Source organism: Zosterops lateralis, assembly GCF_965231275.1.
Source record: "Zosterops lateralis genome assembly, chromosome: 5".
Classification (NCBI taxonomy): Eukaryota; Metazoa; Chordata; class Aves; order Passeriformes; family Zosteropidae; genus Zosterops; species Zosterops lateralis.
In genome coordinates this window covers 54,192,196-54,336,374 of record NC_139766.1, presented here as the reverse complement: position 1 = coordinate 54,336,374, position 144,179 = coordinate 54,192,196, and the positions used below count along the sequence as shown (strand labels likewise).

Here is a 144,179-nt window from a genome sequence, read left to right as displayed (position 1 = left end):
TTATGTATTTATTGATATTAAGAGAATATCAAGAGAGTATCCGAACTTCAAAAATAAAACCCCACATCTGACAGTTCCTCTAGAGGACTTCCATTTCCCCAGAGTCCATGGAGATGGTGCTTTTACAGATAGGGTTTGGGTCAGCCTGTTCTCACTCTCCATCTCACTCTGTCTTCCTGTGTGTATGAAAGCTCACAACCTGACAGGCAGCTCAATACCTATAAATGGCCATTTGTAATTTATGGTGATTAGAAAGTGTCCGTGTTTTCAGTCCTATTACGTATGCAGTGATGTAAGGCTTCTATTTAAAAGATAATATTTATTTATCATACCAGAAGGGGCTAATGTCTGGAAAGGTTATATCGGTAAAGTAAACATGGAGCACTACTGAACAAAGTATAACCTAAATGGCCTGTTTGCATTCAGTATTGAATTTTTAATCTCATTTCCCCATTTTGTTACAAACAGTAAGGGGAAAAACCGATACAGAATCCATAGGAGAAAATCCAGGGCACTGTACATTGCGTGTGAGAATCCCCTGATATCCTTCTGCTTTATTGACAACAGTTTGCTCCCTGCCAATAACAGTAAGAGCAGCAGAGCTTGCTTTAAGTTCTGATTTTCCTGTTTATAGCTAAGTAAGTTAATTAGGGGTGAAAAAAACAGGTAGAAAGAGAGGCAGAAAGGAAAGGAGGCCTTTATGGTGTGTAAGTTGCACACTATAGAATAAATATTTAACACCCTGTTACCCCATAAAGCCTATGTTCCCAGGCAGCTCTGATCTCTTGGAATGAAGCCAAAAGATAAGGGAACATACTCCACCTTCAACTCCCTTCTTATTACAGTTCTGAAGGTCAGGGTGAGTGAGAATTAGAAGAGCCAAGGAAAGCGTAGAGAGAGGGATGATCCAGATCATTAGCTGATGTGAAAAGGTGTGGGAAGTCAGACAATTTCTGAGTCCTCTGTGGACGCAGTGCAAGCTAGGACAGAGTCCTATTTTCTTAGAAGATACATGAAAAGAGAGCAACAAGTCATGCTGACCGTACCACTTCAGGTTTCTGAAGCCTTTCCAGATGATCCTAGAGGGAGCCTAGGCTGTGTGAACAGCTATAGAAACAGCTCCATCCTCCACTTTGGCATTGGTTTTATTCCTCAATTTTCTTGTGTTTTTGGACACCCTCTGCAACAACAGTCTTAAAAGAAAAAAGAAAGTTTCATGTTATGTTATTGATCTTAGAATCAATAGAAAGTGAGAGTTCTGATATGATTTCTGTGATGGTACAAGGAGGATAAAAATGGCAGTTTGCCATAGAAAGCTCAGGAAAGTGAAGATAGTGTGAAATCCTGAAAGGAAGATTTGTCAAAAGCACTCTGAACAAAGCAAACTAGCTTACTTAATTTCATGCACTCAGTTGACACGACCCTCTTAGCCTCAGTTTTCCAATGAGTGTCCAACAGCCAAACCCACAAACATTTTTATGAACAGTGAAAGCAACACAAAATAGAGAAGAACAAGGCAAATCAGAACTGACTTCTATTGATTTTGTGATAAAGGCTCCATGGAAACCAGCTGTTAATTACCTTTTCAGAGGAGACACTTATTTAGCTCATAGACAGGGTTGGGGTTTTTTTGCCCCTTTCCTCTCAGGTACAGTAGACTGTACTGCTAGGATTAGCATAGGATTGAAACTATAAATGTGTATTGGGACACAGTTTTATTATTAATCCATTTTATTATGGTATTGCTAAAGACCAGGTAAAAATGAGACAATACACAAACTAGACATGCCCCATCACAACTGCTTTGCTAGTGAGTAATATTTTCAGCAGTTTAGCATCACTTTCTTTCTATTCAAAGTTATGCCAAAGCAGCATGTACCTGTCCATCTTGTTTTCATTTCCACTGCTGTTTCTACATATGTTAGTGACTTATCCCTGCCAGTTAAATGGCATGAATGACTTAACCCTGACAGGTACAGAGCTCTCCTGATGCCTTCGGGGTGGGGGCAGAGGGGAGACACAGTGCTGTGTCTCTGTGCTTAGCTCCTCTCTGAATAAAACCAGCGAGTCCCAGCTGTACGATGGCACTGAGCTGTGCATGGTGGAAGACAAGCAAATGAGGGGCAAATGAGGCTTGAAAACCATCTGTTCACTCACCAGAGCCTGACATGGGCTGATTCAGTGTTTGCTGCCCTGCCTGGGTGATGTGAGCTGTTCCTTACGGCAATAACAGGTGCAAAGCTTTCTGGAAGTAGTGTTGTTTTTAAACCCCCGAGTCCCTTTAATAATCCAGAGAGGCAGTGGGCTGAGCTCTCCAAAGCCATAGGACCAACTTCATACATGCAACCTGGGCAATTACAGATGCAAAACGAATCCTGCAAATGAAGTCACACTGTTCCTCACTTCTCAGAATTACTGGGGGTAGTGTACATGGAGCAGGCTTGTAAACAACAGCAGGATGATATGGTTAGACTTTGCAAACACATAAGCTTTTCCTTGAAAATATCTCTTCTGATACTAGGGCTGATGCAGTTTTGCTGGAACAAAACTCTGTATCTCCTGATACAGAGATCATGGAATCATAGAATATCCAGGGGCATGTTCCACTAGACTAGGCTAGACTCAAAACCCCATCCAACCTGGCCTTGAACACTTCTGTTGATGGGGCATCCACAACTTCTCTGGGTAATCTGTGCCAGTGCCTCACTGCTCTCACAGTAATGAATTCCTTCTAACATCTAATGTAAATCTTTCCTCTTTTAGTTTAAGATTATTCTGCCTTGTTTTAACACTACCTGCCCCCTCTTTTTAAGACCTCTTTAAGTATTGGAAGATCATCCATTTTTTAGCCACCTTGAGAAAGAAGGTCAAAAAGAAAGGACTTTGGTGACTGCAGTGCACAAGAAGATGAGCATTTAAATTATTCATTTTATACAAAATCTCCCTATACATGATTGAAAACAGGTGGTGCCTGGAATGACAGCTCATAGCTGCTTTCTGATTACTAATATACCATCATTATGTAGTGTAAGGAAAAGAGCTATAGCAGATGGGGCTCTCTATAACGAGACAGACCATACAGGAAAATGCATGACTGTTTTAGCTTACAAGCTGTAAGTACAAATAGTAATATGATTTTGACTCAGAGGGAAGCCTTTGTGCAGTAAAATTTGGGAGTCTTCAAACACTGCAACCACTCTAAATAGACAGATTTTGGTTAGTCACTCTTCTCCTGCCTATCTTGAATTTCTTTTTTTCTCTGTGCTTGTATAGGAGCACAGCTAGTGCAAAATAAGCAAACAGAGTAAACTAGAAACAATCAGCATGATGGTCTTGGTTCACACCTCAGCTCACACATCAAGAGTCTCTGTACTTTAACAAGCTGCCACTCTCAAGGAAGCCAGCTCAATCACAAATTAACAACCTCTTCTTGGTTTTGATTCCAGTTCTATTGTGCCTTGAGAAATATTACATCTAAAAATACTCTGTGTTAAGGTCCCCCATTGTCAGAGTCTGTCCCTGACACCCATGCGCTTCAAGGAGGGCGTTCTAGAAATTATCTATAACATTTTGCATGTTAAGGAACAGCAGTGGCCTTGGTGAAGAACACTTTGCTCATTTGTATTTATATCCATTCCCAGACCAGGAAAGTGGCCAAGGTGACTTTGGGAGGAAAAGACTGCTAGAGTACAACCAGTGCAACTGGGGCCTACAACTTTCTGTGCATGTCAAAAGTCGTTTGCATATTCATTATCTTTTGATGAGCGTTGTGTGGTCAAGGGAAATGTACTTTCCCCTTTGGTGCATATCTCAATTTGATCAGCCTTCTGTAAATCTCCCATGCTCTGTATCAGTGTGGGTATAATTTAGTCCATTTGTTGCATGGAAAGATCCTTCCCCCAGATTACTGTGGTTTTAACTGTAAACAAAATATTTGGGAAGGCAGAGAGCCTGGCAGGGGAGTTTGCTGGGGGCAAATATATAATTGCTAACTGTTTAATTAGGACCAGTCCCTAGAATTTTTCTAGGAGATGAAAGAAGTTGCATGCTCACTGGTGTTCAGCAGCAGAGGTGCCAGGCAGGGTTACTAAAAAAGCCAAGAAATTTTGCCATCGGGATCAGTCCTCAGCTCAGAGATTATAAAAAACCCACAGCTCTTCTGTCCTCACAAGAACGGTGAGAATTGAAGCAATTCATGATCCACCCTTAACTATGAGACAGAAGCTACAGAGGAAAGAGTAGAGACTCAGCAGATAAGCTAACCAGTGCAAGGGAATTCGGCACTGGAGAGGTCATGTTATTCACATTATTGAAAGCTGGATGTGCTTGGTCTGACTGCTTTGCTCCAGTAAGGCAAGAAGCAACCTGGCTTGCAGCTATGGGAATGATTCTGTGTTGCCTGTATTAGAGAGCAAGCTGTTTGATTGAATAGCAGCTTTTTGCTGAATTCTGAGCATGGCTGCAGAGTAAGGATGAGACACCACCCAAAATTCTTGTCTTCATCTTTTCCAGATAATACCCAAGGCATAACCTCCAGTGGAATGTTATATCCCTGCCCTATCTCTGCCTGAGTGCCCAGACCTGGCAGGACAGGCCTGTGTGCCTGGGAGGCTGATGGGGAAGGCAAGACTTTGGGCACAAAAGCCTACCTTGCCTTAAGAAGGAGCTCCATCCTAACAGTGGAATTAGAACAAGTAATCGCAATTCAGCAGGAAAAGCCATTCTCTGGAAAGGAGAGGAGGCTGTATGGCTCTCACTGAGCGCCAAGTGTGTTCACTGCCAGATTTGTCAAGGTGTTGTGCCATCTAGAGGAATTTGAAAGGCATTTTCCCATTCCTCTCAAAGAGCTCATGGCTGCCCCGTGCTGGCTGGTAAAGCTGCACAGGGCTGCCACCGAAGGAGCCAAGCAGTGAGACCTGGTCCTGGGCCAAAATCACTCCTGGCAGCCCCTGTGTCGGGTGTTCCTGCCCCAACACAGCACCAAGGCGCAGAGAGGATTTGTGTGAGTTATACTAAATGCCTTTAAAATGTGCCGCTTTAACTGTTTGGATGTGTTTTCTTTACAGGTTCAATTTACATCCAAGTGTGATTTACAGAGACAAGAGCACATCCTTACCCAAATACCAGGCTGCTGACAGAGACACCTGTTACTAGATGAAACAAGGGCTTCATCCTCCTTTTTCTTTTTTTTGCTTTGTCACACAGAGCATCACAAAGGAAACTGCTGTGATATCCAACTACCAGTTACTACAGGCAGAGATGGACTTCATGGCTTTTGGTGTGAGGTAAACATGGAGCACACTAACACTAATTAATATGAAACAGAAGCTGCAGCCTACAAATACAGACACAAGGTAAGTAGTTGGTGAATGTTGCTATTGACTGAAAATAGCTATTTAATCTCTAAAAGTGTTAAGTGTTAAGTAAAATATTGCCTTCATTCCTTTCCTGCTCAACAATACCTCAGGTTTTATTAACCCCTTGGACTGGCCAGCTCAGCCTTACATCCTCAACTCTTTCCTGCCCTGTGTGCCTGTCCTGGTTCACATTTGTCTCTGACTGGGAGCCATCCAAAGCTGATGGGCTGCCTATAGCTTTCCTTTGCATTACCAGAATAACCCTGTGCTCTTGCCATGCACAATTCTTTTAGGCATCCTAATTCCTTACGTGATTCTGACCACCAAAGACATGAGCCATGAATTGCTAGAAAAAATGTCTGTCTAATTTGCTCTAAGAAAAATAAATTTCTCAAGTTCTCACAAGTTTAAAATCATCAGATGAAAATTCTACAACCTACTTCTTTTTGGACTTTTCTTCAGTTTTGATGCCCTCTGCTCTCGATTATGTTCCCACAAGCTGTGGGGCAGTGCTGTATGGCTCCAGAAAAAGGGTTGCTTTTTCTGGCAGGAGGTGACTGTTACCAAGCGACTGTCAGAGTAGGATGTTTGTTGTCATAATCATCATCCAACACCGTTTGTAGTTTAGCTACAAAAAACTCCAAATGCAACCAACCAACCAACAACAACAACAAAAAAAAAAAAAAAAAAAAAAAAAAAAAAAAAAAAAAAAAAAAAAACCAAAAAAAACCCCAAAAAAACCACCAAAAAAAACCCCACCATAAACAAAAGTGGAAACAAAAAAGCCTATTTTTACAAGAAGTAATCCATTAGCGTCATATTTTCTGCTTTTAAATTAGCATATGTCTGGAATGCCCCCTTTGTAAACTTTACTCTGCTTTCTAAGCTTTAACTCACTTTCACAGCAAACCTAGAGAGCTCTTCCATGTCACACTTTAAAAAAGAAGATGATTTTACACATCTAGAATGAATGTGCTTTCTCCTGGTTATCCAGGAGGTGAGGTCAGGGTCTCCCCCACAGGCTTTCAATTGAGGTGCTGACATCCCCACCTTGCCCATGTGCTCCAGGGGCCAGGCCAAGAGCTGTTTCTGACTGTCATTAACTTGCTCCATAGCTCTTAGAAGTCAGTTACTTCCTTCTGTCTTTTTATTCATGTCCTAAGTGATAGGGCATACAGCATGCAGGAGAAAAATGAGCTTTCGCTTTATTTTCTTTCCTTCTGGGATTTCTGCAATGTGCTCAGAATGAATGATTTGTTTTTCTCCTTGTCTCTTATTCTTACAACTTGCCTGGATTCTCACCTCAGCCTCCTCAGGAGAACAGAAATAATTATTTCAGGGAATAAATGAAACAGTGCTGAAGCAGCAAGGGTTTCACATTTTTAGTCTAATCCTGTAGTATTTGAGACCTTTAGAAAACAGAAGAGCATATTTTAAATTATAAAGGATTAGATTAGGCAAGTACTCCAACCACTATAATTTCAGAACCAAAGGGCACGTGTTTTATACACATTCAGCTGAATTCTGACCTGAAAAATATGACATAGCTCCTCTGGTTGTAGCTATTCCTGCCTTCCCCATGCCAAACCCAGTCGTGTTTATTCACAAGAATAGACTAGAAAAGCAGGTTCAGTCAGTGCCTGGTAAGAAATGGCACCACTGAATTGAAAGTCAAATCAGTAGACAAGGACAGTACATATATACATTTTGATTCATGATATATTTATCAAAATTACTCTGTGTTTTGTGTATGTTGCAAAACAAGAAATTAAAATGTGGCTGAGTAACTGTGAAAATGTGTAGTATTATAAAGAAAGTAATAATAATAATAGTAATAATGATAATCAAGAATAGAATAGTCAAAGATGACATGTGTCAATGATCCCTGTTGGAGATAGTCTATGGAAGTTAATGCTGTGGGACCACAAGGTAGGAAGGATTTCTGGGCTGATTGGTGAATATAAAAAGGTTAGGGGATATAAAAGAGTTCGTGCTTTGAGTCACACAGAAATTGTACAGTTTAAATCATCAGAGAGACCCTAATTGAGGGACACAGAGATGCTGCCCTACTTAGAGTACAGCTTTGAAAGCTGATCAAAGTCTGGACAAGAATTACTCCATTTTTATGTAGGAAAACCAGGAAAATTCTTACAAAGTTCTATTAAGCCAGGCCCTTTAGCACCTTGTAGTTTGTCCAAACTGCTGTCAGAAAGGTCTTGCAGGTAAGCAATGAACACTATGTTTGGTGTCTAGTCAATCACACAACATAGATAGAGTTAAGGGCTGCAGAATGCCAAGTATTTTACAAATATGCAAGGCATCATTGACCTTCAGGGCTTTCAGGACAGGCAAGAAGCTGTAGAGAAGGCATTATTCAACACAATGGAAAGGTTTTCCAGTAAAGCCAGAAAGCGTGACCAAGCTTCTCAAATTCCTATCTGTCACCTTATCCTCAACCTCCTTCGGATGATATGAAAGAATTTTTGCTGCTTTGTGACTTGCCTTATAGAAGAAAATCATAGGAAGGAATTCTCACAGCAATAACATGAAAATTAAAGAACTAGACTGTCTCCTGAAAGAAATTTGGGCAACCGCACAATGTAAATTGCATGCTCTGGCCTGAAAAATCTGTTTTGATGCATTGATTTCTTCAGAGGAATTTCACATTGAAGATAGAAGTATTTCAGATTGTTATCTCTCTGTTTCAGTTGTCTGAGGGTCCTGGTGGGCAACAAGCTGTCTGTGAGCCAGCAGTGCCATGGTGTCCAATGCTATCCTGGGGTAAATTAGGAAAAGCATTGATACTAAGACAAGGGAAGTGATCCTGCCCCTGTTCTCAGCTCTAGTGAGGTTCAGTGAGTGTTGTGTTCAGTCCTGAGCTCCTCAGGAGAAGAGGCACATGGAGCTCCTGGAGTCCATGTGGAAGGTAACAAAGATGATTAAGGGAGTGCAGCATCTCTCTTACGAGGATAGAGAGGAGTTCTTGTCATTAAATATCTGAAGGAAGGGTGACAAAAGGATGCAGCCAGGCTCTGCTTGGTGGTGTCAAACAATAGGACAAGAGGCAACCGGCAGAAAAAGGAACACAGGAATTTCCACTTGAACATGAGGAAGAACTCACTGTGAGGGTGACTGAGCAGTGGAACAAGGTGCCCAGAGAGGTTGCAAATTCTTTTTCCCTGGGGCGACAAAAAGTTGTCTGGACACAATACTGAGTAACATGCTCTTAGGAGACCATGCTTGAGCAGAAAGGTTGGACTAGATGATCCCCAATGGTCCCCTACAACCTTATCCATTCTGTGATTCTAATTAAATATCTGAAAGTTGAAATACTTCAGGAATCTTCAAAATGAGATGTGATTTCTCCCTATTCCAGGGAGTGGAGAGGAAAAATTGTGGCTTCCTTAGTAACACCAAGTAATCAGCCCATGCTTGTAATCAAGCCTATAAATGAGCTTGTGGTAGACCTGTGCTTTTTGGAAAATGTCCTCCAAGCCTGACATTGTGCGGTGCTGGATCACAGCCTGCCCTCAAAGCTAATCAGCATGTGTCCTAATGTGAAACAACTGAACAGCACTGCTTTTGCTATTGGCACTTTCCTCCTAACACTGCAGGTGTCACTATAAAATAGAAAATCTGCTTGTAACAGAATCTGTTCTGGTGACTTTGCAGGGGAGTGTACACAGCTAGATTTTATCGGAAAATGTTTATCCTCGGATGCTGGATTAGGTGCTATCCTGTTGCTAACACTGTTGCTTGATTTGTATTTGGTGGTCGTCATAGTTCTCCCAGAAAGAACAAAATGTTGATATAAAGGCAGGTTTGTCCCTCTCCTATGATATTGCCATTTGTGAGAGAAAGGCAGAGCACCCTTGGTCTGCAAAGATAAAGTGTTGCTTTGTACAAACGTAGCAGAGCAGTGAAAGTTCAGCAAAATGTAGAAAAGAAGTTTGCTTCTTGGGCATATGATTGTCCATGGAATTTTGTCTTTCAGAGACGCCAGAGTAATTCTTTGCAGAAGGAAGTTCAAATGCTTTAATTTGGATGGGTATATCCAGTCCACCAAGTGATTAGGATGATAGAATGAGGAAATCCACAGCAGGCTTCTGTCCATTATATGTGAGCAGTATTTTAACCTTGCTGTAGCACAGTTCCATAAGACAGATTGTGTCCTATCACAAAGGTTCATTGTGAGAATAAATGTATTAAAGAATGTGAATCACTTAGATATTTTAGGTATGAAGGTGAGATCAGATGCCAAATGAGATTCACCTCTCACTTAGAAAAGCTGGGTTTTGCATGTTGTTTCACTGTTTTCACTCTCTGATGAAAAACCATGGTGTGAAAGCAAAAAAACAAATCATAGTGATGCATTCCCTTATTACAAGCAATATGATCCAATTTACCCACAATTATAAAGATGTTTATAGAGAAAAAAAAATGAAAACACTTTTTTTTTTTTTCATTAATTGTTAGCAGTTATGCCTTTGAAACATCCCATAGGATATATTTTAGTAATATGAATTTTGGTACACTTAAAAATGTCTTTGAAGCCTCTTTCAAGAATGATGCAAGAATTTCCAGAAAACGTGACCTTATCAAATGGCATAAAAGACTGTTTTAATCGTGCAGATATATAAGAGACCTAAACTAGTATGCTAGCATTTATATATTAGTATTCATATATTTCAGTATATTGGGACATATCAGCTCAGATATACTGGAAGGAGAAAGACCCTAGCTGTCTAGGAAAGTGGCATCAGCACCCATTTAAACATCTGTATCTAAGAAAGCCTGTGGGATGCTGGCCAGAATATCAACGTCTGCATATTTTCTGTTTCTCAAGTTGGGCAGTGGTTATTCACAGCCCAGTATTAACTTCTGCAAACTGAACTCTCCAGTTAAGTCTCGACTACTGGAGTTCTGCCACTGAACTACACAGCACTCAGTACAAGGATTCACAGACACTCTGTTAGGGGAGTAATTTCCCTTGACAGCTGTGTGTGAGGGTAACAACAGCATGTGTGCAGGATCTGGAAAGAGCAAGGCTGTGAACCTGCAGGAAAAGCAACAAAGTGCAGCCAAATTGTGTTGTGCCAATATTTATTTCAGTAAGCTGTCTATGTGGGATAAAGGTTCTCATCTCTCCTGGTATTTTGCGTTGATTCTGTTTCTATAACTGGGAACATGGAAAACTGTTGTTGCTGTTTATCCACACTTCAAAGGAAATATTAGCTTCAGGCAGATGTTTACCTTTGGCTTGTCCCGGCAAGTATTTTAACAGGTTCTGAGAAAATGAAAAAGGCACATCCTGATTTCATCATAATTCCTGTGCAGGGATTCCTGTGCAGGGATTTCTTCCTTTACTGGTGTGAATACAGCATGCCACTTCAAATACTGTAGACATCTCATATAAACTTCTGTTTCCTTTACTCCTGCACTAGACATAAGGATAGATTATTTTAATTTCTTTTATTTCTGATGGTATGCTGTTCCTAGACAATACAGTAGAAATTTTTTGGTGACTTCCATTTACATTTAACTTATCATTTGCACTTAATTGTCATCAGTAGCATATTCTTATAAGCCTGTCAAATGACAGTGTTTTTTAGAGATTACCCTTAAGTTGTTTTTACTATTATTATTATTATTGTTATTATTGTTATTATCATTATATTACATGATTGTTATTTTTATTTACGTTGACACGTAAAAACCAGATAGATATGTGTTAAAACAATTTATTAGATTGTCCTTTTTTTCACTTGCAGCCTTAGAAGTCAGTTATAAATTGTATGTGTTAGCATGCTGAAGAAATGAATATAAAATTAGATGTTAAATATGTATATATAAACTATGCAATTCCCTTCAGGTCACAAACTTCAGAATTAATTATTTTTGCTGTATATTGCATCCTTCCATGTCCTGAAATGACAGCCTTGGTTCCTAGCCAGGGTTTTGCAGCAAGCAAATGAATTTCAGGAGTATAAGGTAAGTAGCCCTTTTGTATTCCTGAATTACTTTTGATCCCTACAGTTCAACAAGAATTTATGGACTGTGAAATGGGTTGCCAGAAAATTTCTATAGTCAGAGAGTTTATTATCTATTCCCATCTCAGATCCTGTGAAAAATCCATGAAAGAAAGATTTAAAAATCCCAAAATCGTGTGTGACAGCTATTCTTATGTGTCCATATTAGAATCATTTATTATTAGGATCAGGTGGGTTTGAAAGCAAGAGAAAGAGAAAAGGAGGAAAGGAATAGGGTGGGGTTTTTAAGTGCTCTCAGGTGACTTAAATCTTTTAATGAAGAATAATGGAAAGCTCGTGCTTCTCTTTCTGGTAGTCCCAATGAGTACTTGCCCATTTGGAAAACCTGTGGCCACTAAAAATGCCAGTAAGTTGCAGCTTCTATTTCATCTAAGACAGCTGAGACTTTGGTACAGTGCTCTGTCAGGAACACCTGCGAAGCTGCAGAGAAAGGTGCAAAAACTCAAGAATGGTTTTCTTTGCCATTAGCTTTCAGAAAAACCCGTTCCTGTACTCTGGGAAAGCACCTTCGACTGCTTTGTATCCACAGATCAACCTTCTGCATCTTAATGTGTTGTAGGATCATCTGATTAAAATCCCATTCCTTTCACTGCTCTTGAGTGAACGCCCCAAACCTGAATTTTCAATGTTCGTTTGCTGGGCTGGATACTTTGTTATCCTTTGTACAACAAAATGCTGATAACTCTATCCTTGATCCTGCAAAACACTTAAATGCTTAAACTCACCTGCACATCAGCCAGTGCTCAGCAGTTTTCAGGTCCATTAGCTACGGGGAATTGTTTTGAAATACTCTGTGAGAACTCCACAAACCAAAATTCGTTCAAGCAGCAATGCAGAAGAAAATATTTCTGTAGGTTTTTTTCTTCTTTTTTTCCTTGGGCAGGAAGGAAATGGAGTGGAAAGATAGTAAAAGACCTGATGCAGAAACAACATTCCTATTCCTTACTGGTGTTATAAATGCAATGGCAAATATTGGATTAACAAAGAAACAATTTATTAATAACATGATATTGATCATCAACAAAAAGAGAAAACCACAAAATAGGAAAATAGCAGCGCTGCGCCGGGTGGACAGGGGTCTGCACACCAGGGTACAGGACGCCCAAATCCACCCCGAACGATTCTCAGTCCACCATTTTATAGGATTTTTCTGCCCTTAGGCAGTCCAGGTGTCCAGGGTGGGCTGAATAGTCCGAATTTCTTTTCGATGGCCTTCCCGGATCTTGTCAAGTCCCGTTGATCCATTCCGGGAAGGTTCTTTCTTATGCCAATTGTACAAGTCAGTCTTATGTTGTTTTCAGGGTGCATATCGTGCCAGGGAGTTGATGAAATCTGCATCATCGTCAAGAAGGAATTCTCCTTGCATTGGCAAGGTAGTGGTTCTTATCGAGGCTGGCTAGTGTCTTTGTCCAGTCTGATGATCCTTGTCCTGTTTCGCAACTGAAGCCGTGCAGGCTGAGGGGGAACGGTTTGCTTCCTACTGGATTTTACATTTTATTAACATCATTCTTATTATACATTGGATTATTATTTTATACACGAATTTTTACACCAAATTTATCACACCGGCATAGTAAACTTAGGACACACGTTCAGTTAATAAAGTATCCTGCAGTGTGATCTTCTCCTCACTATATTCAGGTTCATCCCATTGCTATATGAGAAGCAGAGAACTGTAAGAATAGCATAAAAGGAGAATTCACACAATTTATTTTTTCCATCTTATCTAGGCCAAAAATATTGGTACCCTTTACAACAGGATTGGATAATTGTTTTAGACATGCTTAGAAATGTGACTCTTTCCTCTGATTCTGGATAAGAAAATATAAAAACAAACCTTATATACACATTTACACAATGCACAGGAAACCTGCAAGGATAAATATTATGAAAGAATATTATAAAATTGGTTACAGAGAAATATTACTCAGACATTATTTAGGAATGAACTAATTTACTGCCTTAGAAAATTTATTTGAATAAGAAACATTTTTTTCCATCTACTGTGTGCAGAAATACATAATTTTGTCTGGTTTCATAGGAGGTAATTACTTTCACACTCATATATATGGGCATGTACTAACAGAATTTCATATTAATCTTTGTCTTTCTTTTCTCCCAGGGTAGAATTATTGACTGGGATATTTTCCTTTGATATTGTTTTTTTTAATGAAGTAGAGGTTGCCTCACTCATTTAATTAGAAAAGTATATGTATTTATTTTTCTTGTTTGGTAACCTTGTTTTAAAACAAGTGAATTTAAGAATTTTTTTTTCCACACCCTTCTAAGGTAGGTAGAGATGAGGTACTAATTTGAAGACCTTAATATTACACACAGTGACACACAGCATTTAGTATTAAGGGCTGTAGTTTCCTTCAATCTATTATAAGAATCTGTCTATTATCCAAATAGGAATTTAAAACAAATTTATTCTATATTAATAATATTTAATGAAGCTCTATATTTACAAAAGCACTTAGAACCTATACTACTGCCTCAAATCCCAGTGTGAGTTGAGAAGTCAACACCATACTCTTGCTTGTTGACCACATGCTTTCCAGAGGTTTGTAAGGTTCCTGCAGATTGGGACTTTTACCAGTGAAAACCTAGTGCAATTAAGATTCTAAAGTGCAGAGCAGTGAGGTGCTCCACGTCTAGATGTTTCATTTCCACCTGCCTAGTCTTTGGTATCAAAACTGGCATGTATTCAAAAGGTTTCTCTGAAGGCAATATGATGATCCTACTACAACACCTCAGCCTTTCAGCTACTGACTTAATAGTCCAGGATGCCAGAAGCTCAAGTACATTTCCTTCCCCTTCTTGAGGTAGTTTCACTCTGCATATTTCCCCATCTCACCCTGTAGCAGAATTGCCTTAATTTCTCTTGCTGTTGCACTTTGTGCATGGTAATTGCACATTCATCAGACAGAGAGACTCACCATGTTCATTACTTCCTCAGGCATTAGGCAGGACATGGGAATTACGTGGTGACAGCAAGTCACAGTGCCAGGAATGAATCATGTATCTTAGCAACTCTGCATCAACAAGGAGTCCAATTGCAGAGTATGTCCTTCTCATCCCATCAGCAGCCAATTGCCTACAGAGTCATTCTTGTTTTCCCTAGCCAATTTAAAAAATAAATCAATGCTATTCATCATTTTCAGAAGTTGCCAAAAATCTTCGAGGCTTAGCACCTGAAGGACTATATTAGACACAACTATTTGCATTTCCAATAATTCTCCTTTGAAAGTCTTGAATTTTCATCTTGTACTGAACTGGCACAGCTTCACTTAGTTTTCTCACTATTACAAGTGGCTGTTATCAAAAAACCCACCCAACTTATTAGATATTAAAAATATTGGTTAACACACCTCCATACAAAAAACAGCAAGAAAGATGATTTCCCCTTCAAGTGAATGCTGCCTGTGAACTTGAGAATTTGATAATTTTAGCTATAAATTAATCTACTGCAGAGATAGAAGGGCTAAATCACAGTGCGTTTTCATGCTTTCTTTCCACTAAATGAAAGAGAATAGCTATCAACCTTTCACCAGCAGCAAAAATAAATTGGTATATTCAGCCCACTATTTATATGGAGCACAGAATAGAAGTGCTCTATAAAACATGCTCACCAGCAAGTCCATCCATTCTAACATTGTTGCCAACTTCTACTTTTAGATGCTAAGTTTATCCAAAGGCCCTATAGTAATAGGATTTCTTCACTAACATTAGTAAAGTTTGAAGCTGGACCTACTGATTACACCAGTAAAATAATACCCAGTTTCTGGGATGTGGAGTCCTAGTCTTTTGTGGGAGTGGGTGGAAAAGGAAGGATGCGAGCTGTCAATTGGATGCTGGAACCTCTCCAGGGCACTGGAGGAAATCTGAGCTGTGGGAGCCAGAGACATGCACCAGACAAAATGCAGGTAGGAAAGGCGCCCACACAAACAGCAATCTCAATCCCTGCAATCTCAACAGAAAGGAAAACCTGAAGAGACTTGGGGTGTGGAGGATGTCTCATGACCTTATTATATTAATCCTTGATTTATAAGTCACCAGGACCTGATGACTTAGTTATAGGGGGTAATCTAATTCATAGTTTGTTTTTCAATTCTGCTTTTTTATGCTAGATATGGCCATGATTGAAATTACATATATGGTTTTATGTTCACTAAGCATTCTCTACTAGTTCAGTAGGAGTTTCACTTTGAATTTGATTTCTTTATTTACTGTTGTTTTCCCTGACAGGAGGAGGGGACTATATGTTGCTGTCATCATACTGCTGCAAAATCAAGGCCAGAAAATAGTTTGTCTTGTAGATACATCCACCAAAAGACTGAGTATTGCACAAATGAATAGCCAGACGGGTTTTCTACACTTACAAAGAGTAGAGCTCGGTTAGGCAGGAGGATGATTAGCATTTAAGGTGTAAGTTAGACCTAAGCTTTTGGAAGAAAAAGTTCCACTTTCCTTCTCCCCATTAAAAGAAAAAAAAAAAAGGTCAGGGGATATGGATCAAATTTTTGAAAAAATTATGTTGATTTCTTATAGAGTTGAAAAATAGGAGTTTTATCCATTTCTACATCAACTTAAATGATGAACACTCTTTGGCAAGATCTATGAAGACGAGGCAGGTAGGGCTCAAAGAAAAATTCACAGCATCTTCCCTTGCTTTGATCTCTAATGAGAGAACTGCTACAATGGTCATGACTCCTTACAGAAGAGTTCATGTCAAATCCTATGTAAAATTTATTATGCAGAGCCCTGGAGGCTCTTTAAAATGCAGAAAAATCCATGAGATGTAAGGGAAAGGGAATGTGATGCCTTAGGTTTACTATTTGTACTTTCTTTTCAGTTCTTACCGTTTTGCTAAAATTAGAACCATAGGCCACTTCGTACAATTCCCAAGTCACTGTAGAATTACACTGGGGGAGTGTATGCACAAGGTCTATGTTATATGTTATTAAAAAAATATATAATCTGTCTCTATTATACATACTATCTCTATATGTGTATCTAAAATGAAAATATGTATGGAAAATATATATTCCAAAAAAAGGAACAAAAGGAAAATAAATAGGGAAAGAAATCTATTCATTGTAGGAGCTCATGTTCACTTTCAATTTTAAAAGGCTGGCTGATAGTTCATAAGGAAATTTAGACACATGTCACTAAACTTGATGTCACTGAAAAATAACCTCTCTGAAGTACCAGCAAAAACCCCTCAAAATCTACACAACTCAAATACGCAATATCCTAAATACTCATCTAAACTGAGTGTCTCAAAATTAGTTTTTCTGGGTCAGCAGGTTTGTCGTATGTTTATATCTGATAACTGCAGCATTACTCCCTTACCTTAAAAGCTGTGCAGAGTTCCCATTTCTAAAACTGAATGAGACGCAACCCTTTCCATTTTCTCTACCAGAATTATCAGCTAAATCATGAAATACTATTTTTAAGAGTTGTATCTGTGGAATCTCATTGAATGCTATGCTTCATGCTGGCAAGCTGCTATGTATGGTCAGCAGTAAAATAAATTTGACAGGCAGTGAAAGAAATTCATATCACTTCTGAGAAGCTGTCAAAAAAAATATGACCCATTTCATAATGACTAAAAAGCATTTCCCCCCAAACACCTCTCCCTGTAGATCATTGGGAAAAGCTGTGGCAAGCTGCAGTTCTGACTCCCAGATAAAAGTATGAGAACAGGTGCTGTAAAGACCGGTATTATCTTTCAGAAGGGTGAATTAGTATTTGATGCTCTCACTACATAGATCTCAAATGTTTTAAAAAAAGCTAGAGAGTAATTTACTGTCATTCTCCAGCAGATTGATAATGGACCCAGGAATAGCTTAAATTCATTTATCTGGCTTAATACTCACATGACAGTAGAGAAAGAAACATAATTTAGAATGTGCTTTTATTTTTTTCCAGATGGCTAACTCCACATTTGTTGGTAATGATGGAGAGATAATAATGCCAGAACAGAATAAATAGGAATTCTAAGAACTACGAACCAGTATTTACAGACATCAGCAAGAAAGACAGATTGGCATAAAATATCCAACTCTTCTGTCCATTGTCACAAGCCATTTTAAGACAGATTTTAATTTCTACTTCGCATTGAGATACATCTATAGACCAAGTGGCATCTTTTTTATAAAGCAAAATAATGTGAGTCTGGTTGCCACCTCTGGATTTGCATTCTGTCACTCTGTTTCACAGCCTGAGTTCCTGAGGCAATGGCAGTGGCAATCCGCAGACATCAGCCTCCTCCAGAGGCTTTGTTTAGTGCCATTTGTCTGTTTCTCCACTCCTTTCTCCTTGCTCCCTGGAAAGCTATGTGAGCTAAATCCTGCTTCCAAGCCCTACTTCTGTAACTCTGCAGTTGCCCACTGGAGGGACAATTTAAAATTTGCATGCACTTGTGGAAATCTGCCTGCCTTTGCTGGTCCAAGGTTGGTTATGAAAAATGCTGCAACTCCCCAAAGGAACAAGTAATAAGCATTGAGTTCTCATTAGATTCTAGAGGTTATCATGGATTTCTTTTCTTGCAGATCAAAACCCACATAACTCTACTGCCTTTACATTTTTCTTTTTTTTTTTTTCTTTTTTTTTTCCCCCAGTGCTCATCTGATGCTGTGAGTGCTGTGGGCACACCAGGAGGCTCCTTTGAAGATAGAAGGCTTAGTTGAAGAGCAGTTTAAGAACATGTAGAGCCTTTTCAATGACACAGGACACTGCACTTGTCCAAACGCATGGCATCTTAATCACTAATTGATTTATTATACCAGCAATGTTTAAGGTTATATTAAGCCTTGTCGAAGTGTTAGAGCAGCTTTTCCACTGCTGAATTTACACCTCTACCACAACATCATTATTGGGATCCTCTGTAAAGGCCTAAAATTGGAGACACAGTTTTCAGCTTACCACAGTTCAGGCATGGAGGTCGCTGTGTAAGGGAACACACTGGGACTTGAGCTGTATAATTTTTCAGTTAGGAAATTCTCTGCCTTGGTAGAAAACTTTCCTGGGACTTCAGCTGTATCATACTGGTATCCTCGCAATGTCTTCCCCTGATCTGGGACATCAAGGTAAACCTGGAGATAAAAAAACCATCCAAAATCCATCATCTCTGCAACATCTAGCACTGAATCTGGATTTAATGCTAAATCTAAATAGCATGCAGAGCCTTTCCAACTTACTGGCATCATGTTGTGGCAACATGGTAAGGATCTTCTGAGTTTTGTGTGCATATAATTTATTTCCTGCTTCCTGACTCACAGCATGAGGAAATTTAATTATATTACTTGAACACGTAATTTAGCTTTAAAACCTCAGCACTGAGGTGTGAGCTCACAGCTTCTGTCAATGAACAAAATCAGTCATGGGTTATGCAAGTTCCTCTCTCCTGGGGCACCACATCAGCCACAGCCTGGAATTTCGTGGAGAGCCTGGACACTCATGACAGCTTGCCAGACACAGAGGCTTGGGCAGATGGCTCTGAGATGAAGCAGAACTCAGGGTCACAGTATTGCTTGGGGTGCATTTAAATTAAATTGTCTATTGGCTTCCTGACAAAGGCTAGTTTTCCCCTTGGATTACTCAAGCAAAAAGAAATATACTCTGTAGGGAGCTAAAGGAGTGAAAATCTGTAGCTAGGATTTCATTAGGAGAAATTGCTGCCACAAGAGTGTGTCCTCAAGACACTGTCTCAGGAAAGTAATTTAAGGGCTGTAGAAAGCGCTCTCTCTACACTGTGTAAAGTATCTGCTGACTTGGGCTACTACCAACCCAGTGTTCTGCACTGGTAATTCTGTGGTGGATGCAAGGTACCACACTGTCAATTAATAGCAATTGATTAATTTTGTGCATAGTTTATAACAGCAGTATGTGCAGAAATATAGATTTTTCAAATGAAAGCTTTCAGGAGAAAGACAGCCTGTCTTATACTTGCTGCAGTTTTCAGGAAATTGCTGTTGTAGTTCCCAGTTAATGCAATTTTATGTAAATTTTATCAAAATGAGACTCAGTATTACATACAAATTTTACCTCGACACTGAAGAATGCACATAGGTATAAATTGTGTGCCTGGTGTGGTGGTTTTTTTGGGGTTTTTTTTTGTTTGTTTGTGTTTTTTGTTGTTGTTGTTGTGTTTTTTTTTTTTTTTTTTTTTTTTTTTTTTTTTTTTTTTTTTTTTTTTTTTCCTTTCTGGATTCTGTGACATAAAACCTTTAAAAAAATAGATAAAATTGGAAAAAAAATACCCAGCCATCTACCCCTGGTTGAAAGAGATAGAACCCCAAACAAACAAACAAAAAACCACAAACAAAACCCCCAACAAAACAACATAATTGAAAACAGCCTCAGCTGTAGTAACTGATAATTCATAGCATTTTAGCCATTTTGGCTTTGAAAGTCACTTTGAACACAGAAGTCTGCTAACATTCATGCAGCCGTCTCAAAGGATAGTAAATAATCTAAAATTGTTCTAAGTAGGTGAAGACAATCAGATTTATTAAAAGGACATGGGGTACAATATTAATGGTAACTCTGATAATCTCTGCCAGATCAGTGTCTTAGCTTTTCCCTGCTCATGAAAGCCTCACTTCACAAATACTAGGTATTTGTTTATTTCTTTTCATGTTTGGTAGCAGGATTTTCAGAATTTTCCCCATGCTACTAAATATAATATCCTTTGGTAGCACTGAACTCTCTTCCTGGAGCAGATTTTCAGCAGGATATCAAATATAGACTAACACCACTGCAGGAAAGCCTCTCCAGGCAGGCAAAAGAACATTGCGGCAGCTTGTCCATGTGATCCTCCTCGTTTCTGTAACTGAGGATATTCATCATCTTGACAGCCACACTTGAAAGAAGATCTATAGTTTCTCTGTCAGCCACATGTCTCTGGAGCATGTAGAATCATAAAATGGTCTGGGTTGGAGGGGACTCTTTGAGGTCACCTAGTAGAATCTTCCCGTTAGATCAGGTTGCTCAGAGACTTACCTAGCCTGATCTTGAATGTTTCCAAGGATGGGGCATTTATCACCTCTCTGGGCAAGTATTTCACCACCTTCATTGTGAAAATTTCTTTCTTATATCTCAGTCTGAATCTACCCTCTTTTAGACTAAAACCACCTAAAGCCAAACTTGTCCTATAGCAACAGGCCCTGTTAAAAGGTCTGTGTGACAGCACACAGTTTTCTTCTGCTTTCTAGAATATTATTGACATATGGAATCGATGTGCACCTTTAGCATGATGGCTGCTCCACTAAAAAAAAGTCTCACATCAACTTTATGCAGGGTATTTCTACTGATGAAGATTTCATAGAAAGAAAATAAGGGCCCATATGTTCATATTTGCAGTGAGTATACCTAAATATAGGACTGGAGCTGAAACTTCCACATAATCCCAGAGGGAGGACTTAAGTCATGTTTTCATTATAAACCCAGAAAAGAATTCATGGACATGCTCAACTGATACAAAAATCAGTTCAGGCGAGGCTGGCTGGGCTGTGATCAGGATATTAATTTCACTTGAAAATGTCTTTTTCTTGAAACTGAACTTTGTGAAATGGTACTAATTTGGCAAAACACTGCCTGAGAGGGAAAGAATTTTTACAATAATGCAACATGCCACTTTTCATAAGAACTTAGTTTTAGCTGTTTTATTTAGCAATTTGCTATGGTATAAAGGAACACAAAGTGTTTAAATCGATTTGGTTTCAAGGTCATTTTTCTGTTTAGTATGAAACTTAATTTGGAAATCTGAAAAACCCCAGACAATCAGACTTTCCATTCTCTACCTCACTTCTCCTCAGATGATTTGTGTTATGTTTTTCTAGGCTGCTTGCTTTCTTTACATTGATTGGTGAAAATGAGAATTTATAGAAATTGCCCATGTCACGGTTGATAGAAATCATCGTGTATGAGGTGCTTAAAAGCCTTTGAAAAATTTGACTCCAAGTCTCTATGGAATAATATGGAGATGCATGTAGATAAGATTAATGAACACAAGTTGGGCAGAGAGAAAAACATAATTAGGCTGTTTCTGATGTTTATCAGAGAGGAAGGAGCCATGAATGAAAAGCAGGCATTTAATCAGGGTGGGGAGACGTGCTCATAGCTGTAGCTTGCTGTGAGCAGACCTTCCGTTGCTCCTTTAGGAAGCTGTTTGTCAGGAGCTAGTGGGAAGCCAGAGGGAGAGGAGGCACATCTGGAGCACACCTCACCTGCCCGCGTGCTGTGCCAATGCTCGACACTTCTGCAGCAGGGCTGTTGAAGGGAAGAAATGGAAACAGAGGGTTTGATGTATCTGATAGCCCCAAGAATGCTCCCCTCTCCCGTGGAGCTTGGAAAGAGGATAAGGGAGCTGAAGCACTTTCATGAACTGTTGGCCTTAATTGCCCGTGGCACCACTGGGAGTCAGCAGAAGTGGAATGCTGGGTATGCTGGTTTCCCCACTTGGCACCACACTGTGCCACCCAGACTTTGGGTCATGACTTTTAGGGATTGTTTTCCAAAAATATGTAGGAAGAGGGAAAAAAAGCCAAACGAGTTTCCTTCCACTCTGAAAATATTCACCCAACTTATCAGACTGGGGCAGTCTGTAACACACCAAGAAGGGAATGGCAGATTCAGGGTCTTGAAAGGACTCAGTACAGAGCAGAAGAGTGGACTGCAGACTGAATCAAATGCAAGGATGGTTCCAGTTAAGTACCTGACCCAGTACATAGAAGCCAAGTTTGATAGCTTTTTTACTATGACAGTAACTGAGCACTGGCACGGTTTTCCCAGAGGAGTTGTGGAGTCTCCATCATTGAAGATTCTCAAAAAGCCATCTGGGTGTGATCCCAGGCAGCCTGCTTAGCAGGAAGGATTGGACCAGATGACCTCCATGTGTCCCTTCTAGCCTCAGCCACTCTGTGATTTGTAGTTCAACAAGATTATTAGTGATAGTGTTGTTTCCACTTGCTGTTTCTCTGTAGATAGCACAGCAGAAGCTCCTTCTTCCAGCCTCTGGGCTGTCTGCTTACATTTGAAGCTACTCCTAAGGCACAGAGAACCTCTGATTCAGTAATGTTGTCAAAAAACTGTGACCTAAGAGACAGCTTATGGCTAATTTCATAATTCTGCACTTGCTCTAACAGCCTCCTCATTTAGGGGGAAGGAGATAGTATTTTCACTGTATTTTTGCTGAGTATCTATACAAGGTGGCCCACACTTGGAAGCAGGGTTTGGCTGCTTATTCCCATCACCATAAGCTAGAAACAAAATTAGCCTGAGGTGGTTCACATAGATATTACAAAATTGTTATTCACCCTTTAGTATAAGGTATCTGTTTTAAGTACAAAATAATTACAAGCAGTAAATTCAAGCAATTTTATGTCCTTTAGTTCCAGTTCTAGGTTTATACCACTTTAACAACAGCTGTAATGATTTTTGCCTTCTTGGTCACACTCAATTTGATAGATGGATGGAAAAAAGTCAGAGCACTCAAAATGCACATTAATGCCACACAAATACTGTGCATGGGAGCACATCCTGATGGTGCCAAATGTAGTTGTATGTTGAGACACAGCATTGGGGAAGTTTTAGTGCTGCTAACAGATCTTAGCAAGTGAGCAGAAGATGCACCAAGTATCATTCTAACAGTGTTTCATAATCAAGATTGCCCTGAGATGTGAGGAAGGGCTAAGCAGTTTAGGTCATCTCACATTGGTAGGTGGAGGTGTCGAGGTAAAAAACCAGCCCATTCCAAGTCCCTTCCCTTTCCCCATTCTCATTAACTGTGAACTGCCATTTAAATGTCTAACTCTTCATCCCCTCAGATGTGTCTAGAACAGCTTCATAAACTGCCACAGCGAATGCAGCCTTAAACACACAGGCAATAAACATCTGGGAAATGTATGCAAGCATCACTCCACAGCTCTGGATTCATGACACTCTTCCCCCTCACAGAGACCTGCAAGGCTGAGTCTCATCTGGACAGGGTAGGTAGGGGCAAGTGCATCCTTTCCAGGAAAGTACATTAGACCAGTAGGGAGGAGGGCAGCAGAAGGATGGATACATTGCATTCTCCCAGCTTTCTGTGGCGTTAGGCGCTGAGAGAGGGATGGCAAAAGGTGTCACTGTTCAGCCTTTCAAAAGGCTATGCCAAATACTTACATTTTTTCTGATGATGTACAAAATATTAACACTTTTTGAATTCTTCCCAGATGCAGCTTGTTTCACTGAAGACAGCATGGCTCAATTCAGCCTGGGTGGAATTACAGTGGCTTCAGTTGGCTTCAACCTCCTTGTAACCAGGCTAAAATTGTTCTTTTGTCCCACATTTTATTTTTCCTAACCAGCCATAGTTCCATTGTCCAGGCTTTTAACACTTGTAGCAAACCAGCAATTGCTGTCTGAAGTGCTTTTGTTGTCCATTTGCAAGGGGTGACCTTCCTTTTCTCTCGGCACAAGTCTCCAGATGGAAATGTAATCTTTCACAGTTGAGTGGCTTTCAATACACAATTAAAGGCAGAGTGAAAAAACTTAGCACTGCTATTAAAGCTGCTCTCTGTAAACAATTACATGTCTTAATAGGGATTAATATAAGAAATAAGCATTGAAAGAAAGTGAAATCATAGCTGTAATTTCTTTCTGCAAATAGAACTGTGAAGCTATTGACTAAGTCAGGCACTCTTCACTGAGTAGGTAATCAACAAAGTGAGTGCAGATGCAGAAACAAACTACACTGGTATCCATGGGAAGAAAACCTGTTTGTTTACTTGTTAATTATGAAGACTGCAAATACATGCTGACATAGAGAAAGCATATGCTACAAGGAGCTTGGTGGCTTTTTAACAATAGAAAGTTTACGTAAGACTTCAAATAAAGGACAAAACTAATATGTGCAGAACACTAGAACAAATAAGAATAAGCTAGGTAGTAACTTTTATTTGGTGAATTTTAATGCAGAGTCAGTTCATTAGAACCAACAATAGAGAACTAACTCTCAGAGATGCACTAGCATAATCAGCTAGATTAAATGTAACCTTTTGAACCACTAATAAGACTACATCTCAGTGAGCTAATCAATGCAATATTGTAATTACATGGAATTAAAATAGATTTTTAGAATAGAAATCAGGCCAGTCATTTAGCTGGAATTAATAGTCTGCCTTTCCTTGTTTTTACATTTCTTAAAATTCAAACTCGGTGCTAATAGCTTGACAGAATCCTTTCTTTGTTATGTTATGTCTGTTTATTTACCATGCACTGGAACCGTCTCGTTAAGCCAAGTGAAGTGATTAGTAAAATCTCATGCTTTGTTGTCATGTGTGGAAAGGGGACAACATCTGAGGAGATGCTTGTCTCATTTTGCTACAGGACACCAGTCACACAAAGATGCTAATAACTGAGCAGCACAAACATTAAATGCTGAGTGTGGTCCGTGCAATCTGTCCAACTCCATGCTCTGGTGACAGTGCTGGCCTGCTCGGTTTAAGAGTCATCTGTGTCTCACCTGTATGGAGCCAGAGGCTGTTCATGTTCCTCAGTTTCTCCATGGAGATCAAGAAGTAGATCTGAGTTTCAGAGATTTGCTCTGGATTCAGCCAGCAGGTCTCACTGTGTGGCTTCCCTGAAGAACACGCCTGTGGCCAGTCACAGCACTGCCACCAGAGAAGCCACACATGCCACCTGCCACAGGAGCAGCTGGAATACACAAATATAGTCCATGTCATGCAGTACCAAATGCTCAGCAATAATTGTTAATTTATGTGATTGCAGCTCATCTGCAATCATAAATAATACAATCATAAAGGCCTACACACATCATCCTTAAACCTGCTCCTTTTACCTCCCCAGCCAGGATGTCTCCTGACTGCCCACTTCCCTCTATACTTTGAGTAGTTTATCTGCTTTATATATATATATATATATTTATTTATAAATTTTTTTTTTGTTATAACTTGTCTCCCTCAGTTTAGTGATTCTTTTTCTGATGGTACAAAATCAAATACTGTGCTCTAAGTGTAAGTAGGTGAAAACAATTCTACTTTCTCATCTCTTAAAAAAAAAACAAAACATGTATCTCATGGATCTTGCTTCAATCTGCCATATACCACCACTCAAGGGTTTTATTTTTCTGTCTGGTGTCAATTTTGTGCATTCTGAGGTCAGAGGAAAGGATGCAATGTTTATGCAATTATTTAAAAAATGTTTCTTGTGATAAATGTGGCATTGGGTAAAAATTTGTGATGAAAGAATATAGCAATATATGTTAGATTGGTGTTAATATAAAAAGTGAAAAGGTACAGTCTGTAGAAAACTTTCCTCCAAGCCAGGCTTCTGCCAGTCCAAAGAACAGGACAGGAGCCATCAGGAGGAACAAAGACACTAGCCAACCCAGATAAGAATCGGCATCGCACCCAGACAGAGAAATTCCTCTCCAAACGAAGGGGAATTCTCCGCCAAGGAATACACATTGAAATAACCATGGACCGGGGCTCCATCCGCATGTGAAAAGAACCTTCCTGGAATACTATTTGCAAAGTTCGACAAATCCAGGAAGCCCATCCGAAAATTATTTGACAGACTATCCCGGGCACCTGTTTCGCCTCGGGACACGAAAACCCCTATAAAACCCTGAGCTGCGACCTGCTCCGTGTGGATTTGGGAAAACCGTGCCTTAGAGTATGGACCCCTCATCCACCCAGCGCTGCGCTGCACATCCTATTTGTGGTTTTCTCTTTATCAGTGATTGGGATTGTTTTATTAATAAATTGTTTCTTTATTGATCCAATTTTTGCCGTTGCATTTATAACATATCTCTTTAATAAAAACTAACAATTTGCTTTTAGATGGTCATGGTATTTATGGCATCTTGATTAGGTGTTCATTTAAAATAAAAAATTAAATCTTTGGCACCTTGAGCCAGACCTTTGAGATAAACAATATCCTATTTCCCTCTTTTTTAAGTATCTTTTTTACCCAGTTCAACACTGAACTATTTATTTCTTTAGGCCAGAGAAGCCTCTTCTTCATTGAAAACTGATGCCAACTGTACTGAGTTTAATCTGTCTCTTCACACCACTGTCCCTTCTTTTTTTTTTTTCCCTCTATGAGACTCTTCCAATTTCCTTTGCATGGCTATATCTGCCTGAGCAGCAGCAATTTTTACTTTATCATTATTCTATAATCTCCTAATATCTTTTTTAATATCCCCCTAGTACAAGTCTTATTATTCTTTTTACTAAAATAAATAGCAATCAGAATATTATTACTATTAAATTTTATAAATAATATCTATTTATAAATTTATAAATTCTATAAAGAGAATAAGCAGACAAATACAATTGAAATAAAAGGGGAATGCCATTTTTCAGGCAGATTAGTGTGACATTCTTGCTGTCATAAGCCTGCCTTTCTCCAAATTACCAATTTCCTTCAACCAAGAGTTCAGGGTAAGAATCCTCTCCCCATATACAGATGGTCAAGGATTTTGAATTGTTCCTCAAAGCAGAGGGGTTGGAATGGCTTTGTTTGCTCTTTAAGTATACATTAAAAAAAGCACTTACTGGGTTTTATGGTAAATCACAGAAGCTCAATATGCACTGTGTGCAAAATTCACACTTTCCATCTATATCCAGCGAGCAGCTTCATGGTGGAATAAAACACTGTCTGCAAAAGGCATATTAAGATCATTTTGTTGTTCTCTTGTGAGCCCTTCGTAGTAACTGCAGAGGAAAATAGCACATTTACAGAAAATAATGGTATTACATTGACGCTATCTGAAGAGCTGCAAAAGATCTGACAAAGGTTGAATAAGCCATTGAAATGCAATTTTTCTTTCATGTTACCTGTTCAAAATGCAAATTGCACTTGGTTAGTTTTACATTTGTGATGCACCTTCTGCCTAGAAATATAATTTGCTTAAGAGGTAGTTAACTTCTGTGTAAAACCCAGAAATTAAAGTCTTTGAGTGAAATGGATCTATTTACATGATATATTTACTTCCAACTATGGACTTACTTTTTATTTTGCATTTGTGTAAGCATTGTAGGTAGTTCTCTGTTCAAAATGATTTAAGGGGTACTCTTATTTTTTTTTTAAATGTATTTTTTCCCAGACATTTATTTTAAGGTTAGAAGGACCTCTAGAACCTTTATTGCTTAATCAAAACACATCTAAAAAAAACAACAAAGAAAATGCCTAACTTTTCCTGCATTCTCTTCTGGTTTCCAAGCAATCACAAAACCCCTAGGTAATTCCTTCCTGTTGATCCAAGTACAACATGGTGATGACTGGGCACAGCTTGAGTACAGGACCCTATCAACAATTTCAGAAGCATGCAGAAAACCAAGGAGGGTCTGAGTCCATACCCCAGTCTGTCTGCTTTTAATTTGAGCCATACAGAGTTTTGCCACTTATCACTGTCATACCTTGCAGCCCAAATGAATGAGTGCATGCACTTAGACCAAATAATATCTTCAAAAAAACACGAGGCACCTGCTGTGGAGTAGTCTGGCCATAGTACAAATATGGAGAGGGCAGCAAGCACTGGTACTAAATCAGCTTGCTATTTTGTTTCCTGCTTCTGAATAATAGAAAGCAATCAAGAAAGCACTTCTGGTTTTCTATGGATGAAAAATGAATCTGGTATCACATCAGAAAAGCTCTTGCAGGGTCTGCTATCACAAGTTTGTCATCAGCACCTCTGGCTGGCAGGTGAGTACAGGAATGATGGTGAAGCACAGGACAACAATTTTCTACAGAGAAACAACAACTATTTATTTCTAGTTATACACATCTTTTTTGTTTCACTGCAGTCTTCTGAGCAAGTATTTGGAAATTTGCTTTTCTCAAAACTGCACAGAAGAAGCAGATCACTCCTTCAAAGATGAAAAGAAACAGTTCTTCACAATTCTATATCTACCAATTTTATGAAGAATGGCTTATATATCAACAGAATTCTTCTTCTTTTTTTTTTAAATCAGGTTAGAAGGTTAGCCAAATTTGTCAGCTGGACATTGCCTCATACTACTCTGTCCAGACATTTTTGTTTCCCTTTCTCTTCTGTTCTTACTTCTTTGAAACAATTCCTTGCACTCCTCTCTTACTGCATAGAAATTTTCTTTCTCGGTATTTTCACTGTACTTTTGCTTGAAATTTTACATGCCTTCAAGCAGCCTATGAGCAAAAAAATCTGAAAGAGCATAGCTTATCTAGCTGGCAAAATGAAACCTAGAAGAGGTTACGATTTTTCCTCAGGAGAATTACAGAATGGTACCTGCTGCAAATGGAGAACATTGTTTAAACTACTAGACAGTACTGGCAGCAAATCAAACAGGCACCAGACAGTTATAAATGGATATTTTGAGGGTTCAGTGCTGGGTCTGAGCTTCCAGAATAGTCTTCCAACAGGAGCACGAGGATAATTCACCAGAGTGCTATTAAAACAGTGTTACTACCACTGTAATAAAAGGTTCATCCTGGAGAGTTGTAACACCAAATGACTAGAGCCCCTCTCCAGATCTATTGGCTCACACTACCAGTTGCCAAGTTCCTTTTCCTGTGCTGAAATACTCTACAATTCTGCATTAGAATTCATGCATTCAAACAGAAAAGACAAATAAAAGCCTCCACACTTGAATTTCTCTGTGCAGCCTTAGACTGGCCACATGCACCAGCCACCTCAGTCACAAAATGGAACTGGTGGTAACTCTCCAATGTAGCAATATTTTGTTTTCCCTAGGTCTCCTTTGCAAAAAATAAAATGCATGAATTACACTAAAATGCAACAGACAGTAACACAGGTTTTGTAATGCTGTTGTTGTTACCTCACAAATTCCTGTCTCTTTGTGAGGCTCAGAACATCTGCAAGTCAGTTGCTTACAGAAGGTAATTAGCTCTTGATTAACATTTACACTTAATTTTATATAATATCACATTTTCCAGTTTTCCCAGCTTATGCTGCTCTGATTTTTTCTGTAATGAATGAACAGCTTTGTCTTACCCCACGCTCCTCTCAAGGGAAGCATTCTGGTGCTTTTCTGCAGCCTGGTTCTCAGACACATCCTGTTGCACTGTTCTGCATACAAAGGTGACTCTAGCTAGGGCTGTATTTCTCCACATACACAACAAACAAAAGCACCTTTCCTAACATATTTTCAATGAACTTCAAATTTAAGGCAAGAGCAGCCCAAAACTGTCAAGTTCTCTGAGGACACAATAGGGGCTTGACTGAACATGCATGAGCCAGCTGGTGATGTACTTAATGGTGACCCAACATAACATAGGTATGAGTTCAGAGTTATGCACGTGTTTCATCTGATGGATGTTTCTTTTTTGTTCCACATCCACCAGCCCAGCACTCTTCTGGCTTCTTAGATGTCACACTTCATACCTATGTGTGAAGTAGAAAGCTCTTGAAAAGTCTCCATCTATGAAAATACACCCTCCCTCAGAAGAAAGGCCGAGTTTCTCTCTTCAGCATCAATTACCTTATCTGGCAGCAGTCAAGTACATATTTCATTTCTCATTAAAGTTCTATTACCTTTGGAAACCTGTAAAGCTCCTAAACAGGTTGTTTTAGAAATGACTGAAGGTCACGTATTTTGGTTGATGGCTGGAATATGCTGGAAAAATCAAGTGTCAAATCAGTCTCTGAAACATAAACTTAGCTTGAAATTTTGCTTTTTACTGAGAACATATGTTTGGGGAGAAGCCTTGAGGCTAAATCACTCCTTATCTTTAGACTTGCATGCTTTTATATATTCAGACAATTAAACCATAAACTCTCAAGGTACCAGGAAAGTCATCACTATTAGACTAGAATATTAAATATCAATCTTGGTTAGTTGGTACCTGAGGGTACAGCTCAAGCTTAGTCTTATGGGGGTACACTTACTTCTGCCTATTGTCTCACTGTATTTGTGTGTGCTTTGTTTTCCTTTGGCCACTATGCCCATCAGCTTTCACAGGAGTTACCACTGTTAAGAGGTGGGTGATGATAAATTGTGTAACTGTCACTTCTGATCAAATTTTACCCTTCAAAATGTAGCTAATGAATGCTGACCTCATAAGTCCTGTCCCTATTCACTGGTTCAAGATAAACAGCCTTTTTCTTTCACACTTTTTGTCAGTCTTTCTGACATGCTTCACACACAAAGTATTTTGCTGCCTTTCTTTAAACAAGAAAACCTTTGCTGCAAAGTTAGAATGACCTTGATTTTTTTCCTGCTAAGATTACACTCCTTGCAGGTACTGCTTCTCTTTGAATGGTTTGCTCTGACTTCTGAAGTGATTTTACAAGGTCTTCTTTATCTCTTCATCCCAGACTAATTCATTATAAATGTCTGCAGCCTGTCTCGGACCTTGTCAGTGCTTGTACTGCAGTGCCTTTCCCTGCTGCTGCCATTGCAGTTTGCTGCATGTCAGGCAGCTGTTTCACACCCTCCACACCCCTGGCAATCTTTCTGCAGTGATCTGCTAAAAATTGCTGACCACCAGGTTAGGCTGGCTCCAGTTAATGTCAGCCATTTTTTGCTTGGCTCACTGCTGATACTTATTACAAGATAACAGGGATTAACATCAGCAGAAATATTTGGTCTGGTCACAATGTCACAGAGTAAAACCTTCCTAGCACTGTGTTTTTCCTTCCATACTGGTAATATCTCAGGTTGGACAGATGAGGTGGTAGGCATCCTTTAAAAGTGAAACTTTAAAGAGCTGCCTGTAAACATGAACTTCTATAATCTAAGCAAGAAAAATTACCTACTTAGCTAAAGGAAGGTATAGGCTTTTATCCGATCAGCACATCTGAAATAATTTTTTTTTGTAGTGGATAAACATCAATCCACTCATATTTACAGTACCTCTGTGTTAATGACACAGTTAATGTCACAGCTTTCCTGCAAATATGTCACTATGTTCTTGACATCAGAGCAGACCAATATCTATGTCACAGTTCCTTCTCTTCAATTAGGAAATGTCCATGTAGCCCTGTCCTAAACATTACAGCAAGACAAATGAGTCAAGATTTTATGGCCTTAAGAAGCAGCTGCCAAAAGCAAATCATGATGTGTACAAACCCGCTCCCATTTCAATGGCACTGGCAGGCAAAGCCAAATCTCTCAAGGATCATGTTTCTCTGTGTGCTAAGCTAAAAAAGACTTTAACACAACCAACAATGATGGCATGTCATCCAGTCTGATTGTTTTCTCCCCACATTTACTCAAGGTTTCCTCCCAAAGTAAGGATCTAGACAGGGGAAACATTGCAAATTTTAGACTCCTTAACAGCACTGACAGCCTGAGTTGCGTTTTCCAAAGGAGAGAGAATCAAGCTGGGCTGTGCAGTGACTCAAACATTTTCAGATGGGTACTGTACTTCAAACAACACATGCAGCCTACCAAAGTAAGCACAGCCACCGAAAGAGAAAAGCCTGCCCCTCTCCTCAGTTGTTTCCACACTCTGTCCTTATGCCAGCACAAGGTTTTCTGTGAATATTATGCAGTACTGAGAAGACTGAAAAATAAATCTTCTCATTGGTTTTGGCAGGGCTATTTTTTGGCTCCCAGATCCTGTCACTTGACTACACAAATATTTGTGCCAGCCCAAAGATGAGGCAGGTTTGAGGCCACAGAAACTACAGCCTTCCTAGCTGCAGTAATCTGGACAGACTTTTTAAAGCCAGATAATCCACCAGCTGTCCTTTTTCAGGAATGCTGCTTCTCCAAGTGAGGGTCGCAGGCCCTGTTCCAAGACCTATGCCACACAATGACATGCAATACTGTCCCTTTGGTCTTTCTAAAAGAAAACTGCCAGGAGTAAGTGACCTGCCAACAGCAAAACAGCAAGAGTCATGAGTCTATGAACAGCTCAAATAGAAGTTTCTCTACACATTAAAATGAGATGTTCTAAGATGTATGTATTTTCACAGAGTAGCCCTAATTGCTTTTTGCACAGGCTGGTGCTTTTGTTCTTGAAATTTTACCTCTTTTTAGGAGAGAATGGAGAAAAAGAAAAATAAAAGGAACTTTGTAGTCTCGCTCCTGAACAGCTATTTCATTCTGGTTTTGCTATGTCTTTTCCATTCCTTGGTGTTCCAGCAGTAAAAGAGCAAAACCCAATTACACTTAAAGTAAAGCTGTGAAATGAAAACAACTGAGAAAGCAAAATAGAGAACAGTAAGTGGTCTAGGAGAGCACATCTGGCTCTATCCAGGGAACACAAGTACCCTGCCACTTTGTTAGGCTCATGATGACTGGGCAATTGAACAGCCAAAACCACCTGAAAATGACAGACTGTGGGTACTGTTAAGAGCAGAAAGTGCCTTTCTGTGTGTAATCACTTTATCTGCTCCTGGACAAGGTGGGATGTCTGTGTGCATGGATGCTTCAGTCACAACTTGAGTGCCAGTGCAACCAAGGAATGGAAAGTACACTGGTTACAGGGAGACCCTAACAGGTGCTTCAGACTGGATGATGCCTACATTTTAGGGACCTGACTTGCACTCTGTCTTAATACAAATACAAGATGCTACTGAACAATACAACGTATCTAATGAATTTATCTACAGCTACTTGTAGCCTTACAAGCTTAAGCTGAAATAAGGGGAGCCAGTATTGTTTTGTTGAGTCTAGCGCTCAGCTGTTTAGATAAACTAAATTTCTCCATAAACTACATGCAAGAATTTTTTTATGGGATTTGTTTGTTTGTTTTGTTTTAAAAACTTTTTTTAAAAACTTTTTTTAAATTTTTTTTTTCCTCAACTACTAATCCTCTAATGTTTGGAGACAGATCTTGAGAGAAGTGCCCTGGTGCAAGACAAGCTATGATGTGCTGGTGACCTTCACCCAGCTCCCTGGAGCCTCCTTGAGTCTGTGACCATCCATTCACTTAGCAGATTCACTCTTCATCATGGACAGGGTTCATCCCACTCACCTTTAATCATGAAGGTATCTTACAGAAGCCATTCCTCTTGTTGTCTTCTGTATGGAGAAAAAAAAAAAGTAGTCTCCAATTAGTTATAAAAACCAGACTTGTAAACAGAAACAGAGTAGAGTGTAGTTGCAAATACTTAAAGCACTTTTAATTCAGTAGAGGCTGTTTTGGAGTTATTAATCTTTGAAATTAAATTGTTCTGATTACTTTAGGACTTGCAAGTTATGGAATGAAAAATAATTTTGCTTTTATTGTTACTTTTATATATTGAGTTCATTAACTGCCATTAAAATAATGCAGGACTTACAGAATTAAGCAGTACATATACAATTACAGTACTATGTAGATTTCTTGAAAAGCCATGGCTCTTCCCTCACTGCTCCCTCTATAATTATTTTTTATTTATATAATCAGATTTTTGACCACCAATATTACTTGTTTGTGCCTCTAGGCAATGAACAGATGCACCTCTTTCAAGCAATAATATTCTTTGATGGTTTCTTCATTCATTTGAGTCTAGAATTAATCTCTTCCAAGAGTATCTTTCTTTTGTTTAGCTCTTGACACTACAACTGTCTTCTGTTGTAGCCTCGTGCTTATACAACTAGTCCAAAAGGGTTTCCTTTGTTCTGATCTGCCAAAGGGTGCATGAAACACTGACCATTATCCTAAGCTTCTTCTGCACTGGGCACTGAGCATTGTACTGGAAGGTGTTTACAGGACCTTCAGCCAGATTAAAAGAGAGAAGATTTGCTAATGTTGCACTTCCAGGAAATCCTTCCAGTCATAGCTAACTTCACCATACGTGAAGATTTCTTCAGACCAAATTTTTAAAATTACTATTTACTCAATATAATAAATACTAATATGAAACTAATATTAAAAAAATACTATATTTTTAAAACATGTTGCTACTTGTCAATAATACTTACTATGCTGATTTTTAATTAGTGTGATTAATACACTCAAATTGAAGTGCAACTAACTCCAGGAGCTTTCATACTGCTCTTTATGTAGATAAGATCAATTATCAATGCATAAATATATTTTATACCTATAGTTGGTCTTCTAACAGGTTGTAACTTTACCCCACAAAGAATTTTCCCTTCATTTTCAAAGATTAGATACTTTAGGCAAAAATAACTCCTGTGCTTAAGGTCCTAGGTATCTTTTCTATTTATCCATAATTTCAGGAGTGTTTTCTGGTTCTAGCTATTCCTTTAGACATCCCAAAGCTTAAATGCTTTCTTTATTTTAATATGCTAAAGTACTGGGCTGGTTTTTTATTGGTTAGTCGGTTGTTTGTCTGTCTTTTTCTGAACAAAGAAAAAATATCATGAGTGTTTTTGGCAGTCAGAATGAGCCACTTACCCCTGTCAGACTGAGCATCTTGCAGTCAGATTGTCTCAATTCACTTGGGCTCTGCCTTCCTCTGTTGGCACCGTGTGCCATCATCTGTGATGCACGAGCAGAATGACATAATTTCACTTAATTTCTTACGTCATTTACGCCTTTTTATACAAATGAAAAGATCATGTAGGTGAAAATAAGGGATTTGTTCCAACGTTAGCAATGCTTCAGCAAGTGCTTAAATGTATATATGTGTTTATATTTCCCAGATCACCAGCTCCACCTTTTCCCTTAAAATGTAGGGAAAAGGTGGAGCTGGTGACAGAGAAGGAATGTGGAGAAGACCATCTTCAAAGCTGACAGAGGAAAAAGATCCTTAAACTGGGAGGACAGGGCAGCAAACACAGCGCCAGTTTTGAGCCCAAAACCATCGCCCCCCTTGGCCACAGATAATACCTCTAATATCCCTTGGAAAGTTATTAGCGGCATTTTAGCAGCATTTCCCGACGGCTCTCAGCCCCGGCTGCCGGGCTTGGAGGGGGCAGCGGAGAGGAAGATGCCCTGGCAGCCACCAAGGTGGCCAAGACCAGGCACCTCTCATGGCTCTCTCAGGGCTGCTCTCCCCGGCAGGCACCAGGTGGCGATGCACAGCCAAGGAAGCCCAGCGCTCCCGGCCGGGAGAGCATCCCTGGGGCCGGCACCGCCCTCCCAGAGCACCTCGGATGGTTTTAAGTACGGAACAATGTCAGGAAGGTCCTTATGAGCTCTCCCCACTGCTCAGCAGGTGAATCTCTACTTACCACTGTGAGATCCTCTTCAAGATTTATTCCTGAGATTTGTCTCTCGCTTTATTTCCCCACCTGCTTCTAAAATATAACAAGGCAGAATCATTACTAAATACGGCAATATTTCCTGCACACATCCTGTCTGAATATTTGCTTTAAGTGTGTACAGCTTCCTCCTGAGGGGCAGACACTGATCTGTCTCTCTGGTCACCAGTGATAGGGCATAAGGGAATGGCCTGAAGTTGTGTCAGGAGAGGTTTAGGTCAGATATTAGGAAAAGGTTCTTCACCCTGAGGGTGTTTGGGCACTGGAACAGGATTTCCAGGGAAGTGGTCACAGCACCAAGCCTGACAGAGTTCAAGAAGCCTTGGGACTCTCAGTGACAGGATGTAATTCTTGGGACACTCCTGTGCAGGGCCAGGAGTTGGACCTGATGATCCTTGTGTGTCTCTTCCAACTCAACTGATTCTATGAGTCTGTGTAGTCCTTTGGGCCAGCTGAGATGTGGCAGAAAGATGACTGAGAATTCCTTTGTGTGATTCAGGCATCTGGAAGTGACTTGCAACAACCAGAGGTCTCCAGTACTCTCAGATGAGCTGCTTGGATTGTATTGGGCCACCCTTCCTTCCCCAAAGGAGACTTTCTGTCTGTGCTCTGCAAAGTTCAATAACACCTCAGATCATATTCCCTAAGTTTGGAAGACCTCTGAGCAATAAGCCCCTCTGAGAAAAAGAGGTATGCATTAAAAAAATATAAATGCAGATTCCACCTCTATCAACAATTGAGGACACAATTGATTTTCTATAGTCTACCTCTAAGACTTCTGCAGCTGTGTTATTACTTATGTCAATCCTTTCCATCTCTTACAGCCCAGCAACTATTTGCAATTCAGTTGAAACACTCAGAGCTGTTTTTCTGGGAGGGAAGTGAGAAGAAATTTTCATAATATTTAGAAGAAAATATTATCTAAGTTAAATATGGTCCTTTTTTTCTTGCATTCTATAAAGCAGCATGGCTCTGTAGTACTTTCCTAACCATGAGCTGCCTTCAAAACCACATGATGGGTGAAATTTCAGAGTAACAAGATGAAATATTTTTGTTAGTCATTTCAGTTTTGCTGGATATAGCTCTGCAAGGAAAAATTCACAAAAGATGCTCAATTTCTAAAGCTGCCCTGAAAAGATTTCACATTGAGCACATCTCTGAAAAATGCTACCTGCCATTAATAAATAGTTGATTGAAAGGGCACCTAAAACTTTCACTGACCTCTCCTGGCTTCTGACACCCTGTAATGAACACCTTCTACCAGCAAGAAGAAGGAAAGAAATGAGGAGTGATGAACTGCTCAAACGAAAAAAGTCAGAGAGAATTTCAGGGCACTCAGATATGATAACAATAAAAATGTAGGTAGGTTTATTTTGGCATGAAGAAGCTGTGACTAATCATGCACAAAGGAAGCCTCTAGAGGGTGGGAGTTTGAAGTGCAGGTGGGAAAAGGACAACACCAGGAGAAAGAACATTAACATGACAGAGAATTTATATTTTCAGTATCTGTCTGGGTTTTCCTTCATGATGCCTCAGTCTGTGTCAGTAGTATTCATTAAACCCAGAAGTTGCCACGATGGCAAACTTGTACCTACCTTGAAATTTTACAGAGTTCAAAGAAGAACGAGCAGATAGATGCTCATTAGATGCTGAGAGTTTAGATTCAGCTGAAGAGGAGGGGGAGGAGGGGAACAAGCCCATTATCTACCAAACCTACTAACAGAGCTGTATTCACAATTACAGCTCTACTTCAAAGCAAGCCCAAATTCTTCTCTAGGCCAACATCAAAGTATGTACTTTGGAGTACATACTTCATGTATGCATGAACTCCTCCTGAAGTCCATCCATGCCAGCATCTGGGACACCAGAAGGTACACGCAACTCCTGGGCACTGTAAATGTCATCATGGAGCATGAAAACACAGACCACTGCAACATTTTACCTCCTCAAGTTGTGACCCCATGTTAGGTCTTTAAACTATTTAGTTTTGACTTGGAAGTAGAAATTTGCTTGCCAAATGTACTGTATGCTCTGCAGACAATGAAAATTCCCAAGTTTATTTTACCTTAAAGAAATGAGTTTCATGTGCCTAAACAAAAGCAAGAGTCACCCCCAAAAGTTCAAATCTGCTTGTTGGTGGTGGGTTTTATGGGATTTTTAACCTCAATTGAAGAAGCTGTCACTCTTTTAAGAGCAACTGGGCTTAAAACCAAGACCCAGCTATACATTGGCCTGGTGATATTGTGATATTGAAGTGGCTGGCTTGGTACATGAGCAGCTAAAGGAAATTTGTCTCTAGATCACCTGTGTAGAACACTAGGGAGATGTGTCCAGGGCCTGGAAATCCCAGAAGAGGTGAAGAGAGCTTATTCTGTGAGCCTCATCTGCTCACAGAATCCATGAACACCCGTATCACAACCCACTCTTGGTGCAACCTGAGAACCATCCCCAGATTTTCAGCATTCTCATGACTGAAATGTAACCGAAATGGCCAGAGATGGCCTCAGTGGAGGGGGGAAAAAAAGAGAAAAAGTTCTCAATTGTTAAACAACTGTTGGGAATTAGCTGAATACTGCATTTTTAAAAATAAATCAGACCTGATCTTTTAAGAACTCTCTGGAGGGACTTCAGCTCAAAGAAGCAGCTTGAAAAGATAATAAGTAAAAGTGTCTTAGGAGAGAGAAGAAAATATTTAGCCTTTTTAGAGCAATGGGAAATCATCAACCAGATAAATGCTGCAAAGATAAAACCAGATACTGTGTGCTGAACATCACAGAAGGACATCATTGAAATTCGGGACTTTTTATGAAGAACAGAAAAGAGGGGACACCCATCCCCTGTAGATTATTGATTAGTTTCTTGGCAGTGTCTGCTCTGTACTGATAGCTTAGAAGCATAAGCCCAGCTCAGCTTCACAGGTGAGACCATGCAGGGAAGTCAGGATTAGGTGTTCAAGTTCCTGCCTAGATTGTATCAGGCTCATCAGATTTTCTACTGGAAGACTGTTTCTTCATTTGTGCCTAGAACCAAAATGAAAACTACCAGAAGATGAAGAGAACTAATATGTCCTGAGCTATGAAATATAGAATATGCAAAAGATGTTCTTGCAGGTCAAAGCAAACAGAAGCAGGCTTGCTAGCTGTCTTATGAACATTCTAGTCTGAAAAATAAAATTATATATTCAATCATCATCATCTGAAGAATGAGAATATGCAGCAGTTTTACATCATGGAGTCAGCAGAATTCTTATCCTTAAGACTATGATTTTCCCTTGAAATTTCCAAAACTATATTAATGGGTCCTAAATTATTCAGAGTTCAGTCCTATGGTATTTGCAGGACTTTTCTTGATCAGTACTGTTATATCTCTGAGTCTTACTGTGTAGTGTAACTTCAACTTGGCTCTAGAGCTGAATTTTTAATGCACACACAAAAAGGTAAGTTCAGAGACATATGAATGTATCCTGAGCCTTACAGACATATTCCTCAGCTGTGGAAGAAAAATAAATAAAGAAAGAAACTAAAACCGCAGTTCTCATATAATTGTAATTTTCAACAGAAAATTTGAATGGGGATCATCCATCCCTGCTGGGCAATTTCCAAGAAAGAATCTGTTTAATTGTGTGGCTGTTACACTCCATATTGCATGCACCTAAATTAAAGTAGAAAAACCTGTATGTTATACATACCAACTATCAGTGTATCACGCTATTGTAATTCAGTAATGAGTTGTTGGAAAGATTTCTCTGAGCTGTACAGAATGGCCTGGAAAAGATCCCAGTCACTTTACACATCTGAGAATGTCACCAGGAAGAGAGGAATTAGATGTACAATGCTATTGTAAGAAAATGTCGATATAATTTCCAACGTTTTTTTACCATTCTCACAATACACAAAGGTGAATAATTTGCAGTGACAATACAGGGACTGTGAGTGTCAGGAATATTTTTGTCAGATACCTGCAGCCTAGCTATAGGAAGGAAAACCCAAATTAAACCATTCTTCAGAATTACCTTTTAAATCAAAATCAAGTCTGCTAGGCATGAGTTGGAAGGATTCAGAATCAATACTGCTGTGTCATGTTTGGAGGTAACTGGTTTGTTTTATAAATCTCCCTGCAAATAAAAAGCTATGCCCAATATGTCTAAGACTGTGTAAACACTCCCCATTTCTGGCAACCAAATTCAGTTTCAAGCTAAATAATTTAAAATGCTGTCTGCAGAAACCTTATAACAAGTAATGAAGAATGTAAGCCTGACATTCCACTTTAGTCCAGTTACTTTGAGATTTTGATTTCTTGAACACTCTTCTAGGTCCCTGGGTACCCAGTTAATGAATTCAAGGTTCAGAACCTGACCACATGGTGCTCCTGCCTCTAGAGTAATGACATCCTGAAAGAGGTAGACATAGGGCTCCTAAAAATGCCAGTGTTCCCATGAAAGAGCAGGGATGAGGAGCTGGAAGTTTTGGGCTGCTCTGAAGCAATTTGTAAGCAGGGATGCCCACGGGACAAACACACTAGGGACTCCCTTGGCTGCCTCACAGACATCATGGCCAACAACAGGAATATTATGGAGCAGCTCTGAGTAAAATATTTTGCTTCAAATCTATTGCATTCAAGTGCTTCTGAAATAAAGTTTTCTTTGATTTCTGGTTCACAGATTTCTGCTTGAAATATAAGAAATCAAATTAAAAGAATCAAATAATGTCTCATAAACAGTGGCTCCTGGCTGTTCAGTGATCTCCATGTGGTACTGTTGTCTAGAATAAAAGTTTATTTGAGGACAGTTCCCATTGCTTTCTGCTGGTGGATAAAACAATAACAAGGATGCTGGGTATAGCTATATTGCAGCATGCTTTAGTTCCAAATAGCATGAAGTAACTGCAGCCTTAACATCTACACAAGAGAGAACCATACACAATTTTGTCAAAATCAATTGATGCAAGAATCTTTAAAACAATATCTGAAGTGGGGGTAAAAAGAACTCCAGCTCTGATCCATCACCACTTTCACTCAAATAATGTATTAATTTAAAAAACATTGCCTGCAGCAATCTTTAGCAAAGCAAAGAAGGAAGAAGAGAATGAATTTAATCAATGGGTTTTCCCTTAAGAAGAAGCTGGTTTGGTAAATATCTACAGGGATCACCAACAGGCACTTTCCTTGCTTTTTCTGAACGGTGCCCTACCCCTGAAGAATTTCAGCTTCCTGCTCAGTTGCATCTCAGTGAAAACTGGCACCATGGGCACGAAGGTGACTGGGGAATTATGTTCCTTCCTGTGTTTCCCAAGCAGCAGCTGCAAACCCGCCAGTGGGCATCCCCTTCTGAGTTATGGCTAAGATAAATATTATCTTGGTGTTTAAAGCACAGGTTCTGAAAGCGAGTTAAAGCAGACATTTCGAGCTGAGTTTTTCCCTCTCCCACCATCCCTGGCACCTACCATTTATGTTTTTTTGCTCTCAGGCAGCTTAGTGGGTTAACAGTCATCCTCTAAACAGCAGTAGAGTGGAAATCTGGCAAAGTAGACCCTGTTTCAGAGAGAAGACAGTGAGGTGGTGTGAATTTCATTTGCTGTCCTGTCAGGCACTTCCCAGCAGCTCTGCAAAACTACTCTCACCAGCAGGTAGAATTTGGCCAGTGGCAAGGTCACAGCACCAGTGCCTAAAAAGAACTGGAAAAAACCCAGCTTCCAGGGGTATTCCCAGTGTTTTCCAGAGATATTTAAGACATAAGATATCAGTAGTGCTCTTAAGCAAAGGCTAGCTTTGGCCAGTTCAGGGTGTAGAATGACATTTCAGCAGGAAATACTCCAGAGGTCCTGGAAAGTTGAATTGCAGCCACTTAAACAATTTCTAGGATAGTGTCAGTCAGTACAGCAGAGACAATGCAATTATGCACTAAGCCCAAGCAGAGGTCAGGACTGGGCTGCTTCTGAAACCACAAAACCAAATTAAAAACAAAACCAGTGACACATGCAGAATGACAGCTCCTCTTCTGCTCCATCTCTTCTTTAATTGAAAACTGAAAAGTCTGAGAAAGAATCCCTGAAAACCCAGACCTTGAAGTCTCAATGTATTAGGCTGAATGAACAGGTGGGGAGAGTGGGACTGGGAAATCACCTTTCTCCTGAAGTGACTGAGACTGCCCCAGTACACAGTGCTGTGCTCAGTCTCTCCTTACCAGATGAGAATTCTTGTGGCCTAAGAAAGGATAGCACATTCTTTCTGTTGCCAGCAAGAAAAAAGGCTTGTGCTCAGAAAACAGCCTTCCTGATGAGCACCTGAGAGCCTGACCACAGTCTGCTCTCCAGAAAAAGTTTTAACAGCACAGTGCCCCTCAAAAAACCACAATTACAAGTGACTAGAAAAGGTCTGTGGTGAACCCCATCAGTAATTGCTCAGAGATCCTGGAGCCAGTAAAAGCTGCTTCCATGTAACACCCTTGTAGCCAGGAGGTGCCTGGACCCCTAAGCAAGAGGTTGATTCCAGAAGGAGCATCGCCCAGAGCCTTTGGTGATGATTTCCTCCATATTTGGAGGCAATTTGGAGATGTTATTTTGAGTAGTGATACAACAAAGGACTAAATGAAATATTAATCTCCAAGTGCTTTAGAAAATTAGCTCCATAGGCATCTTTGACATGATTTACTAGATCCATTAAAACTCTGGTAAACATTTGTTAAATCATATAAATTAGAAGTAAGGAGAGAAGTTGTAAACACATTTTTGCTCAGCCTTGCCTCCCTGTTGACAGATGTCTCTGGACTCTGATTCACCAATACTGTTTTGGGGTTGGATTTACTTTTAAACCCAGAAGCACACTTACATTGAATGAACAGCTTTGCAATGCATTTGCTCCAGATTTTCCAAGAAAAATTAAACTTGGAAGTTCAAGTTACCCTGGCTGTTGGATAGCCTACAAAATGTTTTTTCTCAAAAGCCTTTGCACAGCTAAGAGTGGTCTTGGTGTTTGTTTACTTCATTGCAAAAGGCAGAGAGAAACTGGTAACATCACTCTGATACCAAAATGTTTCCAAGAAAGAGTTAATATAATTTAAAGAAAATGAATCCAAGAGGACATTGCTTTCATTGTTAATCCCTAAGATGGAGCTAAAAGGCTGGAATAAACAGAAGGACATAAATATTCTGCCTATGTTTCAACTTGCTTGCTAAATGTTTACTTACCAACATCATGAGATACAAAAGGGTTTTAGGTGGGGTAGTTTTTCTCCCATTTCATTATTCCTATTAATAGTTTCATTGAATATCTGGCTGTAATATAATTGTATTAATCTTAGTTAAGATGTTTGCAATTTGTAATACTTTGATGTAACTTAACTAGTTAAACTCAGTAGATAATGTGTACACCTCAGGCTGTAGATGGAAAGGAGAGGAAAAGAGAGAACATTGGACTCGCTGCAATGGGTGAAGAGAAAAAATCACCAGATGTATACTATATAGGGAAAATTAAGGAATCTTAATATGACACTGTTTTTGTGAATGAAGGCAAATACTGCAGATAAACAAAATTATGAGTTTGAGAAAGAAAGCTCTTGGTTGGGAAAAAAAAGGTAAGAAATTCAGTTTTCAATAGAATGAATAACACTGTAAACTGCTGCAGACTTGTCACTAGGAGAAAAGCAGCAAGTGTGTTTAATTAAAAATGCTGCTTTTTCATGTAAGAACATGCAGTCTGGGTTGTGTCAACACGCTGCCTGCCTAATCTGAGCATAAAAAGAGCTGGTAGCAGTGAGATAAAGTGCAAGCCAATGCAATGGTTTGGTTGTTTGATTTTTTTCTTCTTTTTTTTATTGTCACTCTAACTCATGGATTTAAAAAAAAAAAAATCACAGGCATTAGGCATCCTCACCTTCTTTCTCAGATCTATATTAAATTGGATCATTCAGTTAGAAATGGTAAAACACCAGAAGATGGATCTAGATGACAAAAGGAGCAAAGACATCCGTCTTGAATTTTGAGATATGCTGGACCCAAGAAGTTTTTGAGTGCTCTTGGCCCGAAGACCTATGAACTTTTTAAATTCATTGCAAATGGAGTATTTGAAGAATACAAAGGAGAATTGCAGAGGGGACATGAAAACCTGGTAAGGCTCTCACGTGCAGCAGATACACTGAGTACATTGAATGTTTTTCTGATCTGCAGAGGAAGTAAATTTCTCTGTCATATCCAAGACTCTTACTTAACTTTAAAACCATTTGGAGGAAAACAGAACATGACCCGAACGTCTTTGCAAATGTTGGAATGGACTCTAATGAGTTTTGGCGCAGAGTAAGAGGATTTGCACTGTGCAGAGTATACTCAAACATGGAGTCAGTCAGACTAGGGGGGAAAAAAAGAAACAAAGGAGGATTAAATTCCAGAACCTAAACACAGACCTCCAGCATATTCTGACAAATCTTCTCATCATTTGGGAATTATCCAAGAAACCTGAAGAGCTTAAAAATCAGTCAAGCTCTATTCATTAAGCACCATTTTAATTCCTCTAGTTGGTACATTTCCATGCCAATGATGGTACAAACAGTTTTGAAGTTATAGTTACTACTAGGAAATAAAGATTTTGATAGTTTGCAAATTACAGCATCCATGTTCTGCAAATTTCAGATTATAATTTTAGTACTATGATCTACTTTGTTTTCTGCATGTACCTGCTTGTTAGGAATAAAAAAACTAAAGTGAAAAATTGTATTAATACAAGCATGAGATAATTCAATTCTCAAAGGCAATTACAGTGACTCAAAGCTGAAGACCTGGAGCAGAACAAATTAAATGGTGTAAGTACTAATGCTTTTACACCTTCTATACAAAAAAACAACAAAAAAGAGAGAAGAATTGAGGGAAGAAGTTTTGAAACCCCTGCTCAGTCTCCAATGAGACAGTCAGGAGCAGCCCAATGTCATCAGAGCCTAGAGACTTCCAGGGGCAGCAGAATCAACAGGCAATGCAAAGCCACATATACATGTTAAACCTAAAAATAAGACAGTAATCTCTCTGCTGACCAAAAGACAGAAAACTGCTGCATATATTTTCATCTGCAAAAACATCCTTAATTTAAAATGAACAGAATCTTTATTTCTTTTCCCCTGAAAATTAAGGCAGCTATTGCTGACCCAGTATCCCTAATTTTTTCCCTGCCAATATTTTATTCCTGGCAACTTCTGTCAAAGATCTACTGAAGAAAACAATATGGGCATACAAAAAAAAAAAAAAAAAAAAAAAAAAAAAAAAAAAAAAAAGACAGAATCAAGTGTCTAGCTGACAAAGAGTTTCATTTCCTTTCGGCTCCTAAACAGAATGCAGAACTTTCTCCAGCAGATGTAGTTTTAAACAAACAAACATATGTCTATTGTTTGACTATCAAGCAACAGTGTTCATTTATATCCACTTTCAGAAGAAGCAAGAAATCATCTGATGTCTTTAAAATTCATGTGAGTATTGTAAAAACTTATACCTGGGGATACCGCACAGGACAGAAACTGGAAGAAACGTATTATATATTAATTCTGGCATGCAAATTTAGTGATTTTCCTGTCCCAAAATTCAAAAAGAAAAAGAAAGATGACCTAGGGAAATTAAGTTAACATCAGTCCCAAGCAAATTAATGGGGAAATTAATACAAGATTCAACTGATAGCCAGTGAAGGATGTAATTAATGCCATCAACACAGTTTTATGGAAAACATCCTTAGGGATCTATGGTTTGTTTAAAGGAGAAAATTACGGGTATGTAATGTAGTGTAGTATAGTATACATAGACCTTGCTGAAGTACTCAGTTAATCTTTGCAGTGTGTTCTGATAAAAACTGGCTCAAATAAATAAATTTGATGAATTGACAGACCAGCAGACACAAAATTAATGAACAACCATAACTGAAATCACTTTTTTTCTATAGACTTTTTTTTGTACTCAAGTAAATTCTATCTGATACAGCTCAATAGTTTTCATTAGTGATCCAGAAGTATTTTCAAAAACTTTGATGATCAGATTTTCAGATGGCAAAGATGAGTAGAATTAAAATAGTAAGACAGACAAGCAGTCATAGAAAATGACAAAGACAATCTGAGAGGGCTGAAACTTTCATTTTAACAGATTTCAGTGCAAAGCTCAAAGTATTTAAACACACAGATTACAGAACAAGCTTAGAAGATGACAATATCCATCCTGGAGCAGCATCTCAAGGACAACTGCCACAATATTCAGAAATCCCACCCTGAAGTCTCTGTGTCATGGTATAATAGAAAAGCAGGTCCTGCAGCAGACTTCAAGGGCCTGAACACTTTATTACATACTGCACCAGTGCTTCATAAACACAGAACAAAAGGCAGCATCCCTTATCCCCAGAAATTAAATAGCACAGACAGAAGAGATGCAAATTTACTGACAAGCAGAAACAAGCACTGACATATTCCTGTAGCAATCACCCGGATCTGCTACAGATGCCAATTAAAATAGCAATACAGGTAACAAATCAAACATCACATGGGGAAAAGGCAAGCATGACAGTCTAAACCCTGCTGCATTTCTCAAGGTGAGCAAGGAAAGAGAAACTGTGCAGAGACGAATGTCCCTGAAACAAAGCCCAGCATTTGAGGCAGCTGAGGCTGTGTGATTCATGGCATTACTGATCCTGGCTTCTGGGAAGGTTTGGGATCATGTGCGTGAGCAGCAATAGCCAGATGGACAAGGATCAACTCTGACAAAAACAGCAGCACGTTTCATAGATGAAAATGCTGAATGCTAAGAGGAGGTTCGTGAACTAAATGAATTTATATTAACCTGCACTGCATTGGTTTTTATTTCTGCACCTCCAACCCCTTGGCTAATCCGTCCTTGGCAAGGTTTCCCTGTGTTGATCTAGCTCTGATCCTGACTAAACAGCATCTTAGCAAAACTACAGTGAGAATCTTCAAGGTCACCTCTCAGCCACTGGCTCCAGTCCTGGCCCTAGTAATAAGTCAGAACAATCTAGGCTTGTTCTAACCTGTGACATCCAAACAGGACCACTGACCAGCAGAGATTTGATGTCTTTATGAGACATTTACTCATCCTCCTAACATGCCTTCTCCTTGGAGTCCTACACTAGTAAGGTATGCTGACAGTGTCCAAAGGCCACCTTGATGAACATAAAGGACAAGCAGAGGGATCAGGCATGAATACATTTTGCTATTTCAGGAATCCTGCCTGAGGGGTGGAAGGAAGCAATGGCCTCTTCCACAGATAAAGTTCACTGTGAAGATTTGCCTACAGCACAGGAAAAGACTGGGAAAGCATCTGTCTCTGGAACATCTAGCAGAGTTGTGATTAAACAAACTCAATTTTTGGTCAGCAGTTTTTTGCTAATGCAACGATTCCTGTCCTACCATGCATACCAGTGGGAGGTCATAGCTTCTATATACAAGCTAGAGAACAGAAAAAAAAAAATACTTCTGCCACCTTATTTTACTGAAAAAGCCACCAAAAGATAAGAGGCTAGCAAAATCTTTACCTTGGAAAGCAAGAATATTTGCAAATTCTTGTTTAAAATCTATACTCTTCTGTTTCACAAAGAACCAAGTTGTTACCTACCTCAGGCACACAGAATACATTCTGCGGACAGTAGAAGAAAGCTGCTGTATTGTAAATAGGGTGCCACAAAATGCCTCCCAAACACCTAGCTCTAGCCTCCATCGGTGTCAGTGAAGTCAGCAGGGCAGTACTGTGTCAGGTTTGTTTGGAATAATGTTTGAAGATGCCTTATGCAATCTTCCCCTGTTGATGACAGCCACTTAGGAGAGGCACAACGCTGTCTGTGCTCATTTCTTGGCCCAGACATGGGCAGTGCAAAGGCACCGTGTCCTCCTGAAGAGCCCTGAATCCTGAGATCTTCCATGAGAACCCTTCATCCCTTCTCTAAACATATCATTGCATATGATTCAGTGAGAGCCCCATATATGACAAGGTAAGGACAGCAATCAATGATATAGATACCAGTCACTTAGATCTCACAATACCTGGGCTTCTAAGCAGATGACAGATCAGAAGATATTAGTACTGATGTCAGATTTTCCTCCTCCACTAGAATTAATGAGGTTCACTGACACCAGCCCAATGCCAAATCCAGGTCCATGCCAGAGCTGAAATATCAAGTGAGTTTGAGGCCTTGCCATAAATGTTGCATGAACATATTTTTCTCAGTCTGAAGTACGAGAAGCCTTAACCAGGCAACAATTACCCCAAGTGCCAGTGTCTGCTGTAGGCAGAGAGCAGGAATGGCTTTCAGCACGCAGGTGACCAGCTGAAATGCCTCCAAGGGAGGCATTACCAAGCTCTGTAACACTTCCCTTTCATCAATGACATGCTGAGCATCTTCCCAGGAGAGAAAAAAACCCCTGGAATTCCTGAAGAAAAGCTCTGCAGCTTTGTTTACACCTGACATTTAATATATTGCATAAAATCCATTGAGCTTCAATAAATGAAACCAGGTGATCATTCAATTTCTTGAACATTTCCCTTTACTGTGCATACAGACTGGTACGATACATTCTTTCCTTTTCCAAGTGTTACAAGGCAACAGCACGAGGTAATGCAGATTTGCCTTCAAATACTGTGAAAAGTAAACACCTGCTATTACCTGATTACTGGTAACAGTGTAGCACCTGGCTCTTCAAAAGATCTCTCTAAAGTAAACAAAAGCAATAAGCAAATTTAGGTATCAGTCACCAGTACAATAACCCAAAGGAGCAATTAGAAAGCATTTGGGGCATGAAATGTGTATTTATGACTGTACAGCACCTAGTACAAGAGAATTATGATGCTTGATTAGACTGAAACCTTTAGACACTGCCACTCAACAATTAATAACCATATTAACACTAAGAATCAAAACACAAGCTGACCATGTTGCTATGGAAATATAGGAATATGGCAAATACACCCTCCTGAATAGCAGCCAATAACTGGGAATGGCAGAAAGGAAATGAGCCTAAAATTAATTACTAAAATAAATAGAATTTCTTTAAAAATGGAAGGAAGAAAGCCTTGCTTAGTCAGGCATCATGAAACACAGGTGCATTATATTGGTACTGATCTTTACCTCCAATAGTAACATTTCCAACAGCATAGTTACAAAAAGGACGGGAAGAAGAAAAATGAAGCAAGCAAACAGAAGGTATATAAATACAGTTATTAATCTAAAATCTTTTAAAAGCACAAGCTGTCTTACAAGAAACAGAATCTCAGCCTTTCCTGGCTTGAAAAGGAAAGCTCTACTACAATGTATCAAGTTGAACAATTTAAGTGCCAGAAGACAATAGAAGTCCTATTCTTCACTGAAAATTTATATACCAGCCAATGCAGGGATACATCTAGAAGAGAAAGATTCTCTTTGGACTTCCTTTTATCACATTTCCATCTGGTAACATCAAATCAGAGCACGTACCCCTGTGCCTGAGTCTGCATTTCTCCTACCCCTAAGGGAAGGCAGCACCTTTCCCCGGGTCCTGAGTCATTCCAAACTCTGTGTCTGATTCCAGCTCATGGAGGCACTTGAGAGGGTAACTGAGAGTAGTCATAGTGCCTCTATGGATCAGAGAAGGAGCAATTTACACAATTTGTGGATAAACTTAATAGAAGAGTGATGAAGAGGCCCAGGAAATGACAGTGCTTATTCAGGAAAGCAATGAGAAAGAGGGGACAAAAATGCTTTTGCTTTGCTTTCCCTTCCCAGTCCATCTCCTGAGAGGTTTGCTTTCATCTGTTGACAGAAACTTGCATCCACAATTTCTCATGGGATTGCCTTCCTTGAGGTTCTGCTGTGCTCATACCTAAGAGATTTCTGCTGGTTTGTGTTTGTGCTATCCTATCCTCACAGCTTCTGGAAATTTCCTCGTACTGGGAGTTATTCCCCAGCAGAGGTGATTAATCTTTCACACACAAAACATTCTGGCGATTTTGAAGGCATTTATTTTTTGTGCTCATGTGTTCTTGTGTTGATTTTCCCTCAAAGTTGTGGCTGAGAATATCATTCTGTCGTCTTTGCAGTGGGAAAATCCGAAATACAGGGACAAGGACATGACTTTGTTATCTAAATCCTAAGCAGTACACTACCTTTTGAAATACTGATATATCACTGCTTTAAGACACTCCTCTGAGCTGGATTCCCACTTCAGCATGAGGAAGCAGGGAAGACATTTCCCTACCTTGAAGCACACATTTTGGGCACAGGTGTGCCCAAATCCACTCAAAGAGTGGATTCAAAAGCTCCACTCTTCCTGGATTTCCCTGGTCAGCACCAGATGACACAGATCACATGCAGAGCAGAGGAGCAGGCTAGTCATACAGAGGTTTAAAGGATGAGGAGCAGGAAAATACACACATAAACAGTATCTATACACCAACTCCCCACTTTCCCCTGGGTAGAAGACTGCTGCACACAGCCAAGAGCTTTGCAAGCTCCCATGGGAGCGGTTTGGTTTTAAAAACAGATGCCTAATAAATTACATACATCTCTATTCATATCCCAGCAACAATTTGTACTTTTCTTTGCCCACGGAAACTATGCAGAATTACATTAATAATAATTTAAATGCCAGAGGTTATGGAAACCTTTAGTAGAATAAAGCCTTATACAGCACAAGAGACACAGATTTATGGACTGAAAACTTTTCCACAACAGGTAGGGGAAAAATGGATTATTAAAAGCAACTTTTCATTTTTCATTTAAAGGCACCACCATCAATAAAATCAGTTTTTTGCCTTGATGTGAGTTCCCTTAGAGGCAGACTCCATTACTTTATGTTGGGCTTGGAGTTGTGTCTGAAGCACTAAAAGAAGATTGAGGACTTACCTGGAGTAAAATAAACAAATTGAAGTACAAAGCCTGTGGGTATTTAAATGCTGTTGGTTCCTTTGAAAAATGTTACGCTGTATTAGTAGAGTGGCAGGCAGGTCTGCTTCTCATGTCGTTGCTCTGAATTGTCTAAGTATTTAAAGATCATTGACCAGGAATATTTTTCACCCAGGACAAAAAAAGGAAGCACCCATGGGTGGTGATTATTGAGCACAGAACGAGATATCATTTTTAGTTCACAGAAAAACTCAAGCACTTCCAAAAAAACTGAAGCTGAGCATCATGAACAAACTGCTGATAAATGACTGGATCTTAATTAGAAAAAGCAAAAAGACAGCAGTGAAATATATGTTTTTAAAAAGAAAATAAAAGAAAAGAAAAGAATGATGACTGATACTACTGTTCTCCATATTTCAACTGATTAGGTTCTCTCTTATAAAAAAACAACACTAGAGAAAAGCAGATCTAGAAAGAAAAAATACCAGCAACCAAGACAGAACATCAGCTAAAGAGGGAAGCAAGAGCACTATACCAGTGCTTTGAATAGCAGACTCTACTTCATAGAGACTTTGTCTGGAAAGCTGAGTTACCATTTACACTTTATAGGCAGTGTTCCAATAACTGGTCTAATCACATAATTCTTTTTATTTCTAATATTTTCAGGAAGCCACACAGGTTGGAAATGTAATACAGTGTCTTACAGCTTGTGAAAAGGCTGTAAACATGAGCAGAAAGGATAGAAGGCATTTGTTTCCATCTTTTCTAAACTGAATTCCAGCCCAGGCATTGTTGGGAATTAGACACAATACTAAGAAATCTGTATTGCATTGATGAGGCAATAACAAGAATTGACTTCTTACACCGAACTGGAACCCAGTTTGGACCTGAAACATCAAATGTTCTGTTAGCAAATTTTCAACTGGGAAGCATTAAAAGGCAAATTTTTATTGCAACTCTCCAGCCTTCTGCACCTGCTTCAAGAAACAAACTTGTTCACTGAAACTGGAAATAAGGATAAAAATGTATAAAGGGGGAGGAGAACAACAGTGCACCCATAAACAGCATCTGTCTTCAGAAGGGAGACATAAAAAGCTGGGGAAGAAATAATGGGTTTTATGGAGGCAATGAGAAAACAAAGATAATTAAAACCAAAACTAGAACTGTTTACCATTATGATACACATATAATAGCTTCCCTACAGGAAAATAAAGGAACTACATCTGAATATACATGTACTGGGGAAGAAAGTTCTCTTGGCATCAGAAATAAATGACAAAATTTTTTGTTTAGTTTTTTGTTTGGTTTTGGTTTTGTTTTTGTTGTTGTTGTTTGTTTGTTTATTAGTTTGCCTTTTTAAGTTCAAATGAGCACCAAAGAGACTTGACCTCAGCTTCTGTAATGCTAGAAACATTCTGGAGCCACTGGCCTCTAGTCACTGAGGGACACCCAGCAGAGGCAGGATCACTGTCACCTTGCTGCCACAGCAGCTTCTCTCTGCCCGTGCTCCCCAATATCCAAGTAAGATGGTATGCTTGTTTCTGTAGAGAGGGAAACATAAGACAGTAGATTTAGCAATTAATTTCACTTGTATTAATTCTTTCCTACAAGTCCTTATAAACAGAAACATTGCCTGGTCCATGCAGCAGTGTTCTGGTCACCCTGCACTTCTCCAGCTGTCCCACCACTCAAGCTCCAATACTCATTACCCACCAAAAATCATCCCCTCCAGTCATCTAACTATATGTGGTGCAGACATCAAGCTGTTTAGACAGCTAAAATGCACATAACTACCAACAGTTACACGTTTCTTCCTGCCCATTAGGAATTCTCCAATCTCTCATTCTCATGTGGTTTTAGCTGCAGTTAAAAAACACTTGTCAGGAATAATACTACAGCATAGCCAAAGTCCTGGCAGATAGAATCCTAGTGATGGACAGAACTGTACCTGTTTTTCCACCTCTCCAGAAATGTTCCAGCAGGAGAGATGCAGGCAACCTCACCCAACACCCTGCCACCTCCTAGTGCAAGAAAGAAAGGCAGCTGAAAGCATAGACTGCATGCATAGCTGCTGCTGTAGGGATAGCAATGATCTCATTTCAAGGGTAATCTAAAAACCCTTCCCTGTGCATGGAAGTCTGCCAGGGCTTTAAGAACAGGAGCTGACTGTGTGCCAAAGGCCCATTTCAGAGTACATATAACAGTGCATGCCAGGGTGTAAAGATTGCTTCCTGTTCTTTTACACTTTGCTATTGTTAATAATGCAGCTAAATTTAAAACACTGCGCACCTAAGGTCTCTGGTGGGAAGCAAAGCCTTTGCAGATGAAACAATTTAAGCCAAGGGCTTCCTTTCCTACAAGCCCTGTCTAAACCACCAGCTGTGTCTGCCAGAGCAAGCCTTGCCTTAATTCCATCTCCAGACAATAAGGTCAGGCTGGCAACAAGACAGTTTTTGTGGAACAAGATTTTTTTTAAAAAAAGCAAACACAAAACCCAGCCCATTACCAGCTCCATGTAAGCTAGTAGAGCTTTAAACCCAAGAGCTCCAGCTCTGTCTCCATGTTACCTATGACTTCATGCCAGGGCCCATCCCTGCTGCTTCTTCACCACCCCTTCTCTGAACTCACAGAGTACATATTGTGCAGCAGATGTGTGGAGCTGCCTTCCCTCCTACCTTCCAGCCACCAGAGCCTCTAAGTCAAGTCTCTGCTGAAAATGCTCTCAGAGACTCTGTCATGCTCTTGACCTTTTCTGTTGTGCTCATTTCTGTGCCTGTTTGTACCACTGAAATGTAACACCCCAAACATACTCTCTGTAGGATCTTTATCAGGCTTCATCTTTGCCCCTTTCCTCACTTTCTCCATGATAAAACTGATAGGCAAATCCATGGAGGTCCCACATGCCCATAGCACCTTTGCTACACTATTCTCTCACCTGGGGAAAGTAATACACTGGATTTATCCACTGAGAAACAAGACTGACTATAATTCTGGTGCACAGTTGAGAAGTATGTAATTCCATTTATCATTTGCAATGAAAGTCTGCAAGACATCAGCCAAACATTTAAGCTTTTGGGTGCTAATTAGAATAGGCTGGCAGACATTTTATGAAGTCTTCATATTTTTGACCAAATGCTTAGCAAAGATTATTAAATACAAAACAACAACAACCACCATGATCATCAACCACACAAATAAAACCCCAAGTCCAACAAACAAACAAAAACAATGTTTTGGATTCTTCAGACTCTTAAAGAAGCACTTATGAATTCAGCAATGCAGGTCAGGTTAAGCTACATGTTCAAAACAACTTAAAGTTGATGCAAAATGCAACAAAAGTTCTTTCCCTCTGCTAAGGGCACCTATAAAACAGTTTATCTGTTTGAGTCATCTCAGTTTTTCTGATGGCATCAGAGGAGACAAGAAGCCTACCTCCTCCAGACAAACCACTAAAGCTAGCAGATAAACACTAAATTTAAGCAGAACCCATTCTTCTCTCTTGGAAGGATTTGTCTTATTTTCTCAATATTCTGTCTACATCTGTATGCATAGAATTGAGCATTTACCATTTTCCTGGGCTGATTTTCCTCCTCTTTAAGGAATAACTCAGGGCTGAGAGTGTGTCAGAGTATTATGCAGCCCTTGTCACTGTCAGTATTATTTCATACTGTTTTCTTAGCAACTCCTGCTGAGATTCATAAACTGTTTGCACGTAAGGATTACTAATGAAGTTCAGTCTCATTCTTCAGCCCCCCTCCAGCCCACAGTGCAAAATATAGCTCTACTTTGGGTTTAGACAACTGACTAATCATGTAAGATACCTATCATTTATCTGTGGAGAGGGCAGCAATTTCTACAAAAGGATTCCTGCCTTTTGCCCCTTTGCTCATCTCTGTATCAAGACAGAAGGACTATTCTGTTGACAGAGACATAATCAAGGCTTCTAATCACAGAATTTCAGAATGGGAAAGGTTGGAAAGGAGCATTAGTGGGGCCATCTGTTCCAATCTACCTGCTCAAGCAGTGTTCCCTGGAGCAAATTGCACAGGCATCCAGGTAGTTCTTGAATGTCTCCAGGGATGGAGACTCCACAACCTCGCTGGGCAACCTGTTCCAGTGCAGGGTCATCCATACAGCAAATCAGAGCCTTCAGTCCCAAGAAAAGTATTAGCAGGTTTCAACACCCTACTCTTTAGGAAGACTGCCCTCTATTAAGAGGTAAAGAATAATTGATCTATTATTTATAGTATGAATCTGGGAATAAACGTGCACCTTAAAGTGCTGCCTTAATCTAAATTTCAAATCTTGGTACTGAGCAAATGCCCTAAATTCCAATGAATTTGTTATAATAATAAAATTCTTATAATAATACATTCCAATAAATAAACAAGATTGCTTGGAAAAACTTGACTAACACAAATAACTTCTCACAGATCAGGTAGTTATCCCTTCCAGGCTGTATTTTATAGTCCCAAAATACTTGGTGTTAATATTCATCCTCTATTAGCAATATCAAAGCATCATAAGAAAAGTCCTGCTACATTTTCACACATTTAACAATTTTCAAGTTTAGGATCTTTTTTTCAAAAGCCTTTGTAGATAAAAAGTGACAGAAAGTTTCAAAATAGGAAATATTTGTCTGCGTCACCTCTATGAAGAGCACATCTGGAACAGCGAGAGGAAAAAAAAAAAGTCTTGCAGAAAAGCAAGCCTCTAATAAATTGGTTGCATGTCAGAATCTATCAGCAGTGTGACTCATTCTGTGCTCATTTCTACTGTAACAAATTATTGCTTTTCCAGGTTTGAATTTTCTCACTTGCTGTTTTGCTACAGCACTGCACAAAATACCCAGCCCTAAGCACCCCTCTGCAGGAGTGCCACATGCAGTTCACCATTAGCAACATAATTCTGGCAAAGGATGGATAAGGGTGGCAGTGTAATGCATGAATAAAGCAATATTAAACAAATAAACAACGTGCAGCAGCAGGTGGATTCAAAACAAATGGCAGGCCATACTTAGAGTAGGCCATTTTACACGGAGGCATCAGGCTTGAGTCCTGCCTCAGTTTGTCAATGTTACTGCCATCAAGCAGCCACTTATTTTCCTATTTCTAAACATGGTAGTGGCCACAGTTGTTCTGAGAGGGCAGATCCAGATTTTCAAGCAAACAGAGCACACCCACCAGCACACAAGGGCAGAGAAGGCAGAGTATCACTGTCTCTCTATTCTCCCTTTCCTCACAATAGACCTTCTCTTCAGCATTTCTGTTATGCTTGCTCAGCTTCACTATAATCCTCTCTGCATGTCTCCTCTGTTCTAGCCTTTGCATGGTTGGTGCAAAACCTAAAAACCTTTCCTAGAAGCTCCCAGCAGAATACTGTGAAGTATCAGTGAATGCTGAACTTTCCCCAAACACCCAAGATGGCCTTGAGCTCCAGCATGGGTAAGAATAGAAATTTGGAGTACACAAGTAGAAATAAAAAATAAGGAAGGCTTCTGGTGTGAAAAGGACAGACTAGAAGATGTCTCTTGCTGGGCATTTCTATACTAATTCCAGAGACTGGAGGAAAAAGAACTGGCTTCACTCCCACACCTTCCTTGGGGACTCACCACTGGGTTTTTAACTTGCTTAAAGAATAAATTAAAAACTCAATTAAAAATTGCATTATCAAAAGCATTCCCCACCTCAAAGCACCTACCCTCTGTCTCCTGTAAAATTACTGTTGAGGTAGTCCAAGGTGAGTGTGACAGGGAAGAGGCTTCCTGAAAGTCAGAGTTGATGCAAGAAATATGAATTCACTAAGATGAGATGAAATATATCTGGTACAAAATTAAATGACTGGTTTTAGAATGGCTGAAACACAACACACCTCTTTTCTTCCATTTTAGTAGATGCTTCCCTCTGTGTTACAGACTACAAGTGACAAAGGATAATGACTTCTAGTCAATAGTAATTTAAAAATCAAGAGCAGTCTCCATGGTGTGAGTGCCCAAAAGTACCAGGCAGGCTGCAAAGACAAGAACCTGCTCCCAAATAAAAGGAAAACCCCAGAAAAAATTTCCTAATCATGTTCATTGCACTGACTTCTGTCCTGATATCTCTAAAGCTAAACACCTGTGAGGTAGATTTTTAAAAGCATTTAGAAAAAGCTGCTATTTAAATACAGAGGTGAAGCATTTTCGGTGTTAGCACAATAACCCTGACTCCTGGAAAAATGCTCATACAAAAATTATATCTATCTGTAACCCTGATATTTGTATTTCTGTGTGTCCATCAGCACATGACCTAAAGGCTTGACCTGGAAACTCTCTAGGCATCATCAGTCTGTTCAGCTGCACAAGACACTTCATGTGTTCATCTGCACATTTGCCAAAGGAAGGAGAAAATGGTAGAGCAGGATCAGCAGTCAGGCAGAGATGAGCAGGCACCGTGATTCAGATGCACTCACTGCCTTGCCTCACTTTGAATTAATTTTACACCATTTTGTCACTAGAGTAGCTGGAATATAAACAGCATACTATTATCTGGTGAATCAATTGTTCAAATGTCTCAGCTCTAAACAGACTGAATGCTCCTCAGCTCCTGGTCTGACAGCCTGAATGGCAAATTTTCTTTGCAAAAAGAAAAGAAAAAAACAGGCATGTTGGTGCTACAAATCAGATGAGAGGGTTTTGGTGGTTCTTTTAAGCACTTTTTAATGAGAATCCATTTGAAAACAGAACATAAATTATGACATATGAATAACATTCTTGGCAAGGTTTTTAAAGTATATTCAGACACAGCCACAAAAGGTGACGATAGTTTTCGAAACACCCCACCAACAAGGTTAGACTCAGCACTTGGGGGGTCATTCATCTAAAATAATAGTAGTGATAAATATACAAATCACCAGAATTTGCTGAGAGAGGGAAGTAAAGAAGGAAGATCTTGCGGTAGCATCCTAACAAAGTGAGGAGCATGCTGAGGGCTGGCTTATCTGGATACCTGATGTTTAGCTGCCAGTAGTACTCTTTAGTTTTCCCACCCTTTCATCAACAAATGCAAGAACATGGCATTGGAGGGTCAGAATGCAATCTCCAGCAGGTCAGTCTACAAGCCAGTTTTGTTTTTCCAATTGATTCTGAAAAACAATTTCTCTCACCCTCAAGCATATGTGATTGGTGGCAAATAGGGGATTGCTGGCATTTAAAACAAAAGTATTTCACAGCCTTTCACTGCAATGTTGTTTATTTGCATGGCACTGGGAATATGCCAGATGTTCTAAAAAGCTACAAAAACTCACCTCCCTCTTAGCTTTGTAAATAGCAGTTAATGCATTTGCATTCTTTGCCAGGTTTGTTTCTCCAGCCTGGTATTTAGAGCCCCTTGGCTCAATCATGTCTAGGGCCTGATGGTGCTCTTCTAACACCAGCAAAAAATAGTAACTGAAGACCCTGGGATTTCTGAAACTACTGAGAGGTGAAACAGGCTGCCAGCCTGTCCAGAGTACTTACCATCTCATAAAACCCACAAAAATGACACCAACAAGCTGGCTGATAAACTGTACATGACAGTCACAAACACTGATCTTCCTACAGTCAGCATCATTAAAAATGGCACTCAAAATAAAACACTGTGTGAAACTGGGTGAAAGCCAACAGGAAAGTGATAGGTCCCTCTGTGCTTCAGCAAGCTTTTCTCAAGTGATAGGTGAAGCCTTGCATACCCACAAGAATAGTAGTAAGTTACTTTTAAAGGTAAATCTGATCAGCATCAGCAAAGAGAGAGGCAGAAATCTGAAGCCCAATAGCAGAAATGTGAAGCAGAAGGAGGAAATTACTTATTTTAAGATTTTTGAGCAGCAAAGTACTGTGCAAAGTGGGATCCAAAAGGAACAGCAAGGTGACTCTCCTTCTGGAAAAGGAAATCAGATTGACAAGTGTGGAAATAAAGTATTTGGATTTCAATGAGCAAATTAATTAAATCTGTCTGACTTCTAATTGTCCCTATAGCGGAACATGGATTTTGCTCCTCTGGTGCATGTTCACACCTGGTTCTCACCTGGACCATTTATTCAAAGGTTCTCTCTTGGCTCTGCAGACCTAATCTCGCTACATTGTGACATGTAACTAAAATTGCTGACACAGAAAAATGTCTATGGAAAAGTCATTGCAGTGCTGGTTTCCATCCTCTATCTCTGTGGCTGTATTTCCCTTCAGACAGCCAAGACTCCTACTTAATGTCTAATAACGTGCCCAGAAAAATGACTATGCTTATAACCATCTAGTTTTGAAATAACATAAATGGGAAAGAAAAACAAAAGTAGAGCAGACTTTCTTTTTAAAAATCAGCACATGTCCATTGTACTAACCCTGCACTGTCTGTACATTATGTCTCTGAAGAGATTCCACTGGGAATCAGGGATGTGCAAGGTCATGACCTGATAGTCAACTCATTCTGGGCTCTGTAACTGAACACTATCAGATCAGCAGAAAGACAAGGATAAAAGTTAACGGAGAAAATAGACTATTCTTTGGCAAGAGTGTTCTAGAAATAGTGTGTGAGTGAAATTCTTCCTGAAGCCTGAAGGAAAAGAAAAGTCTAGGAAGGATGCACTTCAGCTCTTGACCTTTGGGCACAGTACCAGAGTTCAGACTGGGCTCTTGCTGCCCCAGTCAACAAGTTCAGAGCTGATGAGAGCAAGTCACAGCTGTCCTCTATCCCAGGTGTCATTGGACTACAAACCCCAGTCTTGGAGTCAGCACATGGCTGTAGCATGATCCCAAGATGGAGAAGATGGAAAAACAATTATCTTCAGATACCTTGGTTGCAAATTGATGTTGTGCAAATCAAAGATAATCAGGTGAATATTCATGTTCTAGTTTGTTTAATGAAAAAAATAGAGAATTGTTTACATTTCACACCTAATTGAGCCCATTCCTTGTTTTCTATTTAAATTAGGAAGTTGGAGGAAAAGACTTGCTGTTGCTCTTTTCCACCACGGAATGATAATTGAGATAATAAAAAACCCCAACATTTTGGATTTCCTTTTAAAAAACATCAGTTATCTATAAATAGTTTGGCTTGGTCATTTTAACAGAATACCTGCATAACAACAGGGAAACCTGCAAACTCATTCTTTTACACTTTCCAGTTCAGTTGTCTTGATCTTGTCCTGTGTTTCCTAAAGTTATGAGAGCCATTTAGCCCTGGTAAACGACAAAAAGTGTGACAGGAGAAGACAGAGGAAAAGAGACATCAAACTACCACAACTAGCTACAAATTTATTTCCAGTTCCTTATCTTCTCTTGCTGTATTATGTCCATATTACTAAAGTTAATTAGCAAAAAAAAAATCTTAAAATAACTGAAGTTACAATAGCTTCAGAATTAGCCATAATAACACCTCTCAGATCTGCAAGCACTTTGCAAGGATAACTATTTCTGGTTTACAATTACAGTTGAGGTGATTTCCCTACCACAACGTCACAAGCAAATAGTAGAATTTGAATTAAAGCCTGCCTCTGTATCTTGCATCACCGAAGGACGGCCTTGTTGCCCCAGTGTTGTGAGATCTGCACTGGCCCATTGATTTAGTTTTCTGATTGTAACCCTTCATGCCCATCACAGACATAAAAAGCTGAAGGCATAGCTCTATACTGGCTGCACTGCTTCTGCAGGTACTAAAGAAACTGCACTGCTTCTGCAGGTACTAAAGCAATACTTCCCACTTACCTCTAGAAAGCATCTGCTTTTTGCAACATTGCAGTCTCTTCTTCCTTTCCTTCCCTTTTCAGTTGCTGAGATAAAGTAAATCCACTTGAAAGCCAGCATCTTTTCTGGATTTTACATCTCTGTCAGCCAGATGGAGGTGGAGCTGGTTCAAGCACTAAGTTTGAGATGGAGCTGGTAACACACAGGTAAATAATTTGAAACAATGCAAAATTCTTTGATGTTGGGTAAACTGAAACGTTTTTTGTGACAGTATCTGTGCTTTGTCTGATGAGAAGCCTGACAGGAACTTAGGCAACAATTTACGAAGGGTTGAAGTAGCCCACAGGGACTGAGAGCTGTACTCTTGCAAGACCACTCATACCATTTTCCTGAAGATTTCAAAAGGGCCTCCAGAGGCAACACATTTGACTCTATTCTCCTGACCTCCAGTTTAACACTATTATCCTTTTACTTCACTTAAGTTTCAGTAATATTTGAGGTCTTGTTGAACAAGGACGAATGAACAGTCACAGAAGAGGAAGGCGATGACCTTTCCCTCCAGCAACCTTGTGACATGTAAGACAAGAAAAAGCAATTAAAGAGATAAAACAGATGGGCAATTTATCAACATATTAAATGTGGTTTCTCCCCAAAAGCTCTCCTCTCCTCACCAGTTCTTGCCTTTCAGATCCTGAGGGAGTGAGCAATTGTGCTCTCATTTCTAGACTGACTTGCATTAGTCATTGCATAGTCAGCTAACATCCTCCCAGAGCTGCCTTGCCATCAAGCTGCTCTGCTAACACTCATCGATTCGGCCGTATAGTCAAGCTCAGGATAATTCCCTTTATTTAAGCAGCATAGCTTATCTCCTTATGAGAGAGAGGCAGACTACCTTGATTTAACATGATTGTTTGAATGATGGTCTACCCCTGATAGGAAGAGCGTGTTGGCAGTCACACAGGAGCCAGTGTCCCACTGGCACTTGGGTTCAGAAAACCCATGCTGTTCTTAGGAGCAGAATGCTTGCCAAAAAATCCAGTGTGTCACTAGGAAATGCCAGGGTTTCTGGGTAGGGTGCTTTTATTATCATGCTCAGTTAAGTGGAACTGGCACTGTGACAGGTGCTTCAGAAAGAGCACTAAGCACAATATGGGGGAGAACAAAAGTGACTCTCAACTGATGGAGCTGTATCATCAAGAACACCTAGTCCAGAGGTGTAGTAGCAACAGTGCATCTTTACTAGACAGTGTATTTCACTTTAAAGGAGCAAATAATGTCAGTAATGCTGCACTGTAGGTAAGATAAGCCACATATGGATTTATAAAATTATGTGGTTATACCTATAAAACTCTGCTAATGCAGGTTTGGGCTGTTAGTTGCGAGGCTTGAATGTGGCAGCTTTCATGTATGTTACCTAGTATTTATATTAAAAGCCTTAAAAATGGATTCCTTGATTCTGGGATAATCCCCCAGCCTTGAAGACAATTATTAAAACAGTATCAGTTACAGTATCTAATGATAGTGCCTACACATACTGAACAGCAACTAACAGCAAGAAAAGGCTCATCTGTCTGTGAAATGCAGAGTACAGGAGAGCTGTTGTTCTAGTACACAGCAACTGCCTTTGCAGAGACTGTAACAGACTGGAATCATCATTGTATTTGAATTTGTTGAGCTTTTATAAAACTGAAAATAAAAATTGAAGGCTTTCAAAAGTCCATATATTTCACACCTTGGAACACCTAGTTATTTAAATAAAATCACTCTCTTGCTGCATATCTGGGCCAGAAAGGAACTCAATTTTGGAATGAGGGAGCTGAATAAATAGAAGGAATTTTGTTTCAAAGGTTTTGACAGAGATGCCACCAGCTTCCTCTGCCAAGGAAAGTTGACACTTAGTGGACTGAGATCAGATTTCTTTTTGGCCTTATTATACATTGCTTTTAAATCACTGTTCTTTATATTCTCCCCATTAACATGTTTTCCTATTTTACTCAACAGCAGTGTTATGTCTTCTTATGTTAAAGCTTCTCCTTGTGAGATTTTTCTGGGTTTGGGAAGTAGGCAATGCAGCCATTTCAGCAGGATGCTATCTTAACAACTGCTAACGTTAGATGACCCTTTTTGTTATTTTTGCAAGGATTCATGGAATTTTACAAGTGAAATTCACATTAATAAAATGCCTCGCCAAACAACAGAGGATACAATCCAGAGGGCATTGTGCAGTTTCCTCTTCTGTCTAGGAGACAGATAAAATCAGATTTCATACTTTGTCTTTTATTTATTAATCTAGTTTACTCCTCAGTCAACTCCTTTTGTTTTACTGGTACAGAGGATTTCAGAAAAACAGAAAAGGAAATTCAGCATTAAAAACTATGTCTCCTCAAACAGCACAGGAATTCTGGCTCATGGAGAGTGAAGCATCCCAGTTATGAATTTACCTGGTTCCTCGAGGTGCCTGCCAGTCCCTGGAAGCGTTTTAAAGCCATGGACTATTTTCTATCATTAGCCTCTGACACCAGAAGCAGTGCCTGGGGGAGGGAGGCAGGACGAATGCCAGCCACTTCTCAGCAAGGCACTCATGCCTGGTGGTTTTTTTTTTCTCCAGCCTTCTCGGCCGTCCTTGAACAGCCCCTGTGCCTGCCCCTGTCAGTGCCTTCGGGCACTGCTTCTGCCTTGCCATGTTCTTTGGCTGCAGCAGGGACGAAGCACAGCAAGGAGGAGACAATGTCCTCCTTTCAGAGGGAGGATCAGAGACTAAAGCCAGCTCTCCAGGCATGCTTACAGCCTCATCACAGAGTAATAGACACTATGGGTGGAGTAAAATTTTGCAGTAAAATGGACACTCGGCAATGGGTACAGGGTAAGATCTGAACCTCTGAAAATTTAGCAGATTAATGGAGATAAAGAAACCAGTGCAATAGCTGTGAATAGAAAGGAAAAGTTGAGGTATCCCAGCAGCTGCCTTTTCATAAAACATTAATATGAGTTTTAACTAGAATAATCACTGGAAGTATATGGGTGCTTTGGCTTCCTATGAAGAGCTCTCCCATGCTGCAGCTGAAAAATGAACAGTTGAAATCTCAGACATTCACCTTCTCTGCAGAAATATACCCTCTATAGATGTATCAGTTGCTGGTAGACTCTGACTTACGCAGAGATGTGAATATTAGTGGAAAATTATGAAACCCCACTTTAATGCCTCCACTGGAGGAAGCATTTGTGAAAGCATTTATTCCAACATGGGAGAAATCTCCTCTGACCTAGTTTCCTATTCTGTTTGTTACCTCCTGGCTGTCTCATCTGAGGTTCCACCTGCTGTTTCTCCATCTGCCAGTCTTTTTTATATCAGAGGAACCTTCTGAGTTACACGTTAAATGTCAGGCGGGCTGGAGAAAAGTTGTTTATGTCTGCATTTAAACAGATGATATTTCCATTAAAAGTGCATAATGGAGATACTAAAGGCTAAGATATCATTTGCACTTGTAACTCAAGGGCAGGCCTGCTTGTGTGAAAATTCATGTTATTTTTTCAGACCTTTGTAGATCCAAGCAGAATGACCAAACCCTGTGAAGTTCATTGTTGGTGTCTTTTCTAGTAATATTCAAAGCCTCAAGCTAGGGAACAAAAGGTTACCAGGTCTTTTAGTTCAAATCACTAGAAACCAAAACCACTCTCAGGGAACCATCTGTTTTCTCTCACCTCCTAAGCTATTTCAGAGCAGAACACAAAGAGTTAGTTTGGATTAATGTGTGAATAAACATCAATAACCTTAAAGAGTAATTAACTCTAAGGTTTCAATACTTAAGGGCAACTAACCCAACTCAAACCCAGCATCTGAGGTATATTTTGCCGGTATATAAAACCACAGCTATGCTGAAAAAGCCTGGTAAGGACTAAGATGTGGGATTATTAAAATATCTATCTTTGCTTTTCTGCTACTTCTGCTATTCATAGATATTTTGTAAAAAACTTCCTTTACTTTCAGCAAGTTAGGGATCAAGGAGCATCACCTCCATCACATATCATCTGCCTGAAAAAAAAAAAGTATTGTATAGCCAGTGCCTCAGGGAACTCTAGAATCAAGGGTTTCAGCAGTTATTTTCTCCCAAAAAAACATACAGAAAAGAACTGGAAACTCACCATGTCAGTGCAGACTGCCACACAATTTGTATGAGAAGATCAAATGTATACTGGAGCTATAGCTGTCCTAACACAGCCATGTGAAGCTGGTAGGAATCATTTCACAGATTTCAGTGAACTCTGGATCAAATCTTGGAGGCAGTTAAGTAGTCTTATTTTGCATATTAAGATTTTATGAATATGTGTTAGGCAGACATTCTGTACCTGTCTTTCACTGTGCTCCTGGAATAATTTCAGCCATTAAATGGACAGCTGTGGATCTTCCAGTCTCCCAGTTCTTGGAGGCAGAGATTTCAGCTCTTGAGTTTGCTGCAGCTATTTGACCAACTGTCCATGTCTGATTCTTCCACATGAGAATCCCTGGGCCTAGGCTGTCCATGCTACGAAAACTAGGATGAATCTTCTTGTAGAGATACAAGCATGTTACTTTTATTTGAGTTTGTAACATTGCAATTTACCTTAATTTGCCTGCAACTGTCTTGAGGGAATGAAGGAAAGTCTTGGTGGGGACAGGAAGCACTTGAAAATTCATTATATGAAAGTCATGTAACACAAGTATTAACACTATGACTTACAGTAATAAAAACATTATTACAATGTGTTTAATTAGGAACCATTACAAGACCAATTAAAATTGTCAAAATAGAACAAAAAAGCAACATGTGTTTTTCCCCTGGAGGAGTAGGATATGGTGAGGCTCATTATTAACTCTTAATTAGACAACAGAAGATTGCTTTTGCTTTGAGTTAAAATCCAAGCTCTTAGAAAAAAAGAGCTCTGAGTTATAGTCCTCTCTGGCAGACACTGTTTTAAAAAAATTTAGCACACTAGCAGAAGCATTTTTTAATACACAGAGTAGACACTTCAAAAAAATCTGAATACAACAGTATCTGTTTAGTTCAGCTTTAGCACCCAACACAGTTCTGACATTTGCAACCTGCATGCCAGTATCCATCCCACTGTAAAAAATGAGACACAAAGGCCCTTGGTTTACCTGGAAAGGATGGTCAGGCAGCCCTTAAAGGAATCTAATTAAAATGCAGCTTGTTACCAGAGCAGGGCATCACACTGTGCTGCCATAGTAACCAGGGTCCCATGGACTTTTGGGGCCATCTGAGGCCATGTTTGCAAGAGGCACACAAGAACCAAACTGATCACCTTTGGTACATTTTAAATGACCTAAACACTCTGAATGATTTGCTGATGCTACCAATAAAAGAAATTAATTAACTCTTACGTCTTCAGATAACAGACCAGTCTCGGGAACAAACTTATTACTGTTCTTTATGATATAACACTACCCAGAGCTCATTTAAGAAGTGCACGACTTATTTGCAACATGTGAGCAACCTGTTTAAATTGATTCCCTAGTAAAGAAACAATAGAGAAATCAAGACCTGTAGGCTGTGGAATTAAAGATCAAAACCAGAAACACATATTCTATTTAGAACTGCTATTTCCAATGCTATTTTCTGCAGTACCCAGTGGAAGACTCATCTCAGTTATTGCTTTTGGAGGATGATTCCCTGCTGCCATACATAAAAAGAAAAAAAATCACACTATACCACTGCACTTTTCTTCCCAAATCCTTCTCCTGGAACAGAAAGATCCTCAAACAATATAAAGATATACATAAAAGCAGTATCTTACATTGTACCCCATCCTGATATAATTTTCCAGGAATGCAATCAATATATTTGTCACTGCGTCAGTCATTTTTCACAGTAAAGTCCAGGTCAAGAAACTCTTTTGACACATCACCTGTGAAGGAGCCTGCAAACTGTTGGTGGGCTGCTACAGGTTATCATGAAATATTTCTGGAAAAAAGCACAAGAATATTTAGATTCCACTAAGAAATTAAACTACTGATGAAACCACCTGAAAGTTGTTTGAAATGATCATGAGAATTTTTCATTGCTTTGAAGGAAATAAAAAAAGAGCTCAACAGCAATTCTAATAAATTAATTCAAGTCCTGAGAAACATAGGAGTGGGGAAATTGGAGCACTGGTATTCTAAGCATCATGAAACCAGCATGTTCATGTGACTTTGGCTCACAGTACTCCATCATCAGCCCCCACTGTCCACAGATGGAATGGGCACACAGTTGGAAAGATCTGTTTCATGTTGGGCATGATAGTACCAGAAAGGTTGCAGAAAGCCTGAAAGGAGCTCACTTCAAGAAAAAGTTGGAGAATTCATCCTTCATGTGTTTGTGTCTCTTTCTGAGCATACCAGTAACACCCATTATGTGGTTATGTTTATGTTTCCCCACTTCCAAACCCAGACAATGATATTACCTATTACTCAGAACACTGAAAAGAGTAGCTGCAAGTCAAGTTCAAAATCGTACTCAAGACTAGAGAACTTTAAACACAAAACCACTTCAGGGTAGAGGTAACACGTGATCCAAAATAACAAATAATAAAATGTGATAAAAGTAAAACCATCTGACATTTAAATCTTTATGACTATATGGAAGAATATCCAGGCAGCACATGTCTAAAAATAGACTGTACTTCTGCAAAATGGGACTGTATAGAAGACAAATACATTGCAACTAAACCATCACTGTATATCCCAGCACTTTAACAACTTTGGAACAGTAATTCTTCGAAGGGCCTCATGATTTCCTGATAATCTGCTGCAGCCCATTATTAATGGCAACAGCAAATTTATTAGCCCTACAAACAAATCTATCTGTCAGCAAAGCTGCACCCAGCTGCAGTAGCGGCCCTGATTTTCTCACTCTTCACCATGTACAGACTGGGCTTACATTTTCTGATTTTGTTCCTCCAGTTCCTTCAAAAGAAGCAACACAGCTTGAATGCTTCAACGGGGGCTTTTGGAAGGAAAAGGTGGTGTTAGAAATCATCACTAACTTAGAAATTAATTTTTAATGGGTTACATTTTATTTGCTTCAGTTGAACACCATTATTTACAGACACAAGTTAATAAAACACATCACAAAACAAAATCTCAACAGCTAATATTTATAGGTGCATAGTTCATGCTCAATTACTTTTTTATATGTATGATACATACACATATATATAAAGCTCTCACAATAAATCATCTCTGCACAGAAAGAATAGTCATAGGAAACAAATAAAAACTGTATCATAAACAATATCAAATTACTGACAGGCTATCGACAAAACATGTACAGAATTAGAAATAAGCAGTAGACACTTAGGTGTTTTTACTTAATATTTTCTTTTTTAACTTTTAAACTTGAAGCCACAATATCCACAGCACAATAATGACTCTGCCAACCGGCTTTCATTTCAGCAGGAGGGAAATGCTGAAACAAGGTGGATGCAGTCACAGACACTCCAATCATTGCTGATGGAAGACTTCAAAATACACCGTAAAAACTGTAAAAAAATGTAACGACTGGGCACATTGGAACTCAGCACTTGTACAGGATGGGACGTCTTTAGTAGTTAGTAGATTTCAGGTGATAGAAAGGAAGGAAAGGACTTTCATGCTTCAGGTTCATAGTCTTGATACTCTTCCTATTGAAGGAGAGCAGAAATCAGCACTACTGGAATTTCAGATAAAGATGTCCTATTTTCTCTATTTTTGTCACATTTTCCAGATACTGTACCTTACAAGTCACGGTACTTATAGGAGAATTAGACTTTTACAGTGATTAACACATCATTCAGCTGATGCTGCCAGGAACTTTTGAGGCAACCCATGACAATTCATTTGGAGAGGAAGGAGGGCTACCTCTGGGCTGAACAGCACACCAGGTGCTGCAGATCCTCATATGAGGCAGTAAATCATTTAAAGGAGTGTTTAACTACGGCCACATGAGCAGCATCCATAATTCCACTGATATTCAAGATGTTATGCTTAAGCCTTCAAGTCTTATATTGGACCATGGCCTAAATCTTTTATACCTCTCATTTTCAGTCTTATTATCCCACTACCATAAAACTGCTAGTCCAACTACTAGTGCATCATGCCAGACATCATAGTAATATTTTAAATAGCTCATTCATAAAAACCAACAAAATAATTTACTCCCATAATTGCATTAAATTAAGATCATGCTTCACACAAAGCATGATGCATTGGTGAGTGGCCAAGCTATTAACACAATTCATGAAGATGCAGTTTGTCCTGCATTCCCTATTAAACATACAAAAAAGGATTCCTCAAAACCCAAGCACAAGTGCTTTGAAACACGTAAAATACTTTCCCGTTTAACCTCCTTACTATCAAAAGAGCGAATTATTTTCTGATTCCCAGCACTATACCTCTGGCAGATCTTGGCCAAAGACACCATGTTTCTGCTGTGCCCTTGCAGCTCCCAGCATTAGCCTGGGCCAGGCTTATGTAACTGAGCATGCAGCCTCCTCCCGTGCCCTTCTCTTACATGCATTCACAGCAAACACCACAACAGATTTACCTCTGGAGGCATTTCATAAGCCTCATTCTCAGGATCCACAGGAACACCTGTATTATTCACCATTCCCTCCTGCAGGAAACCTTCTTCATTCTACATTTAAAACAGGGAAAGAAAAGTGACAGTGACTGCTTGCCTCATCATTTCCACCAAAGTGTGAGTTTTCTCCCCATCAGTAGTTGACTTCCTGGCCTGTCCTTTGGTTGCAGGATGTTGCCAGGGGTCATGGAGAAGGAGGGGACATTAGTTGCAGAGATCCCCATGTTTCCCATGGGGTATTGGGGTATCCATGGGAATGACAACTATAATCTTTTTGATTAGCAGAGACTCCATTTCTCCCTTGCCATGGGCAGGCCAAGAAGTCAATCTGAATAGAAGAACAGTCCCACCACCAAGTTCCCGAATATCTTTGGAAAATATTTTAATCCCACAGAAATGCTTTGGTACAGTCACAAAGCAAACCAAAATAAGGGTTTTCTGTGCCTTAAGAAACCGATCTGGAAACAAAACCCCACACAAACAGTTTAAGTATCACATTAAATTATCACATTAATTCATGTTTAACTGCTTTGGGGAATACAGTGACAGGTATGCAAAAGCGCCTGTAAAAACAGGCCAATATCAAGACACACAAGCTAAACAGTAATTCTATTTTTTTTTTAATGCTATAGCCACATTCATCTGCTCATAAACCATTGTTTATTTTAAAGTTTTAGTCTTTTCACAATACATTGCAAAAAGGGGGAAACATGCTGATTTTTTTCTTCTGTTTTAGAACCTAACTGTATTGGAAAATGCTTTTTTCCTTTAACAGGTCATACCTTTACATGGTTTCTTACGTCAACCAGCATGTTACTCTATGCACTACTGGTATATGATATATGGTATGATACCTTTTACCCAGCTTCTTAAATTTTTTCTTTATTACAGGAACACTTCTATTTTATACAGCAATGTTAGTAAGAGACTCTTGTAATTAACAGGATGGCCAATACTGTGAGGAATAACATTATTAAAGGAAGATTATTATTCTCCCAGAACTACAGATACTTTGTACCATATGAAACAAACACAAAGGAAAACATTTCAATTGGGCCAATCCTCTTTGGAGTAGTTACTCCAGAAGTTCACAGAAAAAAAACCCATGAGTTCTGCCAGAGCAGAGGCTGCTGGAGATCATCCTGAACTGTAAGAAAATTGATATGAAAACAGGCAGAGTGTCTCAATGGATCTGTTGCAACCATGCTGATTTATAACAGGTGTCGATCTAGATAGAAATGCACTAAGAACCAATTACAGACACTCAGGAAGACATTCATTTTAAAAAACCCACCTGCAGGCTGCTAAAGTAGACAGAAATATAAAATTAAGTAAATCATAAACCAGACTAATGAGATAATTCTTCAAAATCTAGGAATTATAAGATAGTGGCGCTAAATTAAATTTAGCATACAGACAAAATGAGGATAAGAGAAGCTAAACCTGAAATTCACCTCTGAAAGCTTAACACAGAATATAAAATGCAAAAGAGCTGGCACTAAACAGTCTTTACCTTCACACAGTATTTATTGTACTTCTCCATTTGCCACATATTGGCTTCCTCTGTGGTTTAACCAAGTGACCTTAGTCATAACACTCTGTTCTTGACTTTCTGCACCACTCCAAGCACAAACTGTGACTTCATCTACCAGATACCAACCCCGTTCTTACTTGGATCAGTCACCTTTCTGATACATATGTACGTTTTTCATCCTCATCAAAGTTTATGATGTGCAGAACTTACATCCATAATATAGATTCTCCTCTTCAGTTCTTCAGCTCTTATTTCAGACTTTAAAAGATCCAGTATGAAGAGATCTGGTCTTATTCCTTCTCAGTGGAGCCAGATATACTTTTTACTTTGGAGGTAAGCAACACAGTCTGTGTGGAATCTGTTCTGCCAAGTTCCCTCCACCTTCTGAGACACCACCCTGAGCTACTCTAAGGCATAGACAACGTGGACACGTTCCAAAAAGCTAAAGAACACTGATGAATAAGGTTGCAAGTACCTTTATTTAGGTATCCAATAGGCACCTGTGTCTTTCAGAACTGCCCAAAATTTGGGGTGTTCAACATGAAAGGTAATTTTTCAGGCTTGAAACTGAGAAAAACTAGGCCCCATTACGTTTCTGCCTCATCTTAACACTTGAGCTCCTCTGATGACTTAATTTCAGTATTTACTTACCTTAGCTTCTAAACAAATTTTTAATAGCATTTATGCCTGTTTACTTTTATGAAAAGTAGCATCAATCCCTACTAACTTTGACTGAAATAGCCAAACAGAGCGTGTGATCCAAATTTTACAGCTATTACTGTGCCCTTGATCTAATAGACCAGCTCTAAGGACCTAAAGCTCCTGTTGCATACTCTCATGCTTAATCCAAAACATAATTTAATTTCTGCTTCCACCAATTATTAAGGAACAGCTTCAGCTAACAATCAGTTCATCAAGTAAAACTGTGCCCAAAATCAGGCTTGAGGATGCACGAGAAAGCATGCATGCAGCTTAATGTTATCTGTAGCAGGAAAGGAGACAGCAAGTAAAACTGCCAGGACCATTATTAACGACAAGGAAAAACACTTCCCAGACGAATTTCAAATAAGGCCTTCAAAGTTTGTATGCTGTTTTTTTGTTAGGAACCTCTACAATGGATCTGGACTGTCCATCAGGATTACTGAGACACAAAGCCTGAAAGACTGAATTTATCATCTTTCTAAGTCCTTTCAGCAAGTTCAGGATGGAGATTTCTCTACAGCTTCAAACAAGACAATCATCAGCCCTAGAAAAACACATCAACCACAACACCACTACTTTTTCAAAGGAAGTAAATCATAAGCCACAACAAACCTCCAAGGGAACTCCTTGCCTTGGGAAGGTTTATCGCCTTTGCCCAGCTGCAAACACCACCTTTTCATGTTGATGTCACTGCAGTTCAGTTGAGGATGACATTACTCAAGGTCATGTGTTACATGAAAATGCATAGCAAAGGTGACCACCTCTTTTTAAATGGTGGCATGCTCTGCTTCTGATGTACAGTCCCCCCAAAGTAAGGGCATCACAAAGGTAAACCACCACCCCCAGTAACACAGAGCCATCTAAGGTACATCTTAAATTGTAATTTACCTCCTTTAAAACAAAGAAATGCAATTTTACATTGACATGATCAGTAATTCCATATCCTAATTCAGTTATGGAAGAGGAAAACCACCCAAAAGACCAATTCTTGTCTTATTATGAGACACTTTTCTCTAGAAGCTGCAATCTCCCTAAACCACACTGAAGGGCATTTCCAGAAGGAAAGATTTTTTTTTGTATTAGATCATCTGAAAAGCTCAACTAAAGCTTCTCAGAGATGAAGTCAGTTTTTAACTGGAGAGCATGAACTCTTGCTGTAAAAACACTTTTGAAAGGGTAAATTACAGCTCACCCAATGAACAAGGCATTAGAAGAATGGCGAGGTGAGGACTTCTGCTTGTCCCCAAAGGATTCCCTTAAGGAAAAACGAATACCCACCTATATATCAGTTTGAAGCATGGCCACTCTGGCTAAGTCTTGGATGTTGACTCCAGAGAGTCTCATGCCCTCACACCCCATGTTACAGGAAAAAAGCTTTTGCGCTATCCCAGAGTAGACTCAGCATTAACAGGAGTGTCACTTTGTGCTATTAGCGTTTCTACCTGCCTTGGTAAAGGAATGTGCCTGTCCATATGCTACCAGGCTACCTGGCGAGCCCACTCACACTGTTTCCAGGAATACATTACTCCAGAAGTTCACACAGAATTGTTACACAGTGCATACCCTCTCTTCCATGAGGTTCTTTCCTTTTGTTCTCACTCAAGCAACTTATGTCCTTTTATAAACAAAGAGGAGATGGTAAAATAACATCATGGTAAAATGACACTCTTGCATGACCCTGTGTGCCAGTTCTGACTCAAAGAACAGATATGAATATAACTGGTATACAAAAGCATGAAGCAGAACTGCTGCAATAGCTCCAAAATGTCAATTCCTATTTTGCTATGGGAATGAATCTTGCTAAGCTCTGAGCATGAAAGTGCAAAATGACCCATTTTTTGGCAATAAAATAGTAATCAAACTAATTAAAAACTCCTCTGAAGACCTGGCCCCATTAAAATACAGAATATTTGACAAAACGTCAGGACTATTTCTTTTACCATGTGAATTTCACCAAATAGGTTTCGTTTCAGTGTTTTTGGTGAAAATTGCACCCCATTCTTTTCCTTCACCCTTTCCCACCTCATAATACTCTTGGTGGAAGGGAAGAGACTGTTTAAGATCCCCTTGGTGGACTGTTAATGAAAAACACACCAACTGCTCCACTCCTGGTACTGCTCCTATGTCAGCACCATGTAGTGAAAGGGTCACCTTCAGGAGTGTGCATTCTGTCCTCTTGGTGACGTGTTGCTTTTGTAATGTCAAGTTACTGCCATCAGAAAAAAGGTAATTTATCCCAAGTCAGAGACAAGAGCAACTTCAAAAGGAAGTATTAAAATTGTATTTTAGTGGCTGATCTAAACATTATATTTTGGCATCCCCCTGGTTAGTAATATGTTTTTTTCTCTCCATTATGAACACTGATAGTGTCTTACAGTCATGCATAATTCCCATGATCATTGGAGACTAATTCCTTCTGGAATGATCCACCATTCTGAGATAAATAAACCAGGCTACAAAACTGTCTGCTCCTAAAACATTTATACTGGCAAGAGGCAATCACCCTGGAAGTCACAAACCACAGAGGTCAGAAGAGACCTCCAGAAATTGCCCACCTTGAGCAGGGCCACTCCTGATCAGTTTTAACCATTCCCACAGACAGAAACTCCACAATCTCACTGGATAACCTCACTCGGGGTTCAATTAAATACACAGTGAAAAACCTTTTTTTCTCTATGTAAGTGGAGTTTCCTGCATTTCATTCAGTGCCCACTGCTTCCTGCCATTTCACTGGGCACTACTGAAGAGTCTGGTTCAATCTCCTTTACCTCCACCCCCACCAGGTGTTAATACTGATGGACAAGCTCCTCCTCCCACCCCCCTCCCAAAACTCACATTCATGTTGTTTCATGGTTGCTGATTTTCTGTCTGTTCTTGGGACCTCTATAGAATTTCCCATGCAGCTATTGCGGGAGGGCCTTTTCTCTAGTAGAAAGCCCTACTGTCCACAATAAATAAGGTGAAGCTTGCCTTAAACGTCTAAAAGATTAATGTAACTGAGAAGTCACAGTTAATTTCAACAAAATACATTATTAAATTTCAATGAGTATTGGTCACTCTACATTACTTGCCGTCTGTTATTGAGTGTTTTATAATGTAAAACCGTGAACCAATTAAATTTGATTAAATCAAATCTGTGTAAATTAATCAAATTAAAACTGTGAATCAAAAAAGCTATGAACCAAGACAAGAAGCATGATGGAAAAAGCTGTGAACTAGAATAGGGAAAAAGCTGGTTTACAAGGTAATCTTCAAAGGTTAAGCCCCTTGAGACCCCAACAAAATGTTCCATGCGCTGCAATTTTAACATAGTCCAATTTGTTGTATGTACACACCAGTTGGTACTTTTGGGAGCTCAAAATAAGAAAATTCATATCTAAAAGGATGATTACCTTGAAAAATTATCACATACTGATAGAATAATGCCTGCCTGACAGCCAGGGCATGTACATCTTTGCGGGCCCAGATGTTAATTCTAGCCCAGTATTACTGAATTATTGAATTTGTTGTTGTTACAGTCTGGAAAATTGCACTAGTAATCTGCCTTTATTTATTTAGGGATAAAATTGCTTATCAAGCCCTTACAACTGGTAACTCCATGTCCCTACAGCTTGACTAAGCCCGTTTCATTTTGGTATTACCCCCCTTGTGAGAGCTTTTGTCAGGAGCTGTCAGTCATTATATGGTGAAGCTTAAAGTAAAATTTTGGGATTCCTTTTTTATACCCCCATTGCAGCTGTTATTGTTCCTGTGCAATTTTGCCTCCTGCTACATGCTGAAGAACAATTTCCTGTGCTTATGGGCTTAAAATTCCCCTTTAAAAAGAAAATAACTTGCATTCTTTCTTCTCCAAAATATACTCCACCTGGATACTGTACTGAAGTGAAAAATAACTGGTCTTCCCCATTTGGTAACTCATTTTTTACAGATATTTTGACCTTAAAACCCAACTTACCTGGAGAGGAGAGAAATCCTTAAACAAAGAATCCAACAAGAGGCAAAACAAAAATATGCTAAAATGGCCTCAATTCATTGACTTTCCTAGTCCTAATATATTTTATTCATGGAACTGACTGAGTTATACAGTTATAACTGAGTTGCCAGGTCAGCTTAGGATGCTTTAAAGCTCCTGCTCACTCATTGCAATAGTCAGTGCCTCTAAGAGTCAGCTGTAAAAGATAAAGCATCATCAGTCTACTTGTTTCACTCCAGAGATACAGAGATGTATCTGTGCACTGGCTAGAAATAAAGTAAACTGTTTTAATTATCCATAAGCTGAACACCTAAGTGCAGGAAATGATGAGAAAGCATTATGTGCAAAATAAACTAGCTGTTCCAGTGCACAACTAATTTAGAGCACCAAGAACGAAATGAGACTGTCTCCCTCCTTCTCCTCAAATGGAGAATTGAAACGAAGAAGAGACATTTAATTAAACAAATAAATATCAGCATTAGTACAATGAAAGGCTAAAATAGTGCCTTCAAGTTCTACAGGCTGCATTCTGATTTGCATTTTTTTGCCTTTCAGTTGTCAATGACAAAAGTGAAAAGGAAAACAACTGAGGCTTACAGAGAGATGAAGTCTGTGGTAACTTGTAACCACAGATCCATCTTGGTGTCTACAAATAGCTGGAAATAATTTGTTTACAACAATTTACAAACTGCTGTAAATGCCTTGAAAAACAAATTCCAGTACAACGTAGATTGTGTATATTTTTTTCTTTCAAGCTGCCTAGCCCTGATTCAATGTGACATCAGAAACACATGTGAACACATCCAGGACACACAGCCCTTTCAGCTTCATCCTTTTCTGCTTCCCAAATCCATGGTGACATCGAAAACTCCACGGGTAGGGAAAGAAAAAGCTAGAGCACATAATTTGGAAGGACTGAAGTTATTTCTAATTGCAATATAGTGGGAGTGATGCTAACTTGATGTCACATCAGAGATATGGCCCAGATCTGCCTCTCTTGCCATTCTTCTGAAGAAGGCACCCAAACAATACCTGTTACTATATGCAACAAACATCCACTACCAACTTTGTTAATTACACTCTCAAAACTGAAATTTCAGACTGCAGACAGAAATCTTCAAATAATACCACTAATTCTAATAAGGATTTGAAAGAAGGGCCAAAGACTGCACTGAACTGTTTGCTTGATCTTAATGCAGTTAGAAGGAACAATAAACAGCCTGAGTTTATTTCTATTGTTTTTACTACATAACTCAAAGACACCTTGACAAAACTGAGTGACTGAAAAAAATAACATGCACCTCAATAGGAAAATGTGTAAGCAAGTGTCACCTAGGCCCTCACCAAACCAAAGATGATGGTCAAACATGTTGCCCTAGTGCAAAAAAAGGAAACCATTCTCTCACGTATTAAAAAGGCCTATCCAGCCTAGGGGCCCTTCTCCTGAATACAGAATTCAGACTACACAATGCACTTGTCTGGGGATGCTGGGAGATCCCAAAGGAGAACAGCAGGAATGATCACATCCTAGAACAGAGAGAAAAAGGAAGGAATCTGTCAGATGCTATGTCTGTCACGAGCTCCATGGGATTAGCTAAACCCATCTGTCCCTTTCTATAATGGAGGATTCTCCATTCTCTGGGAACCTATTACCAAGAATGACCTCCAAAGACAATATCTGAATACCACCTTCATTAAATAAAACTAGAACATAACATATAACCCTGACAGATCACATTAACTAGAAGAATGGTACACATCAGCTTGGAAGTCAGCATAGAAATGAACAATATTGGTCAGACATGGCTCTACCAGGTCAGTAAAGATGTTTTTAAATAGTGTGGTCTCAGTCAGAACTGCAATGTTAATTTACTATACTTTACTTAAAACAGTTTGAATACAGTTTTTGATTTTTTAGTACAGAAACTCCAGTTGTTGCACAGACTCCATGAGTATATATTCTCTAAGAAAAAATTAGAAGAGAATAATTAATTTCCTCTTAAAGAATTCTCTAAAGTTACATAAAGTTGATTCAATGCTGTATCATCTCAAACAGCAACCTCTAAACCATAGCTATTTCTCCTACTCTTAGAAGAAGTTCTCTACACAGAACTGCAGGCCCAGCCATCCTTTGGCACTATGAAGAGTATGAGTTCCCATTCACACAGCCCCAGAGGGAGCACATGTTCCAGCTCTGTAGCCCATCTCCTGTGACTGGCGCCACAAAGCACTGAGGCAAGGAGGTTCTTAAAGAAAGGGGAATATTCTCTCTTCAGGTAGTGGGAAGAGGGCAGGTTTTGATCCCTTTTGCTTTTCCCTAGAGTATGAGCAGACAAGCTAATGCAATCAGCACTGATTAATTTGCTTGTACTCCCCAGCACATTGAGCTGTGGGCTCACAGGTGATCTAGTGACAGGATGTCACCTTCAAAGGCTGGAATTGATTGGCAGGACATGCTATAAATGAAGTGGTCACCCTTCAGTTATTATCAGTGAACATGTCTCTAAAGCATTCCTTCAATTCCAACCTATTACAGCACTTCACCCAGCTAGGGAATTTTAAAACATATTTCTTTTACAGAGTAAACCAACACTTGCTTTGAAAAATAAAACTCACTTGCAACGATTATTTGAACTACAAAGGTTTCAGGAGTACTTCCTGCACTTATGATCTATTCAGCAGCAGATCAAATACTACAAAAGACTAGAGAGACAGTCTGCATTTTAAAATTTATACTCCTGAAGCGACACTTTATCTAGAAGCAAGTACACAACTATTCAGAGCTTTCACTTGAATTGGGAAAGGTTACTTCACAGTTCAGTGGCACAAAACACAAACATCACGAACATCTCTTCAGCGTATTCTGCTCCCATAAAAGAAGAAATAACTCCTTTTAACTAAGTGGAAAGATTGTCTTAATAAAGTCTACTTGGTAAGGTGTAGTACACAAGGAGACACTTTAAAGACCAGTGCCTATACAACACTTGAGTATTTGTGTTGTCTTTCCCTCCTCCCCCAGCACTGCTATTGTTATCTTTGCCTTTCGCTTCTGGCTTAGATGCAAGAAAGCAGCATGAAATCTGCCATCCTCTACACTGCATGAGAGTGGATTTCAAAGCAACATTTTCCCAGGCCAAATTCTGCTCTATCTTTATCAGCATAAGCATGGTGTAGCTCTCTCCCTCATTAAGCCATTTCCATACTTACACCTGTACGTCTGAGAGCAGCCTGGGTTTATGACCCCCTTTTTCAGACACCTGCTGCTGTCCCAAAAGGGATGGACACCAGAAAAATCTTCATTACTACTTCACATATAAGAAGTGAGAAAGAGTATAAGTTTGGATGGCCTTTGAGGAGTCACCAAAGTTCTGTTTTAGGCAGGTTCAGCTTTCCCCAAATCATTCCCAACAGACTCTGGGAAAAGTCACCTCAGAGCCTTAAAGTAACAAAGGTTTGATACTAGAAAAAATATTACCCTGACTCATTGCAGTCTTCTCTGGGCTAACCCAGCTCTCTCTGTCTACACAACACAGTTAGAAAAAACCTGTGGAGCATCCATTACCCTGTACCTGTGGTGTTCATTTATGAGAACTGCAGACAAGTTACATCTTGCTAGAGTTAGGATGTGGTTGCTTGGTATTTGGAACAGAGTCAAGTGGGGCAGAGATGCTGCTCACCATGTTACTGAGAAGGAAAAGAAGGGCAAACTTCAGTGGTGCCAAAAGTCCAAAAACTACCTGAAACAGTGTGAAATGATGATGATCTCAGCCATAGATGAAACTTCAAAGAAGAACTGCAGCTGCATTGTTTTTTACCAGAGGGAGCCTTCTATTAATAAACTCTGTTAAATCATTTGACATTAAAACACAGAGCTGCTTTTAAAGGATCAAAGCATTCAATGTTAGTTATTAGAATTGTTAAAATGACACTTTTCCTCTGGTCCTTCCTTATTATTAATCACAGTAGCTCCCCAAACTTAGCACCAGCTAAGCAGGGGCTGCCCCTGGAATGCATTTAAGTCACAGTGAAGTAATCATCATGAACTGATAGAATTCACAGGAAGCAGTCAGTCCCACACCCACTAGGAACAAAAGGGAAATATCACTTTTCACATATACTCTTCTGATTTGAGAGAGGGGATTCTAATCATACTCCAGTCCTCACCCCATTTGTATTTAAGCATATCAGAGAAAAAAAAATGATGCATACATGCCATAGAGGTAGCACACACAAAAAAAGTAGTTGAGACAAAAGAATTTATTCTGTTCACAACATCCAGGATAGCAGGTAAAGCAACAATTCTGCCAGGAAGTTTTGAGTGAAATACTGCTTAGTAGTTGCACTCATTACACCATCTACTTTGGGGATAAATAGGAAAAACCAAACCACTTTTCTTCAAATTCATGGCATAACAATCAGCTACATGTGACTTATGGAAGCTCAGAGGAAGCTGAGGAAGAATAATTTCATGTATGTCACATCAATGAGATGGATTACCAGCAAAAGCTTATTCTATGAGAGACAAGAATGCTCAGTTAAAACACAGGAGGAGTGAGAGAACACATGTAGCAAATTAATTACAGTTGGTACAGTTCTTTCTCCTACAAGCTACATTTGCAGTTCCTGAACAATAATTGCCTGAAGCAATACATTTCCTCCATCATAGTGAGAACCTAAATGCTGGTCTTTTGTATTTTCAGAACTGAGGATGAAACAAAGACTTACTCAGGCGTGGACTCATCCTGCCAAAGATGTGTGCTTATGATATGACTCCCTGTAGCTTGAAAATAACACAAAAACCTATCTGCTACCAGCCATAAAGATGTTTCTGTACACATGCTTCCTGATGAACATTAGGATAAGAATCAGAGTCAGATTTTAAGAATCACCCATGTAGATTTGAACACAACTGACTTGAAAGATTGCCACAGCTGAATGCCCAAGTGTTTCTAAATGCTCAAGCAGTATCAGTTAGGCACTCAGCTGGTGAGTTTACGAACACCATTTTAGAAATGACTCAAACTAGAAAATACTTCTATGGAACACAAGGCTAGGAGTAAATGTACTTTGACATGAACAAACAAACAAAATAAAATTCAGCATTATGCTGCATCATCGTTTTTTAATAACAAATCTCCAAATAATTTTGTTTAAGTTAGTTGATAGGTATTTGTGCATTCCCTATACCATACCCAATACCATAGGGGTATTGTAATGGCTCTCACTAAAGTATGATAATTTTTTTAGTTGTTTAGCATAAAGCCAAATGATGTGTTTACTGTTCCATAACAAGCATTGCTCAACAAGCAGATTCAATGAGGAAACATAGTAGTGCAAAAAGCAGTGATTTCTCTTACACCTGTGTGTCATTTCTGATACAAGCACACAACAAACCAACTGGTCCTTGTTCTCTGGTTTAGTTGCCCATCTGCCTGGAATTATCCAAGAAAGGCTGTAGCACTGGAAAAGGCAACAGTTGGCTGTTCTAATGTTGTTGACCTCTTTCCCATACCTGTAACATTTCAAACAAATATGCAAAGTGTGGATGCTTAGTGGGCTACATTTACCTAAAGTCACTTCTGCCAGGATGTGCTCTGGGCTATCTAGCACCCTTCTTTACAGAAGAAGAACCAGTGCCTCAAGTATTCAGAAGCATTTTTCTGAATAGATTATTAGAGAAAGAAGTTCAATGCATTCTCTGCAACAACAACAAGAGTAAACCATATTGTATGGCTGCATGGTGCTTATTTGCCAGCTGGACTTAGACCATGGCAAATGCATAAGCAATCTGATAAGAGAAGCTCAAAATAACATTACTATTGAAAGCTTAAAAGCTGATCTACTTCAACCTGAATTAAACATTTAAATTCATTGTAAATTTATTAAATTCATTCATTTGATTCAGCAGAAGATTTTCAAGTATACACTTAAGCAAGTAGTTAGTTCCACAGACGTCAAAGCTTTTACACAGGTTTAATACTAACAGAACACTGTAGCAAATCAAGAACAACCTTCAGAAATCCAAAGTGTTTCAAGTGCCAAAAAATCAAACTGCTTATTATGGTAAGGTAGGACATTTTGGAAATTTGGTGCAAACTACTGTCATCCAGTGATACAGACTCCACATGTATCCATCTGTAATCTCCCAGATAAAATCAGTCACAAGTGAGCTCTTCTACTGTACCCTCACTGCAATAGGAACATTAAGACTCAGATATAAAGAGACAGTATCCAAACAAAGTGTGTTCCTAACACCACTTCCAACAACCCCTTGGAAACCAAGACTTAAGTCAAAGCAAACTTAGGAGACAACACTCCCCCAATGACTATTCACTGCAGGAACAGAATCCCTTCAGCACTTCACTTTTTTTTTTTAACTGCTGCTGATTATCCTGTGCAGAGATAAAACGCTCTAGTGCTTTGTGTTGTGTGGGTGATGCTCCTATTTCCCAGCTGAGTTTGGTTCAACATTTATAGAAGGGCTGAACTATTCTGAATTGGCTTCTATCAGTAAAATGACTCAGTGATCACTGTGCAAGTGGGAGGACTTCAAGCATTTGACATTGCTTCTCACATTCTTGCTTGTCACAAATGCAAATGTTGGGGAATTTAAACTCATTCCTATCCTGTCATTTTAAAATCCTAAAGGGACCTTTGATCATTCAGTGGCCTGTTAAATATTTAGCAGTCAGGAAGACAGGATTTTTTTTTCCCTTCTGTGATGGTTTAACTGGTTTCAAATCTAATACTGCTTCCTTTATGTGAATACAATGTATCACCATTTGCTCACCATTTTCCTCAGAGAAAAAAACCAACAAACCCTCAATTAAAAATTGATCTACATTCTAAACTAATGAAAAAAGAAGACAGAAGTAATATAAACAGACAGAAGATAGGGCTGTAAACTCCACAAACTACATAATCTGCATGCACAGAGCACACATACATCTTGGGGTCTTTGAAAAGAAATTTTAATTATTCTGTCCCTCTTCAGAGCTAAGTGCCTTGCAAATATTGACTGGGGATATGCTGAGTTTGTTGAAGGCAGCACTGCCACTACCGTCTTCAGAGGTATAGGGCTTTGGTCCTGGGGGCAGCAATACCCCTACTACACTTAAACCTGTTAAACCCACTGAAGCATGTGGGATTGTTTTCATCCTAATATTCATCACACTCCATGAGGAGATGTCTCTCTAACCTAGGAGCCGAAATTAAGCACTGGGGAGCACTGAGCTGTAACCAGCCCTGTTGCTCTGGCTCAACTCTGTCGGCAGCCTGGGGAGAGATGGTTCCTGCAGCCTCCCACACAAACCCTCTCCCGTGCTCGTTAGCATGCCTGTTATATTAATGACTCATCTTCATCGTAAAGCACCAGCTCAGACTTCTCATTAATCACCTGAAGTGTGCTGGCTTCTGCAGTTTGCTCGGAGTCCCCACTAATTCAGGCTTCAGCATTACAAACACAGGGAAGGAGTTTTGTGGGTCAGGCCCCGTGCTTCAGCAAGGACTTTGTAACTCCCCAGAAAATACCTTACGGTCAGAATCTGGTTTTTCCAACCCAGTGTTGGATTTTTTTATTAAGCCAAAATAACTGCTTTCAAAATGTGATTCTTAAATTGCATGGGTGGCCAGCAGGTGCATTCCCAGTAACAGGCTCAGACAGAGAACTAGCCTGGTACCACAACCCAGCCCACCTTTCCTGTAGCAAAAACACTGAGTAGCTTGTTCAACAGTATGAAAAACCAAGAGGAAAAAAAATAAATGAATGCACTGTACTGCAAATTGATTTATCCTTCAGAGGAAGAGAAAAAAATTCTCTCAATATTCTGAAAAAGGCTCTGTAAGTATTATGAGAATGAGAAAGCCACTGAGAAGAGCTGCAGGTTGTGACAAGGAAGCACTGACTTTTCACGATCTGTGGGCACTTTCTCTTGTAACCCAGTCATTGCTAGACTACATTCACAGCTCCTTCTTTACATCTCTTTGGATTTCAATTACTGTTTCTTAATTATTTCTGTAATAACTTCATTTTTTTCCATTTTACAGATGACCTTTTTTAACACTAGCTCCAAAGTAATATAGCTTCCTACGCTAGCTTAAAATGGGTTTTGCACAAACACCAGAGCAAAGTGCGCTGTTAGCAAAAACTAACAGCCTATAACTGATGTAAATTTATGTCCACCCACAAGTTAGCCCATCAATTTCTTCTCTTATAAGATGTCAAAGCACCTGTCAATCACGCAGACAATGTGAGAGAGAGAGGAGAGACTAAAAGAACAACTCTCCCTTCTAATTTGCCACACCATTTGATGGCTAAACCCTTCGATACAGAGGTTAGAGCCCAGACACAGTGGATGCATACTTGACGGATATGCAAGCAATGCACCAAGGCTGTTTCACTCCTTGACACATCACTTCCATAAAATACACACCAGATACCACATACAGGGTATCCATCTAGAACCACATATTTGGCAGGTGTACACCACAGCAGTTGCACTGACTTTAGACTTCACAATTGATCACTTTTCTATCCCGATAGATTGCTTATCTACCAAGACTATTTGTATTATTGGAGCATCAGTCCCCAGATAGCTGGTTAACTTCAGTTCATGAGATGTGCTTTGTTAAAGTCAAAAGCATACATCTTCATGTATAGCTCTCTCCACAAAGGAAGGGGACAGCTTCTTCCCTGGACTGGGACTGCCTGACTGAACCTACAAAAGCCTGTAACTAAGACTGGATGTAGCAGCCTATGTGGATGACTCCCCAGCATTTGCATCTTGAAAACACTACTCAATTTCCTTCCACAAGACGGTGTCTGCAGCTACCCTAAAGGAAGTGCTCATTCCTTCTTCCGTTGGCTGCCTAAAATAAACACCTTTCTGGCACAGAAAAAACTACTTTTAGACATGCTACATATGAGCAATACATTTTGCTGTAAGACAACAGACTGAGACCTGAGCTCATGGCAGCAAGGGGCAGCCCACAGCTGACAACACTCACAGATCAGCTGAGCTCATGTCACAGGCAGCATTGCTTTTGGGCCTGAAATACATTTTGTTTCCCCTTTGGCATTAGATTTTTTTTTTTGGTTTGCACTTGAGGATTGCTAACTGCACACCCAGCAGCCACGTGTTGCCGCCCCTCAAAGTCCCAGCTTCTCTGGTGAATGGCCCTTAAGTGAGGACCTCACCATGTTCATCTCACTGTGCTTTTCCCCTTGGTTAAGAGCAGTCCCAGCCCAGTCAGCACTGATCTGCATAAGGAATGTTCACCTGTTACACAGGAAAATGTCCTGGCTCAAGGGGCCAGACTTCTGAAGTCTTCCAAAGTGAAGCTTCTCTCCTCTTCATCCTCAAAGGACTACCTGCCTTGCTCCAAGCCCTTGTCATTGCTGGATAGCTGTCAGTGCAATTCCAGAATGCTGATCCAGTAGCTGAAATCTGCTAAAATGCCCTACTGACTAACCCTCTAACACCACTCAGCATTCCAGTTTGCGCAACACCAATGCCATGGCTTCATCACATCAACTCTACCTTTTACTTGACTCAAAGACTTGAAGTCTCAGTAAACTATCCAGTGGCTGTTAGAGTGTTACAGCACAGTAAGAGTACTCATGAAAACACCAAAAGAGCTTTCCAGTTCAAATAAAGCAACTTTTTATTTCCTTCCATAATACATTGCTTTAGTCAGGGCAATCTGACACTGTTCAAAATCCCATATTTAATCAACAGCAGTTCAAAATTGTCTTTCTACACAGGAACTTAAAGTAATTAGCTTCAGCTGCTGAGCTTGTTAAGGACATGTCCCTGTCCCACACTCTCACATCACCTGAGCTGGAACTGAGGCCCCTTCATGTCTACACTGCCCACACTCACACAAAACAGTTTTCCTCACCAGCTGGACCCCAGGACTCCCACACAGCACAATTGCCTCCATTTAATAAGTACCTCAATCACAGCAGAATAACAAAATTACTCAAGCTCAAGCTGGTGCCTCTAAGGAGGGACTCAGAAGAAAGGAGTCCCTGGGCTTTTATACCCTCACAGTCTAAGGGCAGGAAAGTCCGGAATCATCAACTCCTGCTGTGCCCCTGAGTGTCCAGTCCCCTGGCTGGGCCACAGGTCCCAAGGCCCTCTGTTCTACAAAGTCAACACTTCATGGCCTCTTGCCTGGGGCTCAGGCTCCTGCTCCCTGATATGAATTCTGTACTGCAGCCACAGCCCGAGCTACCTGCACTGAATACATGCTTGCCAAAATGCTGAGTGAACTCACTCTGCAGAAATTCCAGGCTAAGTCTCCACAGGAAAGTTTTGCTGTACTCGTGTTACATACTGGGAGTATGAGACCAGTTCATCTTTATTGATATGTCTATACCTACACCAATTCTTGCAATGCAGGTCTTCCACCAAGGTAACATATTCTGAACTTTTTTTAATTTAATTTTTTTTTTTTTTTTTACTATAAAAGCTTTATTGACATTTGGGATGAAGTTCCTCAGAGAGCTCTACAAATATCTGTCTACCTTCTAAATATAATCTTTCTTCAGTCATCTATCACATCCTCCCATGACACACACAGAATCTGTTCAAGCTTTTTGTACAGTCAGTGACAGATTTAACTCTGCATTTGCCAGATTGGGAATAATATAGATGTGCCAGCACTTCTGTGACAACATTTCCATCCTTTCCCATCAATTATTAGACTGTGTAGCTACCTGTGGTCTTGCAATGCCACGTGACTACTGAGAAAGAGTCTATTTTGAAGTTCACAAAGCACACAAGCAAAAAAAAAAAAGGCCCTCTGATGCTTGTTCTTTACAAATTGCACAGCAGGAACCAGCTCCTACTCCCCTCCCTGGATAACCTCTCCATTTCCCAGACTGCTTCTTGACACTCACTTCGAAGTGTGATGTGCTTTGCACTGCTACAAAGCAAAATCAGCCCAGAGGATTGCCATGGGTCTGAAGTCAAGGGCATGCCATGTTTACTTGTGATTTCTGTGTTTTTTGGGAAGTCTTGGAGAGAAAAGTCAAAAATAAAATGCTCACTGCTGATACAAAGCAGTGCCTTCCAAGCACAAATGTTTGCACACATGCAGAGGCACTCCAGGTACAAGATGTAACCATAAAAGCATCCTTTCCTTTGAAAAACATTTTGATTATTCTCACATTTTCTTTTTGGTAAGAGAAGGAAAAGGTTTAAATTCAGGTAATGTTCTTCAAAAGACTGCATTAGAGATGCAAAGATAAGCAAAGCACTCAAAAAAAATCATGAAACACCATCTGCTCTCTTTTATCTTCTAATGTCTATCAGCATCACCAGTATTGCCAACATTAGTCACTCTCCTCATGATGTTGGGTGTTTTTCTTATACTCTCAGCTCTCATAATCAAAATTATACAATAGCAGTTTAAAATAAATTAAAAAAAATCCAATACACTTGATGCCTGTGAAAACTAGTGCAAGTCAGCAGCTCAGAAAAGCAGAAAAGTTTGAACTATTTAGATAGAATTTAATGGCTAAAAATTGTTATGATACAAAGTGAACTCCAGGAGGTATCTTTCAGAGCAGCTCAGCTTCCACAGAGGGATAACCACACTTAAGACCCAGGATAGCATACTGAATCTCTCAAAAAATCTGCTTTTAACTATGACCACAGAATATCAAAAAAATCTTGTTGCAAGCCACATTTTTACACAGGTGTAGCTGATGACAAAGAAGTCAACTAAACTCTGTGCCTTTGGAAGCCAGGCAATACTCAAACACTGAGCCCCATATTGATTACAGTCTCATTATCTCCTCATGGGAACATCCAGGAGAACAAGTGCAGCCTCCGCCTCTCTTGCCAACTTTACATTATCACGATTACATCTTACTCAGTTGCTTCACACAGCTTTTATTTTTATATAAAGTGAAGAAAGCTTTTGCTATTCTGAAACACGAAGTATGTCACTGCCCACTGCCTGCTCAGACCAGGGTGCAGCTCATGACAAGCACAGTAGGCACTGGAGAGGCAGCAGCACACCTTGGCTGTGAGGTGGAGCAGGGCAGCCCAGGAAATGCTGCTCACAGGTATTTTTCAACAACTCAGCACAGCTGAGCTAGGACTCAAATGATTTGGGTCTCTTTGTGTGTAGCCAGCAGCTGGGAAACACATCCATTATGCCCTGCTCTCTCTCCCCATTGCATCCCTAGCACAGGTGCCAACCAAAACCTCAGCCTCATCCTTTTGCATTTAATAAAATCCAAAGTTTTTAACCCCATCGTCGTGGTCCTCCTGTTTGAACTGGCAAGTAGGGGCTGCACTATGTGAAAGCATTCTGTTCTCTGCACACATGTTACAGCCTGCATCTCTGCAGGAGGCTCTGTGACTCATGTCTGACTCATACAAGACCTGTACCACCAACAGCATCTATCACAGCCAGAAAACAGAGTACTCACCCTCTGGTTAGGAGATATTTTAATGCCATGTGTATTAAGGAAGAAACATGCACAAGCCAAGGTAGCTGGCACAAGGAGACTTGAAGGAAGATGATGCTGCCCTGAGCCCCACAACCCTCACTCAGCCCAAGCACTGGGGCTTCCACAAGGAAGATGAAACTGACAACAGCCACCACCTGAGCTTAACTTAACCACAGCACCCTGGCATCCAAATCCCACTCAGGACTTCTTGCATATGCACACTTGAGTTCACATACTTACACAGAAGAATAAACCCAAGCACACACACTTGGTCCTTCACACAATCAACTCCTGGTTTTTCTGGCACTGTGATTTATGCAACACATTTTTCAAAATTTCATGTCTTGTCCTATCCATATTTTCCAACATGAAACAGCAAAGTTAGTAATTTTCTTGCTGCTACAGCTTCCCCCCTGCCCCTGCCAAGAGAGAGGAGAAAACCAGGATTTCAGAAAATCAGAATATTTCTTACGAAATCACCTCTCTCTGTCCTTGCAGCCTCAATAAAGCAAAGCCATTTCTCCCTCACATTTAAAACCACTGAGCTCATTAACTATTTAATGAATTTTGTGCTTTCCTGCTGCACAAGCAGCAAGCCTCAGTCTATTTTCCAAGTTACTTTTTTTGTTGTCATTTCTAATACACAATTTTGTGCACAGAGATTTCCTTAGAGCCACGTGGACCAAAACACGTTTCTTCACAGTAGGAAATCGAGAAATTGGTAGAAGAGCAGCACTAAAATTAAAACATTTATTTGATATGTCAAACAAAACCTACAGCACCTAACACAGGATTTCCTTATTATGTTATACTAGATTAAGAAAGCACAGGCAAGATGCGTAAATTATTGTGGAAATAGAAAATTTGAAATCTTATAGAGTATATTATATTTAGCAGTATAATTTAACTGCACTGTAAAGAAAAATTGCTTAAGCATTGGACATGTATATCATTATAGTTTACCCACTGCAAGTAACTCTGCCAGGGGAGACAAGAAATTGTAAGCTGCCTGTAGGGAATTCTTTCAGATGAAATATCAGAGGGTAGTTGAGTATTCAAAACCAGACATTTTAGAAACCTGTTTCTCAAAGAACATCTCTTCAGTTAGGCCTTCCAGAAAACCAGGCCAGATTTTTAATTGTGTATCTGTCAGTGCAGATCATCTAAATCAATCATTTAAATTATGCTCAGCTTTTAGACATTAGTTTTAGGAATGAGAAAAGAGAGAAGCGATCATAAGATGACCTGCTTGGTTGATGTCTGGCCACTACTGCCAGCAGAGTTGTTAGGGGGAAGCAGAGAGACATCCACACATGCAGGAATCCATCTTTTTAATGTACTGGAAATCAAATGACCACCTACCTGGGCAGCATTCAACAACTGCCATCAACAGTAGTCACCAATACAAGTCTAGAAGGCATCTTTGAACTAATTAGTCAGCTTCCAAACTACAACTTACCAAGCTCTCCAACAAGAAAACAAACATCTTATAGTGTCACTTTTTCAAGTTTATATTTTACCTGATCAAAACCATTTAGAGCTAACATACTTGGCATTAAGCAAAAGGCTCAGATCCTGAGTCAGTGCCATAACTGCCAAAAACTTAGTCAGTTTTGGATTGAGCTGTCATCCATGTCATAGGCTTAACAATCTTGGATGCTTAGAGATGACAAGGAAAATCAAAATATGATGCTGTTAGCCTTAACACAAGGTATCTGCATCATATGAACTGCTCTAGCATTACCAGAATTCTTAAATTGAATGTCAGTGCAGGTGAAAGCAGGCAGGAAACAGCAGGGATATTGGGAAATATCACAATTTCAGGAAGCACACAGTAGCTGAAGAAAAGGACAGTGGCAGCATCTTTCTCTACATCCCCAATCCTTCAATTACCCAGTGGTGAACCACAGGGAAATGACAGCCTTGGTCCTAGGAGAGAGAGGATAAGTGGTGGAGAGTGAGGAGGAGCAGAGGAAGTGGTTTTTAGAGTAACCATGTAAGCAGAGTCCACAAATCACCACCAAATAGTTACAGAAGCACTGCAAGAAAAACCAAGAATGAGTCCCTACCACAGGCAAAAAAAGTATGGTCCTATCACTTTGTAGTAACTTTTCTTGATTGGAAAAGTCAAGCCAAGTATCTTGTTGCCTGCAAAGTGGGACTGATTAGGGAACCCACACAGCCATTTCCTAGCAACAATATACAAGGAGGAAAAAGTAGCTTCTATCAATTGCAAAATAACATCTTTTTAGAAGAAATATATCCTGATATCCACAAGTTTCCAGATTTATACTCTTTTTCTTCTTTAAAACAATTATGTACATAAATATAGCAAATAATTCTACACTATTTGGCATAAAATCAAAGGAAAGAACACACGTAAACAAAATGCTTAAATAGCACAGGAAATATTTATTCTCTTAACATTTCAGTGGGTTAAATCAATAGAAAAAAAATTAAATGAAATAGGAAAAGGTATTCTTACCCATCCACCAACCATGGTCTAAGGAAAGGAAAAGTCTCACAGTAGGCTTGATGAAACTATTAGTTCTTGGTTTTGATCACTCTTTCTCTAGAGATTCTGATGGGAAATATGTGAATGAAGTGAGGAAAGGGATCTCTCAACTACTCAAAATCATGAAGAAATCAATAAAAGCAAAACCCCAAAGCTAGTAAGACAGTTTCAGACACCTTATATTCAATCGCACCTCCATGTAATGCTTCCATTTTTAACTTTTTCCTAGCATTACCATTATGCTACCTGTGAGCCCCAGTGTTTGGGGGACTCCATCTTCACTTAATCACCTTCTGGCCAATAGAACACTCAGCACAAAACATCCAGGCCTAACCTGTCTTGCACAGGAATGATTTTTGGGAAGAGTGGTGCTCAAGCTCTGTCATGGAGTTAAAGTGAGATTAAACAAAGTCTATAAGCCTCACTCAGCCACATCCATGAATTTCAGCCTTCTGAATGCTTTACTGAACACTGTGTTGATGTTTACCTCTGCAGAAGTCTTCCCCTTGCTTACAATGGCATGCCAAGCTCATATTTTACACAGATAAGGCAGAAACATTCTACCGGCTCTGCAGGTAGGGAAATAGACTGATTAGATTGTGAGTGATTAAATGCAAAGCTGCAGCCAGTTTCTGATAGACCCGAACTGTTCCTCCTACTTCTCCAGCAGCCTGTGTCCATGCAACCAAATTTCAAAGCTCAAAGTGCATCCAAGGCATTTTAAGCTCTGGAGTTAAAAATTCATTTTGCCTAGCAACATGCCCTTAAGTTATCTTACTTTTATGCAAGTTGTTTCAGTGATCCTTTTTGTTACAGAGGCAGCTTGGGCTCAGCATCAGCCATTTCATTTACCAGTACTGAAGGAACCTAGAAACATCTTTACTTGATCTGTCCAACCTTGAATTTTCTTCCCTGCTTCCTGCACTAATTCTTAACTGAGTATCACTGTCCCCATTTCTCCCAGAACAACAATTCAGGGAAATTACTTGGTTTATTACAGTACAACACACCATATTAATTTCTGGTTTTCTCTTGACATTTGTGAGGATGCATGGAGTTCACTGTGGGGTCACCAGCTGCAAATGCTGCTTCCCAAATTTTTGTGGAGCTTCTCTTGAGCACGTGCTTGTCTGCCATCAAGCAATTTATCCCACATTATTGCCAGTATCTCTGTATGTTTCACAGGACAGAGCACTTAAGTATTAATGATCACATGTCCAAAATTCACTAGCTTCATAACTCCACTCCAGCTCATTCAAAGATGCTTTGACAAAGCCTTCACATATTCTATTTTCCCCAGTTTCACCATATGAAAAATTGTCCTTGTCCTTTGAACACCTTATCATTGAAGAAAACCCTCCTGGCATGTGCTTCACACACACACAGCTACCTCCCTGTCCTTACCAGGGAAAAGAGATATAAATCCTACATACAGAACAAAGTTTTCCTCATTTAAACAGGTTTTAAGTGGGAGCCATATGAAACTTCATGTACAACCCAAATAACGTGGTTCAGGATGAATATTCCTTTTTTATTTTCTTTGGCCAAAACTCCTATTGTTCCTGAAGAAAAAGGAAGCCTTTATTTGTTTTTCAGCCACATTCTCTGCATTGGATACCCTGCCAGATCTTTGCTGATCACTTCATATGCTGACCTTGCACCTTTTTTTTTTTTTTTTTTTTTTTTTTTTGCCTGTTAGGCTAATGGGCTTTTTTTATTATTTCCACATGATGTCCTTTGGAAAAATGCAGACTGTTTTCCCAGTTATGCAACTTCCATACCTACCTCTGCCAGAGGTTGTGTATCTTTGTTTTGGCCACATCCCCTCATTACTTAGTGTAATTTATGAACTCTGATATTCATTCAGCTCCAATGCTTTCAGCCAGAGAAAATAGCACACTAAACACTTGCAGGAACTACACTTCCAGTCATTCCTTTGGTAATCCCTGGCACTTCTGTTCATTGTCCTTAGAAGAAGAAAAGTTAAGGTGAGCATGCAGTATCAGTGGCTTCTCTTCTGCTGAAATGACTATGTGAGTTTATTTTTTCTTCCTTCAGGATCTAGAGGTGGTTCCTCAAGGTGTAGTTAAGCATATCACCTGTGAGTTGCATGTTCCTCCTTGGGACATTTGGTGGCCATGCCACAAAATCCAAGCTCTAGGGCCATCTTTCACCCAGTAGCTGATGCAGAGTTCAAATTGCTCACAGTAGAGTTATGCTGGTTAAACATGCAGTCCCAGGTTTTGGTGGTGCAGTGATTTCTTCACCAGCAGGAGTCATAATTCATCACTAAGATGTTCACAGAAGAGATTTTTGACACACACTGTGGACATTTCTTATTTCCCTGCTACCCCCATTTTAAATCTTGGTTTGTCTTGATTCTTTTTGAGTCAGACTCCTTAAGAGTTTCTCAGGTCATTCAAAAAAAAAAAAAAAAAAGATTAAGAACCCTAATAAAACTTGCAGAATTACATACCAAATTGTATTTGAACAGGGAATAACTTAATTGAAACATAAAAGATGCTGAACTCTAAGCAATTGTAAGGGAAATTATTAAGCCAACATAGTGAAAAGCTCACTTCCTCAACTTCCAAAATCACCATCATGCCTTTTGCCCTAGTGGCTACAGCTATAGCCTTCAGAAAAATCTTAATTTTACATGCTCCTTGCTTTCTCCCAGTCACTCTGTGGTGGTGGTATTTAAAGCTGAAGGGTCTGGCTAAGAAGTTTATCCTACCTAAAAGCATATTCCTTTTGACTAAAAGCTAACAGTCCAGGATGGTTGCCAACTCTCCAGTTGTGATCTTGGGTAATACCAGAGATGGGGAGATGCCATCTCAGTACTCTCTCATTAGGGCCACAGTCAGTAAGGCTTCTGTCTGACTTGCCCTCATTTGTACTCGTACTGTTACGCACTTGGAGTCCCTGGAGCCCCCGACAACTCTGTACCACATCTGTTATGAACACAACAAAATCCCATCTTTCTCACAGTCCTGAACAAATGAAACCAGTGACCTTATTTTATTTCCTTTTCCCCAAAGGAGCACTAATTTCAGTGCTGCATTGTAGCTGGCAGAACAGTACGTCTTACAAATTAAGCAGTGAGAAACAGCATTTCCAACATCACATTGCATAACGCAAGACACCGAGATTTACTATGTTATTCACGAGCCTTAACATACTGTACTCATTTATTCACAGAGCACTGAATCCTCCTTTTTAGAAAAGGCTCCTACATGTCCCATGCTAACGAAGATGACATTTACAAGTTTTACCATCAGTCTTTTTTCTCCTCAACTAATTTTGTCGTGGTAGGAGTATGTCACTTATTTATGGCACGCATTTGGGTGGAGTGTGGGGTTTTAATCATCAACCGGAGGAATTTTTGTTATTGGACATTTTGGCCAAAGCTGCATTCATTTAAGAGTGGTTCAGAATGAGTAACACTGAGGAGCCCCACTGGAAGCACTTTAGGAATACCTGTATCAGAATAAATAATCTCAGATTAGACACCCTGACATTAGAATCCTAATTATGGGTCATTCAACAATTTCCTTGGACAGTGACCTAATTTTTAATGCTGAAATGATATCATCTATTTTATTGCTGCTGAGAGGCAAACAAGTAATTAGTTGGTGCTTTTTAAAAGGACAACCAGCAATTTAAGACTCTTTTACAGGGAAATAGCTGAAATTGCAGTTATCTGCAAATAAATCTTCACTGAATTGCTTCTCCACTGCCAAAAATAGGCCCCCATTGCACAGTAAGTAGAGGCTGATGGGAGGGAACTGCATCATTAAAAAGCTAAAATGTGTATGTTATTCCACTTCCTCATGCAAACATTGCTTCTCTTTCACAGCCTTAGAGTAAGAGCACAACATTTGAAGGAAGCCTTGTCTCCAGTTGCTTTGGAAGGAGGAATAAAATAACTAGCACAGACATACATAAACAAAGTAAAAAAATCCTAAGTCCCTAGAAGTGAAATACCTTAAGACTTTTTGAAAGTCTGGTTATCCTCTGACCAAATACTCTATCAAATACTTGACCAGATGTTTAGGTGGTCCAAAAAGAGCATTGATCAAAGTCAAGTGACAACCACTGGCACTTCATGAGCAAAAAGTCAACACTCTGGGTGGGTATTTGAGAACTGCACCAGAGGCACTAGAGTTTCTCTCACAGAGAAAATCAGTAACTCTCACACTGACTGCAATCGCCAACTACACACAGCTGAAAATCCTGCTCCTGGATAGAAAAAGAAGCACATGCAATAAAACATCAGAACAAATCTTGCCCAACAAGATTACTTTTTTTTTGCACAGAATCATAAAATCAGTCAATTAAGGGTGCACAGTTAAATTAATCCTGTTAGATTTTACCAAGGCAGCAGGTGGTGTACCTCAAATCTTAATTTAAAAAATAATTCAAATTGATTTGAAATAAATCAAAGCCTTTTGAATTTAAGCTGTAAAGAAAGAATAATAAATGACAGTGTTTCAATGTGAAGGAAGGTTTCTCATCGGTTGCTAAAAGGATTTTTTAAAAATATCTTCCTTAAAGATCTGTGATAGAAAAGATAGCATACTAGTCACAGATTTAGAAGTGGTAATGAAGTGGAAGAAATTCTGATTACTGGCAGCAGAACAGGAACACAAAAATCTAAAAAATTAATCTCAAATATTAAAATCCCAGAATTTATCCCAGAAATTATTTGCGCATAAGCTTAAAATTTCACTTAAAAAAACCCAACAACCCAACTATGTGTAGCAGGAAATCTTGAAAACATGAGCCAAGTGTAACTGTTACATACATGTGTAAAATGCCAAAAATACCCAAATGACAGCTCAGAGACACCACATCTCCCCTTCACTTCCAGCTGTTAAAATTTTGCTGACCTTTAAACTCTTGTTAGTTTTCTGACCTCTTTCAAGCAAGTCTTGCTACAAAACCAGCATCCAGCTAGAGCTTATAATACCCACAACTTGAAGACACTGTTTTTACAAAGCCTATTTTAACAAGTATCCATGGGAGGCTGCAGTCACACTAAGCCATTATGAAATATTTCAAAACACTCATGCAAACACAACTCCTGTAACCATTTCAACAGTATTCATCATTCCTTTTATTTACATTCTATTATCATACATATAAGAAGCCACTGCAAATATGCATGCAGTAATGTATTTGCACAGTTCCTTTAAAAAAGGCTTTGTGAGTTTGGAAGACTTTCTATCCAAGAGCAAGAACATTCTGTGCAATCAGTGACTAAATGCACAGCGCAAATAAACTGCAAACAGCAGACAGAGCAACTAATAGGCTGAAACAGCCAAATAATTTTGAATAATGGGCAAAATAATGGAAATTGAAATCTATTCACACATCACTTATGGACAACAGCTAAAATTTCTGCATAGCAAAGTTTTGAAATAAGTATTAGAAAATACTACAGGAAAAAGATGGCTACCACAACCAAGACTGGAAGATTATCCTTCCCCCATCACTTTCTTATAATCATTCAGTCTAAGACAAGAACAGCAGATCTCTACTGGATGAGCAAGTTACATAGAAGTGTAGGATTTCCCCTTTCCCATTTTATTGCAAGGTACATATTTTTCAAGAAGAGCAAATAGAAACTCAGTTAATGTCAAAAAATATCAGGATGAAGATCATCTCAAAGACTTCAGATTTGATATTTCTTTGATCATCAACTTGAGCTTTGCCTGCTAAACAGCACAGAGATAAGGAACAATAGATCAGCTGTTTTCACAGATGAAAACTAAAGGACATCCAATACAGCCACCAGTGCCACAATAAAAATCTTCACATGGGACTCTGGCTGTAGAGGGTTACACGGATTCAAATAACTGCTCAACAAGTTGAGAGGTGCCACAGGGAAACAGCACTTTTCATACCATAGTTCTGACATCTCTGGTTAGGAAGTCCCCTAATTGAAAATATCTCCTGGCAAAGGAAGAGTGAGACCATGCCCTGCAACTTCGAGATGAGATTCACATGCCACAGCAATGTTTATTCCACTCCATCCATCCAAAGTACGCTGTTTTGGATACAGTGTGACTTCAGACAACCATTACAGAAATGCTCACCCAAAGAATATTGTGTTCTACTTACAGTTCAGACTGCATGTGAGGAAAGCACTGTGGCTGCTTAGAGGATGACCCCTATGACTCAGAAACATGGGTTTTGTGAGTCTGGTACATGCTTATACATGTACAGAAAGAAAAGTATCAACACAGCAGCTTCAGGCCAACACCAGTCTGTATATGTTCCTCTCCCAATGCAATCCACCAAGGCAGGAGGCATCCTCCTCCCTAGCCATGCAAGAGGTGAAGTGATTTACTTCAAGGATTGGACTTGGAGGTAAATAGTTAATGCTGAAAGACTGACTAGGACTCATGGGCTGACCATCTTCTAAACCAGAGTAGGGCCATGCAAATACAGTTATTTCTGCAGCACCTATGTCTATCACGTCTGCACTGATGCCTGTTCAGGTCGTCTGAATACATACTTTTAAAACTATATCTTTACATACTAACTGGCACTGAATATTTAATTCAGTTTCCCATCTTTTTGCTCAAACAGAAATTGACATTCATATGTGGCACTTGAGCCAACTCTGTCTAAATAATGCGACAGAGAATGAAGAGATTGTTGAGAAAAACGTGCACAGAATGGCACTGCTATCACATCTCATGGTACTGTTTCTAGTAGGAAACACTTCAAATACAGCCCAGCTACTAAGATGAGACTTAAATCACAAGGAGGATAGAATTAGTAGATGCACTAGAAGGCATGGTAAAAACAAGCAAGGCAAAACTCTCTCTGAAATTAAAAGTGTCATTACTTTGGTGCAAAGTTTTACACATCTCACAAATATTTTAGGAGCTGCATATCTACTCCTCTGAAATGCTCCCCTATTGTAAGCATGTCGCCATCCTTGATTACCAGTAATAAGACTGAAAAAACAAAAAAAAAAATCAAATAATCCAAACTCCATAGGGGCCACAAAATGCCCTCTGTTTCATTTCCACTTAAACACCTTTTTTTCCAGTGATGGACAAGGAAAAGGACTAGAAGATAGACTACTCTACCATTCTGGCTTCATTAAGTATCTGAAAACTCAAAAGTCACCAGCCTTGTGATTGCTATCTCATTTCAAATCAAAAACTCCCATTACCTCACAGTAATTGTCTCCTTCTCTGACAGTATGAAGAAGACTCTAATAGCTTACTCTATTTCAGAGTCTAAGGCAATGAAGAACCAAACTGCTTGGCTTAGGAAAGGTGGAAGGGAAAGCAGTAAAAAAAAAAAAAATAACAAAACAACAAAAAAACCCTAAAGGCAGTAGAGTTCTAAATTATTACTACTTACCTCAGAGTTAATATAGTGATCTTTCAGAGAAGAAAAGGAGTTAAAAGGCAGTACATGCCATCACAATAGACTAAATGCATATAGATACAATAGAACTTCAGGAAAGCAAAGAGATGACAGTCTGGATGATTTGTCCAAGAGCATAGCTAACATCTGTGCTATTTTTTTTAATTGCAAAGCACTTCCATGCAATGGTTGACTGATCATTATTTTTTATATATTCACAGCTGAAGAAGCAGTTTCCCTGACAAGATGATCCTGCTGCCTGGCATTTGTACTTTTACTAATATCCCAATTATGTTACTACTGATGACCAAGAAATAGAATCAAGTACTCAGTAAGAAATATAGCCATACACCAAATTATGTCAGATTCTCAGATGTTCAGTCTACACAGTCTTGAAAAACAAAACTATTTATATGGCATAATGAAGTACTCCAACGCCAGAACAACTTAGAATAAAAGGCAAGATAGAAACCAAACACCAAGTAAATGGAACAAGTTTTCTGTTGAGTAGGTTTGACTGACAAGATCATCCTTACTTGCTGTCAAAGAGTGACAGTCCACGCTGAGGTGGCTGAAAAAGCAGTGAAATAAAATGTTACTGTCAAAGGAAGTAAGAAAACTTAGCTGCCACCAGCTGTCACTGTACCAGCCTTACCCTCTTGTTCTTAGTCAGTTCTAGTTGCTTTCAAACCTTGCCAATCTAGAAGACATACCAGGTTAATCAAGAGTACAAGACAGGCTGACAGGCTCATAATAGCCCCTCTTCATGCAGCTAGACATACCAAATGGGAACAAGGGGTGATTTAACAGATCCCAACACCATTTCACATGGTAAGATTATGATGTTATCTGCTGCTCTGTACTATTTGAATACTATCCACCCAGTGCTTGATGCCTCTGGAAGACCAGCTGCCCAAATGACTGATGTTGACTCCCATAATGGAGAGGACAACACTCCAGATACTATGGAAGAAGAATACAAGGAACAATGAAGAACAAAACATTTTCATGTCGCATTCAAAGCCAAAAAAATTACATATCCCAATTATTTCCTCTAGAGACTTATTTAATCATTACTCAATAACACGTGGTGGCAAACCTCTTAGGGTTTTGGTTTCTTGTTTTGTCAAGGACAATTACTATAATTTTTCTCATATACAACTTCACCAGATGATGGTTGAGATTATTAACAAAAATTTGAAGATTGCACATGCACTGCTCCAACAGTAAAAGATAAGCAGAAACAAGTCACAACTGTTCAAATACAGAGTTCAAAAAAGCCCAGATACGGAACATCTCCAGGGCTAACTTTACTTAATGAAACTATGAACTCCTTTTAGCCAGTACACTTAATGACCTGACTGAGAAAGCCTACTGTTAATCAGACCAACTACAAAATTAGGTACTAGCTTGTTAAAATATGCTAGAGTTGTACATAACCAGTTCTATAGATGTCTATAGATGTCTTATCAATATGCCCATTCACTTCCGCTTGTTTTTGCTGCAATCACCTGTCAAACCTTCCTGCATTCTTGAGCAGCCCCAATGGCTGCAGTTCTGTTTATCTGCTCACCGAAGCACTGTTGGGTAGCTGAAGAAGAGCAGAGCCTTATCCTTGATGCACTTTTAGTTTTAACATTAACATGCTAAAGCACTTAAGCCTGTTTAGCACTCCTGAACAAAAACGATCACAAGAATCATGCACTCAAGCATGAGCATGTTTTTACAGCAAATGATTCTCATGCACATCCCAAGTCTTTCCAGGGCCACTCCACACAGTATGCAGTTATTGCACTCCTGTCCTTTGATTTTGGAAGTGAAACAATCTGCTTCTTGAGGGAGAGAGCAAGTCATCAGCCAAAACAGGAGCTTCTTGGTCCATCTCCCTCATTCTTTGCATAGCTTGGATCCTACTAGCAGCTTTTAAAGCTTCTGTTAGCTATTCATCCAAAACAAGTGAGGGAAGGAACTTCATGCAAGGCCTCACTGTGAGGAAGACAGCTCCTCTTAGTCAAAGATAGCTTGTATTTCTGCACTTCCTTGCCCCCACTTCTCAAATCAGTCTCAAATACTGGGCACATGCAGAATGAAGCTTGGTGAAAGCACAGTGTGTTCTAACAAAGAGCAACCAACAGCCAGCTGGGTGTTTTGAAAGACAAGCCACAATGCCTGGAGATAAGCCAGCCAAATTCCTGCCTATCCTTCAGAAGAGATTTAAAAAAACCCCAAACAATCCAATGCATCTCAGATATCACAATCAGAAATTACATGATGGCCTTGCAATAAGGGAGATAACAGATGAGATACTGCAACACAGAAGCTTTTCATAAATATACTACATACAGTAGCTTGAAACGCAGTCATGATTTTAACAGCTACATTGAAATGTTTTTTTGCAAGTAGTCGACAGTTCATGTCAAAACAAAAAAATACAAACGATTTCAAGTTTTCTTCCTTCTGAAAAATGTTTGGTAAATGCTATGACAGCTTTGTTCCTCTCCTTGAATGCCAGATACATTCAACTAAATGTAAAGAAAACCCTAAAAGTCTGCATGAGCTCTTACTTCTTCTGGATCATCATTGTATTTTAATAAAGATGTATCTAGCCAAGCTACATACTCAGTTTCTTCTGCATAGGCACTGTGAATAAAAGTCTTGTACCTGTTCAGCCATGGATAAGCAAGGTAGCCTTCAACAGATCATTGCAAAGGAGCAAGGAAGATAATGGCAGGGGGGTTGGAAGTAGACTATCTTTAAGGTTCCTTCCAACCCAAGTCATTCCATGATTCTCTGATATGATGTTGTACTGGACTGATGAAATAGATGGTCAAACACTGTGCACCTGATGGAAACCAAAAGGATAGGGCTTCTCTACAGGACACAAGAGTGCCTGTTGAACAGATGGACCTAAGGTCCAGATTTTTATCAAGTTATAGAACTCACTGGACAGATTTCAACTCACTGGAAAATTTAGAAGATATTCCGATTTTATTTTAAACGTGGACAATCAATAAATACAAAGCACATGGCTGTAGATTTTTCTTAAATTTAATAATCTTTGAAAATTCTTTTTGTCCTTCTTTCATGCATACAAACGCATTCGAATTCAAAATCCTCAGAATCTCAAAAGTTTCTTTCTCCTTGGGGCAAGGGGTACTAATTAGGTGAGCTAGTGAGATGTCAGCATACAATCTAGGAACATTTGGGTGGATGTGATGGTTTGCACAGAGCTCAAAATATACCTCAGGCATTGAAGGGTGGAACATGAAAGCAGAAGTGGACAACATGACATCATGGACCCTGTACAGATCCTTTCAGATAATTTGACATCTTACCTGACTCTATGTCCCTGTAAAACGATCACTCAAATGCCCTGCTTTTCCAAACTACTCCAATGTTAGGTGTTAGGTTAGATATTCAAAAGCAGTCAGCACTTAAAAGCTCTCCTACAAATAAGTTTCTTGGCAATTATCAAAGGGATCAACATCAGGACAGATGCAGAGCACTTATTAAAAAAAAGAACCTAAAACACAATTTCTTCTTCCCAAGGGATTCACATTTATTATCTGTGTTAGACTAAGTTGGACTCCATTGCAGATCCCATACCATAGGTTGAGCCCTTTTTCTGTGCTCCCAGAAGCAGAAAGAGTTCTGGAGAGAAAGTTCTGTGCCAGCATCCCATACCCCAGGGAAACAGGATTAGAGGTTGCCTCATGGTGCTTGAATGCAGGGGGAATCAAGAACTACTTTTTCTCATATATGGGCACTCTTTTCTCTTCCCACTCATTCCCTAATCAAATACCCCCCACCCAGTCTTTCCATCCTTCCTGAACCCAGCTCATTCCCACCACTGGCTTTGATCCCACAAATAGACTTTCCCTAATTGATGCAGAGAAAGGTTGGGTTTACCATCTCTCCCAGTCAAATCAGTTACTGTTTTCTTAGGCCAACTTTAAATCCAAGATAAACAGAGAAAACTTGAAGTAACTGAATGTCCGTAGGTCTCTGTGGAATGCATTAACTTGACACCTTGACCAACTATGATACTCTGTTTTATTTCAAGTACAACCAAAGGTCTCCACATTCTTTTCATGTAGCCTGCATATCAGGATGAATTCCCCAGTCTGATTCTCCTTGAGGAGGCCTCCAAAGGCTTCCCTTCCCACAATGTACCACACACAATCTAGAGGCATAGAGCTGAGCAAAGGAACACAGAGGCTGGGAAAAGGAGAAAAAACAAATCCATCACTACTCAACTGTCAGCAAGATGTTTACATTACTCCAAATAGATTCCAAAGCAAAGTCTAAGCTTTGCTTTTAAAAGTGGTTTCATTACTTCACCCAGCCTCCCCTATTTCTCAGTTTGGACAACAGCTGGCATTTACAACAGTCCAACCAGCTGCATTATAAAGCATACATCCAAAATGTAGCTCAGGGAAAAATCTACAGAGACAGCTAAGACTTAAAAACTCCATCTCATAGATGGTGTGTAGGAGGTGGAAAGAGGCACTGCTAAATCTGTTACCTTTCTTGTGAATGATGAGCACACCACCCCTTCCAAAAATAGACTACAGAGGAAACATTATGGTGGTGACTGTGAAAAAGCAAGCTCACTACTCTGGCTCAGACATCAGGTCAGCTCTGTGTGAACACATGACCTCCTTTAAAGCTACTGGAATAGCTATTACTTCAGTTTTTGCTAAAAAAAGTAAACATATTGAATCTGTTAAAAATTATGGTGCTTAAAAAAAAGGTACCCTCATTTCGAGAAGCTGTTTCATAAATTCCACACTAACAAAAGGTAAAAACTGACATAAAGCTCCCAGTAAAAGTTTCCATCTTCCACCTGTTGGTCTGACAACCCTGCACTGCATTATATCACAACAGCCATCACTAATCCCTCCTGCCTTTTAAACTTTTGCTATGCAAATATATGCTTATAAAGCCTGTGTCCATGCTGTGGACAAGGAAGAGAATTTAGCTGTCCAGTACCATCAAATACAACAAATGCACTTCAGAAAAAATTCTAAGACCACAGTAGGGATGAGGAGAAGGGAGGAAATCTTTCTTCCATCTGAAGATCTGTGCGAAGCCAGTGACTTCACTCTAGACCTGTTAAAATAACTTTCTCCAGAGAGGGAAATTAATTCAGCCTCCAGCCCTATTTGATCTCTGACCTTTCCTCTACAAAACAATTGGCATACAGTATGTCTGAACTCGGTCAGTTATCTCTTGAGGGAATTGTAAGATGATCTGCTGCATACACAAAATTAAAAATGACCCAGCCATTAAAACGGATGCTACTAGGAATCTGAACAGAATCATTTGTTCAGATCAACCATATGTAGTATTAGCTAAGTCAGACAGGAACTAAACAAGCATCTCTGAGTGCAGTTCTTACATTTCGAAGATATGCTGGTTGCTAAATAATGAGCTGAAGTGTTTGATGCCACCAGAGTAATGTTATTTTTAATTGACAGAAGTACATTCATTAGGCAAAGCATAAGTGTTTCATGCACACATTATCATCTTTAAACTGCATTATGGATATGAATTCTACCAAACTGGCCAGGAACTGCATACACATTTACAATTAAGCCACACATTTCAATACCTTTAAAGTATTAACTTATTACAAATTATTAGCTTAATAATTAAGAACACTTCAAATTTGAAGCAATTAGAAGCTCACAGTGAGTTCTCAACACCAGAGATGCTAACAGGTTTTACAGCTTCCAGTTGCCTTCCTGAAGGCTCACACAAAACCAAGAGAACCTGCAAGTCTCAAAAGTGCTCTGTAACCCAGCTCAACTGCCCTTGTCATTTCCTTCCCCAGCACATTGTGCATTACAAGTTGTAAAAATAACTTTCTTTAGATGTGATAGCTTGTTTCAACCACTGCTTCTTGCCGTCATCCTGAATGGACATACCCTTTTAGAAACACTGCCTCTATGAATCACTAGAGATTTCTTGTGACTGACACACAACCTGACACCTGAATTGAATTTTTAACACCACTCCAGGGTAATGCATGTTCGTTTAGACCACAGTGAACCCATTGGGCCTTAAAACCATCACAGGGAATTAGTAAGGAAAAAAAAAATCCACAGATCTTTCTTACAAATAGGAGCACATAAAGAAAAGGACTACATTATACAATTAAAAGGTATAGCAGAGGTCAGCCAAAGAAGCCCAGACAGAGCCCTTGCTTCATCCCACAGACCCTGAGAAGAAATATGTATGGCTGACATAATACTGGCAGGGTATCAGCTGCTCTAGGTGATGCCCCTTCTACACAGGATGGAGTGGGAGGTGGGACAGAGGGATTAGGCTGCTTCAAAAAGCACAAATGCTGGTTTATGTGCTTCTGAAGGAGAGGCAATTACAGACAGCTCCTCTTTCTCTTCATAGCTAACCCCACCAAGCAGGGTAAAAGTAGTTCTTTAGGGGATGCATCTCATCTTGAGCTTGATTTTGACTTTTCTGACCCAAGCCTGGCAAACCTCCAGAGTATGTGCTAATAAAGCACAAGGAAATAGCTCTGAAAGCTAACACCAAAAGCTTGGAGGGCAATCAATATGCCCAATACACTTCAGAATCAGGCTTTCTGCCTGCTTCAGTCTTGCAAAAAGCATGATTTTTTTGAAGGACAACTTTAGCAGCTTACACCTCCCTGTCAGTTTCCTCACAGGGACTATTTTGCATTAGATAAGCCACTGGCAAAAAGGATGTTTGCAATCTAAATGTTCTAAACGTTCAGATGCATTTCTGAGACATTCAATGTAGCTTTGTCCAGTAACAAATTCTGGTGTCCACATATATCATGGGAACTTTTGAAACACTCTGAGACAAGTACTTAAAATCTGAAAAATTACTACTGATTATCCTTTATCCAGGCCACTTAACTTCCTCTAACAAACTAATTAACACAGTTGAAAGCAGGTGAGAAGTTTAACAACAGTTTACTGTACAAAAGATGGATCATCTCTTTCATTATGTCTTAGCAGCTTTAAAAAAGTCCCAGACATCCGCAGGCTATGTCCAAGCTTTTATCTATTACTTCACAGATTCTTTAGGAAGTTCTACCAGTGGTTAAAATAGCCACAAAAATGGTGTACATCTTATGACAGTAATATTTGCTAATCATCACCAGTATTCTGGTGATATAAACTTCCTTTCTTCTGATAGTAACAACAGCACTGCCAGAAATTAGGTAGTCCCAATAAAGCATCCCACCTTATTTCTTTCATCCTCCCTCTCCCTCTTAACCTACAGGATTTCTTTGGGAGGGAGATGACATTGGATTGACATTCTGAAAATACAGATTAATCTAAATCTCCACAGAGAGGTATTTACTCCACATTTCAGTTCTTGAAGTTCATACAGCCCTCATCATCACATCAATCCCATTTTGCTACTCATGCCTATTAAACATCCTGCTGCAGTGCTTTGCTGAATAGACTGGCAGACAAACACATGGCAGTGCTTTGCCAAAATGTCATTTCAGTACCATAAACTTTCACTGCTAGTTAAAAAAACCCGCCAGCTGCAGTCCCTGGCTTTTACAATATCAGCAACCAGCTACCATCACAAATCCTCCAGAGACAATAACTTCCAGATAGGCACAGAATGAATCACATTTAAGCTTCTTACCTTCCAAGGCTTACACACTCCTACTTGGCCTGCAGAGGAAAGGAGCACTGAAATGTGGTAGAAGATGCTAAGGAGACACTTATAGTAACCTGCTAATATTTGGAAGGTTGTAAAACTCTTACCTTGCATTGCATAAAATTGCTACTTTACAACCTGCCCAGCTATCTCAGGTTACGTGAAACTATTTCCCATCTGAAATTGCTGAATCTTTCAGGCAAAGCGGGCAAGAACAGGAACAGTTGGCACAAATATATAACTTCCCCAAATGAACTTAATAGTATTCCTCTCACCAAGTAGCACCTTCCTGAATATTTAGCATAGGATTGGCAACTATTTAGAACAGGGGAAAAAAGAGAAAACTGAGTACTGCATGAAATCTCATAGATGGATGCATAGGAGAGACTGGGACACTACGAAATGGAACTGTTCCATAGTTAGCCTGAGAGAATTCCATAATGCAATGGCCATACCCACACATGGGAGATCAACACAGAAGCGTGGAACATGCTGTGGGGACATATTAGGTAAGTTACACATGAACAGGCGATGGAGGATACAGGAGGTGGAAGGGAGACCAGAGCAAAGAATAAGGGAGGAAACAGAGCAGACTGCAGACAAGCAAATCCTTATAATAATTGCAAAAGGCAGATTCCTGGTAAAGGATGGGAAGTGTCTAAAAAAAATTATCTTCTGCTATTTGTAGATATTACAAATATTAACTCATTAGCATGACATGAACAATTCCTAGTGGAGAGCATGTTTACCCTTTTATAAGCTGGCAAATGATTCTTCTTGGAGACCAAGGGAGACAGGCATACGCAGTTTAAGACAAGGGTATTTAATTTCTCCATAGTCAAAGATAAATCTGAGGTTAAGCAATTGCTAGAAAACAAAGAACAATATGATGACACCCAAAAGCTCTTCAACCCAACCTCCCCACAATTAGGTTATTAGGAATATATTATGGTCAGAAATAGTGAAGGCAGCAGATAGACCTTGAACATCGCCCTGCACTAAAATGTTCTCACAACAAGGAAGCCATTAGGAAACAAGGAAAACTCACATGACCTTTATATTACACTGACATTTGCTCCTGAATTAATGATGAGCAATAACCTCCAGGATATTTTGATAACACCTTACAAGTTCTCTTTCCTCAAGTTCTGCTTAAGTCACAGATATCAAGGCATGGAAATGCTCTGACAGAGAGAACATGGTCTTCCTTCAAATACTGCTATTTTGCCTTCTGAGAAAAGATATGGCAATGTGCCCCACAGTAGGAAAAGTATTTTCTCTGCTAAACAGGGAGGTCAAGCATAAGTTGCTATTCAAAATTCTACCAGCACTTCAATAGACATACAAAAACTTTAGCACTTCTATCTACAGTCATCCATCTTCCACCATCTGTTTTTTTCCCCCCCCCAAGTATTGTTACTTTCTGTGCATATTCATTTCTATATTGCCCAGCCTAATTTTAAATATTTTAAGCAGCGCTGTTCAAAGTGACATAAAATTAACTTACTCACATCCAAATCTACCAAAAAGTGCACATACCTGCCAAGAAGGAAGTGACAGTTAAGAAAAATCTTAAAAAGCAAAAGAAAGGCAGAAGAAAAACATTGTATTTCCTTGCTGGCTTTGCAACTTCTATACCCTTCCTATTAATCAGCTTATTTTCTGTGAGCATCATGAGCATGTTCTACCAAATAAAATTTCCTGTAAACATTGGAGTCTGCTTCACACACTCCACACTGTTCTTTACTATGCCATTAGGCAGTATCAACATACACTAAGCTACATATGGGAGGCTTGCCCATGTGGAAACACCAAGAGAAAACAGAACTGCAGTAATGAAACTGCATTAAGTGGCCTCAACTGCAACTGAAATGTATTTCCAAAATAAATTCAAATCACTAAATCAAAGCCACTTGCATTTCAACACTCAGAATTCATACTGGATTGCAATACAGTTTTACAGGTCTACTGAATTCATACCTCTGTACAACCTAGATGAGTCATGAGCTTTCCCATCAAAAAAATACACGTGCTGTCACGAGGAGGAGATTGGACTGTGTACATAAAGCAGATTCAAAACTTTAATATCACCTGCCTATGGGTGCCTTACAACTCATAACAATTCAATTTGCTGTTCCTAGAATATAGATTACCTTTACAGAAGGAATTTGTTACAGATATTTTAGTACAACACCATCATTATTTCTGAGATCAGTAAGAAAAGCTCTACCAAAATAAATCAGTCCAGCGATGCTACAATCAAAGAGATATGTCAGCTCACTGACAGCTCCATTTCCTTCAAGAATTAAAAAAAAACAGCTAACAAAGGCTTTCTCTTAAGAGGGTCTTATGTGAATCAGCTCCTGAGTAGTGTGGATTCCCTAATGGGAAATCTATCCCTCATTCTTCCACTCTCAATCAATCTACAGACATTAAAAAAGGAAACACTGCTAATAGCTGCTAAATATCCTCTTTGTTTTGCACCAGTCACTCACACATTATGCATGGATCAAGAATAAAATAATAAGGGAAAAAGAAAGCCCACCCCAGACTATATGCTCTGCACATTCAAACAGAAATTTGAGAGCAAGTGTTGTCTGATTGATGTTTAGCTGTAGCTATCTGCTGGCCTTCTCCTATAAATCCAAGTCCTATAATAATCTCCTATAAACCTAAATCATTTTGGTTTCCTTGAGGAAGATGGACAGCATGTTAGTTATCCCACCAGAAACCACACTATGCAAGCTTGCAGGGCCAGGTTGACAGGGCACCAAGCAATCTGGTCTAGAGGAAGGTGTGCCTGCTTGTGGCAAGGGGTTTGAAATTAGATGATCTTGAAAGTCCCTTCCAAGCCAAATCATTTTATGCTTCCAAATCACCGCTGTAATTGCACCCACACATCAGCCAGGAGTGTCACATCCAAACAACGGAGAGGCCCCCACCCTGAACAATGAGAAATCCCATTTTTCTGCATTGCACAAGACAAACTGGCACTGCTTGCCTCAGGTGTAAAGGGCTAGACCTACAACTGCCTGGCAAGCCTGCTAGGGATCTAGATTACTTAATATATTTAATCAAACTTATCCATTCTCTACTGTGACTTTTATTAGCGTCATAAAGGGTAAGAAGTAGTTGAGGAGGGCAATTAGATGCTGTACCCTAAAGCCTGCTTGCTCTACAGTATCTACAGATGATATTTAACTCCAGAAGTTAATTGGGTGGAGGCTATTTCTCCATTTGGCACATTAAAATCTTACTGAAGTTTCTTCAACTAAATCAAGGCTTGATGCTTTGGTCATACTAAACACTCTGGGAGATCTGCTTGTTCCAACTAAAGAACAACAGTTTAAGTCTCATGCAACTTGCACTTACCATCCTACTTTTCATTGGAGTCTATTAGCCTTTTGGGACACATCTGGCAAATAGCAAAAAAAGGGAATGCAAAGGTGAAAAAACTCTAATTCCCTTGCTGAAAAAGGAAATTGGATATTTCTGCTCCACAGTTTTTCCTTTGTGTTTTTAGCCAAGCTTTTCAAAATTAATTGACTAATATTGACTATAGACTAGACAGGTGGAGAATGGTGATTCTTCAATAGGCCAAGCATCCTGTACAGTATACTGAACATTAAGATGGTCAGAGAACCAAATCTTCATATTCTATCAAATTACATGGTTCCACCTACACCCAAATACTGCAACGATTAGACCTACTTCTAGAATCTTATTTACAAGGAAAAAAACTACATTCGAATTTATTTTTAAACTTCCAGGATTTTTCCATGTGGCAGGTCAGTATTATGGCACTTTAGCAAAGAAAATGATAAAAGAGACAAAATAAGAAAATACCTGTTGAAGCTTTTTAATTAACAAGCTAGGCATTTTTATTGTATGCAGGTAACAAGGAGAGTACTAAAGCAGTGTTGGGAACTTTAATGTTGATACTCAAACTTTGGAAACAGATATCCAAGATAACTTAAGTAGAAGTCAAATGTCATCTCTAAGTTATTTTTGCATAAGATTTCTACAGAAGGGTTTCTAAACTGATCTCTGTTTCTAAAAACCAAAGTGTAAAGTGCAAAACCTCAAGATTTCATATTCAGCTTTTTTTGGTTTTTTAAACTACAGATGGTAATCAAAATTTCTTTGGGAACACACAGGAATCGCGATTTACAAAAAGACAAATCAAATCTTTGAAAGAAGTGGCATAACTTATATTTAAGAAACTGGTGCCTAATAAAGCAGAAAGTATCCTTCCTTCTGCCACTGAAAGACAGATTTTCAGAGACACTCAGAGGGTTTGCATTCCTTCTACTAGTAAGAATTCCCAGATGAACAAGTAACAGATGACTCAAGTACACTGCAATGACTGGTGTCTTAATCAAAACTGAGTTGCTCTCACCAAAATTAAAAGGTGTTTCATCATGTCTTTAGTCTCAGCAATTCACCATGTCTCATGGAGCTTCCCTGTAAGTAGGACCAAAAAGGCTTATACATGTTTTTATATTTGATTATGGTGATTCCCCAAAGTGGATTCATTCATCCTGGCTCTGAACAAAGTATAATGTCTGTGGAAAATTCTGGTTCACAAGATTAGCTGTTCTAGAAAAGAAAGTAAAGCAAGACCTGTGAGTTCACTGCACTGAATGCTATGACACTGTTTGAATTCTAAGGAGTGCCAGGAAATGCAGGGGGTGGGAAGGGGAGATACAGCAAATTTGCTATTGCTTTTACTCTTATATATTAATTTTTCACATTAAATGCAATTATCAAGGCCTCCTGGTTAATCCATATTTTCTATAGAAGAAAACGCCTAATGCCTAAATTGTCAGCCTTGACATATAGAGACTTTTTCACTGAAAGCTTCATAATTAAACCAAAGAGTTGTATTACCTGCTTGGGAAGTGTATCACCTACCTACTTGTTACCCATTACTGTAATTTTGTGTTTTCAGTGCTATTTACAGCAAACATAATAAATTAAGAGAGACTAGGGAAAAAAAAAAGCATTTAGCACAGAGATACCAAACATGATCCATACAGAAACCAAAAATCTTAAGGACAAGATCTGTCTGTCTATATACTTTAGTAAAATCTACAGTACATGAAATGTCTATGACTACAGCATCATAGGGTACTCAAAGAACCTTGACATTTCAGCTTGACTAGGAATTTCGGTCCTGCAACAGTAAAAAAAATTAAATCACTCAGCACAGAAACCACAGAAGTTAGCAATCGTTTATTCTTGACATCCCACGGAACCAAAAGACATGGATTCAGTGACGTTAAGAACTTCAATTTGTTAATTACCTATCTGAAAACAAACTTTGTAATGCATATTTTGTTTTCATATAATATTATACAGTAGACACTCACTTGCTGGTACCCCCCCTTTGTATGCATACATTCAGGCTGCCTTGCAAATAGAACATTCATGTTCATCTCTGCATTAAATGCAGCTATCATAAATTTTTACTTTTTAAAAACTCATTTAGAAGACACACTGTACACAGAAAAAAAACAGAGGCACACAATAAATGTTTTGTCATTCAGTGAAATACTGCTTGCAGTACATTAGCCCTTTTATAATTAATTTGAGCCTACTAACCATCACTACCCTGGCTGCGTTTAGCAGTAAGCTTCTGCCAAAGCAGAACTCCCCCAGGCAGCCTCAGATGGGCACTCTCAAGTCATCCCTGTCTCTCACTGTCTCAGCTGTCACTCCACACTGCCTGCTTACACCAGCTGCAGGGCAGGTGGGCGGCAGTGGGGTGTCACAGCAGCCCTCCAGCCTGGCCTCACTTGGCTGCTTTAGCTTGTGCTTCATGCTCCAAAGCACACCAGCTTTTAAGGCTGCACAAGGCCAGCTTGGAAAAATTTCTCAAGAAAGAATTTTACCACAAATTTGCTAAGTATTTCCTTTGCATAAGTACCATTGCATCCACAGGTTTAAAAAAAAAAAAAGTGTTTTTAATTAATTGAAAGTCAAAACCCAAACTTCCGTGGTGACTGGCATTTTTCTTGTGCTATGATGGAAGACTGCAGGCTCTCACACAGGCAAGCAGCCTTAACACAAATAACCTTACAGATATAAATGACACAAAGTTACATTGATACTTTGAATGCCTGGTTGGCACCTTCTGTTATCTCAGAAAGGCTCACCCTGCTTTCTTCAAAGGACCTGTCTCCCACTGCTATTCTGGATGCCCACACCTGCCCTACCTGTCAGTTTACCTGGAAAATCCAAGCAAAAAAATCCACCTCATGTTCCTCTGAGCTGCAAAGGAATGCAAACCCAGTAGGTTTTAAAATAACTTTATGTGACTCAGTTTTGACATTAACATTTTCAAAATGGCTACTCATCCCTTGCAAAACCAGTAAAAGAGATGCAAGGCAGTCCAGGAGGAGCCACAGATACTCATCAGCTACATGGCCATACTGCATAGATAACTGAGAATCTCAGTCTAAAAATATTTGTATGAAGCCTCAAATGAATGATTTTACATATCTAAAGAACAGTTCAGAATAATGTTGCTATTAATAGGAATAATATCCATCTACATTATGGATGTTCATTTCACAGATTGATTTTATTCTGTTACCATCATGACTTAAGCTTTACAATACAGAGAACAGATTTAAATAAAAGTCAGCAGACATTTGCTTTATACATTATAATTACAGGAATCTCTCTCTCTACAGAAGGAGATAAAGGCATTAGTTATGGTCAATACTAAAGGGGATAACTGTGCATTACAGCAGAGATGGTTATTACACTGAGTTTCAAGAGCTGTGAACAGAAAAGAATATTCTCAGCATAAAACTATGCAAGACTTTCAGCAGAGACAAGGGGCAGAGACCACTGTGACCACGCCACATTCATGTATCCCCTGGCAGTTCATTAGACTGTTCCTTTTGCAGATCTTCCCACATGAGTTTTACAGAGGTCCATGACCACATCAAAAGCAACATATTACTTATAGCTAAATAAAAGAGGACGAAAAAAAAAAAACCCCAGGACTATTGATTTGAAAGAGAATAAAACTACTTGGGAGATGTTTTCAAGACAATCCATCACAGTGAAATGAATGCCTACCACAACAAAACATCCCTTTTCGCTCCCCATAGTAAAGCACCAAAAGGACTTATCAGACAGACAGGACTACACTTCAATAAGGATAAAAACTCCAGCTTTTAAGGATCCAATTTTTACAGCTCCTCTGGACACTAACTGCAAACAAGATATACAAGAGAACTTCATGCTAAATTCCATGACAGCCATATTTTTGTGTAAATACTAAATACTCTTCCTAATCCTATTTTTGTCTAGCTCTTAAGTGTTCATACAGAAAACAGCACAAAATGAGGTATTTGTCTCTTCTGGGTCATTTTTGTCTCCAAAAAACTACTATGCACATTTTGGAAAGCATCATTCATGCCAGCTGGGGTTACTTTTCACCTAGTGTGAGTGGAAGAATATTAACTACAGTCTAGGAATAAAAATACCTACAGTGTTTTATAGGATGACCTAGAGCAAATTTAACCTCAATACTTGAGGCTATTTGGAGGCATTTTTGAGATAGTGTCACTGTATTAACGGAAGACAGTGACTCTTCAGCTAGAGCTTGCCTTTAAATGCAATGTGACTAACCAGTCAGTGGATTGGTACACAAACCCTCCTCTCTACAACTAGAGAGGATAGAACTTATGCTCTTAAACCTGAGATTTGCTGTTTGACCTTCCAGCTCCAGCAGACTGCTTTTCAGTCCCAAGTTACTGGGAAAAAAGTTACATTTCCACAAAACTAAACAGCTATCCTACAGCAGCTGGCTTCCACTAGAGGCTGCTAGGTTCAGAACCACCACAAGATCACACTTTAAACCATGATCCAAGTTAACTAAGACGTTTCAGAATAGTTCCATGCCTAATCCCACTCAAGTTCCCAGATCCTACAAGTCACTCAAAATACAAGCTATAAACAGCAGACATCATCTTTGCTGTTCGTTTGGCACAACACAAGTGATCCTGCATTCATACGGCTGAGAGACAGAAAAAACTCCATCTGCCTCTCAGTTCATGAGCCTTTCATTGCTCACTTCTTCACCTGGAAAAGACTGTAAATAAACAAACCTGTTTGGCCAACTGATCCTTCTTCACCAAGCCAGTGGCTGCAGCGATGTTCCCTGCTCCTTCCACCGTCTTCTGTGCCACCGCCGTCACTCCTGTCACCACAGCTCCCCCAACATTAGACACCTGCTCTTTGGTCTTCTCAGCCACTGAGGAGAGGCAGAAAATGGAAAAAAAACCACATTATACCAGTGGGAGCTGTAAGTTTTTCAGAGAATTTATCACTGACAGCCCAACATCATGAAAAGTCATAAGGCCATTACATTTTCTGTACCCCAAGTGGATCTTAAGAAATTAAACTATCCATCTGGTAATGCTGGAGCAGCAGAGGTAAAAATAAACCTTAGCTGGGGCTCAATTTCTTTCATGTGAAAGACATCTGACATTTTCATTCATGTCTAACTGCACTTCAGGGAAGAAAAGGCATTATTTAGGAGCTCTTACTACATACATCTCACTGTATAATATATTCTAGTTTTGAAATGCAGTCCAATTAGTCCACCAAACACTTGCTGCATGATACAGAGCATGGAAGACAAGATTTGTTGCATCAGACTCAAAAAACATTGATTATTGTTTTTATATTTATTTTCTAAGACATATTTCATTAAAGGGCATTTCTATCAATGCTCAACCAAGAATTTCAAACAGAATCTTTTATCTGACTCCCTTGAGATTTTTGCACCAATGCTGATACATAATATACTAATTCATAAAAATACTGAATGCCAAAGCAAACTGGATTAATAGCCAACTTCCAAGCCCCAGGGAAACAACAACTCATTTAGCCTACATATACATCAGCAGCTGCCATTCTACCTTTCAGAATATCACTGGGGTTTGTCTGCTCATTCATCCCCAAAGGCTCTTTCTGACAGCAGCTTGAACTACAGTGGAACTGCTCTAAGAAAATGGATGGAATGACTTCATGCCTTCAAGTTACGTACCCAGATTTTTTAGCAAAACACACACGTAGTCCTCTAAACAACAACGTTCTTCAAAAACATCCATCATATTTTGCTGTTCTAACCAACCCTATATGTTCCTTCAGGCTAAATCCCATCCAATCCATATAAGGTATTCATTGCTTTATCTGCATCCTTTATGAGCATGGGACAGAGTCTTCTTCAAAGTGAGCCCACCATTTGAGTCTTTTTTTGGGAAGCACATATGAGAATTAGACACTCTGGATAAATTGCATTTCTTTAATTCCTTACATAAAGAGCATCATATTCATATCACAGGGCAGGCAGCATGCATTGCTATGAATGACATTAAATAACAAAAATTAGGAAAAAGCTAGAAAGCTAGACATCATGACTAATATGCAACTTTTATTATAGACCTGAATTATAAGTATCTGCTGACTGAAAATGGAAGCAGATAATTTAATGCTCATTCTAGCTAAATTAAAGGGAAAAGTTAATAACTAATTAAGTATTATCTCTATTATGACCAGGAGCTCTCATTAGAGAGTAGAACAACAGACTACACATTGTCTGAAATTAGAAACAGAAAAAGCCTGTTTCAAATATCTCCCACATTATACATGCTAATTATCTAAAAGTTCATGAGAAGTCTCATTGTATACATCCACTACTCTACTGCTATGCTTTTTTCAGGGAAAAAAAATATAATCAAAGGTGGGTTTTGTGGAAAAGCAAACACTGCCCTCAGGGAAGGTTTGACTTAATGCTAGCAAGTGCAAAAAGGCATCTATTAAGATGCCCCATTTAATTATTACCAGCTACTGACTACAAAAAACTTTGGATTCTATGCATGAAATTCATATAAGGAAGATTTCCATAGTTTTTGCAAACTTATCTTAAGATGTGTGTCCTCATAACACACTGTATCTTGCAAAGCCTAGTGAGACCTGATTGTGCTTGGAGTCTTCCAGAAAGAAACTGAGTAACACTATGAAACAAACTCTTTCATGTTGTTCCAAATGGCAAAAAGAATTCTAAAAAATAAAGCAGCATCTCATAAAAGTAGATTCAAAAATCCAGTTTTCCAATAAATACTTAAATTAAAAAAAAAAACAAAAAACAAAAAAAAAAAAACACTATAAGAAAAGGAGTTATGTTTTGGGTACGTTTCAGTACTGCTTTTTATTTTTCTTCTGTTTCATTCATTTTCTGGGATAGATCATGGGGTGCATCCAGACCAGCATAACCAGCAAGTCAAGGGAGGGGATTCTGCCCCTCTTCACTGGTGAGACCCCACCTGCAATGCTGTATCAGCTCTGGGGGCCCAGCACAGGACAGACACAGGCCTGATGGAGTGAGTGCAGGGGATGCCACCATGACATTCAGAGGGATAGAGCACCCCTCCTATGAAGACAGAGGGAGAGCTGTTGAGACCTTAATTGTGCCCCTGCATTACCTACAACCCTACAAGAAAGGTGGAGAGGGACTTATGACAGGATCATGTTGGGACAGGGCAGGAGTAGATGACTTCAAACTAAAAGATAATAGATTTACATATGGAGGAAATTCTTTACTGTGAGGGTGGTGAGGCATTGGCACAGATTGCCCAGATAAGCTGTGGATGTCCCATCCCTGGAAATGCTCAAGGCCAGGGAGCCATGAGCAACCTGGTCTAGCAGAAGGCATTTCTGCCCATGTAAGGGGGTTTGAATCAGAATCTTTAAGATCTTTTCCTACCCAAACCATTCTATGATTCTCAAATTCAGGGTCCTTTCATTCTATTAAAATTTTTTGTATGCAAGTGACACATTGGTTTTGAAAACTCCCCTTTCCAAAATACATTGAATGGCAGAACACAAAGGACAAATTCAGTAGGCTTGATGCTGACAAGGGCTCAGTTGGCCTTGACCAGATTCATCCTTTCTGAAAAATCATGAAGAATGGTTGCAGTGTGTTGATTGTCACAGGCACAATTAGTTTCATTATCTCCACTCTTAAAGCAAATGCACCTCAAAATATCAAGAAACAGTGGAATCGAGTGCACTATGGATGCTGCAGCATAAACCACCTGACTCTCAATGCTGTTATTATACCCACATTTCTTATACTATGTTGTCATGGCAAGTACAACCACCTGCCAAGAGCAACTATCCAGTGGCTGCTGCTCCCATAACAGTATTTTGGGAAGGCACTGTCTGAAGCCCGTTTCTTCCTCCCAGAAACACATTATCCTAGGAAAAGCTTAGTACATACAAACTCAAATGAAAAAGGAAAGAATCAGGCCACTAACACTGGTACTGGCAAAGCAATAAGATACTGATAAAAGTAATAAAAAAAGCAGTATACTTAAGACTGCTTCTATTTCAGACAGCCATGGTTTAACCCCAGCTGGCAACTAAGCACCACACAACTGCTCATTCACTTCTTCCCCCAGCAGGATGGGGAGGAGGAGAACTGGAAGGGTAGAAGTAAGAAAAATCCATGGGCTAAGTACAGTTCAATTGAAATAAAATAATAGCAATAAAAAAAATTTAATAAAAAGGAAAATAAAGGAAAAGATAAATTCCACAGGTGATGCAAATTAAAACAATTGCTCACCACCAACCAACCAATGCCCAGCCAGTCCCCAAGCAGATGATCCCCATCAACCTTCCCCACTGTCTTACTGCTCAGTATGATGCCATACAGTGTGGAATATCCTTCTGGTCAACCAGGGTCAGCTGTCCTGGCTATGTCTTCCCCCTTCCTTGTGAACCCCCAATCTCCTCACTGGTGGGGCAAGTTGTGAAGCAGAAAATACCTTGATGTGTAATCTCTGCTCAGGGATAACTGCAATGTGCCTGTGTTATCAACACTGGTTCCAGCACAAATCCCAAACAGCTCCATACCAGGTACTATGAAGAAAGTTACCTCCATTGATGGAGGAGGTACAACTGACACCAAAGAAGGCTCCAAGCACCAGCACTTCACTGTTCTTCAGTACAACTTTTTATACTACTCATCTTACATGCATTACACCTGTGTGCCCTCTCTACCCTTTGTGATTGGTCAGGTGCACCTCAGCATTCTGTGTTCCTTTACCTTCAACATTGTTCACCTGTCCTACACAGCTGTAGCCTATTAGGGATGAGGCTCAGTCACAGCCCCATTCCCAATCACCACAACTGTGTGCCTATGCTCCATCCCAGGCAAATCTGACACTCAGACACAGCATAAGAAAGCTGACACAGGAGTTACCATGGAAGATATCTCACTGCTTCAAAAGTCACAGCCATGAAGATAAATTCAGCAAACTATATAAATCGCACAGATTGGCAAAAGCAATCATAGTAAGGAGAGCATCTTCTTTCCTGTCCCTAAGGGATAACTAAACATCAACATCATTACCAGAGCAACTCTGATAATGAGCTCCAGCCTGGTGACCCTCCAGCTCTGAAAACCGCACAACAGGAGAAAAAAAACCAAAATGGGTTTCCAGTCTCATGTATTTTATTGCTACACTAAGTAGTAATGGGGAAAGCATTAAGTGTTCACAAGGAAATCAGTTCAGAGTACAGGGGCTTGATTCCAACTTATTTAATTTACCTGAATACCAGGTTCCTTAATGATCTTAAGCCATTAAGTCTTTGTAAAATTGATATCTGCTTTGCATCACAGTGTTGGGAACCAGAGTAAACCAGCTTCTGCAGAGCCTTGCTGTGCTATGGCCTGATTACCTCCTTTATCTATGCAGAGACTGTCCATTCCATTAAATGACCCTGGGACAGTGTACAATGACCACACCAAGGCTAACTTTGAGTTTAAGTTCTAATACTGACTACAGCACTGCAAAAAGTATTAGCATTGTAGTTTCTTTTCACCACTTATTACAGACAACCGGTAGCATACAGTATCAATGTAAAACCTCTGGAGCAATTCAAAATAAGTAGTTACTTTCAACCTTGAACAATAAAAGTAGAATCAAACCACAGAATTTCACTGAATTAATTAACTTATTCTTATTGTACCAAATACACTTTTGAGTAAGTATTTCAAACAGTAAGTTGGTCTCAAGTACTTGAAGAATTCATTTACAAAGTGCCATAAATATGGTGGTTCCTTAATTTATGCAGTTTTCTGTAAGATACCTGTTGGAGTTAATGACCAGGAATACCAATGACTAAGAATGTTAAGAACACGAATGATCAGATAAAAGAATTAAGCAAAACACTTGACTATGATTTGCTACTCTCAATATTGTGTCTTTATTCACATGATGGAAGGACTAAGTTCTTTTGCCCTGACTTATTTACAAATAGTGCTTTATTTAGAATATCACAAGATAGACTGTAAATGTTTCATCTTTGATACCATTCATTTCTGGGAGATAAGTAAGATAGGTGAATTATGCATTTATAGTCAAAGGCTAGGAGATAATTTAATTAGGAAGGCAACTCTAAACACAAGCATACACCATAAAACCAATAAGCAAAGCTGCTTTATCATCAGAGGTTCAGAGAGAAGGTGACCTGACAACACTCACCATATTCCTGTGAATCACAGCCTGGAATCCTCATTTCACAGTATCTTGATGTCACTAAACCTGGTACAATCAGGTCACATTTAAAGCATGAAACACCTCAGTCTATTAATTCTGGGTTTAGAAATTAACTGACTGAAGGATCCATTTAGGTTTTTTTAGCCCTTTAAGGTGTGTCACTTCACAGCCATTTCACCAGCATAGAGGGTTAAATCACAATTTATTTAAAGATAGCAAAACTATCAAGATTTTGGACCTCAGACATTAAAAAAAGACTGTCTGCAAAACTGAACACTCATTTTGATTTGTGATTCTAGTTTTTATCTGACTGTCTCCAACCTCTCAAACCATTTTTATTTACATGATGAAGTGTTTATTTCACCTCAGGTTTCACATGATGTACTGAGGAGTTAATATCATAAGACCAGCACAATTTGTGAACTCCCAGGCATATGAAGAGACAAGTAGGTCTTCACAAGGGACTTAAAAGGCATTTTTGTCACATCAACTTTAACAGCATTGATTTAAATGGATTTGATTTCTACAGCAACTTCACCAGCGTTTGTCTTCATGTTATACCTCACAGAATCACTACAGTGAATCCAAATCTGGTTTTGTCTACCTTCTCTTCCTGCCAGAAGAACTATTTATAGGCTTGCTATTATTTTTTTATTCTTAAAATGTTTCCAAGCACTTCCTCTGTTCTTACACAAGCAAATCCATATTGTTTCATTTTGGAACCCATGATCTCTAGATTTTGCCTGAAGTCTTCTCTTCTCACTGCCATACTTCAACCTGTTCATTTTCCATTTTCATTCAACAGCCAAACTCCTCTCAAACAGCTTGTAAGGCCAGAAGGAAGCAAACTGTGGCACCATACCCATTATTCCCAAGTTTTGGGCATTTCACTTTGTATCACCTGTTTCCTAAACTGTGTGAGGAGCAGCTACTGTTTTGCCTAACATCAACAGTAACTTTTTCAAATTTTCTATTCACAGGCACAGCACATAACAGATGTGTTCCCCTTATGTTTGGCTTTACAGTCTGTTTTGTACCTTCCAGAAGAAAATTTAACATATTTTCAAACCCGTTAAAAATTCTATTCATCTTCTGAAAATTTCCTGCCTAACTAAATATACTGCCATCACATAAAGAGAGGTACAGCATTTGAGATCAGTAGTTTCTTTCAGGATGAGGAAGAAGTCCCCCACTGAGCTAGCCCACTAGAATCCCAGTGCTTCAGCACATTTCATATGTGTGCAAACGTCCTTGACTTTGATTCTACCACATCCCAGCTTGGGAAACGTCACCTCTATTAACTTGCTTCCTAGTGCTGTTAGTTGCTGCTCCCACATCTGCGATGATACTCGATATATGCGCCCCAAATCTCATCTACTGCAATTCTCTACTGGTCATAGTAATGATCCCTCTGAATAGTTCTCTTAATTGAGGTCTAACAAGCTGAGATTTCAAATCTCATAACAACAGAGCATGCTCAGCCTGAGGCTAAAAGCTGAAGGACTATCCTCAATATTCTGTTCCATCTTGTTACTAGAAATACTCTTGACTAACTTTTCAACCATTTATGTGGGTTGTGCATTAAGTACTGACATTTGTTTACCTACCACTGTTTATCCTTTGCCTTGGCTTATGTGAGCACAATGATGCACTGATATGTGAGCTGAATGATACATTGGCTGCACACTGAGGAAAAATAAATCCTTTTCTATTATCTTATTTGTTAGGAGAAAAACAACTTAAATTGCTTGACTATACATTCTCTTCACATCTCCAGAACTCCCACATTCTACAGCAGAAAATTATACATTTTATTCAATGCCCTGTGGTCAACTAAGACTTTTCTGCGCTCTGTAGATATCAAAGACTTCCATTCATTTTGCCCCTTAAAACAAATTATTGGTTACTGGTTTCGGTTCATACCTAAAATGATCCCTGCAAATCAATTTAAAATGCAAATTTACTCTTTCTTGGTGTAGAAATGCTGTTGTGAAAATACATGCCTGGCATTAAATTCCAAGTTGGAAAGTGCTCTTGCTACTGAGAGGTTAGTCAGTTAAAAAAAATATTGAAACACTCATAATTGTGATAAATTCAAATCAAAACTCTAAAATTTGTTGCTTTCTTGTAAGTAATTTCCATTCAGTCTTCCCACCCAAGCAGATCTCTCAATTTTCCTATGGTCTTCCAGCTTTCATAAATTGTAGTGCTCTCAAAAACCCAGAATTTTAGTAGCAAAATGGCTGGTTAATCTCATGCAGGAAAGAAGCTGAAATCAAGAGATAATTATCTTACCTGTTGTAACACCATGAACAACTCCTTCCTTGGTCCTGGAACCTAAACAAAGAGAAATATTAGTTTGAAAATGCATACTCTTAAGTACTGGTAAAGACTAGATCGATGGTAAAGAGGGATTAATATGTAGACTGAATACCGTTGCATACAATACTTTCCAAGGTTATTAAAAGAAATTAAAAATAAATTCAGTTCAAGGGAAGAAGCAAAACCACCAGTAAAGAACAACTGCATGGATGGGTATTGACTGTAGAAAGGTGAATAATGCTGGAAACACTCCTGCAATACATAGACTTGCTTGCCATGTTCTGAATAGCTGTGCTAGGCCTCCCACTTGGAACACTCACATGGATGACTCTGCACAGAAACCACGTTAAAATCCTAAGGAGGATCATACATGCATTTGTAGAAGCTGTGAGCCAAAGTTTCTAGAAGATCCTTGAAATTTCATCTTTGCTCGGTCTGCAGGGCTTGACAACCACTACACTGAGCTACAGAAAGGCCTAGAGGTTAAATAGATGGGGACCTGGAAGTGCTAGCCAGATTTAGACACCAACTAATCCAAAGAAACAACTTTAAGCAGTAGATAGGATTTCAATGTGAAAATGCCCCCCAGGTCACACCCAAGGTCTGTATCCACTGTTCTTGTTGTCACAGATCACATATGAATTGCAGGAAGCAACCTGGAACTTGTGCTAGACTGATGCATAACCCACCTGTGTCAGCAATATAACTGTGCCACACAGAAGACCAAACTGATTTCTGCAGCACCCACACAAAAACCCCATGACTTTTCACCATGCTGCCTGAAAGGGAACAATCTCCTGTGTCTTTAAGGGGAAGAGAAATAAACTAGCACATACTGCTGTTTAAAACAAAGGGGTGTCTTTTTCCCTACCAGCCCTCTACTTGCCCTTGTCAGGTTCCATAATTTGGCTACATTTCAGGGATTAGTATCCATCTGTGGACTGTGATGCTTAACAATGTGCAATTAAGGGAGTTTATGACTCCTAGTTAATCATTTTACCTAGTCTGCCAGACATAGGATGACATTTTATTTTTCTTACCAACATAGAAATGACCTTACTTGTAAAGCAAATTTTTTGCTGTCATTCAGTATTTGAGACATTATAATTTATACTTCTAGCTTTACACCTCTAAGATAAGAAAAGGCATAAGCAGAAAAATATTAGAGAAAAGCAACTTTTTGTCCAAAATTCTTTGCAATAATACAACTAAACACAGAAACACAATATAAGCTCATTCATCAATATGTCCCACTTGCTACTAGTGCAAATTCATGGAACTTTAGCCATGTAGTTCTGGCACTATTAGATTGATTACATGATTGAAAAGGGTCTCTTACCCATGAGCAAGAGTAGAATAATAATTCCTGAGAAATACAAGGAAAAAACATACTGCCTTGAGTAAAAGGAACTGTTCCTTGAGCCAGTTATGAGGTTAAACAGCTAAGAAGTCTTCTTCCTCCTCTTTATTTCAATTCTATCTTTTAAAAAAGTTCACTTTCTCTCACTGAAAAATATTTATCATTGAACAATCAGAAGCTTTATTATATGCAATGTGTTCACGCCTAAGGACTTGTTTTGGGACTTCAGTTGTCAATTTCATATGCCCATGAGACCTGAAGAAGAAAACCACAGGATGAAATTCAAGCAGATGATAGTTCTACTGACTTTTAGCAACTAAGCACCACTGTAGGCTTACAGTGTGTCTATTGGAATACTTAATATTAAACACATGCTTTTGAAGGCATTGTTAGCTCTGGCCAATATCTCATCCATTGTTGTTGAACTGACTGTTTACAAGCCAAGCCATTAAAGACATGGAAACCTGTGAATTAGCAAGTACTCAGTTGCTGAAGGCCAGAAAGGAATGGATGACAGAATTCCCTGAGGTCCTGTGCAACACACACATCTTCAGAGGGACCTATTCCAAATCTATTCTTACCGCACTTGCCCAGACACAACACTGCTATAACCACAACTCGAACAGAAATGCTGGTCTCTTTAGCAGAAGAGAGACTTCTCTTTAAAAAAGCTCAGCTCACAGACCCACATGGAAGAGAGATATGTATAGCCAGATCCATTAACTGGCAAACAACCAGCTGGTTGGTGTTCCAGACCCTACAGCATATGTTAGAACTCAAGGGTACTTGCCCCACTGCTGCACACTTGCATGCAAGAAGCTGTTCCTGCCATCGCAGCTACAACATCATCACTAGAATCTGCCAGAACAGGCCTATAAATAAAAACAGTTGAATTCAGTAAGATGACTTCTGGCTGGCCACAAAGGAAAGCTGGTTGTTCACATTGTTTCCAGGAGAAACTAGCTGTCTTTTATCCTGACATAGCAAGAGTCCCAACATAGCAACAGTCTTGCACATTGTACCCTGCATAACAAGGGGAACAGAGGAATCAGAGTAGGGATAATACAAATACCAAGGAACATGACTCTAACCTAAACCAAGAAGCAATAGTAGTAGATGGTAATGCTACTTCTCCTAGCTATAATAGACATCTGTGTGAAGAGAAGGAGAACACTAAACAGCAATTTTGGTTTTTATTTCAATTATAAAAAACACCATAGAGTCTCTTAATGATTGATTATCATTGTTGTCACTGTGCCAGAATGAAGGAGTGTATCAGCACTTTGCAAATACACTCATTTCTGGACTATTTGAGAGGCCAATGGATTATTCACATTGCTTAGTCAGAGCTGGTGACAGACTGGGAGACAAACTCACATTGGAGGAAGGGGCAATTGACATTTAAGGCAAACACTTGCTTCTAAGTCCTGAAGTCCATCATTCCAGCAGACCGAACCCGAGTCCCTCAACTACTCTGCTGGCTACAGGCAAATAAGAAACATTATGAAAAGGGAGAGGAGGATGGCTTTGCCAAATAGGTCATGACTGCTCTGCTCTACTCTAAGGCCATGTGCCAGCACAGGGAGTAGTAAACAACTCTGTCAGCCACCCAGCTGCTAATAAACTATTCTTTTGTTCTGCAAGCTTATCACACACAAAAAACAACCAGACTGGAAACTTGCATTCCTGAGCACTGAACATGCACTCAAGAGTAAACTGAGCAGAAACTTCACGTCCCTGGAAGCACACATGAAGCTCAGCAGACATCCTGAACACTGCACCTCCAAGAGCGTGTTCACAGAGGAGGTACGACTGACACCAAAAAGGCTTCAAGCATCAGCACCTTGCTGTCTAAAAGTCTCATACCTTTTTATATGTAGTCTCCCACTGGCAGCTCCACACAGCTCTGGCTCCTTTCTCTCCTTCTCTCTTCCTTCTGCAGTTCCAGCTCACTCATTCCTGTCCCCAGCACCACCTAACCTTGTCTGTCCCTCAAACAACCTCCTGTCCCTTCCTCCTCACAGCATGGCCAGCAGACACCAAATGATTCCCTACCGCCTCACTCACTCTTTTATCACATCCATAGCTGTGAGGACAAGGCATTTTCCCACTCTTTTGTAATTAACACAGCTGCAATATATGAAGGACAAGATTGCCTATAGCATTATCTCTATCTGTCCTCCCACAGTGTGCAAGCACATCCTTCTTACTCAGTTCCTGCCTTCAAAGCCAGTGGGGAATAGAGTACTGCCACTCACTTCCTCTCTGCTTCACACTAACAGCCCTTGAAGGATACAGAAAGAAGCAGTTTTAAATTTACAGCACACACATGCCTGCTGAGCCTCAGTCCTTTCTAAAACATGACCAGGCCATTTTTTGACATCAAGAGAGGTCCTAATACTGTGCCTGAATGAGTTGAGAGAACCAACAATTTCAGTCGGCCAATGCTAAAGCCAATTGGCAGAGAAATTTAAGGGGAAAAAAAAACAACAAACAATACTTGAAAGCATAAAAAACACATTGTAGACCGTATTGAAGGTATCTTGGGTACTTAAAAGGAGGCCAGACAGTGGACTGAAGAAAGAAAGCAGAGACTTCAGCATGGACAGGGAAAAAACCCAACTCCTTACTTAGTCCTCCAATACACTGCTCTAAGTTTCTCCCTCTGCCAAGAGAGATTTTCCTTGTGCCAAAAAAATGCTAAAACTAAAACAAGAATAAAAGAACTACAATGACTGTATTTCATCCCGAACAGCAGCTGTTGTTAATAGAACTCTTAACAGATAGAATTAGGTTATTCTAGTAACCTAATTCTACTCGGTAAGAATAACTTAATTAGGTTATTCTAAGAACCAGGTTATAGTCTTTCATATAATAGTTAACACAGCAGCCTGGACAGAAAGGTCCAGATGTTTTCCATATTTGCTTAAATTGCACTGATTTCAGTGGGAAACTGAATCACCTAGGGGATCTGGACCAAAGACTCTGCATCTTTTTAATTCTCCAGCAGCTATTGGAGGCTGAATGTTATGAAACTGAAGATGATTAACAGGTCCCACTCAGCCCAGTGTTGTTAGGTTCTTTTTTGCAAGATGTCAGGCAGCTTTCACAGTATAATCTGGCTGTGAATCTCAAATCTGAAAACCCAACTATAGAAAAAAGGGAGTGAGAAGTCTTCATGAGCCCTAATGAATTATGCTGCTCCTCTGCTCATAAAGGGGCTCCACCACCTTTTGCACTGCAATCATTATCATCCTGCAGAACAAAAGATTATCACACTGGCCTTTGCTAATGCTGTATGGGGAAGAGACACCTCTGCTGTGTGCTTGGGAAGCAGAGAGAGAAACATCCAGCTCCTCCTTTCCCTATCTGAACTTGTTGCAATGCCCTGCCTGTATGGGCAAGCACACAATTAACTGGACACAAGCTGCCAGAGCTTCTGGAGACAGCTTCCAGCCAAAGGCTCTTTTACCTGCACGACAAACTATGCACAGTTGCCTTGTCTCCTGAAAAGGAGGCACTTGGTGGGAGAAGGATATTCCACCATTACTATAGTCACATGCACAGGTCCCTATCACTGCTCCAGGCCCTGCTGCCCCCAGTAATTTCTTGAAATTCTTGCAAAAAACAGCAAGCCTGACCTCCAAAGTTCAACTTCAGCAAAAGAGTCTCTAAAGAAAACCGGAAATCTGTTGCCTTCGGGAACAGAACTAGGTTCAAATGTTATTATGGTCTGCAGAACAGGTCAGACACAAAGATTACTTCAGCACACAATGCAGGTTTTTAATATAAAGAAATTGATGACCCCAGAAGCATGGGCAGCACTACAAGAAAACAAAAGAAAATCCTACTTCTGGAAAATAATTCCAGCATCAACCACAATATAGAGCGGAAGAACATCTATTCTGATATCTTGAAAATGAGCAGATGCTCATTTTAAAGTAGATTCATTGTATAATTAGTGTTCAAAATTACTGCCATTTCTGTTGGCAAGAGCACTGAGCTTTGCTATGGCTTAAAAGGGAGGGAAGTATATTCCAAATGAGTAGTCCACACTATCTGGAGCAGAAATAATTTCTTACAGACTGGCACTAGGCTGCAACAGTAGAGAGAATCCAAAAAAGGCACTGGAATACCAGAGAACTCAGTACTCCCATTGAAAAGAAATGCCTCTGGTTTTCAGCTCTGTTTAACTTCTCTCTGTTATGTGTGCACATCTCCCTCAGTACACACAGTACCCATTACCTGCTACAAAATCAACAATACAGAAACAGGTACCTTTTCCCCCTCCATTCTTTTATAGACTAGCTGTATTTGATGAATAAGAGAAATAACCACTTACTCATATAGTCTTGGCAGATTGTTTTTCTGTGAATTTTTCATGACAGCATTTGCAAGACACTCATCTAAAGCCCAACACTTGCTAAAAGAAGATGACTATCATGCATGAAAGTACCAGTCAGTTTTTGGAAAAGAATTTTATCCCAGGCTCCATGCAAGAATTGTGCAGCCTAGAATAAGACACTAACAACTGCTTTGCTGCCTTGGGATCTACCTGCCCTACTTCATTAGCTGTAGAGGCTCTTCCTTGAGAAGTCATGGAAAATATCATTAATTTATAATCGTAATTACAGAACATGAGACTAATTTCAGAAGATAACACTTTGCCATATAAAATGTTACTGTCAATGTACCAATGTCTGCTACGCAACTGCTGAGCTAACCTCTCAAGTGTCTTCTCCTGAAATCCTTTGCAAGCCCCACATGCTCTGTAGAATGCTGGGAAGCCACCTTCACCTCCAGCTTTTATATTTTTTTCAAATTTATTTTTACTGTACCAACCATCCCTTCAGCCTTGATCTGGCAAACTTCTTGCATGGAGTGCCAGCCAATGACCTGCACTGTGAGGCACTTGGCTGCAAGGAACCGGAGCTCAGGAAGGCACAGCTTTCCTCTTGTTTCTTTTACAATCCTCTCCTATGACCAATTACATATTTTTTTGCAGAAGAACAGGTCTGATGAGGATCCAGCTGTGAATGTCTGGGTGCACTGATCAGCAGTGTGCTCTCTGCTGCCCACCTACCCACATAGAGGACTCCCTCTTTCGTCTTTCCTGCTGCCTCTGCCACACCCTGCTTGGTTTTTTCTGCTGCTGCTACGACTCCCTCCTTTGCCTTGGAAAGCCCTTTCATGAACACATCCATGGCTGAAGACTTTCTTCACACAGCTCTAGAGAAAACAAAAAAAAACAAAACACAGTACACACTTTCAGTAAGGTTTTTCCTCAGCTTTTTATCCCACAAAGGGGAAAAATATTCTAATGGGAACACAATTACTTTAAAATGATATTATTTATACCCCCCAAATTGCATAGCTACATGAAACAGATACCTTATTTCCATAGAATCCTATAGAGAGGTTGCCAGTAATGCAACTCTGATTGGAAGATGGTTCCATTGATATAAGTACTCTCCTTGCCTATCAAGGCATCATTTCTCCCAGAGGACAGTTCTGTTCATGTGCTGAATGAACGATTTAGCCCTGTGATTTGATGATACTCCACCTCCCATCCAGAGAAAAAAAGCCAACTTAAAAAAACCAAACAAACAGCCCAACCTGAAAACCAAACCACATAAACCAAAACCTCTCACAAATAACAAGTGTTCACTTGTAAGAAAATGCCATTACAATTCAAAACTAGAAGAAAAAAAAAAAAAAAAAAAAAAAAAAAAAAGCTGCATTTCCATTAGTCCAGCATTTTACACACAGTCCACACAATTCTTTCAGAAACTGAGTTTTCCTGAATGGGCTCCTTGCCTGCATCACGACTGAGAAAATATTTTACTAAAAAGCAAAAGCAAGAACACAGGATTTTAAAAGCACTGCACTAAAGCTACCAAGAGAGTCCTCGGGCAGCAATTCAATCCAGTGCTAGCTACACTGAAACAGTAATTAAAACCCAGAATCAGTGTCCCTTCAACAAATCCATTATCACTAGCCCTTTCTCTTCCTCCACCCACACAGACAGAAGTGCTGCCTGTTATCTTCTCCTCTTTGCCAGAGGCTGAGTAGGAGGAATGGATGTCTAGGAAGGATCTGGGCTGTCGCAGCTTTCCACTAACTCGTGACGAGCGTGCGGAGAAAGGCGGCGATTGTGCTCCAGCCGAGCTGCCCACGGCACCTGCCGCCCCGGGGATGGAGAAGGGGGTCCCTTACACACGGTGCTGGGTGTCAGCCTTACAGCCTTGCAGCCTCACAGCGCTGGGGGAGGCAGAACCGGCCCGCGGGACCCTCCGGCCCCGCCACCGCCCCGTCCCCGGGGCAGCGCCGCGACAGGTGCGGGGACACCTGGGGACCGCATCCCACACACACGGACACCTGGGGACCGCATCCCACACACATGGACACCTGGGGAGGGAGGAGGGAAGGGAGCACGGCGTCGCGCCCGTATATATGTGTGTGTGAATGTACCTACACGTACTCAAACACAGCCATGCATATCAATACACGCACACAGCGAGGCACCTACCGAGGAGAGCAGAGCGGCGCGACCATCTGGGCACCCAGGGGCTCCCGCGGACACGGCGCCCGCCTCCTCCTCCCTCCCTCCCTCCCTCCCTCCCCCGTGCCCGCACGAGGATGCTCAACAGGGTGCATCTACCCAGCTATCCCTGATATTATATATCTATATGGCTATAATTCCATGCGCTCCCCGCCCGCGCGGCCCCGCCCTGCCCGCACTCACCGCCGGTGACCCGTTCCGAGCGTGGGGCGGGAGCGGAGCGGGCCCTGCTCAGCACATCCCGAGGCGCGGAGCCCGCCGGCTCTGCTGGCACCACCCCGGCCGCAGCCCCGCAGGCGGCCAGAGGCGAGGGCGGGGGGCGGGAGGATGCGCCGCGGGAGGGAGGGAGGGAGGAGCGGCGGATCTCGCTCCCTGGTGAGTGTGCGCCCCCCGCCCAGCCCCCCGCGCCCACCCTATCACGTTCTCCGTGACAGTGAGGTGGGAGGCGTGATGAACTGGGAGCACCTGTTCCCTGCACGCAGACCGAGAGAAAAGCAAGGGTAAAAGGCGAGCCGGGCGACTCGGTCCCCCCCGGGGCTCCGCACAGTCACCACTCCCTCCAAAGGCTGGAGCGCCTCATCTTAGGAGCTCATCATACAAGGAAGCTTCTTACACCCCTGAGTCACTTCACCAAAGCCTTGGAAAATCTCCCCCAGCTTTTAATGGCTTTTTCATCTACTTCCAGATCTTCGACCCTGAATGGCTGCAGTTCAGTGTGACTTTTCTCTCAAGATCCATGATCCCAGCTCGTTTTAAGCACGGGAGGTGATGCTCTCGCAGGTGTAATTCGAGGCTTAACTCTATTGCACACACACAAGAGTTTTCATCCCAAATGAAGCCAGTACAGCCAGACTTGCCCAACCCTTATGCCTCTGCTGGCATCCTTCACCACACAATCCATAGCCACTGCCACCCAAATCTTAAACTCATGCAGAGAAGTCATTTTCTCCCCAGAAAGGGAAACCTATCAAACTTCTCTATTTTGGTCACAGAATTTAAGCATGAAAAGCCAAGACCAGTAGGAGACAAGGCACTAGAACAGATGGACCTTCAGCTTCAGTACATCAATTCAAATCCTGCAAGACTCACAGAAACAGCTTGGGGTATATTGCACTCCAAAAGGAGAAACAGAACATGGCATAGATGAGATACAAGGTTGTGAGCTGCAAGGAGCATCTTTTATCCGTCATCCCGTGCAGACAGCTGATGCATCATCCCTGGTTTTGTTTTCATGCTGAACGTGGTGCAGGGTCTTACTCTTGTAGGTTTCTTTGTAAGTCATAATATTTCTGTATTGTTTGGTAAATTTTCTTTTGCTTCATTCTACTAGTAGTTTTAATCAACTAAGCATTAGGCGAGAGATTTTACTTCTTTGTGTAAGAATGTTCAGACTGGGAGTACAAATAATTTTTTCATAATTCTGCCCTCAAGAAAACCTTAAAAAAAAAAAAAAAAAAAAAAAAAAAAAAAAAAAAAAAAATAGCCCAGACAAAAGATACCTCATCCATTCATTCTGTGCAGCACATTCATAGTTAGTAGTGCAACAGCTAGATGTGGTGTTTCTAATTTTGTCCTATTTTGAGGAGAAGACAATAGATACAGTCCCAGACAATAAATAAAATTTAATCAAAATCATATTCTTTGCGCATTAACTGGCCCAATTTATGTATTTTAGTATGTAAATTGGCTTGTTGAAAACCCATCAGTCATTCTCTGCTACCCTGAGCAGTAAATTTAGACCCCAAATTAGAATAAAATTGCACTCCTTATATAAGTATTATCTTCTAGATTTAAAGAAGGCTTTTGCTTTTCCAGCATGCAAGTAACTATGAGTATGAAATGGTGCTTTTTATTATGTTGATATAAATCCAGATAGACTTATTGTATTTAATTATGTTAGGAGAAACAGGTAATTCAGTATGATAAACAACCTTGTACATTTATGGCTCTATTTCTGAAAACTTTACAAAGAAGAGCTCAGATGTTTGCAACTCCTAGATTTTGCAAGCAGTCTTTTTTTTTGCCTTATGTTTATCAAAGGCAGGCATTATGTTCTGCTGTTAAACAAAGTAACAGCTTGTCCTTTAACAAAAATCGTGCAGCTAGAAATAGAGAGGTAAAGGCAAGAGAGATCAATTGCTGCAGCAGAAGTAAAGCTTAAAATTTCAGCTGTAGTACTCAAACTAGGCAGCTGTTAAATTCTAAATCATAGGTAAGAGGCACAGTAAGAAAAAAATTGAGTATAAATGTTGACACAAGAAATTCTTCATTCTGAAAATGAATGGGACTTAAGTGGAAAACAGATTAAATAGGGTAGAGAATGTGCATTGTGTCTCCAAGGCAATTCCTATTTAAACCACATTGTCTACAACAGCTGGTTGGGGCTTTTTTTAGGTTGTCTCTTCAGTACTATTAGTATCACAGTAAGTTCTCCCCTGAAGCCTTTTCTGTCTGAAGAAAGGATAGTAGCAAATAGATTGCCCACTGATCACATTTAAAACAAATCTTTATTTAATGACACTGTTTACTTCGCGTGAGCATCTAGAGCAAAAATCAATTAAGCAGTGCTAAAATCTTTAATCCATCTTGCCTTGCAGGCTAACTTACCGGTTTAGTTGCTAGTGATCAAGTATATCTACTTTATCACTAAGAAAAGAACAATTATGGACAATTGGAAAAGATTGCAGAGTAAAATTGATCAGAATTTTCTGGTTTTGGATTACTGGTTCACACAGGCTCCCTGTTACCACAGAACTGATAGGTGATGCTCCTCAGAGGATAGGCACCTTTGAAAACCTGAAAGCTCCAGTGTGAAGGGAAGGTGTATTAGGGCAGTCTGTTCACAGTTAACATTGATTACTCCACTGCAAGATCCTTCTACTGATTGCAGATAATCTGAAAATGGTCTTAATTGGATAAATACATTAACTGTTAGAAACTGTGAACTCTTTATGCACATGTAGTCCAGTCCTTGGATTTCTTACAGAACGGTTTGCTATGTGGATTCCTTTAGAGGCAACTGGGAGTTCAGATCAATTTTCTAGACTCTTGCATAACAATGTTTGCATTTCTGTTGCCACTCAGCTCCCTCTGTGGACTCTTGCTGTCTTTACTGACCATGCTGTAATTACCTGTGTGCATGGCCCCTTTCTGAGAGCTCAAAAATATGCTCAATTAAAAAAAAAAAAAAAAAAAAAAAGATGATCTCATCTTTGCTTATAGGTAAGCCTGAGATTTAGCAAACCATTATCTTAATACTTATCATGCTCGTAAGTGTTGTAATTTAACACTCCAGAGCATGCATGGTGTTCCCATGGTGTTTACTCATCTGAAAGTTAAGCACATGTATTAAAGCCTTCATACAATCAAGATGCAACTCATATCAGAGTTAATTTCCCAGTGGAAGCATTCTGTTTATTAATTTTAAATTAATATTTATTATTATGCAGCAGTTGCCATTTCCAGTTCAGTCCCATTGCAAAGACTTCTGTTTGTGAACTGTTTTGATAGATATAACTGGGTGTTCATTATGGGCTGGGTTATTGGATGTCCACTGTCATACAACCATTGCCAAGGGACACAAATAGAACTGATAAAAAAAAGTTTTAATTGATATTGACATACATGACATATATATGTATGTTGTATTGGAGTACTTGGAGATAGCTACACACCTACACACACAGATGTGCATATACATGTATATCAGGAAGACTGATGTATGTCTCTCATCTAGTGGATTTCAGGTCAGACACACTAATCTTGGCATGACTCTAACCAGCAGACAGAGGGGTCTCATAGCTTTATATCACCCCTGCTACAGGCAAAGCCTGCCAGACCTTTACCTCTCCTTCACTTGCAGTCAATGGCGAAGTTACAGAGCCATCACAGCTTTCATAAGCAATGGTAACGTTTCGTTAACTAATTAACCTATCTGGGCTAGAAATTCAGTCCTGAAGGGCACAGAAACTCTGTGTACCTGGAACCTTAAGCAAAGCTTCACTCTGAAAAGCAGTATCTTGAGTGCCAAGGAAGCGTCTAGTAGAATGTTTCTACTCAGAGACAACCAGTAGTAGGTCAGATGAGGCTGACCTAAAAGGCTGCCTGGCAAAATCAGTGTTTGTTCTTTAAGATATTTCCCACAGAATTACAGAATATGCTGAATGGAAAGGGATCTCATTGAGTTTTTCTCTTAGCCCTGCACAGGAACATCCCCAAGAGTCACACCATGTGCCTGAGAGCATTGCCTAAAGGTTTCTCGAACTCTGTGAGTCTTGGTGCTGTGACCACTTCCCAGGGGAGCTTGTTCCAGTGTCCAACCATTCTTTGGGGTGAAGTCCCTTTTCCTAACATCCAGTCTAAATCTCCCTGATACAGCCTCAGGCCATTCTATCAATCCTATCACTGGTCACAGAGAAGAGATCAATGTCTATCTTTGCTCTTCCCCTCACAAGAAAGTTGTAGACTGCAATGAGGTCTCCCCTCAGTCTCCTCTTCTCCAGACTGAACAGGCCAAGTTGCACAGCACCAATGAATTGATGTTACCTGAAAGAAACAATCACCTTCCTCACATGTAATGCAATGATCAGTCAGCATCTCATATAACTGAAAATGCTAATGCTAAAAAAGTGGAAATCATCAAGCCAGCGTCAGGTCTGTCTTGTCCCAAGTTGTGCTTGTTTGGGAAGCCAGCACCAGATCTCTCCAAGGTCAATGATAAGACAGCATTTTCTAAAGTAGCCTGCTGCAAATATAGGCATCTGAGCCAGTGCAGGCACAGCACATTAATTACCTGGATGGCAGCATTTCTCAAGAGGTGCACCAGGAAGGCAGCAGCTTTAAGTAGATACTACAGTTAGTTACCAGAAAACTGTTTGAACAGGTGGAAAACCCAAACAGAAGCATGCTTCATTCTATCAAACTGCCTTCTTTCTGTAATTTCTAAAGGAAAGTAGATATCACATGAAAGAAAAGTGGTGGTTTTCATTCAGATATTGACCTATAGGGAAAACCTAAAGTCCTCTCTGGCAACACATGATTCTCTTCTCATTTCTCTGATTCCTTTCTGGCTTCCCAGCCAAGTTGTCCCTTGGATATTTTTGCTGGTGCCACTCCAATCACCATAAACTTATAACACCATTATCAATTGCCAGCAGTTTTTTTGTAACACCAACTACTGGTTCAATTCAACTCCCATTCATGCTGACATTAAACCAGAGATTGACTCAGGGGAACCAAAAATATCAAAGGAAATATCATTGTAAACACATTATTATATGTTCTGATTTCTTTGACTCCTTTATTTATTACATGGAATCACTTACTGGAATCCTATTTTAGTGCAATCTCCAACCCACAGGCCTGTACCTTCTTGTTGATGTTTGTATTACCACAAAACATATAGGAACTTGTCTTGATCTAAAATTCTTAATTTTAAGGCAACACCCTGGGCTATTAACTGCTGTGATTTAGCTATATGGAACACTAAGCAGAGCACAGGATAACTGTGGGGAGCCATTTCAGATTTCTTCACAAGGGGATGTATACACAGGCTTGAGCAATGTAGACAATAGAAAAAAATTACTTTTCCTCATAATCACGCACAAAATAAATGTACTTGTAAATTTAATTTGAATTACCATTCCAGTTACAGCCTCAAGCTTAGATCTTGGGAAAAACACCCTACCTTAGAAACATTTAATTTCTGTTATGCTCTCCAATTTGTTTCAATTCACAGTTTGAAGCATTCACATTTGCAGTGATGCCCAAGAGGCAGGAGAAAAAGACTCAAAACATCACTTCAGTAAGAGACAAGACAGTTAGGTAAGGGACAAAGGGAAGACAAAGCAGCAAACAGGGTGGCAGTGGTCAAAATTAAAGGCCACAATCAAACCCAAGTCAAATTTGTAGGTATCTCAATGAGGGGTTTGTCCAGAAAGAAATTGCAGGTTGTCAGAGAGCTAAATAGAGATTTCTGGAGAATGACTTTACATGTGTGAAGATTTCCTTTTGCGTTTTGAAATACAGATGTAGAATTTGTGCAGAATCAGTGTCTCAGGAATTTACCTTCTTCTCACGGTACCAAACTACAGGAAATATTAATGCTATTTAAAAAGGGGTTTTTTTCCCTCCCCCATCAATATATTTTAGCATTCATTTCACTCATAACTTCTGATGAATGCCCCATTGTGCTTGATATTTTATAGTCATGATCAGACTTGGCTCAAAGGGGCTTATTGTCTTGGTTTCATGACAAGATACCAGCAGGGGAATAAAGCACAGATGAAGAATTTCAGAAGTAGTGAGAATGGAACAGGTGAACTATTCACAGTAACCAATAATCACAGATCACTGCCTTCCTAGGTACCAACTGCCCTGTGAAATGAGAATTTGACATTTCTGTAGCAGTAAATTCTTTGTACCCATGGTACATGCTCATAAATTATATTTTCTGCTGGCATCTTCATAACCATGTTACTAGATGCTTACAAAGTTTTCTCCAAAAATTAAACTCTTTCAGAACTACTTGAAATGGGCACAAATCAGAATTTCCTCTTGCTATCCATAACCCAAATGCAAATTTCATCCTTCTATGACTAGTCTGAATATTCTGGTGAAGAAAGGCATTCCCTATCATCAGCAAACTTGAGTTTCAATTTGACATATGTCTGATTACATGCATTTTAACTGAACATTTAAATTCCTAGATGAACTTTAATGTTCTTCGCTTAAAATCATTGTGCTGAACACTTTAAAGAAATGTTGATTATTATATATCCATTTAGTGATTTTAAAACATTGTATTTCAGTCATTGCTACTTCTGTCTGTTGTGAATAATATAGCATTTACACTGCAGGGGTCATCTGTGCTGCAAAGTACTAACAGCATGAATGAGAAAATGAGACCTTGACACTTCATTAAGCTATCTCAGTCTGAGAACAGCCTTTTCAGTCTCTAACATTTTTCCTAAGTCAGCTATGTTGCTCCCATCCAGTACCTTTTCATCACAATGTTACAGTTTTGCAGTTTTAACATATCTAGTGTGTAGTCAATGAAAACTACTCTCTCTTATTTTTTACTTCGGCAATTTCCATTTGACTTTACCTGTCTGATTTGGGCTACCATTTAGACTAGCTCTATGGAAGACTGATTCCTCACAGGGACCACAGAACTAACTTTATACATGTCCTGGTATGAGATGCTGAGTCAGCCAAAGTTATGAGGCTGATCTATCTTGTCCCTGTCTTAAAAGAGCAAAACATTCAAACAGCTAAGTATTTGCTTAGATTCTGAGTAGAATCTAAGCAAATAAACCAAATTTTCTAGTGAAGACAGGCTAGATCAGATCAACTAATTAGCCCAACTGAAAATAAAAATATTTATACCTGACTTCATCCCACATTGCTGTGTTCTGGCAGCAGCTTTTTCTTCCAGACCAGTTTATCGTCTTTCTGAGTTGCAGTAAGCAAGCCCTGTGTGTTCCCCTTTGGTCCTTGGAAACTCCTTCAGCCCCACCTGAGGACTGCTCTTTGCTCTTCAGCCACTATTGGGAACTATTCCACAAGCTCTGTGAGCTGTAGGGTTCTGGCTGCAGGTGGTGCTGTGTGGCCCTGCCATAGGACCTTCCCTCACTTACCGCTCCACAAAAGAGGACACAGTCTTTTTCTGCCTTCTAGGAAGTCTTCCTAATCCAGTCTTCTTGGGCCATTTCTCATCAACCAAGAAAGCATTCACACACTCTTAGGCTACCCTGAGATCCAGAACATTTGTGCATTTAAATGTCACGCCCTGTTCAGACAGAGCTTTGTTGCAGAGATGCAGCTGTGTTGTGCATGCTTGTAAATCTGGAGATAGTATGTAGTTCAGATATTGAACTGAAATTCCATGCTGAATATGGTGATGGTCTGAGCGTGTAGAAAACAAATGACATTTTAGTGTGGAGGATTGACCCAAGTGCTAGTGGCACAGTCTGAGACTTTTTTCATCTACGGTTGTCATTACAGATTTCAGACAGACAGCCTACATATGACAGAGGGAGGAAACTGTAATAGCCAGAACTGCTTGAAAGAAGCAAGCAATGCATTTAGTATTCATTGTAGAAACAGCAGAATAGTGTTAATCAATAGATCAGCAAGATCCTCTGGCAGTATTCCTTTGCAATTGTAAGGAGAGAGAAAGATATTTCTTGCAATAAAACCCTATGTGTAAGTCCACAAAGACAGGCTTATTCTTTTCTAGCTGAGAATATGGTAAGGATCAAATGTGTTTCTCTCAACAACATGTCTGCATAGGCACATGTAGGAAGACCTCAGTCTGCTGGAGGAAAGTGAGATTGTTCTCGGAGGCTATAATAGCATAATTCAGCTCTGCTGAGAAGCTCAGTGTGATGTGCAGCTTCCAGTCAAAGAAATGCATGGAAACAAAAGGGCCTTCTTTAGCCAAGGGTATGCTGCATTCACAGGCTTAGCTAGCTTGTCTATGTTGCTGCAGCTTCTATAAAAATCTTAGTGAGTCTCATTTATAGAATAGATCAATAGTTCAGCTTGCATGCCTCCTGCATGTTTAGTCTTGCCAAGCTTTGCCTTGTTCTGTGGTTTGAGCTTGGTGATCAGCTTATCACTGTGCAGCCACTCATTCACTTGCCCACAGGGGGATGGGGTACAGAATCGGAAGGGTAAAAGTACAAACATTTGTGGGTTGGGATAAAGACACTTTACCAGGTAAAGGAAAATCTGCACAAGCAAGCAAGCCACACTAAGGAATTCATTCACTAGCTCCCATCTACAAGAAGGTGTTCAGCCATTTTCCAGGAAAGCAGGGCTCCATCACATGTAATGGGTACTTGGAAGGTTAGTTAGGAATGTGCCTTCTTCTTTCTTTCCCAAGGTTTTATTTCAGAGCATGACACCATATGGTATGGAATACCCTTTGGGTCAGTTGTGTTCAGCTGTCCCAGTGTGTCGCCTCCCAACTCCTTGTGCAGCCCCAACCTCTTTGCTGGTGTGGTATGTGAGAGACAGAAAAAGGCTTGACAATGTGTAAGAGCTGCTCAGCAATAATGAGAACATCCCCGTTTCCAGCACAAATCCAGAACACATCCTTATACGAACTACTATGAAGAAATTTAACTTTATCCCAAACAAACCAGTACACTTAGTTTCATTTAAACAGGCTTTCAGTGTGGTTTGCAATCTTCCAGGCTTTCTTCCAAACGTGTGAGCAGCCATTAATGTTAGAAGCTCAACTCTACATTTGTTTCTCTGAGATGCTCTGCTGTGCCACTAGCTCTCCTATCCTGTTATACTTGGCGAGTTACAGCTTTGTGTCTCTCTCTTTTTAATGTACAAGACTCACATGGAGGGGCATGAAAAGTACGTCATTACGTTGTGGTTGAAGAAGAAGTTCAGTAACTCAAGCAGACTCATCAACTGTTTCCTCCAAAGGATTAACACATCTCTGTATTTGACCTTTTGCTATGTCCTTTTCAGATTTTAGATACTGAACTCTCTAGGCAGCCAGGATGTGTTGAGCCTCAATGAGAAATAGTCTTTAATGAAAATTTCTGCTTGTTCCTTCTGTTACCTTAACAACCAATATATGTACCTCTCAAGTTACATCTTCATCTGAAGTGCCTCCCTCTTCCACATGCATTTCCAATCTGTATATTCACTGAAAAATTATGCTGGAAATCAAATATTACACAGAATTTGTATATGCCTGTTTTTCCACAGTAATTGAAATTGTCAGATAGCAAGCAACTCTCTTGCCAAATTGTGTGGGTTTTTCTTTTTAAATTTACCACAATGAAAAAAGATAACTTCTTGTTTCAGCTATTGAACACCAAAGCAGAATTAGTAAGAGGCACTCAATTTCCTCATAAGGAAAGGTTCTGTCACATTCTACATTAACATGGTAGTAGTTTTCAGTGGAGGACTGCAGGTTTTTTAGACTTTTTTAAAAATTCAACTCTTCAAAATTCAGGTAAAGCAACAAGATTCTCAATGATTAGATATGTAAGTCTCACCGAAGTTTACATTACCCTTCAATACAATAAAGCTTAAAAATTGCTACCTTCCAATAATTTTTTATGGTGATCTGACTGTATGAAATAATTTCTCTGTGTGGGAATGCTTGTAGTTCAGACTCCTCAATTCAACAGTGTATATCAGCATGTTCTTAAATTTGAAATATGCAGAGCAGCAAGCCAGACTTCACACGTTTGATGCTTAATTTGTAGATAAGAGTCCTGACATTACTCATATTCTATACATTTTCTATAAATAACTGTCTCTAAGGCTTTTAAATTGTTGTAATACAAAGTTTTCTTTAAAGTCCATCATAAATGCACTTTGAAGATGTAACTTGTATTATGGATGTTAGATTTTTGTCCTTCAGTAGCCTGTGCACCTATTCTGTGCTAGTATTCCTTTTCTGACAAATCAGACCCCCCAAGTCAGCACAGAAAAATGTCTTGCAATAACATCATACTTTTAAAGTTATATTTGAAACTTTTAAGGCTTCAATAAAAGAAAGGACTTAAACCTTCTTGAAGTACAAGTTGAAACACACTCTATCAAGTCAAAAAATAATAGATTTAGAATCGATTTGATTTGTCAGCAAGGTTTAAACAGGGGAGGGGGGAGGGGAACAACCCAACCAAAATAAAAAAACATTTTCTATTACCTTTTGTTGAAAGGGTTACTGTTTACTTTTTATTTTATCAGCAGGATAAATTACTCTCCTTAAAATTCCAAGGAAATATTACTTGGTGAGTGCTTAATGACCACTAGGATTTGCTGGAAAACCCTTGACTAAATTTGTGATACTTAACATATTAGGGATGTCTGCAATTGCTTTCTCCTCTCCCCACTCTTCTTCATCTTTTTGGGTCTCAGATTTGCTCATGGGCTGGAGTTTCTACCTTCATGTCTTGAGCTGATCACACTCACCTCAGTCACTACATCAGATGAGACAAAGTAAAGAAATAGATCAATGTATATGCTCAGTTATAAGCTCTGATTTCAGCTCATCTCTTGCCCAACTTCTTTTCTTCCTCTTTTCTTAGCAATTTCTTCAGCCCTACACCTGTAAGAGAGTAGATTGAGATTTTTATCTTCAATGTAATTTCCATAAATTTGTATAAAGATTACATTTTTGGCAGGAAGTGTGCCTAAAGATTTCATGGTTCAGGTATATACCTAACCCCTTTCTGCTTATTAAGTTGAACCCTTTAAATATCTCTGAGCATCTTGCAAGAAAAAAACAGATTACCAAAAAAAGTCATTAATCTCCTCCTTTATTGCTGAATACAACAAACTCCTGCTCATTGCGCATGCTTCACGCTTTGTTGTAAAGACACCAGCTGGGCTGCTGGCTTGTGTCACCTTCTAAGAGAAACACCCCTTAATTCCTTTGAGGTATTTCCCTGGTGTTTCCCTGTTGGCCTATTTTGTTTCTCTGTTGGTTCTTTACCTCAGGAATGCTTGACTCATCTCTTTAAGACTGGAAGTGTGCTCCAGTGTGGCTCACACATTTCAGAGTCCCTGGCAGAGGGGCCTCACTGGCACCCTGTCCCTCTAACCTTTGCACATCACCCCAGGGAAAACCCAGACATTGTTATGTGACGTGTCTGTCACTCCCCTATCCCTCATGGTTTAAAGCTCTGCCAATTCCTCAGCAAAGACTGTCCTCTCTTGGTGAGAAAGGTGACTCCCATCTGATGCCAGAATGCCTGGTTCTATGCAGGCCATTCCACTGTCAAAACCTCCAAAATATTGACCAGCCATGGAACCATGCATTAATAGACTCAGCCCATCTGTTTCTTCCAGTGTTGCTGCCTTCAGCTGGAAATCTGGAAGAGAAAATAACTTGTGCCCCAGACTTCCTTACAAATGTCCCAAGGCCCTGAAGTCCTGTTGTGATGGCCCTTGGACTACATGTTGCCATTTCATTGCCCCCTGTGTAGGAGGTCAGTATTGGAGTACTCTGGCAGCTGCACCAGGCCAGGAAGTTTCCTGGCCATATCCTTAACCCCGGTCCCAGGGAGGCAGCAGGTGCTCCCATTGGCTTGGCTGGGTTGGCTTATTAGGCCCAGTTGGCTTATTGGGCCCTCTGCTCTCCTTAGAAAGGAAATCACCTACAGCTTAAAGGCATCTTTCTTCATCTTGGAAGTGGTTGTAACACAGGGGGTTGACCTTTCTGATTGGTGCAACTGGACCTTCATCTTCTTCATCCTTTGGCTGACCTCCTGTGGACAAATCCTCATAGCTGTTCTGCAGAGGGTGAGTTCAAAATTCCCTTGGAAACATACTACTAATATGGAGCAACTTGTACTTCTGACATTCCCTCTACTTCTTCTCTTTGAGTAAACAGACTGTTCATTGCTCTTTTACTATTGAGTCACGATGCAAAATGGGGGGAAACAACCCATAAGCTGGTGAACCCAGAAAAGAGGGTCCCTAGACACCTCCCAGCCCCTCCACAAGTTTTCTGGTGGCCCTGAGAAGGAGATCCAGCACTCAGGATGGGGGACCCATAGTTCTCTGCCACCCCACACTTGATCTGGACAAGAGTTAGGCTGAATGCTGGTGCACACTAAAGGGAGCATACACAGATTCTGTCTATTAAATACATTTATTACATGCTAGCCACTGTGGGTTACTCAACATCATGATGCACCTTCAGTCAGGTGCTCTCATATTCTCCTAAATACCCTACAATGCCTTGCTTAGTGGCTTTAGGAAGGCTTTAGGCTGCTGCTTAAAGTATATGCATTTTTTTCCACAGCAACCACCACCATCCCAAACTAAAGCTATCTTTTCCATCACTCCGACTCAGAAATTTATCAGTTAGGGCTGTTTGAAACTCAGTAAATGCAGCTGGGAGTGGAAAACAAATAGAAACATGTAGAAATTGAAATGGGGCTCATAGAGAAAATTTTATTACTGCAGAGGGTAAGCACAGCTTGCATGCAAACATAAGCACTCATCTTAGACCCTAGCCCACCACATGGCAGGAAAATGTGTTGCTCAGTTCAAGCAGTTTGAAAAGCCAGGAATAAACCATCAATCATTTCATTATACTGTGCCATATAAATTTGCGAAGCCTGTATTTCCCAGTAAACCATAGAACCCATTTTATAAAACCATGGAGCTTCACACGAAGCCAGGAACAGCCTGGCTTGCCCCATTCTATTACATTTTCTTTGTCTTTTCACCAGAATTGCATGTCATTGACACTGAGCCTTCTTACAGAAATTAATCCAATGAAAGTCCCCCTCCAGTTATTGGAAACATCCCTGGTTAGTGGCCCAGGTTACTGGCAAGGCTTGTCCTGGACTGAAACACACACTGATGGGTTTCCCTCGGCTACTCACAGTACAGATTCTGCTCTGCAGTTTGATGCATTCATATCAAAGACTACATTGCCTGAATTCTCCACCATTATACTCCAAATTCATGAGCAAAAACGGGAGCATACCTTATATGCAAAACCAACAACTTATTTTTAGTTTAATAAAACTCTAAGCCATGGAATGAAATAATTATTTTTGATGCAGTTACAATGATACTTACACAGTTCAAATGAAATACAGTTAAAAATGACATATACACAAACTTCCTAGAACCTATCCCCTTTCTCTGTTATTGTGTTCACCCTTACACTGCCTCTGAAGGCTGATACCTTCAGGCCATGGACAGGGAGTTACAGCACAGTCAGCATCTCCTGCCTGGGAGGAATGGGATATTGATTCTCTCTTCTCAAACCAGGATCAGTGGTTGAGATCAGTATTATATTTGGTAAGAGCATCTACACTCTGCTCTTTTTTCCTTGGTCTGTGATACCATGCTACACCTTCATTTGTGAGCTCAGCATATGTTACATATTAATTCTTCATTCTCTTCCCACTAGAACTGGTTACAGCCAGCTGCTGAGGCTTCTTTCCTTTGATAACCTGTTTGTTTCTTCTTTCTAACAATTGACCGGTGCTGAGTCGTGGGTTTGCTGATACAATCCTTCCCCTTTGCTATAAAGCTCCTGCCAAAGAAGGCAGGTTGAGAATGCATATACCCTTGGTACAATACCCATGCTTATATGCTTATACCCTTGGTACAAGGTTTTCTGACTCTTCTAATTAGAGTCATTTGCTGGTGGCCATTACTGCCTGCTCTGACCTCCCTTGACACTGGCTTAACCTCCAGTTTTCCTCTTACTGATACAGCTAAGAAATCCTTCAAACACCTTTCAAATCCAGACTCTCATTTGACACTTACTGTGTCATGGCTGCTGTGCATGAGCACACGTGTGTGTATTTAGATTTAGTACTTGCTCCCAAAGCTCATTATTTTCTAAACGAAGCCACTTGAGGCTCCAGCCCAACTCTAAACTCCCAGCTGTGGCAACCATTGCATCACACATTACTCAACCCTCCTTCACTTTTTTGTTCCAAGGGAAAAATTAGTCACTACAAATAATCTACATTTGCTCAAATAGAGGATTACACAGAGAGGTTCTTGTCGCCTTCCCTTTGTTTTTCTCCCAGGGCATGTCAAGACTGCTAACTAATTTTCTAGGAATAGAATTAATCATGTGAGCCAGAGAAAACTCTCTCAAATTTATTTTCCATGTGATGGAAAAAGCTTCTTTGTAAATAGCAGAGGGCTCACTCCTAGAGCTTGTACTGACATCCTTCTGTTGCATGATCAGAGGATTTTGAGAAGCATTCAGTGTAGATTTGTTTTACATATTATCAAGTTTTCCAGGAAAAAAAACATGGTCTCATATAGCAGCAATTCACACAGCAGCTGAATGCGAGGTTTTAAGTCTGGGTGAAAAGGATAATTTTGAAATTCTTCTGTTGAAGGCTACCTTGAAGACTAAATTTGAGCTGATTTGGAATCTCTTTTCTGACAAATCCCTAGCTTCTCCCATGCTTATACAACATTTTCTTACTGGAAAATTAACATAATCACTGGTCAATCAGGAGATAATTTGCCCTACCTTCAAACGAGGTCTTAAGGAACATAAACCAAGTATCTCTTTAAGTAGGATAAAAGGGAGAACAACATGATGAAGCAATTCTGTAAGAGAAACTGAGCAGGTTAAATCAAAGTCAGTGTTGAAAATTGACTCCAACCAGTCATTGACAATCAGGTTATTCTCTTGCATAGATATTCCACATCCTTAGCTCTTCTCCCAAACCTATTCATATTAAAACCTGCTTTCAAATCCAAGACAAAACTGTCTGCCATCAGACTGCTCCAGTCTTTGGAAAGATATTTTTACATCCTCTTGAACTGGTTCAGTTCTGTGACTTAACTTACCCCATAGGCATATCTGAAGGAAATAAGACACTACCATATTCTGACAGAGTACATTTCAAACCACAGAGATGCCAGCTGGGAAACACTCAGAAAATCAGTTTTCTTACCCTACTG

General features: G+C 39.7%; 1 protein-coding gene across 2 annotated transcripts; it reads right to left on the bottom strand.

Annotated features, from left to right (window-relative positions):
* Window positions 1–67,091: 67,091 nt before the first annotated feature.
* SNCA (synuclein alpha) lies at window positions 67,092–128,978 on the bottom strand. Of its 2 annotated transcripts, none has more exons than XM_083861974.1 (6): window positions 128,925–128,978; window positions 127,263–127,408; window positions 120,793–120,834; window positions 113,035–113,180; window positions 68,623–68,712; window positions 67,092–67,720 (listed from the first exon to the last, which is right to left on the bottom strand). In XM_083861974.1, exons 2-6 carry the CDS (start codon window positions 127,381–127,383, stop codon window positions 67,688–67,690), a joined length of 432 nt encoding a protein of 143 aa, XP_083718100.1. In that variant the 5' UTR covers window positions 127,384–127,408; window positions 128,925–128,978; the 3' UTR covers window positions 67,092–67,687. The 2 variants fall into 2 exon arrangements, with proteins under 2 accessions (XP_083718100.1, XP_083718101.1); XM_083861975.1 differs by lacking the exon at window positions 128,925–128,978 and adding an exon at window positions 128,709–128,822.
* Window positions 128,979–144,179: the final 15,201 nt, after the last annotated feature.

What these genes read in the sequence shown, in the direction of transcription:
- SNCA (XM_083861974.1), bottom strand. Translation starts at nt 127,383, where the DNA reads ATGGATGTGTTCATGAAAGGGCTTTCCAAGGCAAAGGAGGGAGTCGTA. An exon ending in TGTTCATGGTGTTACAACAG is followed by an intron (nt 113,181 to 120,792) that starts GTAAGATAATTA and finishes GCCTCTCCTCAG; the next exon opens with TGGCTGAGAAGACCAAAGAG. An exon ending in AGGATCAGTTGGCCAAACAG is followed by an intron (nt 68,713 to 113,034) that starts GTTTGTTTATTT and finishes TTTTAAATGTAG; the next exon opens with AATGAAGAAGGTTTCCTGCA.